At 46.0% G+C, this 105,841-nt stretch overlaps 2 protein-coding genes across 5 annotated transcripts; one reads left to right on the top strand and one right to left on the bottom strand.

Moving 5' to 3' along the window:
- Nucleotides 1-15,868: 15,868 nt before the first annotated feature.
- bahd1 (bromo adjacent homology domain containing 1) lies at nucleotides 15,869-62,134 on the top strand. Of its 4 annotated transcripts, none has more exons than XM_042337960.1 (7): nucleotides 15,869-15,984; nucleotides 42,843-44,575; nucleotides 48,366-48,757; nucleotides 53,168-53,327; nucleotides 59,314-59,393; nucleotides 60,024-60,115; nucleotides 60,482-62,134. In XM_042337960.1, the coding sequence occupies exons 2-7, from the start codon at nucleotides 42,856-42,858 to the stop codon at nucleotides 60,666-60,668; spliced, it is 2,631 nt and encodes an 876-aa protein (XP_042193894.1). In that variant the 5' UTR covers nucleotides 15,869-15,984; nucleotides 42,843-42,855; the 3' UTR covers nucleotides 60,669-62,134. The 4 variants fall into 4 exon arrangements, with proteins under 4 accessions (XP_042193894.1, XP_042193893.1, XP_007887735.2 ...); XM_042337959.1 differs by lacking the exon at nucleotides 15,869-15,984 and adding an exon at nucleotides 16,232-16,347; XM_007889544.2 differs by lacking the exon at nucleotides 15,869-15,984 and adding an exon at nucleotides 21,171-24,231.
- Nucleotides 62,135-85,755: 23,621 nt separating this feature from the next.
- Nucleotides 85,756-91,809, bottom strand: prlh2r (prolactin releasing hormone 2 receptor). The gene is made up of 4 exons (XM_042338131.1): nucleotides 90,855-91,809; nucleotides 87,390-87,453; nucleotides 86,940-87,206; nucleotides 85,756-85,831 (listed from the first exon to the last, which is right to left on the bottom strand). Exons 1-4 carry the CDS (start codon nucleotides 91,807-91,809, stop codon nucleotides 85,756-85,758), a joined length of 1,362 nt encoding a protein of 453 aa, XP_042194065.1.
- Between the last annotated feature and the right edge of the window lie 14,032 nt (nucleotides 91,810-105,841).

Raw genomic sequence — 105,841 nt, 5'->3', positions numbered from 1 at the left:
AAATCCTTTGAGAGGTTTCAAAGACGTCATAAGATGCTATATCAAATTGCAAGCATACAGACATACAGAGAATTATAGAAAGAGATGGAAAGTTAGAGAAAGAAACCCTGTGAGAGAAAGAAGGGGAAATAGCAGGAAATTGGGATTAGGACAAATAATTTTATTGGAAAGGTAAATACCAACACTAATGTAATGCGTCAAATAGCCTCCTATTGTGTTAGATATTTGCAGATCTGATCAAACCTTTGGAGACCTGTAGCGGATTCATTAAAGCATTCGCCTCGCAAACAAGAGGACCAGGATTTGATTCCCAGGCAGGGCAAAACCTTAGGCATCTTTTCTTACTCCACATGCTGCTGTTTTACCTAGCAGTAAATAGGAACCTGATTGTTAGTTGATTGGCAAATTGCTTTCCGGGGGTAATAATCCCTTCAAAATGAATAAACAAATAAATAAATAAATAAATAAAATATTAATAATAATTTGGTCACTCAATCTACAACTGTTTGTGGGAAACTACTGGGCACAATTGGTTGCCGTGTTCCCCCAGAAAAATATACAGTCAATTCACTTTACAGTATATCCTGTGAAGTACGTTCAAACGTCTCAATGACGTGACGATGTGCTGTAACAAATGCAAGGATTATTATAAACCTGGAAGAAATGATGGTTTTCTGCCCTCTAGTGATTTTGAGATGCAACTCTTTACCCTGGATCCCTAACAGTAAATACAATTAACATTCATGTCATTTTTCAGGTTGGGAGACTGTCTCAAATTGCTTCATATAGCTTCCTGCACCCCCGAGCTGGAAGAAGGAGCTGAAAAGGATGGGGGTGCACGCAGTCAAGGAGGTAAGTCCTAATACAGGTTTAAAAGTGGGGAAGGAGGTGTTAGATGTGTTCGCTGAGCGAAGGGAGCAGCCGGGAAATAGAAATGATTAAAAAATGAATCTCACCTACAAACAATAATAATCCTTGCATTTGATATAGCGCCTTATGTCATCAAGGCGTATCAAAATGCTTCACAGGATTTCACTGTGCACGCATGCACAGTCACTACACTTTACAGTAAATCCTGTGAAGATCAACAGCTTGATAAGGCTCTGTATCTAGTCCTTGCATTTGATAATAATAATAATCCTTGCATTTGATATAGCGCTTATCACATCTTCCAGACATCTCAAATCGCTTCACAGAATAGACTGCGAAGTGAATTGACTATATTTGTGGGCAAAACGCGGCAGCCAATTGCGCAGAGCAGCGTCCCACAAACAGTCGTGGATGGAAGTGACCAATTTTTTTTTTTTTTTTGAAGGATTATTATCAGGCTTTTGGAGTAAGGAAAATTCCCTAAGGTTTCTCCCTGCCGGGAATCGAACCCAGGTCTCTCGCTTGCGAGGCGAGTGCTCTAACCACTGAGCTACAGGACTCACTGATATATCGCCTTACCATGTCTTCCAGACATCTCAAAGAGCTTCACAGATTATACTGTAAAGTGAGTTGACTGTGTGTCTTGTGGATGTTTCGGACTATATCAAATGCAAGGATTATTATTATTATTATATCAAAAGCGAGGATGATTATTCTGAAGAGGCAAATCGGAGGAAAGATGATTTTAGAGAAAGGCTCCTGATCAGAGGAGTGATGAAGCATCAAGAAGTGAGTGAAACGGGAGATACATCCTAGGGGACTGGTGGATGACTAGACAGATTGTAGTTAGCGTTGTAACTGAGACAGTTTCTTTGTTATTAATTGTTCCCCTGCTCCAACTCTCCACCTGAACCTCTGGAGAATACTGGAAATCCTTAATTCAGCCTAAATTTTGAAACCGGTTCTTTAAAAGAATCGTGGAAATCCCCCTTCCAAATCCAGGCTGAATTTAAGGCTTTTACAAAAATTTTGCCCCATTTCATAAATCAAGACAATAATAATAATCTTGATAAGGTTCTATATCAGGAGCAAGAATAACAACAATAATCCTTGCATTTGACACAGCATTTATAACAAGGTGGTTCAAAGTGCTTTACAGGGTATTGCAGTCAAGTATAGTGACTATATTTGTTTCGCCCACAAAACACAAAATCAATTATTATAATAATAATAATACAAAATCAATTACAGTATAAACATGATGTCAAATGACTAACTTATCTGGTGGATCATTTATCGATCTTGAGAACAAAATTGTGAGAGGTTTAGACTTCAGAAGCTCTAATAGTCTAAATCCCGCACATCGTTATAAACCTAAATGTCTTTTATATTCAGCATTACTGGTACATTACTGGTTTCTCGTAGTGTGACTGTACATGGAGTCCTATAGCATATTGGTTAGAGCACTGGCCTCGCAGTGAGAAGACCCGGGTTCGATTCCAAGGCGGGGCAAAGCCTTAGGCAAATTTCCTTACTCCACACGCCTCTGCTTATCTTGCAGTAAGTAGGAACCCAGTTGTTAGTTGTTTCTCTTTCTCTTTGACCGTGCCTTCAGCTCCCCTCTTGACTCTCTTCCCCCTCCTCGCTCCCTCCCTTCCCTCCCCTCACCCTGACCATTTCCCCCCTCCTTGCTCCCTCCCTTCCCTCACCCTGACCATTTCCCCCCTGCTCGGGTCATGACCCAACTGTGCAGCGCCTTGGGACGTCCTCCTGACGTGAAAGGCGCTTTATAAATGGAATCTTGTTGTTGTTGTTGTTGTTGTTTGGCAGATCGCTTTTCCGGGGGTAATAATCCCTTCAAAAAATTGGCGGAAAAAAATTGGGTCAGTCAATCCATGACTGTTTGTGGGACATTGCTGCATGCAATTGGCTGCTGCGTTTCACCCACAAAATGCACAGTCAATCCACTTTACAATCCATTCTGTGAAGCACTTGGAGACGCCGCAACAATGTGATAAGGCGCTGTATCAAGTGAAAGGATTATTGTTATTACTGTTATTATTATCAGTGTTTATTCACAGGGTGAGGTTTTATCCATTGTGTGGCTCTACAGACTTCCTGGCTCTACAACAGGGCGAGTACTAAGCAGGAATGTGGTGACACCATTATACAGAAGCCCATGACGCTGAATGCGGAATGCCCCCGACTCTCCGGCTCTGATCTCAAACCCTGATCTCACCCCAGCATTAATGGATGATTTACAAGAGACAAATTCAATAAGTGACTTCCTTTTTTTTTGCCTGGATGGGAATTCACAACGCCTCTCTCCAGGGAGCTCATTTGCAACACTTCTTGTTGAGCGTGTAATTTAATCAGGAACAGGCCAGGTTCCTTCTCAGGGGCTCAAGGTTAACTCACGAGTGTCTGTGACAGTTTCGTTCAGCAGGCAAGGCGGTCGAAGGGTCTGGGGTGGGGTGGGGGGGGGGGGTGAGTGGTCAGAGCAGGGCGTTAGCTCAGCCACATTGACATCAGTGTCAGCCTGACTCAGTTGGTAGCACTCTCGCATCTGGGTCAGAAGGTTGCGGGTTCAAATCCAACATCAGCAACTTTGAGCTCACAGTCTCTAGGCTGATACACCAGGCGGTGCTGCTGATGTGCTGTATTGTCAGAGATGCTTTCCTTCGGATGAAATGGTGTGGATGTCTTGTAACTTAGCCATGACCGGCACTGCCTACCACCACCTCCGCAACATTGCCAGACTCTGGCCTGCTCCATGTCTCCTGCCCGACCCGCCCCTAACATCGGTGGTTGGGCTTTCAGCCTCTCTGCCCTCACTCTAGAACTCTATCCCACGGTCCCTTCGCGTCGCTTCCTCCCTTGCATCCTTCAAGGCCGGTCTCAAGACCCTTCTCTTTGATCGTGCGTTTGGTCTTCCTCTCACCTCTCTGCCTTCCCTCACCCCTACACCACCCCTCCCCCATACTCGGGCCCCGACATCTGACTGTTCAGAGCTTTGGGACACCCTCCCGACGTGAAAGGCGCTCTATAAATGTAATTTTGTTATTGTTGTTGTTGTTAGAGCTCTCGCCTCGCAAACGAGAGGACCGGGTTCGATTCCCGGGTGGGGTGAAACCTTAGGCAAGCTTCCTTACTCCACACACTTCTGTTCACCTAGCAGTAAAGTTGATCCCAGCTGTTAGTCGATTGGCGGATCGCTTTCCAGGGGTAATAATCCCTCAAAAAAAAATCTGGTCACTCAATCCACCACTTTTTTTGAGATACGGCTGTGCGCAATTGGCTGCCGTGTTTCACCCACACAATACAGTCTATCCACTGTTCAATATACTCTGTGAAGCTGCCCAGAAACTGAACTGAAACAGAAACTGCCCTGGTCAAGGTCACCAATGATATCCTGACCATCTGTGACCAGGGCTCCCTCTGCCTCCTCGTCCTCCTCGACCTATCGGCAGCATTCGATACGGTCGACCACGCTATCCTACTCCACCGCTTGTCCTCCCACCTCAACCTTCAAGGCACTGTCCTTGAGTGGTTTAGGTCGTACCTTTCACACCGTCTTCACTTTGTCTCTACAAATGGCTTCTCCTCCACCCCCCGCACTGTCTCATGTGGTGTCCCTCAGGGCTCTGTCCTCGGTCCCCTCCTCTTCACCCTCTATATGCTCCCCCTTGGTGACATCATCCGCAGACATGGAGTTAACTTCCACATGTATGCGGATGACACCCAACTCTACCTTTCCTCCTCTACCCTCAACTCCACGACCACCGATGTCCTGACAGCCTGCCTGTCCGACATCGAGTCTTGGACGAGAGACAACTTTCTTCAGCTCAACGTGCGAAAAACCGAGGCCCTCCTGATTGGCTCACGTCAGCGCCTCCGCACCTCAGGCGCCGACACCATCAGCATCCAAGGCTGCACTCTCCACCTCTCAAAGCCAGTCAGGAACCTCGGCGTTTTGTTCGACCCTGAGCTGTCCTTTCTCCCTCACATCCGCACCACAACTGGCACCGCCTTCCATCACCTCCGGAACATCGCCAGACTACGGCACTACCTCACCCCTCACGCGGCTGAAACCCTGGTTCACACCTTTGTCACCTCAAGGCTGGACTATGGGAACTCTCTCCTCGCCGGCCTTCCCGCCACCTCCCTCCACAAGCTGCAGGTCATTCAGAACTCTGCAGCTCGTGTACTGTCCCGCACCAGGCTTCGCGACCACATCACTCCCACCCTCGCTCGCCTCCACTGGCTCCCCATCCCCCAGAGGATCGAATTCAAGATCCTCATCCTCACCTACAAGGCCATTCACGGCCGTGCTCCCTCCTACCTCTCCGACCTACTATCCCCCTACCTACCTGCCCGTACCATCGGTGGTCGGACCTTCAGACTCTCAGCCCCCAGGCTCTGGAACTCCATCCCCCAGTGCCTTCGCCTTGCTTCCTCCCTCTCCTCCTTCAAGGCCGGTCTCAAAACCTTTCTCTTTGACCGAGCCTTCAGCTCCCCTCTCGACTCTCTTCCCCCTCCTCGCTCCCTCCCTTCCCTCCCCTCACCCTGACCATTTCCCCCCTCCTCGCTCCCTCCCTTCCCTCCCCTCACCCTGACCATTTCCCCCCTGCTCGGGTCATGACCCAACTGTGCAGCGCCTTGGGACGTCCTCCTGACGTGAAAGGCGCTTTATAAATGGAATCTTGTTGTTGTTGTTGAAGCTCTTCAAGTCTTCTCAACGCACTATATCAAATGCAAGTATTATTATTATAATGTTAAACTAAGTCCCGTTCAGGTGAAAATTAAAGATTCCAAAATAATAATAATAATAATCCTTGCATTTGAAAAGAGAAAAGAGAAGGGAGTTCTTCTCTCCTGGTGTCCTGCCCAACAAATCCTCGAAATAAAATTGCTCATACATTCCTGGCTGTTTGTAGGACATTGCTCTGCGCAAATTGGCTGCCACTTACACCCACAACTGAGGTCTCCGACCTGTCAATCGCTGCTAGGTAGCGCATTATCAAAAAGATAAGAGGAAAGAGCGATAGAACTGCATCGTTACTGAGTCAAATTGAAGCGCACAAAGTATTTCACACATCTCAAAATAAAAATATAAACATTAATCTTTAAACTGCGGTAAATATCGCTCCTTCCCCCGGTTTTTATTGAGCGTGCACAAGGCCCATCATAGGGACGATCGATTTGCTGAGGACCCCTGACCTCCAAATAGGTGGAGGTTGCGGCTGGGAGAGTAGCACAGCTGTCACTGCAGGGAGAGCGGAAGGCCAGCTCTTAACATGGCCAGTAAGCTGCTCGTAAAGTCAGCGTACCATCCTCTAACAGGAGACCAGCCGTGCAGCTGGTATCAGCACAGCAGTCAAAGAAATACAATACAAAATTTCATTTGTATAACGCCTTTCACGTCGGGAGGAGGTCCCAAAGCGCTGAAGTAAGTTAGAGGAGAAGGAGTAGAGCACGGTGCTCGTGGGCGACTTCGATCGCACAAAACGGTGCAGAGAAGCTGGAGAGTGGAAGCAATGGAGAATTAATGATTTGCTTTCCATACAAAAAAAATGTAACTGCTGCTTCATGCCAATTCGCCCTGGAAGCGTCACCATTGTCAGCATTCAGCAGTGGGGAGGTCTCATCACTATATATACACATCAACATCTGTCTGATGAACTGGCAGGTGAAGGGTCTCCATCAGCAGCAGCTCAGACGACCTTCTTCCCACACTGAGACACTATAATCTTTTGCCTATAAGTACGCAGCCGCCACTCTGCGTAGAAATACTAGATAAAAGTCCTTAAATAATAAGAGTCCTTGCATTCGATGCAGGACCTCATCAAGTGTGTCAGTGGTAGGGCTCTCGCCTCTGAGTCAGAAGGTTGTGGGTTCAAGCCCCACGTTGGGTCTTGGAATCGAATAGTCCAAGCTGACACTTCAATTCAGTGCTGGCACTATTCCAAAAGAAAAGGGGGTTTCTCTCTTCCGGTGTCCTGGTCAACAATCCCCCAAATAAAATTGGTCACTCATTCCATGGCTGTATGTGTGCAACTCGCTGTTGTGTTTCGCCCACAAAATGTACAGTCAATTTACTTCACAGTACATTCTGTGAAGCGCTTTGAGACGTCTCAACGATGTGATAAGGCGCCATATCAAACGCAAGGATTATTATTGTTATTATTAAGAAAATAATATATTTCTACCACACACAGCAAGCTCCCACAACAGTCATGGAGTGAATGACAATTAATCTGGATGATTGCTGGCCAGGACGTTGAGGGAACAGGACTTTGATTCGCGTTTGGAAATTCTCCAGCGAAACCCTTCTCATAAAGCAGCCTGTCTGGGCCATGGCTGGTGACTGCACTTTTTTTCTCGGCTCCTGACTAATCAGGGACATCACTGACTGCTCCTTGCCCGACGTGCTCACAATTAGAGAGAGTGACAATAGCACAGAGGGGGTGTGGGGAGAAACGAAGGGACAGGCTGCAGTGGCACTGTTCCAGCTTGTTCCAGTGGGGTTGGAGTCTGTTTGGGGGGACGTGTCTGATTGAAACACATTGGCCTCCTTCCAGCTGTTCATAGGCAACAAAGAGAGTCAATACCTGCAGAGTGGGCTCCGCTGGCTCCAGTCCAGCCCACTAACTGGAGAGGCTTCGTGGTGGGGGGGGGGTTGGTGGGAGACGGTGAGAATGGGACCTACAGAGAAGAAAAGGGCCTCACATTGACCTGCCGCTAGTCCCCAGGATGAAGGTGGTCTTTGCATATGAATAGCCAGGAGGAGCCTCAGTACAGAGGGAAATTTATGCCCACAAACACAACAGTGAATCCACTTTACTTTATTCTGTGAAGCGCTTTGAGACGACTCGATGACTTGATAAGGCGCTCTATCAAATGCAAGGATTATTACTGTTATTATTATTATTACTATTAACTCAGCATTCAGCAGCCCATATCTCCCCCCGCCAGCCCACCACACACACAGTAAACCTGATTCAAGTGAGTCAAAGGCTAAGTCTCTGTGAGTAGCTAATCTCTGTGACAAAGTGCCGCTGCCTGTTTTTAGTCTTCCTATTTCACCATGAATATCCTGTGCCTGTTGGCATTGTGACTCACTTTGTGTCCAACACATTTCTGTGCTTTGCCCCACAAGGTGGTGGGAGGATACCTTAACTGACTGTATTTTGTAGGCGGACGTGGCAAACACTTTACGCACCGTAATGACTAACAAACAGTCATGGAGTGATTGAACAATTTTATTTGGGGGATTGTTGGCCAGACACTGGGAGAAACTCCCTACTCAACAACAAGGTACCTTCATATAGCGCCTTTCATTTTACTACCCAGCAGTAAGTAGGCACCCGGCTGTTAGTCAATTGATGGATCGCTTTTCAGGGGTAATAATCCCTCAAAAAAACACCGCGGTCACTCAATTTTGGAAGGACCTCCCAAGATGCTGGAATCAAGAGGAGTGGAGGTTAGGGGATTGGGAGGGTAGGGGGTTGGGAGGGTAGAGGGTTGGAGGGTTGGGAGGGTAGGGAGTTGAAGGGTTAGGGGTTTGGGAGAGTAGGGGGTTGGAGGGTTAGAGGGTTGGGAGATTAGGGGGTTGGGAAGGTTGGGGGTTGAAGGGTTAGAGGGTTGGGAGATTAGGGGGTTGGGAAGGTTGGGGGTTGAAGGGTTAGGGAGTTGGGAGGGTAGGGGGTTGAAGGGTTAGGGTGTTGGGAGGGTAGGGGATTGAAGGGTTAGGAGTTTGGGAGGGTAGGGGGTTGGAGGGTTAGGGGATTGGGAGGGTAGGGTGTTGGGAGGGTAGGGGGTTGAAGGGTTAGGGGGTTGGGAGGGTGGCTAAAAGCACGATCAAAGAGGAAGGTCTTTTTGATTAGTGCAATGGGAGCATTAACATCCAGCTGAACATATAGATGGGACCTCAGTTTTACGTATCTCCTGAAGGACGACACCTCTGACAGTGCAGCGCTCCCCCAGCATTTTAGCTTTCAAACTGCCTGTTGCATATTCCCGTTGACCCTGGAGACAAACCTGTTGGGTAAAAGTAGGATCAGACACGAATTACATGGCAGATGAGTACAGTCTAATTCAAGTGCGTCGGAAGCCCACATTAAAGTGCAGTTCTCCTCAGCTCAGTAAGCGCCGCTCATTCACATGAACACGATGGAGAATACTCTCCCAATCATTGCCCTGAAGTGTAAATTCCAACTTTTTGAGATCAATGGGCCTCCCCGCCATTCACATCAACTCCAGTCTCCCCCACTTTCATTATGGAATCCTGTAGCATATTGGATAGAGCACTCACCTCGCAAGTGAGAGGACCAGGGCTTGATTCCCTCACAGGGCACATTTCTTTACTCCACGCGCCTTTGTTTATCCAGCAGTAAGTAGGCACCCGGCTGTTAGTCGATTGCTGGATCGCTTTCCTGGGGTAATAATCCCTCAGAAAAACACTGAGGTCACTCAATCCATGACTGCTTGTGGGACTATGCTATGCACAATTGGCTGCTGCATTTCTCCCACAAAACATAATCAATTCAGCTTTACACTATATTCTGTGACGCGCTTTCAGATGTCTGAACGACGTGATAAGGCATCGCTAACTTCGGGGCTGTTTTTGAGGACATTGGTATGTGCAAATTATTTGCTGAGTTCGCCTACAAATATCTAGTCACTGTACTTTACAGCAATTCCCTGTGAAGCGCTTTGAGACGTTTCAATGTTCTAAGCATGGACATCCATGGGTTATTATTACATTATTATTGTTATTATTTATTGTCCCGCTCCTTCCCCCACCCCCGCCTCCACACTCCCACACCCTGGTTTGCCGGTGCTCGGTTCTAGAACTCTCTCCCCCAAAAGTCTGTGGACGCTGGATCAATTGAGGTGGATAGATTTTTGTTAGGTAAGGATATCAAGGGATAATAAGCAAAGGCGGGTAAATGGAGTTGAGCTACAGATCAGCCATGATCTAATAGAATGGCGGAATGGGTTACAGGGCTGAATGGCCTCCTCTGGTTCCTATGTGCTGGAGACATGGGTCCACAAAAGTAACTCACTTTGAGACTTTGCTCTCTGAGAGATGGGGAAAGCCTCCTAACATGGAACTATTTCTGTTTTTCACTGAAAACAGGGGAGATAAAGGGAAATTACCAACCGAGTCCCTCAAACAATGAGCAGCGTGGAAACCTTGGTAAACAAACAGCGTGTTCAACTTGTGACAGCAGAACTGGAAGAAACAAAATAACTGAATTTCTGACTGGGGAAATAACCTTAAGAATCTCCCTGTGTACAGAGCAGTGGGTTAGATTCCCCGGAGAGGAGGGCTTTCCTTAAGCCTTTCTAAAGAAATCTGGTAAAAAGGGAATGAGATAAATATTTTAAAAAGAGAAATCTAACAACTTGCACTTACAACACTGTTCACAAATGAGAATGTCTCAAAGTGCTTACCATAATATTAGTTCTTGAATTTTACCACGGTGCCATCTTTCATATTCTTGCAACGTTATAAAGCCCTTCACAGGATTTACTGCAAAAGTTGTGGGGCATTACTGTGTGCAATTGTGCTGCCACATTTGCCTACAAAATACAGTTACTATTTCACAGTTACTTCTTCACAGATGTCCCAAGGTATTGTAAAACGCCTTGGGACGTCTTTCCTTTGTGAAAGGCACCATACAAATATACTTTGTTGTTTCTTAAGGAGTCAGTTGTGCACAGCAATGTCCCACAAACAGTCAAGAAGTGACTGACCAATTTTATTTGGGGAATTGTTGGCCAGGATACCGGAAGAGAGAAACACCCTTCTCTTTTGGAATAGTGATACGGGATCTTTAACGTACAAATTAACAGGCAGACGGGATGGTAACATCTCACAGGAAGAAAGCTTCTCCCGAAATGCAGCACTTCCCCAGTGCTCCACTGGGGCTTCGGCCAAGACAGTGAGGTCAAAGTCCTGACATGGGGCTGGAACCCACAATCTTCTGTCTCAGAGGTGAGAGCTCTAGCAACTGAGCCGGGCTGACACCTAGAGACAGTCTGAGCAGGATGGAAGTACATGGGAGGCGCAGTCAAAGAGGTAGGTTTTTAGATTGGTTATGAAAGGAGGGAGGGATCGAGGAAGCAGAGAGATCCAGAGAGCGGGGGCAAAGCAACTTGAAACTCATCCAAATACAGTTGAGGGTTTGAGGGGCCTTTGTAAAGGCAGGAGAATAGGACTAAATGGATAGCACACTCGGAGAGCGGGCACAGGCGCGATGGGCTGAATGACCTCCTCCTGATCCTAGGGATCTACTTGTTTAAGAAAGGAGGCTGTCTTGTAAACAGAAGGCCAGAGGGAACATGATTCACTGGCCTCTGGGACTATGAATGAGTCACATACAGAGCGTTCTGCATTCAAAGGCTGGAGTTTTGCTCAATGTCCTTTGGGGCTGAGGAGACATTTCACAGCTGGTCACCTTCATACATATTTACCTGGGTCTGTTTGCCTGGCTCAGGAGACTGAGGGGGTTCAGGGACAGTTCAATAATAATAATAATCCTTCCATTTGATGTAGCGTCTTATCACATCGTTGAGCAGTCTCAAAGCGCTTCACAGAATAATTGCGAAGTGGTTGACTGTGTATTTTGTGGGCAAAATGTGGCAGCCAGTTGCACAAAGCAGTATCCCACAAATAGTTGTGGATTGAGTGACCACATATTTTTTTGAAGGGAGTATTACCACTGGAAAGTGAACTGTCAATCAACTAACATCCAGGTTCCTACTTCTGCTTAGGTAAGCAGAGGCATGTGGAGTAAGGAAACTAGCCTAAGGTTTGGCCCCACCCCCGGGAATCGAACCCAAGTCCTCTCGCTTGCGAGGCGAGTGCTTTAAGCACTGCACTGCAGGAACCCTACACGTCAGAGGGGGAGAATAGGTTCCACGGACCGAATAAGGTTTTTCCCGTTCCTTTTTTTGTTATGGGATCGCTGTGACAATAACCTTTGTACTCCATAAAAGTCACCGCAGATTAAGTGGTGAGGGCTTGCTGGTGGCACCCAGCCCATTGCTAAATCAATCAGTGTTCAGCAGAGCTGGGAAGAGGTGTGCAATCTCGGGAGCAGAAGCCTTCATATCTCGGAGGAACAGAGAAGATTGAGTGGTGACTTGATAAGGGCTTTAAAATAATGACGTGTTTTGATAGAGTCAATAGTTTGAAATTATATCTCCTAGTCGGTGAGTCAGTATTTAGATAGTATCAATTTAAGAGTTGGTAAATGAGCAAATGGGGAGGTAGGAGAATTTTTTTTTACACAAACAACCACAGATATGGAATGTCCTTCTGGGATTGGTGTTTGAGGCAGAAACCATTTTAGCTTTCAAAAGGGAACTGGGTAAATACCTGAAAAAGAAAAAGAGGGGTCCAAGGCACGGGGGTAAACGGCAGGTAAAAGGGGCTAGACAACGTAGATCATGACAGGCTGTTTCAACTAGTCCAGGATAGTAAAACCAGAGGACTCGGCCTGCGATTGAAAGGGGGTAAATTCAGAACGATTCTACGCAAACACTATTTCAGTGAGCGAATAGTGAACCTGTGGAATAGGTTCCCTAGGTAGACGGTTGACGGAAGAAATAGTTATTCCTTCAAACACAGATTTGATAGTTTTCTTTTAGGAAATAACATTATGGGATATAGTACATAAGTAGTTTGGGACATATGTGCATGCGACCGAAGGAAAGGTGGAAGGTGAACTAAATGGCCCTTTTCTGTGCTGTATACTTCTATGGTTCTATGGAATTTAATACAATATATTGTAAATATATTACATAAATTATATTATTATATGTTGGATAAAGCAAACTGATCTGCACAGACCGGACACTCCTGGTTTCAATGTACAGTCAGTGCTCAGTTATATTCCTTACATTTAATATAGTGCATTATCACATCATTGAGCCGTCTCAAAGCATTTCACACGACTTAGTGTAAGGTCCAGTGACTGTGTATTTTGTAGGCGAATACATCTCCTGATTTGCGCACTGTGATGACTCAGAAACAGTGATGAAGTGAATGACCAATATTAATTGCGTGGGATGCATGGGACCTTTAACATCCACCTAATGTCAGCTAGAATAATTAAACGCTACAATTGTCAGCCTGGCTCAGTTGGCAGCATTCTTTCCCCTCGGTGAGAAGGTTGCAGGTTCAACCAAAGTCACGCCTGTTCAGTTAGGCGTTAAAGATCCCATGGCACTATTCGAAAAGAGAAGGGAATATTTCTCTCCTGATGTCCTGGCCAACAATTCCCCTAATAAAATAGGTCACTCACTTTGTGGCTGTGTGCAAAATGGCTGTCACGATCACCTACAAAAACACAGTTACTACGCTTGCCAGGGATTGATTATTAGAATTAGTTTGACTTGATATGATTCAAGCGTTCTGAGATGGTACCCTGCGTGGAGGGTGCTATACAAGTTCAAGTTGTTGTTGTTGTTCTATAACATGCAAGTTATTCCTTTCTTACAGTTAATCCTTGGCATCCCTGTGTTAGAGAGGCGTCAGAATCGAGCCAGCCCTCTATGGAGGTCTATTGTCCAGTTCATGAACCAGCTGGGTCCGTAGTACTCCAAGCACTGCTGATGACCGCACAGCCAGCCTGGCTCATCGGCAGGACTTGGAAGGGCAGATCAGTCACTGGGGGCTGGGACTCTTCCCTTCCCACTCAGTTCCCATTAACCCTGCAAGCCAAAGCCCGAACTGATGAGACAGTCTAAGCTGGAGAAGCAGAGGGAAAGCTTGCCAGACTGTGCTATCAATGTCGAGCTATGCGGTTTTAGCAAGAATCCCCAAGCCTTGGCTCTTAATAACTCGGGGCTAATATTTTCTGGAATTAGGCAAGCAGGATGCATCACTCAAGGAAATTTCCAGGTATTGGTGATTTACATGGAACTCTTAACTGGTTTGGATGGGTTTCTGCATGTATCAGCTTGATCAAAAATAATGAAGTGAGCATTTGCTGGAATGTGTGTAAAGTATCTTTGATTGCGTCTATGTTCACCTTCTCCCCCGCCCACCCCCTCCACCCCCACAAGCGGGGCATCCAACACCACCCAGGCGAAGCGCTCCAAAGAAGGGGGTTGGCGGAGGAAGGAAAGTGAATGTGGAGAGGCAGAGAAATTCCAGAGCAGAGAGAATGCCAGGCAGCTCACCAAGTGATAATAATAATAATAATCTTTGCATTTGATATAGCGCCTTATCATGTCTTTGAGACTTCTCAAAGCGCTTCACAGAATATACTGCAAAGTGAATTGACCATATATTTTGTGGACAACAATGCCCCGGATAAAATTTCTCATTCATTTCATAGCTGATCGTGCGGTGTTGCTATATGCAAACTGGTTGCCGTGTTCACCTACACAGTGATCACTTAATGTAAAGCACTTTTTACATTACTGGTTCTATAATAACTTGCACTTATATAGCACCCTTCAAGCTGGGTAGCATCTTGGAGTGCTTAATAGTGGTGGAGCCTGATGTGATATTGCACCTTATCATGTTGTCGAGACGTCTCAAAGTGCTTCACAGGATAATCTATAAAAGTGGTTTCGACTGTATATTTTGTGGGTGAAATACCGCAGCCAGTTTGCGCGCAAAAATGTCCCACAACATGGAGTGAGCGGCCAACTTTTTATTGAGAGAATTGTTGGCCAGGACACTGGGACAGAGAAACTCCTTTTTTCTTTCAAATAGCGCCATGGGATCTTAATGTCCACCTGAACAGGCAGACAGGACCTCGGTTTAATATCTCTTCCAAGGAATGGTACTTCCTACACATCAGCAGGTCCCGCGGCACTGCATTGGTGTGTCAGTGATTCCAAGTTCTGAAGTTGGGGCTTGAAAACACAACCTCCAGACTCAGAGACACCAGCCTGACACTCTTGTCGTCACGAGAAGATGCTTAAAGCCATTTAAACGATGAATTTCCCAGAACGACACAACACAATCATCACTATCATTATTATTATTATTATTATTCTGTTCACTGGGATGAACCAGCTATGACCAGGTTCGCTGACGAAGAAAGTTTGGAGAAACTGGGGCAGTTTTTGTCCCCCAGAAGAGAGAAGGAGAAGGTTGAGAGTAAACCTTGTGGAGGTTGCAACATCATGAGGGGAGTTGATAATCTAACCAGAGAGAAATGTTTCCCACCGCTCTGTGAGTCAGTAACCAGAGGGCACAGGTGGAAGGCGATTTGCTGACAAGAGCCAACGGAGAGGTCACGCACGGTGTTTCTCACGCTGAGGATGTCCAACTCTGAGCCGCGAGACATCCACCTGAACAGGCGAGACGGGGGCTCGGTTTAACGTCTCACCCGAAGGACAACACCCCCACCCCCCACCCCCCACCCCCAGCCCTGCATTGGAGGGTCAGCTTAAGAGGTTGGGTTCAGTCCCCATTGTGGTGGTGGTGGGGGGGGGGGGGGTTGAACCCACAAAAGTCTGACTGGGTGGGTGAGCGTCTGTGTGTGTGAGTGTGTGTGGGTGTGTGTTGGGGTGGGGGGGTCGGTGTGGAGAGGGGTTAGAGTGCTGCCAGCTGAGCACCCACCTGCTGGGGTGGGTGGGGGTGTGGGTGGGTGAGTGGGGGTAGCGTTTGTAGGCGTTAGAAAGCGGTGGGTGAGTCTGTGCCACTGGTTCGAGTCCGGATCTGAAGTCGGACAACTGGGGTGGAGTGGAGTGAGTGTGAGTGTGTGGGGGGAGGGAGGGAGGGAGTGGAGGGGGGGAGTGGGGGTGGAAGCGAACTGTATGACGGGCGGAACAGGTGGCGCTTTGCAATTGAGTGAGTGAGAGAGTGAGAGCAACAAAGTCAGAGGGGAAAATGCAACACTCTGCGCCCTGGGGCCGAGTCTGAAGGCAGAGAGGGGGTGACCCCCGACTTGCACGTTTGTAGCTCTCTGTCTCTCTCTCTCTCTCTCTGTGTTTAAACCTCTTTTTAAAAGATTTTTTTTAAAAAGAAGCCCCCAAAAAGGGGGTGAGACGGTGAGACTGTTGTGCAATCCAGGGACCATCTTGCAAACCCCCCACCCGATGACTTTGCAGAGCCCTGTTGTTGAGTAGCAGCCGGAGGAGGTATGGTGGTGATGGTGATGATGATGATGGTGGTGGTGGTGATGATGGTGATGGGAAAGGAGAGTGATGTGAGTGTGTGATTTGCAGTGTAAATGGGTTGTCACGTTCCCGGAAGCGGGACATTGCTGTATTGATATGTTTTCTCTCTCTCTCTCTCTCTCTCGATCAAATGCAAATAGGAGAGGAGGAGGAGGAGGAGGAGGGGGGAGGCAGATAGGAAGAGGAGGGGGGTGGGGGAAAGAGGGGGGAAAAAAAAGGGGGGGGGGATAGGGGGAAGAGAGGGGCACTTGGAAAATATTGGAGACATCGTGGAGGGTGAAATGACTTGCAAAAGCCATGAGACTCCCAGAACTTCTGCACAAGGTACAGTAGTTTACAGCACTTTCTAAAGAGCTGAGTGAGACAGACAGGGAGAGAGAGGGAGAGAGGGAGAGGGAGAGGCAGACAGAGAGAGGGAGAGGGAGAGAGGGAGAGGGAGAGGCAGACAGAGAGAGGGAGAGGCAGACAGAGAGAGGGAGAGGCAGACAGAGAGAGGGAGAGGCAGACATAGGGAGAGATAGACAGAGAGAGAGGGAGAGATAGACAGAGAGACAGACAGAGAGAGAGAGGGAGAGACAGACAGACAGAGAGAGGGAGAGACAGACAGAGAGAGGGAGAGACAGACAGACAGAGAGAGGGAGAGACAGACAGACAGAGAGAGGGAGAGAGACAGAGAGAGGGAGAGACAGACAGACAGAGAGAGAGAGACAGAGAGAGAGACAGACAGGGGGAGGGGGGAAGAAGAGAACCCCTCACTCTTTCTGACTCATTAAGATATATTTTGCACACACACACACACACACCATCCGAGCAGACAGACAGACAGACAGACAGACAGACAGGGAGGGAGGAAGGCCCGACTTCCACATCCAAACTCTTCCCATCTTCCATTCAGTTTCGAGAACAACAAATTCTTGACTTGTGTGAGAGTGAGTATGAGAGAGTGAGAGTGAGAGAGAGTGTGTGTGTGAGTGAGTTAGAGTGAGAATGTGAGTGAGAGTGAGTGAGTTTTTGCGCGAGATGCGAAAAGCTGATTGCGTTTGTGCAAATCCGACCTCTCCCCCCCCCCACTCTCCCCCCCCCACTCTCCCCCCCCCCACTCTCCCCCCCCACTCTCCCCCCCCCACTCTCCCCCCCCACTCTCCCCCCCCCCACTCTCCCCCCCCACTCTCTCCCCCCCCCACTCTCCCCCCCCCCACTCTCCCCCCCCCCCCACCTCCCCCCCCCCCACTCTCCCCCCCCACTCTCTCCCCCCCCACTCTCCCCCCCCCACTCTCCCCCCCCCCACTCTCCTCCCCCCCCCACTCTCTTCCCCCCCACTCTCTTCCCCCCCCACTCTCCTCCCCCCCCACTCTCTTCCCCCCCACTCTCTTCCCCCCCACTCTCTTCCCCCCCCACTCTCTCCCCCCCACTCTCCCCCCCCACTCTCTCCCCCCACTCTCTCTCCCCCCACCCCACTCTCTCCCCCCACTCTCTCCCCCCCCCCACTCTCCCCCCACCCCACTCTCCCCCCCCCCCCACTCTCCCCCCTCTCCCCCCCCCCACTCTCCCCCCCCCCCACTCTCCCCCCCCCCACTCTCCCCCCCCCCCACTCTCCCCCCCCCACTCTCTCCCCCCCCACTCTCTCCCCCCCCCACTCTCTCCCCCCCACTCTCCCCCCCCACTCTCTCCCCCCCCACTCTCTCCCCCTCACTCTCTCCCCCCCCACTCTCTCCCCGCTCACTCTCTCCCCCCCCACTCTCTCCCCCTCCCACTCTCTCCCCCCCCCACTCTCTCCCTCCCCCCACTCTCTCCCCCCCCACTCTCTTCCCCCCCCACTCTCTCTCCCCCCACTCTCTCCCCCCCACTCCTTCCTCTTCCTCGCCCCCACTCCCTCTCCCCCCCACTCTCTCCCCCCCCACTCTCTCCCCCCCCACTCTCTCTCCCCCACACTCTCTCCCTCCCCCACTCCTTCCTCTTCCTCCCTCCCCCCCCCCACTCTCTTCTATCTTTCTCTTGATCCATTTAAAAAAAACATAGATCGTTTCTTTTTTTTCCTCTCTTCTTTTTCCTCCCCCCCCTTCCCCCTCCCCCCCCCCCACACCCCCCTCCCTCCCCCCCCCCTCCCCCCCACACCCCCCTCCCCACGATACTACATGTCGATTTGATTTGACCTGATCCGATTATTATGATTCAGGTTAGTGGGGAGAGGAGGGGAAGAGGGGGGAGAGAGAGAGAGAGAGATGTGATGATAAACGTTGCGGGTTAAGATGTTGCGTGTCCTCTTCCCACGTTGGTCTCTCTCTCTCTCTCTCTCCCTTTTGCACGTTTTTCCACAGTTTTGCGTTGCAGGTTGCGTGTCAGTCAGGTGGTAAAAGTCGTGCGTGTGTGTGTGTGTGCGTTTTTTTTTCCTGGGGCATGTGTTGTTGTTGTTGTGCTTTTTTTTTTGCAAAAATTTCTCTCTTTCTCTCTCTCTCTCTCTGCGCGTTGCATTTTCGAGAGGTTTTCGTCGCACCTTTTATTTTTATTGCAGGTTGAATTTGATTATCGTACACAGGGAAAAAATTGGGTTCCTTTCCCTCCTTCTCCTCCTCCACCACCCCACTCCACCACCCTTTTTTTTTGCTGGGGGTAAATCCCCACGCTTTTGCATGTGTGTGTGTGTGTGTGGGGGGGGGGGTGTGTGGGGTGTTCTTCCTTCACACCTACTTTTTCCCCCATCCATCCATCCATCCAATCCATCCATCTTTCTATCCGTCCTCCAATCCAAATCTACCTCTCCATCCATCCACCCATCACACTCCCTCTCCTCCAATGCACAGCATTATCCGCCTCCCTCATTATTTATCCATTACCCCCCCCCACCCCCCCCCCCTCTCATGCAGCCCATATGGCAACCGTTACTTTTACTTTTGTTATGCAAATTAAAAAATTTTTTTTGTAAACGGTAATATCACCCACACCCACATTCTCACTTCCCTCCACCCCCTTCTCCCCCCCCTCCCTCCCTCCCTCCCTCTCTGTGTATGCATGCACGCATGCACGCGTGTTGTGTGTGCATGCATGTATGTGCGCACACACACACACACGCACACACACACGCGCGTACACACACACACACGCACCAAAAAAAAAAGAAGAAACATGGCGCCAGGCGAGCAGGAGCAACGCTGAAAAAAAAGAGAGAGAGAGAGGAAGAGAGAGAGGAACGGGGAAAAAAAAGTTGCAGGTTTCTGACTTGTTTGCAACCTCGGCGTTTTTTTTTTGCTGCCGCCGCCGCCGCCGCCGCCGCCGGGCGGGCGCGCGCCGCAGGTCAGTGTCACTGTCAGAGGCCGCCTGTCAATCAGCCGCCCCGGGGACCCTCCGGCCGCGCGGAGCCCGCGAGCTCCCCGAGCCCCCCCGAGCCCGAGCCCCCCCGAGCCCACCCGACCCCGAGCCCGAGCCCCCCGAGCTGCCCGAGCCCACCCGACCCCGAGCCCCCCCGAGCTCACCCGACCCCCCCGAGCCCACCCGACCCCCCCCGAGCCCCGAGCCCCCCCGACCCCACCCGACCCCCCGACCCCACCCGAGCCCCCCCGACCCCCCCGAGCCCACCCGACCCCCCCGAGCCCACCCGACCGCCCCCGAGCCCACCCGACCCCCCCCGAGCCCACCCGACCCCCCCCGAGCCCCCCCGAGGCCCGAGCCCACCCGACACCCGCAGTCCCGCATCAGTTTGCTTTTTCTTCCTTTTTTTTTCTTTTTTTTTTGCAAAACAACCTGCCTTTGCACCGGGGGCCGTTCGTGGGACGCGTTTAAGGGACCTTCTTGCATTGCAGCGAACCAGACCGGTGTTTTTTTTTTGGTGTATATTATATATATGTGTGTGTGTGTGTAGATATATATATATAGAGAGAGAGAGAGAGAGCGAGAGATAAACAGTGGGATGGAGGGCACGCGCTGCGCTGCGCTGCGGGTGATTGACGGGCCGCGAGCGGTGGCGGTTGGTGCCGGGCGGGCGGGCGGCCCCGTTCCTTCTCTTCACCCCCCGTCCCCCCTCTCCCCCCCTCCCCGGCCTCTCGACCCCGCTCCCTCACCCACCACGAGGGGGGTCACTCGGCCGGTCCGGTGCTGGGCGGCGGGGGTCCGGGGGTGGGGGGGTGGAAGTTGGCGATGGACCTTCCCGCATATCACACGGACTGCACGTCGCCCCCCGCCATGTTTGTGATGCTGCCTGGGAGCGGGGGGGGGGGGGGGGGGGGGATAGTGAGGGGGGAATGGGGGGAGAGGGGATAGTGAGGAGGGAATAGGGGGGAGAGGGGGATAGTGAGAGGGGGAGAGGGGGATAGTGAGGGCGGAATGGGGGGAGAGGGGGATAGTGAGGAGGGAATAGGGGGAGAGGGGGATAGTGAGGGGGGGAGAGGGGATAGTGAGGGAATAGGGGGGAGAGGGGGATAGTGAGGGAATAGGGGGAGAGAGTAATGGGTGAGGGGGGAATGGGGGGGAGAGGGGATAGTGAGGGGGGAGAGGGGGATAGTGAGGAGGGAATAGGGGGGAGAGGGGAATAGGGGGAGAGGGAGAGGGGAATAGTGAGGGAATAGTGGGAGAGAGTAATGGGAGAGGGGAATAGTGAGGAGGGAATAGGGGAGAGAGTAATGGGGGGAGAGGGGAATAGTGAGGAGGGAATAAGGGGGAGAGAGGGGAATAGTGAGGAGGGAATAAGGGGGAGAGAGGGGAATAGTGAGGAGGGAATAGGGGGGAGAGTAATGGAGGGAGAAGGGAATAGTGAGGAGGGAATAAGGGGGAGAGAGTAATGGGAGAGGAGAATAGTGAGGAGGGAATAAGGGGGAGAGGGGAATAATGAGGGAATAGGGGGGAGAGAGGGAGAGGGGAATAGTGAGGAGGGAATAAGGGAGAGTAATGGGGGAGAGGGGAATAGTGAGGGAATAAGGGAGAGAGAGTAATGGGGGGGAATAGTGAGGAGGGAATAAGGGGGAGAGAGTGAATGAGGTGGGGGGGAGAGAGTGAATGGGGGGGAGGAAGAGGGGAATAGTGAGGAGGGAACAAGGGGGAGAGAGAGCGAGAGGTAAATGAGGGAATGGGGGAACGAGGGGAGAGTCGGAGGCAAATGAGAGGATGTAGGGGGTGGGGGAATGGAGAGGAAGTGAGGGAGACTGAAGTTATTGAGGGGAGAGAGATGGACAGAGAAGAGAGGGTGAGAGCAACAGAGAGAGCAGAGGATGTGACCGTGTCCCAAGTATTGAGGAGAAAGGAATACGGGGATAGATTCAGCAAGAGAGGGAATGTGCTGAGGAGAGCAGAGGGAGAGAGAGAGACTGAAGTAGAGTTTGATGAAGATGTGATAAGGATACAGTTCCAGGAGAGAGAGCGAAGGATGGGAATATGTGCAACTGAAGATAAAGGGGGGGAGGGAGATAGGAGAAAATTAGGCAACAGGGAGAAGGATAAAGAAAAGAGGGATAGGACAAGAGAGGGTATGGAGATGGTAAGAGATAGAGAGAGGGTAAGGAATGGAGATGGTTTGAGAGGGGTGGCATGGAGACGAGTGGGAAGGAAGATTGGGAGATAAAGATTGAGCAAAAGGAGAGGTGGAAGGGGGGGAGTGTAATGCATGGAGACCAGAGAGGAACAAATAAGTACAGTACCTGCCAATGGATGCAGGTGGGAGGTGGTTGAGTGAGTCGTGGGTGAGATGGAAATATGAAAATAATGGGGTGAATAAGTGGGATAGATAGACACTTGGCAAGTGCACGTAAATTCTGAAAAATGTAAAGCAGTAAATTTTGGTAGTTAGAATGGTGAATAGAGTGGAGAGAACTTGATATGCAAAGGCTTAGTTCCCTAAGGAATCTTGTGCAAGTGTGGGTGTATATGGTTATGGGAAAAGGCGTGGAATTATAAGTCCTTGGTTCAGCTACGGATAAATTATTGTGTATAAGTTTTGGTACCCCATAATAGGAAGGATATAAAAGGTGTTTCTAGGGACAAGTGAGAGGAGGGGTGAGGGGAAACTTGAGAATTTAGGATTCTCTCCGCTCGGGCTGAGAAGGTTAAAGGTATAAGTAGGGGAGAGTAACTGAAAGGGAGGTAGGGCATCCGGTGTTAAGGGTGACTTGATGGAGGGAAATGAGAGGTGGATGGTGTCAGGGCATTCTGTGTAATTCAGGGAGAGAAATTGAGAGGGAGATGGGTGTAAGGACATCCTGTACAAACAGGAAAGAGTAAACTGAGAGGGAGACAAGATGTAGGGACGTGCAATGTAAGTAGCAGAGAGCAATTGAGAGGGAGATAGGTGCAGCAGCATCCTGTATAAGCAGGGGAAAGTATCTTAGAGGGAAAACAGTATAAGGGGATCCTATGTAAGGGAGAGAGTAATTCCGAGGTAGATGAGTGTAGCGGCATTGTATACAAGTAGGAAAGAAAACTGAAAGGTAGATAGATAAAAGCATCCTGTGTGAATTTAAACAGTAATTGAGAGGGAAACGAATGTACGGGCATCTTGTGAAGCAGGAAGGAGTAATTGAGAGGGAAATGGGTGTAAGCAGAAAAGAGTAACCGAGAGACAGGTGGTTGCAAGCGCATCTTGTGTAATTAGGGAGAGTGACTGAAAAGAAGTGTAGGGCATCTGGTGCAAGGAGGGGAGAATAACTGAGTGAGATGGTTATAGGGGCAGCCAGTCTGAATGAGTAACTGAGGGAGATGGGTTTACGGGCATCCTTTGTAAGGAGGGGGTATCCTGTGTAAGGCAGTAATGCAGAGGGAGATGGATTTAGGAGCTCTGTGTGTAAAGTAGAAAAGAGTAACTGAGTGGGAAGTCGATGAAGGGACATCCTATGTAGGGAAAACTAATAGAGAGAGAGAGATAGTGTAGGTGCATTGTGTGTTAGGAAAAAGTAACTGAGTGGGAGAAGTAACCGATAGGGGCATCCTCTGCAAGGAGCGGAGAGTAATTGAGAGGGAAATTGGTGGTGGAATTCTGTTCAATCAGAGTAACTCAGAGGGAGGGAGGTGAGTAGAAGGTCATCATGTGCAAGCAGGAAAGAGTGGAAGGTTGATGGGTGTAGGGGCATCCTGTGTAAACAGGTAAGAGTAACGGAGAGAAATGGGTGTAGGGAAATCCTGCGTAAATTGACAAGAGTAACTAAGAGTTACTCAGAGGTATTGGGCATCCTGTGTAAGCAGGAAAGGGTAATTGAGAGAGAATGGGTAGAGGATCATCCTGTGTAATCAAGAAAGAGTACCTGAGAGGGAGATGACTGTAGGGGCATCCTGTGTTAGTTGGGGAGAGTAACCGAGAGGGAGATGGGTGCATGGGCATCCACTGTAAGCCATGGAGATGAGTTAAGGAACTTCCTGTGTCAGGAGGGGAGATAAGTATAGGGGCATCCTGTGTAAGAAGTGAGAGTTACAGAGAGGGAGATAGGCGTAGCAGTGTCCTGCGTAAGCAGAAAGAATAAGCTAGAGGGAGATGGATGCAGGTAAATTATGTGAAAGCAGGAGAGAATAACAGAGAGAAATGGCAGTAGGGGAATCCTGTGTGAACAGGAAAGAGTAACAGAGAGGGAGAAGAATGTCGGGCATCCTGTTTAAGCAGGAATGATGACTGAAAGGCAGATGGTTGTTGGTGCGTCCTTTGTAAGAGTAACTGACAAGGAAATGGGTGTTGAGGCATTGTGTGTTAAGTGGGAGAATAACCGGAAGGGAGATGGGTGAAGGGGCATCTTGTGTAAAAGGAAAGAGTAAAAGGAGAAGAGTGTGAGGGGCATTCTGTATAAGCAGTGGAGAGTGACCGAGGGAAATGGCTGTAAGGGAATCTTGTGTGAACATGAAAGAGCAATAGAGAGGGAGATGGGTATAAGGGCATCCTGTTTAAAAAGGTAAAGTAATAGAGGGATATGGGGACATCCTGTAAGCAGAGAAGAAGATGGGTTAAGGGGCATGCTGTGTAAGCAGGAAAGATTAGCTGAGAGGGAGATGAGTGTAGGGGTGTGCTGAGGTAGCCGGGGAATGAAGACAGAAGAAATTGCTGGAAATATACTGTGTGTGAATCGGAGAGTAAGAAGAGTGGGAGAAAAAGGGAGATTTGGAAAAATAAGGGAAAGAAAATGAAGAGGGAGGAAAGCAAAGTAGAAGAGGAAAATTGTACCAGATTAGCGATTAGAGAACAAACAAAGTCTGGAGCAAAGAAAGAGAAGCAGGAGTTGTTTTGATGCCGGGAGCTGAGAAGAGGTGAGGGATGAGTCAGGAATGAGGGAATGAGTGGAATACAGAGTCTGTGAATAGCCAAGTGTGTGGACAAGTCAAAAGAAAGGATTGTAGCAAATCCTTGTGAGAGATGCACATATGTGGATGCTTATAGATATTCCAAGAGCTTATCATTGCTGTTTTGGAGACTATGTCTCGCAGGACAAAAACCTAGCCTTGGAGAGGAATACAATTGGAAATGGTTTGCAGGCTGAGGCAAGGTGTGTGTACGACAAACCTGGTTAAGAAGGTGAGTGAGCATGTATAGGAAACAGGCTTGCATCTCCTATTTGCATTTATATTGCAGGGTGTTGGAGAGCCTGCATTGTATAGATAGTGATGGCTATGTTGAAATCCCTCATTTTGTGGTTGCCCACCACATAGGATCACTTCTCTGGCTTCTAGCAGTACCCCTGTAGATAAATAATAATAAAATAATAATCCTTGCATTTGATATAGAGCTTTTCATGTCTTTTCACGTCTCAAAGCGCTTCACAGAATATACTGTAAAGTGAATTGACTGTATATTTGTGGGCAAAACACGGCAGCCAATTGTGCACAGTAGTGCCCCACAAACAGTTGTGGATTGAAGTGACCAGTTTCTTATTGTTCTTTTTTTTGAGGATTATTATCAGGCGTCTGCAGTAAGGAAACTTGCCCAGGGTTTTACCTTGCTGGGAATCAAACCCAGGTCTCTCGCTTGCGAGGCGAGTGCTCTAACCACTGAGCTACAGGACTCCACCTGAGCTGCAGGACTCCCAAGAGCTTATTATTGCTGTGTTGGAGGCTATATTTCGTGGGACAAAAGACTAGCCTTGGAGAAGAATACAGATCTCTGAATGATGCTTCAAACGATGACTAGTTTGATAGTTCAGTTATTTATGCTGATAAGTAACGCAGGCAGAACAGGAGAATTATAACTAGACAGAATAAAGGGGGAAGTTTCAAGCATTTTTTACATGCACAGAATTTCCAAAGATGTGGATTTCCCCACCACAAAAGACTTTTGGAAGTGAGTTCATCACCAAATTTAAAAAGGACTTGGATAAATACTCAACAACATTTTGTTCTACACTGTTTAAAAAAAACAGGATGTTGAAAAAGTTGTGAATTTAGGAAAAGTGAGGCACTTCCTGGTAGCAATCTTGGGTAAACATTTTATATGGGGGTGGAGCTGGGATGGACTCTGAACTGATGGAGCTCAAAGTCTAAGCTGACAAGCTAGTGCAGTACTGGGAGAGCATTGCATTGTTCTGCTTGTTTTTTTTCTGGTGGATGTTAATGGTCCCATGACACTATTCAAAAAAGTGAAAAGAGTTTCCCCAGTGTCCTGGTCAAGTCTTCCAGCCAAATTGGTCATGTGTGCAAAATGGCTGGTAGTGTTTGTTACAAACAACCAGTTGCTACTTGACAGCAGTTTCTTGTGAAGCACTTCAAGAGGTTTCATTGTGATAAGGTGATGTAGCAAATTAAAAATGGGGGCGAAGGAAGTGGGAAGACAGTGATTTTGTGAATTGAGTGTCCAGTAGGGAAGAAAGAGACATGTTGCAGTTTTAAGACCTTAGCACGGCTTGGCATTGAAAGACCAGAACTCTAGCAAACATTCAGATTGGATTAAGAATGGAGAAATGCTTTCTCCAGTGGTACCCACACGTCCTTGGATAGCTGGGATTTGCTGTGGTACCTCTCTGGCTGGGAATATCGTGGCCTGGGTTACCCCCGCAATCAGTAAAGTCTTAACATACTTGCTTTTCAGTCCCAATTCGGTCAGGGATTGGTATATGTTAGGTTTTGGGGCATGTTGTCTCTTTGTCTTTCTTGCTGTGTTTCTGGGAAGATGTAATCCCCCAAATCTGCCAAAGCATGCTGGTTATCCTCTTTACACGCATTCATAACATCTAGCCGTGACTATGCAAACTCCTTGCTTGTTCGGCCTCGCCAACTCCTCCCTCCATAGGCTCTAGATCATCCAGAACTCTGCAGCCCATGTCCTCTCCAGCACCAGACTCTATGACCCTATTACCCCCATCCTTGCCCGACTCCACTGGCTTCCCATCACACAGAGGATACAGTTCAAGATCCTGGTCCTCACCTTCAAAGCCTTCCATAGTCTTGCTCCCCCCTACCTCTGTCACCTCCTAAACCCCTACCATCCTGCCCACTCCCTCCACACAACGGGCTCCGGCCTGCTTCACATCCCCCCACCTCGCCTGCCCCACCATTGGCGGGCTGGCCTTCTACCACTCTGCCTCCACTCTCTGGAACTCCATCCCACAGTCCCTCTGCCTCACCTCCTCCCTCGCCTTCTTCAAAACCCATCTCAAAATCTCAAAACCTTCCACTTCAACCGTTCTTTTGATCACCCTGCTTCCTCCCGCCCTCCACACTCCCCAATCCATATCCCCAGTTCAGGTCCGAAACACTGACTGTCCAGCGCCTTGGGATATCCTCCCGACGTGAAAGGTGCTGTACAAATGTAATTTTGTTGTTGGTGGTGTTACACAGGGTGAATAGTGGGGAGGCTAAATTTTTAAAGGTAATAAGTTTGAGTAATCTACTGTTACCTGTTGACTGAAACACAAAGTCCACCTAACTGCAGGAGATGTCCTGAAAATGTCTATTTAAGCATTGTAATAATAGAGCAGCATTCTGAAAACTACTGCTTTCATAAAGATCATTCCCACTAAAATAGTGGCAGCCAGTTTTAAAGAGCTAATAATTCTAGGTGATTCTAGCTAATGATTCTGAATGTGAGCGATTAAAGATTAGTGGTGCTTAAGGTAAAATGTGAGGTAGGGGCTAATGGTGAGTAGTTTTGATTAGAGTTCTGAGTTGAGCAAAGGCTTGTCTGAGAGCAAAGGAGGACAGGTTAAATTACTTGTTCCTGTTCTGCCTACAACAGCTATTATTCGTGTTCGGTATTAAAACATTTGTTTCATTTTTTGTACCTGGTGATTAAAAAGTTCAGCCACATGATGTATGAACTAAATATTTATAGTTTTATAAGCAGTGAAATGTGTGATGAGGTTGCAATCAACAAGAACTCAAGCTTGCTGTAATGAAAGGAAATTCATGTCTGAAATCAGTTCCTAAAATGCAATCCTGTGGGTCTTTCTGTGCAGACATTCATGACGAGCTGGGAATGCCGTGCTTCTGGGTAAAACATACCGGGATGTATTGTGTAATACAGTGAGCTTCTCTGTATAATGTATAGATAAATATACTGTCATAGGGGTAAAATATTATCTAGACAATTTGGTTATTGTAAGATCTTCCTTGTAGAAATGACTCCTCTGAATGATGCATGTCCTCTGATATCATGGTAATGATTGCTATCTAACAGAGGAAATAAGAATGCTGTAGTAATAATAATCCTTGCATTTGATATAGTCACTAATGCAAAGCTGATTAAGAACCTAATGTTCCAGGTTTGCTCCCTAGTTTGTGCTCATTCATGGGGCAAGATTTGGGGGTTAAGGTTGGCCGCAGCTCCTCTGAGCTGAAGGTAAAATCTTTGTCAGTTTCCACTTTTGATTGTTATTCAGTGACCCCTGCTGGAAAGTGTGTAAGTTGTTTAGTTGAGGACAGGATCAGGCTTGTCTGTGATGTTGTTAATACTCTTGGTCTAAAGTCACATATGAAGAATAGCCACTTGGATGAGGTGCCAGAGAGAGGGAGGCATTGTGGAGCTACATCCCAGCATGAATCCATGTGTTTGAGAGGAGGAAAATGCTGATTGCACTGTGTGAAATGTAATTTCAAAGGCGGCGTGGGTGAAGTTTCCAGACAGTAGCTGTTGTTTGAAATGTGAGTTACAGAGGTAGGCAGAGGTTAGGCGCAGGTGATCTGTTTCAAACTGCCAGAATTGTTGATTTCTTTCAATGCATGTTTTTACATAAAAACACCTATGAGACGCCCTGCCAATCCAAATTATTTCAAAAACAAATTAGCAAGGAATGTCCTCAGGCCAGTGCTTAACAGTCCTCGTAATTAGCTTCACAGTACTTAATGGTGTTTCCCAGTGAATGAATTAGACTGCTCACAGGGGTGTTGTTGGGAAGGGGAGATCGATAAGATCTTAATTTAGGAAGATTTAACCAGATTAAATGCACCACTGTTTAGAAACGAGTTGGAAAGGAGAAAGGTTTATTGGACTAAAATCAGTTTTTGATCCTTTTTCCCTATATGCCTAATAAACCCTTCAACTTCAGATTCATTTAAGTGTCTCACTTAGCTGAAATGCATCCTCCTTTTCTCATAAGGAGAAAATAAACCTCTCACACAAGTTCAGTGTTTAAAGTAGATCTTTTAAGCCCCTGGGATTGTCACTGGAGCCATCTGCTTGATGGTGAAATATATCAGTGAATTTCTGAATATTTAACTTTTTTAATAATCCTATCTTCAGAGCATATCTAAATTATTATCTTTGCTAAAGGAATATATAATAAGCTCAGGCAGTTTATTTTTGCTTCCCTACCTCTGAGTGATGGAATATTTTTATCTTCCATCTTTGGGGGTGGGGGAGTGCACATTGAGCAGGATAAAGTGAAAGTATTGTCAGTCCGTTGTTGTTGAAACAGTGACATTTCCCTCGAAGTTGTGCTTTTGTTCACCTCCCAACCTCTCCAACCCACTTACTCCCCTCCACTACCCGCTGACTCTGGCCCCCCGCATGCCCTTTTTCTCTTCCCCTCCATCGACGGCTGTACTTTCAGCCGCTGCGCCTGAAACTATGGAACTCTCTCCATTAGTTAAAAGAATCCCTCCATATTGCCTCCTCCACCACCATCTTCAGATAAACCTGAAAACCTTCCTCTTTGACCATGCCTACAGTCATCTCCCCCAGCTAGTGGTCAAACTCCACCACTATTTCGAGCTTCAAGATGCTAGCGCGCGTGAAGGGCACTATATAAATGCAACTTGTTGTTTTGTTGGTTGTGTGATTGCTATGTCGCTGCACAAGTTCTAGCTTGGAGGTGGTATTATCACGCTTTGCTGAGATGTAGACTGTTATCGGCAGCATGTATTGCATAGGCTGAAACTTCCACTGATGGAAAGTAAACTGTGATTGTAGCAGATGGACTCTTGGTAAATAAAGAGCTACTGACAACCAAGGTACCGTCCTCTGCATCTTTTAAGATAACGCCCTCAAAAAGCATTAACTTGGTAACAAGAAATCAGGTGACACGTTTGTATGTAGAGTAATAGATGTGTGCAGTATAAATGGTTAAATGGATTCATGAGGCAGCTGGAAGTGTCTGGAAATTGAAGGCTTTGGTAATAACCATTAATTGGAGCTGGACTAATTAATTGGTCTTATTCTGCCTTATTATAATTTATCCAGCAATCTTCTGTTCAACTGCAAAAAAAGTGTGGTGGCATGTTGCTTTTGAGCACATCCTCTTGATCTAATCAGGGCTGACTCAAGCTTTCCTGCTATGAGAATTGTTGGTCCATCTAGTTCATCTGCCCTAATACATTCCCTGTAGGAGGTGTCCTGATCCTGTAAAATGGTTCCTTTGTGTTGTCGCTTGCAGCTCCAGGAGGTAAAGCGTGTGCTGTGTGTGCTGTTCAAATTTGATTCTCGGATGTGGGGATAACATTTTTGCAAGCAGGTGAGAGGAGCTGCTTTAGGAGTGGTTTTGTCTGGAGTTTCACTGTTATCGTGACACGGTAGAATTGAGAATGTAGAAAGCTGTGTGCAGTTACTGAGGGTGAGTTAGCTGCTGCTCTAAACCCCGATGCAGGTTTATATACCAGAGGAAACACTCATTAGGGTCCTTGAACTAATCTGTGTTGTCATGGTATATGCCCTTGATACAAGTGGAATGCCAGAGCATGGTTGAATGTGAAGGACCTTTGGTGGAAACAAATCAGAATGCAGCAGAAGGAATTTAATAGCGGGAAATAGCAATAAACCGGGGTCATTTCAGAAGTTCATTAAGAAATTCTCTTTGTTTGACTTTCCAATAACCTCTTCAACAGTTTTGTAAGTTAGTAACTGCATGGACAGAAGTGTGCAACTAGGAGTGTGACCACAATATGCTTACCTAATCAATTGATTTGAGTCTCTATTAAATGTCTGGCAAGTGTATTGGCTAACCATCACAGTAACTGAGCTCTCCAGCCCTAATGATCGTATGGTTTATGCTGCTGGAAGCGATGTGACATTGCTATTCAGCACAGGATTTATATTTCCTGTTCACAGTCTTGCTCAGCTGGCGCTGTGAGTTCTCCACAAAGCTACACTAACTTTTTTTTTTGGGGGGGGGGGATGTTTAAAGAGTCAGTTGTGCCCTTAACCTGCCCTTAAACTGGTCTTTAAAATTTCTTTGGACCACCAAAGAACTTTCTAAAAACACTTTTTGAGAGGAGGCCAAATTAATTTGCATTGTTGCATTTGTACTGCAGCAGTGCAAATGGGTGCTGCCAAAAACACCTCAAGATGGCCTTGATAGCTGATCTTGAGCTAAGTCGCTAGGGGATCTTGGGTCTCATATCAGATTTATGTTATCTTGTATCCATGTCAGTTTGGTGCAAAAAGCTCAGTTTAAATTGTTTGACTTTGCTCTTCCCTCTGTGTGCCCCCCCATTGTAAGCACCCTCATCAGCTTGTTTGCTGTTGCGACCAAACTGTCCCGCGCTCTCCTTGTTTGTGCTCCTGTTTCCTTCTCTTTCACCTTCCTGCTTACCTGTCTTGATCCCTCTTTGGATATGTTTGCATTAGCAGATCATTTTGTATTCAATGGCATTTTAGGAATAATTATAGGTTTAAATTGAGACCTGTCATTTTTATGTATATGTTTTTTTCCTTTGCCAGTTTTTTAACCATCTGAAGTGTTGACTCTTGTTAGGATAAGCTTTCTAATCAACTTTACTGCACCTCACATCAGTGGCCATTTTTAGTGTAAATTTAGACTGTGAGTATCAGGACTATGAGGAGGGTTAGGAGTATTGCATAGAATTTCCTTGACTATACACAATCATAACATGCTATTTACTACAAAACACCACTACTAAAACTATTAAATAGTAGTCTGTTAGTGTTTTTGTCCCAAGTGAGTTTTCACTCCTCCTAATCCCATCTCCCTATCCACCTCCCATTGCATTCTTATTCCTCTTGCCTCATGTTTGCTTCAAGTTTCTACTTAAATACATTGCTGCTTTCTGCTTCCATTCCCAGCTCACTCCAGTGAGCTCATCTCCTTATCCCTTAGTGGTCCTACCCCTACTTCAGCTATTCTTTTATTACTAATGTGTAAAGAATAGCTTATTATTACTTTTTATGTTTCTTGATATTTTCTCTTCATAATTTCTTTGATTCTAATTGTCTTTTAAACTCTTTCCTAAGCTTGCTTCATTTTTTGCTCCAAATGCCACTCCATGTGAAGGGAACTTTACAAATACAAACTTCAATATTTTCAAACACTGTATTTGGAGGCACTGTTCACAACCTCTCAACAGCCAGCGTTAATGTCCTGCCTTGTCTATGCATGGAGCACTTTGTAATACTTGTTCTGCGCTTAGTTTATTGTTCATCTTGTCCTTCTGATGAAATGTTAAACTGAACTTCCCATTTGTGCCTGTTAAAGATTCCATGGTACTATTTAAAAAGAGAAGGGAGTTTCTCCTATTGTCCTGGCTGATAACCCCCCAAATAAAATTGGTCACTCATTTCATGGATATTGTGGACATTGCTGTGCATAAATTGGCTGTTGTGTTCGCCCACAAAACTCAGAGTCACTACACTTTACAATAAATATAAATAATCCATGCATTTGATATTGTGCCTTAATTCGGAAGGATGTCTCAAAGTCACAGGATTTATTTGAAATGGAGTGACTGTATATTTGTAGGCAAACGCAACTGCACAGTTGTGCCCAGCAATGTCCTACAAACATCCATGAAACACATGTATGTGAAGCATTTTGGGATGTCCTCCTGACATGAAAGATGCTAAATCAAATGTAAGGAATATTACTATTAAGTTCTTGTTACTCTTTGTTTGCTTTTTATAATTTCCATAACTTCTTCCTTAGATTGAGGTTTATCCTCAACTCCGTATTCATCCATAACATCTTGTTATTAGGTGATTTTCCTTTATTTCTCAAAAGGGTATTTTCCTCTTGTATATTTTTTATTTTTGTGTTTAGGAACATTACTGTGTCTGAACATGTACACATGTACATTTTCTAGCAGGGCGGACTCAAAGCGAGCAGTTATCCTGCTGATGTTAAACCCCCTCCCCCCGACTTCTGCTCTGGCTAAGATTGGCTAAAACCCCATAGACCTGGATTGAACGTGGTCTGGTTTGCATAGCTGCTTTAAACAGCTTTTTTTCCCACTGTGCCATGGAAAAGGAAAGAGAGAGATTAAACTGGACAAGGAACAAGTTGTTTACTTGAAAACTGCCTCTATCTTTAAATCTTTGCAGAGCAGCACTGGATATCCCTAGCTATCCCTAGCTACATATTAATAATCTGTTTGTCCCCTCTGTCTGCCTGCCTGCCTATCTGTGTTGCGCGAGTTACCTCTTGATGGTTTGCACTTGGACAAAATGGACTTCTACCTCTCAACAAATCTGAAGAAATACGAACACTTTTCAGATTGGCTCAATGAGGACAGGAGTTTCTTGAAATAAGTATTAACTTTAGATACAGGCGTTGTTTAGGGAGGGATCCGAAAGAGTTCTGATACATGAGGAATTGGATTTCTGTGAGAGCCAGAGTTGCTGAAATGATATTTGGGATCTCAGACTCTAAGTGACGAGGCAAATCTGTACCAGTGTGGTAAACTGGCATTCTGTATCTTAATCAGGTGTAAATTTGCCCTGATTTTTCTGTGATGGGTAATTGCTTCTGCTGCCCAAGGCTTTAAGAAATTGAGTACATTGCTACTGTGGATACTGAGCTCATTATCCACATAGCTGCTATGACATGAAGGCAGGTCCTTTTTTTTCTTGCTGCTTTTTGTGCTTGCTGTGGGTCCGCAGTGTTGCCTTTGCAGTGAATGTAATGATGATGACTTCCTTGCCTTGGTAGATTTTTTTAAAAGGTGGTCTTTTACCCTGGATCAAATTTGAATAAACAGGTAATTTGAGTTTGAGGAGGTGTGGAGTAGATTGAGATTTTTCTGTAACATCTGCTGAATGAAGGTGGGTTTCCCTGAATAATGTGGCTGTAAAGAATTGGGCATCAAGTGGTTCTGAACTGCTGTTTTGGGAACCTGAAATGATAAGTGTACATTAATGTTTAGTGTCCAGACTAAATTGTCACAAATGTAAAATGTGTTTTGGTGGTGGGGGTGAGAGAAACGATAGATTCACAGTAATATTGCTTTGCAAGGCCATTCAATTCAGTTTAATAGGTTTTTGCACCAAGAATATTCCAGCTGGTTATTCAGTGGAATTGGTGCTAATGAGCCCAACTATTCCTATTCCCGGCTGGGGAAGGGTGTGAGGTTAAGCATTTTTGGTTCAAAATGCAGGGTGAGGATCAGCTCTGGAATCAAATACTGCTACTGTGAGAAGCAGCTGTTGACTAAGAACTAACCTAGAGGGAGCTGTAACCAGCTTAAACCAGGTGAAACAAGATACGAGGCTGAGAGTCTGCAAATTTCAGGAGCTTGTATCCTGTTTGTTTTCACTGTGAGTTTCTTTTTTTAAAACTTATTATTGTTGGCTATCTTTTTTTCCCTCAAATTGTATTCAGTTTTATAGAATTGTAGGTAAAGAGCAATGACTTACAATTTAGCTTGTACTACAAGAACTGTATGTCTAAATCTCTGTGTAATAAGCTTTTGATATAAGACTCGTTGCAAAATCTGTGTGGCTGTATTCTGCAAAATTTTGGTATGGTTCTGGAACGAGTCTGTGTTGTTGGTGGGGTCATCTTCGAACTCTTGCACAGCTTGGATCAAGCACCGCATTGATTTTAGCATTGAAGTAAGGCTTTTTTTAAATTGAGAAATCTAGGTAATGAGGCCTGTAATGCAGAATATGAAAGAGTAAGTAAGGTTTTTTGGTTGTTGAAACCCATCACAATGCTGAGGGACGTGGTGGATGAACAGGAACCCCTCCTTCCACTCATACCATACCAATGGCAATAATTGGAATGGACACCCCTCATATCTACTAGTTGATCACATCAAGTTCCACTCACGAGCAATACAGCCATAAATATTGGATATGATGGAGCACCCGCCATTATGTCATGCTCAGAAAGATTTAACAATAATCACGAATGGAAGAGAATTCCCTATTTTGTTTTTTCCTTGTGTTATCCGGTTTACCCTACCTGAGACAGAGGGAGCTACTTCCTCCTTTACCCACCTAGTTCGATAAAGGTGCCAAAAAAGCAAATGGAATCCTAGGTTTCATAAATGGGTATAGAATATAAAAACAGGTAATGCTAAACTTGTATAAATTGGTAGTTCGACCGAAGTTAACATATTGTGTCGAGTATTGTTCACTTCAGTTAAGACGATAGAGAGGGTGCAGAGGAGAATTACTTGGATGATATCGGGGATGAGTGATTTGGCCTATGAGCAGAGACTGGCGGAACTAGGACTTTTTCTGCTGGAACAAAGAAAGTCGAGGATGACCTGACGGAGGTTTAAAATTATTAGGGTTTTTGATCAAGTCAATAGAGAGAAATTATTTCCATTGGTTGCTGAGTGAGTGACTGGTCCATCAATTTAAGATTGCTAGCAAATGGGGGCAATTAGGAGATGTTTTTCACACACAGATATGGAATGCCTTGTTAGGAGAGGTGTTAGAGGCAGAATCCAAACAGGGCTTCCAAATAGCAACAACTTGCATTTATATAATGCCCTTCCCGTGGGGTAGCATCTCGGAGCTCAAAAACAATTGGATAAATATCCAAAAATGCAGAAACTAGGGATATTGCTGAAAGATCAGGTAAATAAGATTGTTCTTTAAAAAGATCCAGCACAGACACAATGGGCTGATGGCTTTCTTCTGTGCCATAAACTTCCATGGTTCTATGCCAGAGTTTGTATACAGTGTACGTGGACAGCAGGGCATGGAGGATTAGCAAATGTTTTTTTTCTGGTTGCATATAGAGACTGATTTAGTTGTGTAGTTTCGTTATGTGTTATGAGGTTACCTGGGCTGCACACAATGAGTGCTCGGCCTCTCTTCCAGAATACATTAAAACAGAGTATAGCTTTCATCACCTTCCCCCTTGACTATACCATTGCCCTCCTCGTCGGTCTCCCCAGCTCCACTATCCACAAACTCCCAACATATTCAGGACTCCGCCGCCCAGATACTCACCCACACTAAACTCTGTACCTCTCCCAGAACAATCCTTGCCAGGATCCGCTGGCTCCCAATCACAGAACAGGTTAACTTCAAGATCCTCATACTCATCTATAAATCCTTTCACACCCTGGTACCTCCCTACCACTCTGATCTGCTTACTCCTTCGCCACCCGGCGCCTTCGCTCGGCAGGCTCCAGCCTCCTGCTCCACCATTGACAACTGCTTTTAGTCATTATTCTCCGAATCTTTGGAACTCTCTCCCTCAAACCCTCCACCTTGCCCCCTCCTTCCCCTTTTTCAGAAAATGCCTGATTTTCAGAAAATTTTCACAAAAATTTTCAGAAAATTCCTCTTTGACCATGCTTACAGTCGTGGTCATTTCCCCCCCCCCATCTCCCAATTCGCATCAAGCTCTGCCTCTGTTAAGCACTCCAATATGCTACCCCAGGTGAAGAACAATGTATAAATGCAAGTTATTTTACTAAAGAAAAGTTTACAAAGTGATCTCTGGCGCCTTGCTGAGTGGAAATATTTATCTCTAAACATGGGAAATATGTTTTCCCAGTGAAAAGATGGGAAGAGATGTAGTTAACTTTTTCTGTTTAATCAAAGATAGCATATAACTTTGTGCTATCTTTGATTAAATGCTTCCATTACATCTAAAGCTACGGTTACCATTCAGTTTATTGAATTTTGACAGGTGGCTTGCTGAGCAGGAACAAAGTGAGAACGCAATCTTGTACAATTCACTGCACTGTTTTAGCTATGCCAACAAACCATTGACTTATTGTAACTTCAGGTTGAGTTCCTTTTTCATTTAGTATAGAACTCGCCTGGTGCAGACGGAGCAAATGAGATGTGCACACACTTGATAATTCCTAAAATGAAATCATTACTTAATAGTGAGATTTCCTCCAAAAAAAACCTTCCTTCAGACTTTTGACTCATGTGGCATTCCTCACAGCTCTGTCCTTGGCCCCCTCCTCTTCAGTGTCTATATGCTGCTTCTTGGTGACATCATCCTCAGACATGGGGTTAACTTCCACGTGTGCGGATGACGCCCAACTCTACCTCTCTGCATCCACCCTTGACTCAAGGATCACTGCTGTCCTGACAGAATATCTTTCAAACATCAAGTCCTGGATGAGAGCTAACTTTCTTCAGTTGAAAGTCAACAAGACCAAGGCCCCCCTGATTGGCTCCCCTCAGCGCCTCCACATCTCAGGCACTGAGAGCATCATCATTCATGGATACACTCTCCACCTTAGTAAGCCAGTCGAGAACCTTGGCCTCTTCTTTGATCCTCAGCTATCCTTTCTACCCCACATCCGTGCCATGACCCGCTCTGCCTTCTCCCACCTCTGCAACATTGCCCGGTTCCACCACTGTTTTACACCGAAGGTCGCTGAAACTCTCATACACACATTCATAACATTGACGCTTGACTATGCAAACTCCCTGCTTGTCGGCCTCCCCAACTCTCCCTCCATAGGCTGCAGATCATCCAAAACTCTGCAGCCCGTGTCCTCTCCCACACTAGGCTTCGTGACCCTATCACCCCCATCCTCGCCCAACTCCACTGGCTTCCCATCACACAGAGGATACAATTTAAGATCCTGGTCCTCAACTTCAAAGCCCTCCATGGCCTTGCTACCCCCTACCTCTGCGAACTCCTAACCCTCTACCATCCTGCCCACTCCCTCCGCTCAGCGGGCTCCAGCCTGCTTCATGTCCCCGCCTCGCCTGCCCCAGAAGGGCGGGCCTTCTGCCACTCTGCCCCACCTTCTAGAACTGCATCCCACAGTCCGTCCAACTTGCCCCCTCCCTTGCCTCCTTCAAGTCCCATCTTAAGACCCTCCTCTTCGACCGTGCTTTCGTCACCCTGCTTCCCTCCGTGCCCTCCACCTTTACCAATCCCGACCCCCAGCTCGGGTCCGAAACTCTGTCTGTCTAGCGCCTTGGGACGTCCTCCCGACATGAAAGGTGCTATACAAATGTAATTTTGTGGTTGCCATGAATGCTGGAGAGTCCACTGCAGTAAATTTTGCTCTAAATGTGATTTTCTTACACTTCTAAAATCATCTGGGACTCTTAGAAGGGCAATGGACTCTCTAGGAATCATGAGGCTTATGGAGGAAGAAGGAAGGGATATTTTTTAGGATGGAAGTTCCCTATTTCATTTTTGGAATTATCAATGTAATCAATAGAGAATATCTCTTAGACAGATACTGAGTGTTTGAAGAAGATGACTCATTAGCTAGGCTGGCTCACATTGGGAGAATCCCTTTAATACAATGACAAATTCCAGTTAGTTTATAGCATTCTGATTTATCTCGCAAATTAAGAGATGTAGGATTCCTGGAAAAGTGTTTCAAGCTGGCAGGGCAAGTTTCCTTATTCCACACATCTCAATTTACCTAGCAGTAAGTAGGAACCCAATTGTTAGTTGCTCGCTTTCCTGGGAATAATAATTTTTTAAATATTATAAATTATCAATCCATGACTGTTGTGGGACACTGCTGTGCACGATTGGCTGACGCATTTTGCCCACAAAATATACATTCAATTCACTTGACAGTATATTCTGTGAGGCGCTTTGAGACATCTTGAAGACGTGATAAGGCGCTAAATTAAATGCTAGTATTATATTATCTGAACAAGTGTTGGAGTGAGTTGGGCTGCAGGCTGGCGTCCTTTTGAGGGCTTCAGTTTATACTTGCAGATTACACTTGCAGCCACTCGATACCTGGAAGTGGATTGCAAACTGCTGCAGTTAGGTAGGAAAGTTTGGAGGACAGTTTCCTTACCCCAACAGTATTTTTGTTTGATTACATGAATTCTAGGTTGTGACCACAACAACAATTGCATTTATATAGTGCACTTCACACGGGTAGAGTCTCGGAGCACTTCGGATTAAAAGAGCTTCTCTCCACTAGGGTTGTTATGGAATGTTATGCTAGGAGTGGTGGTTAGAACAGCCTTTTGGGACATTTAAAAAAGAACTGGAGAATCAACCAGGAAGGTGTTAAGAAGGATAAGAGAGAAGTGGGTGAAGAGTAGGGAATCGGAATTAGGATGGTTGGCTTCTTGGAGGAGCAAATACTGACCCCAGACCTGGGTCATATGGCCCACTTTCTTATGGTTCTGTGGTATACAGAAACTTCAAAAGCCTCACCTTTGTGAAACCTCTTAATCAACAATACACAACTACTATTTAATATTTAAAGAGCTGCTCCGTTATGAGTAGTACTCAATGTTAAGTTCTGTATAGAACAATTGGAATCTGTTACAAGTGGGGGAGATAAAAGCAGTTTTAAAGTTTGGAATTAAAATTTCCCTCCAAAATATTTGCTGTATTTTATAAGTGCAGATTGGACTTATAGCTATTTCATAAGATTTGACCCATGCCCTAGCTGGACCTATCTGGTTGTTTGTATTTGCATCTGGTGGATGTGGGGTGAATATTTATTCACATTTCACTATTGCATTCTGCATTACAAATTATTAATAAATATCCTAAGTGGTGAGGAGGTGCTTGATCACCACTATTGCATTGTGTTGCCAGTTGAAGTGCACATTTCCTGTGCTGTAGACTGATAGCTTGTCCCGCTCTTACCCAGTAGGTAAGTATTGCGGTCATTCTGTGTCATCCTGGCTCAGCTGGAAGCACACTTGCCTTTGAGGCAGAAGGGTTGGGTTCTAGCCCCATATCAGGACTTGAACTCAACATATGATGACCCTCCAAAGCAATTTCTGATTTCTCAAAGCAAGTTGTCCGTCTCTCTGAAAATGTTGACCAAACAAAACCTAATTACTGTGAATGTTTAGCTGAAGGCAGTCTGTAATTCAGTGCATTTTGCAGTAAGATCACAGATAAATCGCTCAAGGCCCCTTGCAAATTAGTGTTTTTCTTGCTTGTGTTATGGAACTAGATTTTAAGATTGTTGTCCAGTGGAGAAGCTTGATGAGTTGGTTTCTGATCGCTGAAGCTTTGGAGGAGCAATGACATGGATCAGATTGTCTGGTTTTGAGCTGTGTGGTGTTGCTCAGTAGGGTGAGTATTACTTGTGGATCTGCCGTTTGTTCAGTAAACTATAGATTAGAGGTTATGTAACTGTATGGAGTTGTTATTTATTCAGTAGCGTAAGGGTTACAGGCTGTGTAACTGTTTGGAGCTGCTGTTTATTCAACAAGATAAGAATTACGTGCTATGCAGTTATACAGAGTCTGTTTAGCCAGCAGGTTATGACTATCCAGAGTTGCTGTTTATTCAGTGGAGTAAGGTGTCAGTCACTTTACGGATTAACATTGCTGGTTTTCTTTAAAATGTTGTATGTGAGCCAAATGGACTGAATGTGCGAAGTGTGTTGTAGCAGTGTCCGTTCAGATGTGAGCCTTTGATTTTAATCTAGGCCAGTTCAGCAGGACTTTGACTCCTCTCTGATGATGTCTAATGAGCCTGGACAATGTTAATCCAGCTTCCGGTTGCCCAAGGGGAGTGTTTTCCAAAATCCTATCCTAATTGACACTAATTTGGCCATTTTAAGGATTATGAACTATGGGGAGTGGAAGTTTCCCGCTGATGTTGTAGTACATCTACAGAGGAAGATTGTTGAGGTGATCCCTGAGCCTTTGATAGCCATTTTGAAGCCAAAACAAGACTTACCTGCAGTGTCCCGCAATACTTGTAAATAGAGTCTGTGTAACATGACTACGTTACTGATAATGAATGTTTTGTGTTCAGAGACTCCACCCTGTGTGAAGGGCGCTATATGAATGCAATTTGTTGCTGTTTGTTCTGAAACCTTTTGGTCTCAGAGGCTGGCTTGGGAAATCTCTGGGAAAGTACAAGGTGGGTTAGTTGTTCTAGTATCCTCTAAGTACATATTAGCATAAAACTTCCAGGCCCTGTTACACAACCTTATCAGCTGAGTGGAGAGTACATGTATTTTGATAACACTTTCAGTCTTGATATTCCCTCAGTAAAAATTTCAACTATTTTTATGAGTGTTTTAAACAGTTCAAACTGGATTGGTGCTCTCAAAATTCTCCGGCTCAGAGATCAGAAGTATGTTAGCAGTGATTGAGGTACAATGATCAGGGAGCTGCTTTGTATAATGAAGAATTTGCGTTAACCTGTAACTGAACATTCATTACCTTTCTTTCTTGTTGAGTGATAATTGACATTGGACAAGTTAATTTTCAATGGCCTACATCATCCTGATTTTGTAGCAGGGTGCAACTCTTGAGGATTATCAGATTGTAAAAGATTCACAGGAAAATGGGTTACTTGTCCCAAGTGAGTTGAATATTCACTTATGTGTGTTTTTGTGGTGGATGCTTTCAAAATAGTTCTTAAATGATGGTAAGTTCTAGAAAAGTCTCTTGTGGTTCATGGTTTTGATGTAGCTGGTGTACCTTGTGTTTTCCTCCCTGGCAGAATGTAATTGTTGCTGTACTATGGCAGAGAAGGGTGTACTATGTTGTCTAATTTTGGATCTGTGGGCTGGATAATTTCCAGTTATCACAGTTTCTCATTGCATCAGGAGACACTTGCAAGATATCCATTTGCATCCTGAAGGAGGCAATGTTTATAGTTTGTGTCGGCGTACAACAACAACAAAATGACATTTATAGAGCGCCTTTCATGTCGGGAGGACGTCCCAAAGTGCTGGACAGTCGGGGGTCGGGACCCGAGAATGGGGTAGGGGTGCGGTAGGTGGGTGAGGCAAGGCAGAGAGGTGAGGGCGACCAAAGACAAAATCGAAAAAAGGGCCTTGAGACCGGCCTTGAAGGAGGCAAAGGAGGAAATGAGGCGAAGGGATTGTGGGATGGAGTTCCAGAGTGCGGGGGCAGAGAGGCTGAAAGCCCGGCCACCGATGGTAGGGTAGGTCAGACTGGAGACATGGAGCAGACTGGTGCCTGCTGAATGGAGGGAGCGGGCAGGTTGGTAGGGAGTCAGCACTGTTGGCGCAGAACCTTTGCAGTCTCAGCTACATTTTTTAATCTCAAACCTATTTGCAGACCGAGTGTGTGTGTGGGTGTATAATTCACAGTTATTGGTTCCAAGGTTATCTACTTTTTTTTTAATCTGTTGTCATTTGTAAGCATTCTTCCTGGGTTTTAAGACAGTTATTTGAGGGACAGAGAGAAATATCACCCGCTTCACACTACCCTGACTCCGCACTGCATTTCACCAGGCCATGGAATACTGTTTTCTTTAGGGAGGGAGAAGGAAAGTTGGGAAGCTTCAAAACGTTTTGTGATCAAGTCAGAAGGTTCATCAGTGTTTAGTCCACTTTCACAAGCTCTGCCAGCCTACCTCATGCATCCAATCAACAGCAATGATCCTGCGTCTTCTGTCAGTTGTTACACACAGCTGAAGTAGACAAGGGTAGTTTTGGTTTTGATTTCCTTAGAACACTTTATCAGTATTCCAATTACGCTGGTGTGGGTGGACAATGTTTACTATCCTGGGAAATTGTGTGATGTGACATTCCGGTTACATAATTTTTCGGTGAAATTGTCCAGAGAAGCTGATGCTAAAGATTGCTTTTTTCCCCACAATTTGAATATGTTCTAGTTAGTGCCATTGATATGGGTGTGCACGGATGCGTGGGTGTAAGCGTGTGTGTTCACCTTTCAAATTGTGCGTACTGATGTGAGGTGTTGATCATCTCTAAAGCTGACTTCCTTTATAATGTATATACATAGTGGATCTTTTGCTTCTGATCACTGTCTAGTGACCTTGCTGGCGCATGCGTGCATTTGAATGGCAGGTGAGGACAGGATCAGGTTTGACTGTGATGCTTTCCATGGTTGAAAGGCCTGTTGGTGCTTACTATCAGGTTTGAGGGTTAAGAGCAGCAATTGCTAGAGATAGACTAATACCCAGCATGTTGGTGCATTCAGTTGAGGAAGATGAGGAATGAAAAATGTATTTTAGGCTACCATTTTCCTGTGTTCACATAGTTCTTGCCAAGTAGGTGAGTGAAAAGTGCCCCTTTTGAGCAAATAATAATCCTTGCATTCAATGTAGCACCGTCGTTAAGACTTCTCAAAGTGCTATACTGTAAATATTGTGTATTTACAAGGTGGTAAGTACCTGAGCATAGCCATGGAGGTTCTAGTTTTTTTTTAAATGTTTCATTCTGTGGACTCTTTCTACAGTGGCATATTGCAAATTGGGAGCTGTGTGTTTGAGGAAATGATGAGTCCAGTTTCTCTTATGTCAGAGCTTGTTCGGACTTGCTTACAACTGACTGAAATCTGTGAGACTTTGACTTAAAAACTTGTTTTTCCTTATTTTCAGGTGCCATTATGAAATGTCCTGTCTTTTGATGTCGTATAACATGAACTGCACTGACTGTAACGTGACCAGGTTGAGCAGCTCGGCCATGGGGAAGATGTTGGGACCCAGTGGGATTGGACCCAAAGATCGAATGGGGCAAATTGTATTGAGCCACACTGGGGTTGAAACCAACAAAGACTGCAAGTATAGCAAAGAGAGGACAGCTGATGGCAAGAGCAAAAAGGAATATTTTATTAGAAAGACATACCCATTGCGAAAACGTCTTCATACTCAGGAAAGTGACTTGTCCAGTCCAGTTACTAAAGAACTTGAAGGAGCATCTATCCGAGGTGTACCGGATGGGGCGAGCTCTATGCAGATAGTCGAGCAATGGGATTGTGTAAATAATAAAAGCCGACTTCGAGGGGAGACGCCAGAGGTGGAGAGGAACAAAGAGACTGGAAAGGAGAATGAGAAACTGCGTTCCACAAAATTGACAGTCTTGGATTTGTACAGTGGAGAGCCACGGCCACGAAGGCTGGCCAGTTTGAATGCAGAAGCAGTGAACAACCTGCTTCTGGAGCGGGAGGACTGTGCCCTGTCGAGCAGGCGTTGCCGCAGAGATCCCGGCAGAGTGGTGGCCAAATGCAGCTCGGAGCACACTCAGACTCGGGCCAAAGGCAGCACATGTTCCTCGGAGGTACATGTTGGGCTCCGGAAATCTACAGTCAAAGGAGGACTTCCTGCTAAAAGATGTACAAACCACTCTGAGAGCTCTTCAGAAGGAGATGTTTTTGTTGAGAGCTATCCTGCATTAGAGAGCAGATCTGCCCAGCTGCCGGTGAAAAAACGCATGGCTAGTCTGAACGCAGCTGCATTCTTGAAATTGACCCACACAAAGGATTATTCAACAAAACGACGTAGCCGGTCAGATAGCGATGGGAAACTGACCAAGGCATCAAACGGCGTGAGCCTTCACTGTGTGCACCCAGTGAGTAAACGTTGCACAAAAACAAAAAAGAGAGACCTAGGGAGAACAGCAACTGAACGTCACCAACGCAGGAGCTGCAGCACCTCTGAGGACAGCAAGGTCCCTGTGAGGAAAGGGGAACCTCTTGTCTTGGGGCAGAGTGCTGCTAGATTACCATCTAGAACAGACTCATCCTCCCCCTATACAGACAAGGCCGGTGGTTATCTCCATCGATTGTCAGTGATTATGGGAGGGCAAGCCACAGTTCAGCCTCCATATCAGACAACAAAGGAGACATCTCCTACACCAAGTGCAGAGTTTATGCAACAAATGACAACTCCATTTCCCCCTCACCCAACAATGACTGTCCTGGGTAATTTAGTGCCTGGTCTGGATCACTACCCGTTCTTGTCTCCTGAAATGTGCTTAACTTCTGCAGAAGATAATATCTACCGACACTATGATAAAAATGATTTGTCGCCAAATGGATGTAATCCTTCACAAAACTGTTGGGTATACCCGCCATCTTTTCCCTATTGTCCTCAGTTGAATGATGAAGGAAGCCTCCTTATCTCTCAGAGTGCTGTTCCCTCAGGTATCCCTTTCCCTCACGCTCCATGTGGAGACTCCCCATGTTATTTAGGAGACACGGCAACTGTGCAGTGCATGGGGATGCCAGGATACATGTGCAGAATGCTTAATCCGCCACTAAACAGGGATACTGCCTTAAGGACTTCACCCTCTGGAAGATCAAGCCGTCATCAAAAGATAGCGATCAAATCAGGTAAGGGAGCGATCCTTTTGTGGAGTCAGAAGAGTTTTTGCTTTGGTGATAGTTTTGTTGGATCGGAGTATGTCTGAGTGTCTTGCTGTGGCTGAGGGCACTTTTGGGTCAGATGAGTTCCAATGAAAGTGGTATAAATAATCTTAAAGGACCCAAGGGTAAAGTTTGATGATTGTTCCTTATGCAAGTATAGGGTAGGTATGTGTGTCCGAGCTGTAGGCAGGAAGTTGGTGGTAATGGTTTCATGCTGATCTGTGCTGCTCACCAGGGAGACTTGCATCTACCTAGTGAGGGCTCAGACCTGAATCTATCAGATAGCTTGGCTCATTGGTAACTTGAAGGGGCAGACTGATCACTGGGGGCAGGGAATTTTCCCACTCAGCTCCTGTTAATACTGCAAGCCAAAATCCAAATGGGTATGGCGGTCACACCTGGACAAGCATCAGAAAGCTTGCCAGACAGTGCTTTCAATAGCAAGCTCTGCATATTTAGCTGGTTAAACTTCTGCACCACCTAAGTGGAGACCCTGAGGTCAAATTGAATTCCCTGCACTCCATCAGAGCTTAACAAACTCAGCACAGTCCTGAGCAGTTGCTGGTTTACATGTCTTTGCACCACACCATATGGAACAAGCGCAACTTGATAAACTACCGAGTCATTCACAGAATGAACTGTTAACCCGAGTTCCTTTCTCCCTGTTCAAGTGAACTTTAAAGAGCCCATGGCACTGTTCTGGTGATTGGTCTAATATTCTTTCCTTATCAAAATTACCAAAAAAATTGCGTTAGTGAGATTTATTGATGCATGTTAGTTTCTGAATTTACCTCCATAAGTCAGTGTATTTCAAAATAGCTCATTGTGTTAATCGCTTTTAACATCATACAGCACTATATCAAATGGAAGTATTATTTAATTAATACTTTAAAGGTGGATATTGTGGAGTTAACTGTTGTAAAATATAGTCCCTGGGAGGAGAAGCAATGTTACTAGTTGTGGATTTACTGGGTGGAAATTGCACAGTAATTCTTGATGCATTGTCTGTGTATTGCTCTTGCCAATTAAATGTAGTTTGAGGAACTCTGCAGTGTACTTGTGTTCATGTGCAGCAGTATATGAGATCATCTTATGATAATAGCTGATTTTAGCCGGAGTAACCTCTTGCCAAGGACTGACCATTAAATACTGCAGTCTTAATAACTGACTTGAGGGAACTTGTGGTAAGAGTCTGATGATGGGGACAAAAGTGTAACCATTCAGAGATTAGGATTTCCACATTCATAACAACAAAATAATATACCAGGTCAAAAAAATCTGAGCAAACTTTGCTTGACATTTCTCATACCCATGGTGACTGAAGGCTAAGGCTTGCAGTATAGCATACCGCTGAGGTTGAAATGTTTGGGAGTGTGTCAGATAATACTGGATATCTGAAATGAGAACAATTATTGAGAATGTGCAGCTGGGAAATCAGCACCTGAAGAGAGTTAAAATTTGGGTGCCATCAGAACAAGAAGCCAGTGATGCCCAATTAATTTGCCTAATTTATCTTTCTCTTTCAACAGTAATTGTTCTGCTGCCAGTTTTTTTTTAACAGTGATTTGCTATCAGTGTTGAGAGAGGCACAATCTGTGAGTAGGCTCAGTGCTCATAATTGAGATCATTGAATACTTGGTATAAAGACCACCTGGGGAAAATATTTACCGTAGCCACTAGGATTGCTCCAACACCAATTCTTGGGGAAAAGACTCTAGATGAAATGTAACAATATCAAAGGAAAATCAAATCAAGGGTATTCTTTCCTTGCATATGTTCCCATTTACAAAAAAGTGAAAGAGGTTTTGGGAAGTTGTTGGAATAGGGTGCTTTTTGGATGAGGCCTTGCAGTTGTCGGACTGTCGTACCTGGTCGATCTAGCTTGAGTTAGATTGTGGGTTCAAACCCAGGTTATGACTTTGCATTCATATTGTCTGGGTTGATATGAGTGCAATGTCGGAGGTGATGTTTTTTGGCTGAAACGTTAAACTGAGGTCCAGAGCGCAATTGGCTGCAGTGTTTCGCCCACGAAGTACATTTTGCAATATATTCTGTATAGCCAAATATAATAGAAATTATTAATTAATTATTGGAAATGAATGAAAGGATAATGAAACTACCAAAGGGCAGTGGAAATCTAGAATTCTCTCCCCCAAAAGGCTATGAATGCTGGATCCATTCAAATTTTCAAGACTGAGGTGGATAGATATTTGTTAGGTAAAGGTTCAAGGGATTCGGGGTATCTGAAGTTGAGGGACAGATCAGCCATGAACTGTAGAATGGTGAACCAGGCTCGAGGGGTTGAAAGGCTTACTCCTGTTCCTATATTCCTATATATAATCATTTTGCAATGTTTCAACAGCAACAATAAAAAATTACGTTTGTATAGCACCTTTCACGTCGGGAGGATGTCTCAAGGTGCTGGACAGTCAGGATTTGGATCCGAGTAGGAGGTTGGGATCAGGGAAGGGTGGCCGAATACAAGGTGGAAGAGGAGGTTCTTGAGACGTGCTTTGAAGGAACAAGACAAAAGGACTGTGGGATGGAGTTTCAAAGAATAGGGGCAAACAAGCTGAAGGCCTGACCGCCGATGGTGGTGCAGGCTGGGCTTAGGACGTGGAACAGGCCGGAGCCTGCTGAGGGGTGGGAGTGGACAGGTTGATATGGGGTTAGCAGGTCACAGAGTTAGGAAGGAGCAAGGCTGTGGAAGGCCTTGAAGGCGAGGACGAGGATTTTCAACTCTTATCTTCCGGGGATGGGGAGCCAATGGAGCCAGGAGAGGGTGGGACGATAGGGTTACGGAGCCTGGTGCGGGAGAGGATACGAGCTGCAGAGTTCAGGATGATCTGCTGCTTGTGGGTGGGGGGGAAGAGTTGGTAAGGCCGACCAGCAGAGTTGACGTAGTATAGCGCCTTATCAACGATGTAAAATCAAATGCAAGGATTATTATATTTTTTAGCAATCTCATGCTGAGACACCATATGTCTCAGGTTGATACAGGAAATGTAATAGCTGGCATTTGGGAGTAAAATCGCCAAAGGTACTTTGTGAAGAAAGTGTAGAGGGAGTTTTATCTTGCTTTTAACTTGATACTATATCTTAACTGTATGCAATTGAGACGTGTGGAGGGATCTGTATCTGACCTATACTATACCTGATCTGCGAGGGCTGGATAGGACAGTATATTGGGAGTGCTTCATACAGTATTAACGCTGGTATTTCAACAACAACTTGCAGTTATATAGCGCCCTTCATGCGGGATATCATCCTGGAGCGCTTTACAGTGGTGGAGTCTCACGCCGAGCCGGAGGAGTGGGAGTTGACAGTAAGCACGATCAAAAAAGGATTTAGGTGGGATTTGAAGGTGGAGAGGGAGGGGGCAAGGCGGAGGGATGGAGAGAGAGAGAGTTCCAGAGTTTCGGGGAGTAGTGAAGGCACAGCTACCAATGGTGGAGAGGAGGAGTGACAAACAGGGGCCAGAGCTAATTTAAATTAAATTGTTGAGAACTCAATTTAACAAAACACTTTAAGAGAATGTTGATGTTTTCAGTCATCTTTCCCCTCCCCACCCACTTTGGCTCCTACCCCCCGCTCAGGTGCCCAGGCAGTACTGTTGAGTTCTATGGGATATTCTCCTTACATGAAAGGCACTATATAAATTTCTATTGTAATAGATGAGGTGTCAGGGGGTCAACCTGTTTATTATAGATCAAGTAAACGTGGCTTGTGGTTCTTAACCTCTTCTTTTTCTTTCTAGACCGGTATAAGTCCTTGGAGCCACTCAATGTAACTATCCCAGTTGCAGGTCACCCAGTCTCCCCAGCGAATCCACTCTCAGGTTGCCCAGTTCCTACAGCACCTCCTACTGCAGAACCAGTTCCTTACCTGCAAGGTCCTGGCTCGGACCCTCCAGCAACTTCACAGCCCCACATGTTGTCCATGCTGAAGCTTGCCAGGGAGTGTCCACAGCGTTCCAAACCTCCCAGCGGTTCCAAATCCAACCTCCGCAACTCAACCTGTGCACATACTCAGCGGAGCAAATCGGCCACTGAGCACTCTGAGAGAAAACATCAGAGAATTAGCAGGAGAAGAGCCACCAATGGCTGGCGTCCAGTGGGAGAACCCTATGAGAAACCTGTCTACGTCGTGGTAAGTAGATTGTGACCAGGGTTTTTCAGGGGGTATAATCCAGCCATTGGAAATTCTGTATGAAAGGGGGCAGCCTTGTACCTATTCAGAAATTATGTATATTCATCATCACTAATGATCAGTTGCAGTGTTTTATTTTTCTCCCCTCATTTTACAAAAAATTTGGATATGATTCCATAGGTAACTACCCGCTAGTACCTCTGGAAACATCTGTGAACCCAGACATTGAGCATCTAACTGGCTGTTCAAACACTGGGATCATCACAGCCAAGCCTAACCTTGTTCATCTGAGGCTCACATGTGTCACTTTCATCTGATTTCTGGATAGCAGGAATTTGTTGCTTGTTCACATTTCTCTTTAATGCTTCACTTTTCCCAACTCTTTCCCAGTGTGCTGATGTTAATTGTCACGATCTGGTTGCTTTAACTTCAACTGAGATGAGCTAACCTCAGCACAAAACCTGGGCCCCAAGTTAAGCTACACACAAGAGGAAAGTCCAAGGTTTGATCTCTGGTATGTGCTGTCAGATGCAAAGAGCACAACAATTGGTATCCAGTCATACTTGTGAAAAGTGTAAATGGCTGGCTCGGTGTGTGGCTCAGCTGTGATCCCCCAAATAGCCTGCCAGAAATTGGATGAAGATGACTAGTTGTGGGAGGTAGTACCAGAGGGTCGTTGGCAGCAAAGGAGCCATTAACTGGTGCGAGATATTTGTCTTCAGAAGCCTGGATAAGGGGACAAAATTTAGGAAAGGAAACTTGCTTTGTTTAATGAGATCTGCTTCAGCATTTGTGGCACAAAGCCCACTCCTACAAAATAATAATGATAATAATCCTTGCATTTGATATAGCGCCTTATCACGTCTTCGAGGCGTCTCAAAGCACTTCACGGTATATATTGTAAAGCGGTTTGACTGTATTTTGTGGGCTAAACACTGCAGCCAATTGCGCATAGCAGTGTCCCACAAACAGTCATGGATATAGAGTGACCAAATTATATTTTTAAGGGATTATTACCACTGGAAAAGTGATCGGCCAATCGTCTAACAACCGGGTTCCTGATTACTACTAGGTAAACAGAGACGTTTGGTGTAAGGAAACTTGCCTAATGTTTTGCCCTGCCTCGGAATCGAACCCATGCCCTCTCGCTTGTGAGGCGAGAGCTCGGAACTCTAAGCTACAGGACTCCACAAAAATCCTGACTTTTTATCAAACCTTCTGGTGGACTGAGATGTGATATCCATATCCAGTGTGTGTTATCAGCTGAGGCTGGACTTGCAACATTAATGCCTTCTAAGCAGTTTTAATTCTGTGCAAAACCATTGTTTTGTGGCTAACCATGCAGTGCAACTAACTAACGGTTTGTGGCCCGCTTGCTCCTTACCCAATCTATCTGCTTGCAGCCTGACCACATGAAGAGATGCACGTCGATACAAAGTGCACTGAAAGGAATATACACAGACTGAAAATCTTTGCAATTTAAAAAAAATAATTTTAAGGATTGGTGTCAGGCAGCTGTCATGTGTGTAATTCAATTCGCCGGAGTATAGTTTACTCATGTTTTTCATGTTCTCCAATCGGTTTGGAAAGTGAACAAATTGTGTGTTTAATTCCACCCTTAATCTCTATTAAATGACAGTTCAGTACAGGAATGTGAAATGACAGACTACCCAATGAAAGGCACACACAGGACCTACTGGGAGGTCTAGCTGGTTTGGTTAACATTTCAGTTTCAATAAACCACCTGCACCTTCAAGGAATCGATGCTCGAAAATGCAGTATAAATCAGTGTTTGTGTGCATAGATTCTTTCTATAATCACGTCCCAACATCGTATCAGGGGGTGGTTTAAGAATCAAATTTATTTTCCCCGGTTCACGATTTGCCACAGGAACCATCAAGTTCAGGACAAAGTGGATGTAAGGTAATATATTAAACCGATGATCACTCAGGATAGGGATAATACCGAAAATAACTTCTATTTCTGTAAATAATAGATTCAACAAAACATATTGCCTCTAAATTTGAATTCTCCTTATCTATTTAGTATAGCACCAAATGATAATTTAACAAAATCTACAATTCATTGCTGATTATTCCATTGATGCTTTTGGTTGAAAGGTAACCCAAATTAAATCTCTAGCTCTTTGTAATTATAAATTGAAATGTTAATACTAAATGGTATTACATGGTTTATTACCTGAAAGAGTTTCATTCTGGAGCTTGCATTTTTTGTAATTCTAATTCTACTGCTGCCTCTGCAGGCACTATGTTTAGGCTACAATCATATCAAGAAAATTTGCTGATTAATTCTGTACCCAGAATACGAGTACCCACTGGTTCTTTTCAAAATGGGCATTTGTGATATTAGTTAAGTGTTTCTAACTAGACAAATGTGGGGGAATTCACTATTCATAGCCTCCGCCTACAAATTCCTCACTTCAGCATTCTTGGCAATCCTGAACAATGAGGTCCTTTTTGCCTCTAGCTTTCCGAGAATCATTGCAACATCTGATGACGCAGCAGAACACCAGAATGTACAAATATTAGAGGAAGCACAGATTCATGCACTTTAGTTTTACTTTGACGTGAATGAATCGCCCTCTGATGGTTGAGTGGGTAAATGCAGTGTATTGTGGTATTCACAAGTAATTATTGTCAAGTGTAGTGACTATTTTTATTGATCATTGTGGCAATTATTTATATCATGGTGGTTTATTTAAAGAGTCATTGCCCAGAAGACGTGAAGAAATCCCCTTCTCTATTCAATTGTGTTATGAAATCTCTTTCATTTACCTGAACAGGCATTCTGTTTGAACTTTAACCAGCATGAGTGCCCTTTATGATTAAGAGAAAAGGAGGAAAGAGCTGGGACAAAAAAATTGCTACTGATATTATGTTTTTCCAAATTATTGGTTAAGGTGCAACAATGGTGTACTACGTTTAGTTTTGGGCACTTCATTTTAGGGTGGATGTTAAGACCTTGAAGTGGATGCAGAGGAGGTTTATGCGAATACCAGTTGATCGGTTAGTTATGTAGAGAGATTGGAGAATTGGGGCTGTTTTTATTGAAGAAGTAGATGGGGATGTGGAAGTTGGAGGCTTGAAGGGGAATAAAGCAGGGCATGGGATTGAAAGTACAGAGAGACAGTGCAAACTCAATGGCCTCCTCTACTGTAAATTTCTATGATTCTGTATTTTGGCAGTATTTTGTAATAAAGCTTCTGGCAGCATTGTATAATTATAGCTGAGTCCTCCATCTGCAACTAAGTTTTTCACTATATGTTTAACTCTAATCCATTTGGATGAATTGGTAAATGAATGTAAGCTAGGGAAAGGATCTATTTTCAAAGTCCTTTTCTGGCTGTTGAATCTAAATTGGTGCCAATTGGGTTTTCCTGTTTCTCTGAAAGTAGTAGCCTCTTAATCCTGCTTTAGAACAGCAAACTAATCCTTCGTACACCCTCCTGTGAAACTCAACTGTATTGTTTGGCAGTTTTGGTCTTGTCATGCGAGTTTCTCACTCTTCTGTCTGCGCAGTTTCAGGTACATCTAGCTTTCATTTGTGCAGTTTTATTAGACTATAGTATATATCCACTGTAAACTGTTGGGGAATGATATTGTAACTAATATTGTGGTTCAGATGTGCTTTTACGCTATTATGGATATCGTCAGAATCCTTTCTTCAAGAAATGAACATTTTGTGTGATTTTCACTTCACAGTAAACTTTGAATAATGAAACCTAATATCTGTTTTAAATGTGACAATGCCTTTATTTTAGTGAGATTGCAAAGTACGGTTGTTGAATGTTCATCCTATGTCATTTTAAATGTCACTAGGTCATCCTATGTAATCCTATTTCAGTAATCTGGTCACCTCACTAAGTAGGTTACTTTTGTCCAGTCACTTGAGTGACTGGATTAGTGAGGTTCTACTGTATTGCATTTCGGCTTCTATTTCTCTGAACAAACTACAACATGAAATTGGTTTAAAAATATTGATTGTGGAAGTAGAAGATATCACATTAACAAGCCTGAAGATTTGATATTGGAAAATCCCTTCTCTTTTGCTCTGCCCACCTATCAACACTTATGCACTTGTGGAATAGAAATCTTCCAAAGGAGAACTGCAAGTTAGGGCAAGAAAGAAAATTTGTAAGTGGAGATGGGCCTGAGAGATTGCACTGCACAGTAAAATTGATTTTGAGTTTCTGGGACCATGGAAGTGCATTAATTTTATTAAATGCCAAATTGATTATGTGGCTCCACAATCATAATTTGATTCAAACCTGAGTATTGAAGTGAGTTTAACTGTTACGAAAAGGCTTTCTTCCTCCATTGATATTTATATAATGATATTGTAACGGTACTAAGAGTTGATCTAAATTTCTCAAATATTTTGCCTCTGTAGGGTGAAGTGGAGCTTGTGATTCGGAAGTGCTACCCGGCTGTGGCAAGGGATGGAGAAGTGATCAAGGTTCGGGACACGGTGTTACTGAAATCAGGGCCCAGAAAGAAATCCATTCCTTATGTTGCCAAGATTTCTGCACTTTGGGAGGACCCAACAACAGGTAGGGTACCGTTCAGAACAAAGCCGACTACTCAAATAGTGCAGCATGAAATTTGATAATGGTGGGACAGAATCTCTCAACTGCAGTGGTTGGAGAGTTACGGAAGCCCTGTGAAATATCACCATGTGTGTCAGCCTGACTCAGTTGAGCAGCACTTTCGCCTCTGAGTCAGAGGCGGTGGCTTCAAGTCACGTTAGGACTTTAAACTTGTATAGTCTAGGCTGACACTCAAGTGCGAGCGGATGGGTGTTGCATTGTTGGAGGTGCTGTGTTTTGGATGAGATTTTAAACCGAGGTTCCCTCTGCATGTTCAAGTGGATATTATGATCAAAGAGATTTTCTCCCGGTCTGCTGACGACAAACAATGTACCAAATAAAATTGGTCATTCACTTCATGACTGTTTGCTTGATACTGTTTTGGACAAATTAGCTGCCACGTTCAGCTACATAATTTAACATTAGTGTATCCTGTAAAGTACTTTCCTGACTGAAAGTTGCTGTACCAAATCTAAGGATTATTATTATGATAGAGAATACTTTGTGATGGAGTACCACGAAGAGGAGACACTTCCCCCACTGTGATTGTGTCCAGTTTAAAGTATTCTAAGTTCAGGTAACAAATCCAGTCAGTAAGTTCAGCGTTCAGAACTCTTCAGCCATAGCAGAATTGACTTCTTGTGCCGAGCTCCAACAATCATTTTGGGTGGCCTTGTTCTGGGTGACTTCTCCTGGAGCTCTATGTGAACAATTTGACTGGTTTCTAAAAGCTCCTGTAGCTAAGGCGTTAGTCATAAATATTTCATGCCCCCAGCACTGGTGATGGTTTTAAGTGGTACTGTCTGCTGTTCAATTGGTAACGATTAAGCACTCATTATGATGGTTTACATAAATCACTTGGGCTTCTGTCAAGCGCTTAGGAAACTGCCGGGCCTAGACATGTAGTGTTCTAGATTCTTGCAATGATTTTATGTACTGTGGAATGCTTGGAGCTTACTTACTGAACCCACAGTGACTGTGATAACATCTATTTAATGATGGATCTGTAGGTTTGTCCAGTATAAAATGTAAAACTACAACCAATAATTATCTCAGTGCAGGGCAAGGCAGTGGTTCAGATGATGTAATACACTGAGAAAAGCTCAAGTTGGGAGTATTTACCTTCTGAGCCTTCACATTAATTACAGGTAAGTATAGCAGTTCATAGGATGTCTCAGTGAAGAGGTCCTGTTTTGCCAATCTTTGTTTCAGTGACTGAAAGCTCGGGGAGCAAAATTGAGCCATAACAATTGGATCTCAGTGATCCTCAGCTGAAAGGGAAATATTAACCAGGGTTCCTGCTGTTCTTTTGATCAGTCAAGTGTTATGACGCAGGCAGAAACCTATCAGTATGCTCAACGATATCCAAACCATACTTGGAGTTCCACATGTGTATTCTGCCTACACATGAAGATTTCGATGCTTGCCACTCTCTCCCAGGAGGACACATCCTGCTTACCTAATTCCAGAAAGTTTTAAGCACAGGTTGATAAAACCCAAGGCCGGGGTTCCCAGTCTGTGCATTGTAAAGCTAGAGTTTAACCAGCTAAAACCACATAGCTTGCCATTGAGAGCACAGCCTGGCAGGCTTCCCACTGATTCTCCTGCTAGGACACCATACCCGTGAGGGCTTTCTGTTATTGATCTTTATCCAGTGAGTCCTGATGAAAGTGTGCTTGAGTGAATATTGGGTATCGGATCATGTTTGGCTTTGGTCCCCCGACCACCCCACTTGCTCACCTTCACCACAAGCCCAACCAAACCTCGGACTCAGAATCAGCATTGTAGCCAAGCCTAAATGTCTCCTGCACACGCTTCTAGCAGACCTGGAGACTGACTTTTTCTTATACTCTGCAGAAATGCTGAAGCCACATGTGTATGTTGTCCTACCTAAGAATGCCACACAGAGCAGGCACTGAACCTTACTGGTCACAGCGATGCAGCACTGGAAAGCTAGTACTGAGTTGTAGGGGCACAGTAAAACTTTGCTTTTATTTCTTTGTTTACTAAAAATATGTTTTTAATTTAGTTTTGCCTTTTTCCTTTTTTGTTTCTTTGTGATTGTCAGCATTTTATAAACAGTCTGGCTCCCTGTTAACACACTCTTGTCATAACAATATACTGTTTCTGACTGATTGCTTTAAATTATAAATAAGCTGCTGGAAGCCTTTGTGGAGCCAGCGTAAGCCCTCGAGAGTAAGCAGGTGATTACTGCACATTAGCACCCAGGTACATGCATTAGACATGAAGGCACTAATTACTCTGCTCAGAACACGCTGCTCTGAGCATCAGGAGTAATGTGTGCCTTTCATGACGCACAGGAAATAAAGCTACATTAAAGACTTCAGCGTCGTTTGGCCCTGTTGGTAGCACTCTCACCTCTGGGTCAGAAGATTTCAAGCCCAAGTACCACACCAAGACTTCAGCTCTTAATCACGGCTGTCACTTGAGTAAAGTACTCAGAGAATATTTTTGTTGGAGGAGCTGTCTTTGAAATGAGACATTAAAATCAACTTGTACCACCAGTCCATTCTGGTGGTACAAGTTGATTTTGAACATGGACTTTATATAACAAAAGATGTCTCCCAGCATCCTGGCCAGTTGTCTTTCTCCCCCAAAAATTGGCCATTCATTTAGTGCTATTTTTTAGATGTTAATGGCTTAGATTAGCTGTTGTGTTTATCTGCATATACTTCAAAACTCCCATTTAGGCATTTGAGCGCTCTGATATGCTAGCCTATGTGAAGGGTGCTATATAAATGCAAGTTGTTGTTTAGTGTGTTAAGGTGTTTTCTCAAATGTAACTGTTGTTAGATTGGTTTGGATTGAAATGCTACCCTTGGTGCTGCAGGGTGTGGAGCAGGAATACTGACTAACCTGGTCACAGTGTGTCCCTGAGAATTATCAATTGAATCTTGGAAAATTGAGAGAAAATTGTTGAACTTAGATTTCATTAAGGGAAGAGGTTGCGGATTGGTAATGCTGTTTATTGTATCATATTCTGAGGTTACACCAAAACTTGTGATCAGTTTATGCTCCCTTTGAGAGCCCAGTAAAAAATGTTTCTCATATCCTTAGCGTTTATTTATTCTCGGTGTGAGCGCTTACCTCCCAGTTTTCAAAGGTATCAACCAGAGAACAGGCTTCACAGGTACTGGTTGCCCTCCAGTGTCACAATTGAATTGATATTCTAAATTTCTAAGTCTTAGACCACAAATGCTTCTCAACAGGCTCCACTGGCCATCTTCAGGTCACGCCTGAAGATCTTCCCCTTCAACCGCACCCACAGTCACTTACCGCCTCTCCCCGTCTCCGCCACTTTTGAGCGCTCTGGGACTGTCAAAGTTGGGTATGGCTGTGGTTCGTTTTTTGAATACAGGAATTGTTTGCCTGTTTGCAATCCATCAGATCCTCACCAGTGGTGATAGACTTCTTCAAAATAACAGCGTTCTTCACAAATCTGCTTTGACTTTTTTAAATACTTTAAAGATATAGGTGATGTGTTGTCCAGATAGATTGCTGATTTTGAACAACTTTTCCCTATCTAGAAACTGTCTTGTGAATAAAAAAAATTCTGATGATTGGTACAGTACAGCATATAGAACATACCAATCATCAGAATTTTTTTGGTACAGTATTGTATTGTTTTGGGCTTAAACTATGTTAACTCTTTGTGGGTGAATTTGCAAGCAAGGTGAACTCCCTTCATGCAGCTTTTAACCCTCATTGATTATGCCCTGAGATTTGATAGTCCTTGTGGCCGATTAAATAATCCAGCTGACTAGAATTTTTTTCAGGATGCATTTGATCCTTGCATGAATACAGTTGTATTACTGGAAGTATGTAAGAATGTATGGAACCCATTGCTCTGCATTCCAGAGTTGCTGGATGATGTGGTTACTTTGGCTGTCTAAGATGGATGTTTTTCTAGCATAAAGTGGCAGCATTATTAGACCTACAGTGCTGACCTATATCCTCTGTTAGTTTCCTGCTGGTATTGCTTTATTTCCCCTTTATTATAATGCAGGAGTTGGGATCCACAAAATTCTAATCAACATTAAAAAAGGAGCGATCACTACTTCTGCATTCACTGCACATGCACACAGACAAAATGACAGCCACTGGCGCATTAAGGGTATAGATTGCCGCCTATGTCATTCTGTGCATGAACAGCGTGGAGGAATCGACAGTGGCAACGTGATAACTTGAGGTCGGTCATGGCCCCATCATTACTCAGCTTCACGGCTCCCCATCCCCCAGCAGATCGAATTCAAGATTCTCAGCCTCACTCTCAAATGTCTTCATGTCTCTTCATCCTTCTGTAACTCTGCTGCCCTGACCCTTTTGACCCTTTTCTCCTTTCAGCTTAGTAATCCCATGCACAATTTATTTTCCTCTTTCTCTGTCCCTATTACCACCACCACCACAATAGACAGACATTGAGCCATTCTGCTTCTACACTCTGGAAAGTCATCTTGGAGTCCTCTCCACATCGCCCCTCTTCCCGCCTTCAAAACATGTCTTGAGATCTATTTCTTTGACTGCCCTTTCTACCACTTTCATCCTCATTTACTTCTCAGCCTTCACTGTGCACTTTGTAGCCTTTGCTCATTTAGTTTAGCCTTGGGAGCACAGTTACATCATGTTCTGCTGTCAGTCTCTTATTGCAGTGCAGCATTCACCTTGTAGCTGTATGAACCAACTATCTGCACAGTCACTGTAGGGTTTAAGCTATTCGGCTGTGCTGTCGGATTTGTTGTCTCTGCTTTTGCTCTGATTAACCCTCCTCCTGCTCCATGCAGTTAATGGATTAAGAATAGGATCATCTTTTTCCCTGGGTTTATCCTTCAATACAGGCCATGCAGCTTGATCAGAATAAGTCATTAGTGATTAGCAGCTGTATTGCTGAATTCATTAGAAATACAAATTTCAGCACAGTCTGAAGCCATATGGTCCGTCGTGCCTTTGTTGTGCTCATTCCCATATTGGATCTATCTGTTCTAATCCTATATTTCTATGATGCTCATTTCCCTTATTTCTTTACATCTTCATTCTTCAAGGGATTATCTAGTTTGCTGTTAAGTGACTCAATTGGCTGCTTGAGCAGCAACTTGTGGTAACTGTTCCACATCCAAACAACCCTTTGTGTAAAAGAACATTTTAAAACTCATTTATGCTTCTTGAGTTTCTTGCCCCATGTTACCAATTGACTAACCAGTCATAATAATCTTACACTAATTTATGCTTGCAATTACTTTCATAATTTTGATCACTTTTGTGAGCCTCTTAGCCTTTTCTGCTCCAGTGAATAGAGCTCCAGTTTAAGCTTTTTGTCAACGTAACTGTTCTCATCAAAGTGAATCAGCATTGCACTCTCCATGGTTCTGATTTCTATAGTATAATGAAATGCCCAAATCTCCAGCTGCAGCCTAAGCAATGTCCTGTGCAGATTTAACATCAACATCCTTGTTCTTGAATTCATTGACCCTGTATTTACAGTATATTCTGTGAAGCACTTTGGGGGAGCGTTTTTACTTGGCGGTTACACTGTATATGCTTCAATAGTTTCAATAGTTGAGGAAGGCGATTTTAGATTTGTGGAATCCTGTAGCTCAGTGGTTAGAGCACTCGCCTCGCAAGCGAGAGACCTGGGTTCAATTCCCGGCAGGGCGAAACCTTCGGCAAGTTTCCTTACTCCACATGCCTGATAATAATCCCTCCAGAAAAAAAACAAAAAAAATGGTCATTTCAATCCACGACTGTTTGTGGGACACTGCTGTGCTCAATTGGTTGCCGCATTTCTCCCATGAATATCACTTTACAGTATATTCTGTGAAGCGCTTTGAGACGTCTAGAAGACATGAAAAGCGCTATATCAAATGCAAGGATTATTATTATTATTGTACATGAATGCAAGCTCGCATAAAATGTTTGTTTTTTCTTCCTCCAGGGGAGCTTACAATGAGCCTTTACTGGTACTATAGGCCTGAACACATCCAGGGAGGCAGAAATCCCAGTCTTCACTGTGAGGTTAGCATCTAACAACATTTCCTATATAATTCCAAAATTCATTTCACCTCCTCCTATTCTCTTACCCCCTCACCCCATTGCCTTTCATTCTTGCCCTACGTCCATTCATTCTCCCCACCTCGCCCCTGTCCATTCTCTCCGCCTCGCCCCTTTACATCTGCGCCCCTCACCCCTTTCCTCCCTGCTACCACTGTTTGCTTTTCAATTTTCTCTGTGATGGGGAGTCTGGCATTGCCTCTCCAGGTAGTGAGAAAATGAGACAAGTGGAAACGAATGACCTGGATTATTTAAATTTTACAATTTCTCTAAATAAATGTGCCTTTGGCGCAGCATAAAATTTGGCGAATGGAAGTTCTTAACTGTTGTATTGTACAGCTTTGGAGGTTCTTTTCATCCTGAGCTGTCTGTGTGAAGGTTGTTTCAGACATTAGCGGATGGTTGGTTATGTATCTTTAATATCATAGTGATGTGCTCTGGGACGCTACCCTGCATGAGGGGTGCTATATAAATGCAAGTTTTGTTATGTAGTTCTGGATTTTACCACCAAGGGGCAAAGTTTTTGCTGCATGTTTCTCTTCTTCCCCCCTCCCCATTAAACATATGCTCATTGCAGTTTCTGTCCTCCCGCAGAATGAAATCTTTGCTTCACGGCATCAAGATGAGAACAGCGTGGCTTGCATTGAGGAGAAGTGCTATGTCCTGACCTTCTCAGAGTACTGCAGGTACATAAACTTCTTGTTGGTGGGGCAAAGGGACTGTGAACAGACGCATGGAGTTGGATACAAACTACTTCTGTCTTATTTGTAAATTAATTAATCACATGCTTTAACTGTAGCTTCTGCTCTCCAGACACTTGTGGATCAAAGTTCAGAAAAAAGGCTGTTGAGCAAAATTTCCAGTGTTTTACTTCTCCCTCTATCAAATCAGTCCAGTATATCTGCTCTTTCCAAATACCCCTTAATGTACTTAACACTGTTATTATACCTCCATACCATTCACTCTCATCTGCTCCAGGTCCAATTTAGCCAGCCTATCTTCATGTGTATATTGCCTGATTCCAGTTCTCTTTTTCCTCACTCCCCCTATAGATTTTGTGCCTTGATTAAACGGCGAGAGGAAGGTACATCAGATCACAGGTTGATCGTGCCAACCTCTGAAGCCTACTCTACTCCTTCTCACCGTAAGGTGCCAGAAAACACCGACCCAGATCTTGTCTTCATCTGCAGACATGTCTATGACTTCCGGTATGGCCGGATTCTCAAAAACCCGCAATAGCTACCGCACTTCCCGGATCAGAGGACTCTGGCTTCGAGAGAAACAAATGCATTTACAAATGGAACTGCTCAATTTGACTGGGAGGTATATTCCACACACGCTTCCTGATCAACCGACCGCAGACTTACTTTTGCCTTATGTACATAGATTAGAGGAATTTTAGACTGTACCTAAATCATGCCGACTGGATACCAAAGGATAGTGACTGATTCTGAAAACTGGGCTCCTAGGAAGCAGCGCTGGTTTTTTGCACTAACCAATTTGAAGCGTATCACCACACGAGTCACTTTCTCATCCGCCATTCTTCATCACCACTAACTCCCAGCCCAATCTCGCCCCAGCCAAGCCATCGCAAATCCCTTTTAGAAATTTTAAAAGTTTAAAAAAATTTTTTTTTTTTAAAAATGTGCACTTATTCCTAATAGATTTATCTCTTGAATGAACTTTGACCCAATTTCCATGTTGGCAGATGTTGAAGGCCGACACTTAAATGTTTACGTCTGAATTGGGATAACATTCCAAATTCTCTCCTTTTTTTGAAAGAATTAATTACTTGTTGGAATTCAAATTTCAAAAAAAATTTATTGAGTTATGCGGGAAAAAAAATTAATATATGATTTAAGTTTGATAGCTATGTTGAAGAGCTTGTTTTTTTAAAATGTTCATTTCCTGATGGTGTCCTTTTTGTTTTCACTTGAAAAGTTTCATGTTCCAAGTGTTAGGCCAAGAGGCCAGTTAGAATTAAAGTTGTTTCTCGGGTAAAAAGCTTGTTTTTGCCGCTGTTCTTAAATAGGCAAAGATAAAGTGTCCATCTCTTGTTACAAGTACATCCATCTTCACACCCCTGTTCTTTTCCAAACCCTGATATCACCACCACTGTTGACTTCCAGTTCAGTCCTAACACTACTGTTTTTTTAAAAAAAGATTTATTGATGAAAGGGGAACTCAACATGCAAAGCCCTGAAAATCCAGCACAAGCTCGTTACATCTGCTTCTCTCTGAGTGATAAGAATGTGTTGTATTACAAGAGAATATGTTGATGGGAGTGGTGAACACATAATGGGGCTTAGTTTTACATTGGTGGGGAAGCTGCTCCTTCGAATGGTTTAGACACAGGGTGATCCAACTAACGGCCCACATTTCACCCGCCCATCCGTCCCTCCATAACCTGTAGATGTTATGCTATGTTTCTGGAAGAGAAACACCCAAATATTGCTTATGGGGCCCACGGATGTTTCTTGATTAGGGCATCTGGCCCCAAGCAGCCAAAAGGTTGTTTCACCCTGGTTTAGAGAATGGAAAGGAGCTTGTGCTGGGTGTATTTCACCCATCAGAATAGCAATTAGACATAAATACATTTATGGAACGAAGTTCAGCTTGTTACACAAGGATATCAATCTTTGCTGACAACTTGATGGTGGTACAGGATATTCAGGATGTTGTAAGAAGCCATATTATTCATTAGCGAGAGAGAGAAGCAAGTTCTCATTTACTAAACGTTTTAAAAACATTTCTCCTGTACCTTGCTCACTTATTGATCCTTCAGTCAGCTTGGGTGTGGGGAACACATGAATTACTATTTGTGCTTTTGTATCACCACTACCAGAGGGTACTGTACTGGACACTATCCAGGCACAAAACTAACAATTAGCTAAGGCCATTTTTTATAGCAACCCACCTCCTGGTGAATCATCGGGGCCACGTGTTCCATTGCAAAACCATAACCATCACCAAATGGTCAGACTGGTTTACTGCCTTCTTCCACCTCCACCACATTGCCCGCCTCCAACCAAATGCAACCGAAACCCTCGTGCTTGCGTTTGTCACCTCCCTCTTGGATTACTCCCAATGCACTCTTCGCCGGTCACCCCAGCTCCACCATTCACAAGATCCAGCTCATTCAAAACACTGCCGCCCGCATACTGATCCGGCCAAACTCCACCAAATTCCGTACCCACATCTCACCTGTTCTGGCACCACTGGCTCCCCATCAACGAACAGATTAACTTCAAGATCCTCAAACTCGTGTTCAAATCCCTTCACTCTCTGGCACCTCTTCGCTACCCAATCCACCACCTGGTGCCTCCGCTTGATTGGCACCGGCCTCCTGCTTGTCTCGCACACCCTCTGCCCCACCATCGGATGTCGTGCTTTCAGCCACTACGCCCCAAACTCTGGAACACACTCCCTCAATCCCTCTGCCTTGCCCCGTCCTCTCTTTCAAGTCTCGCCTGAAAACTTTCCTCTTTGACCCTGCTTATGGCCACCTCCCCTCAGCTTGGAGTCAGGCTCTGCCACTGTTAAGCTCTCTGAGACACTACCCTGCATGGAGAGTGCTATGTAAGTGCAAGTTGTGATTGGAGAAGCTCTTACTTTGATTGCTCTTACTTTGCTCAGTTGAGTCCCCATGATCATAAATGACATGCAGTGCATGTTTCAACCTAATGGAACTGAGCCTAAAGCACTGGGCACAAAGTATATTTCAGGCAGTACTTCCTTAAAACTGCAGGAAGTGTGAGGCTTGAGAAATTTGCCCTTTAACACATCAGAGTCAAGACACAAACAGGTGGTTTTGTTTCTCTACTGAGCTGCTCAGGTCAAGGGCAACTCCAGTTTGTGACGAGCAGATTAATGGAGAAGTTTGACACTAAGATTGGGTTTTAAAAGCCTGCAAAATACAGCAACAAATTAAATTTGTATAGCGCCTATCATGTCAGGAGGACATCCCAAGGTTCTGGACAGTCAAGGATTTGGACCCAAGCAGGGGTTTGGGATCAGGAGGGGGTGGAGGATAGAGGTAGGAGGGTGGCCAAAGGCTTGGTCGAAGAGGAGGATCTTAAGACGTGCCTTGAAGGAGGTTATTTCCTTTTTCCTTGTACCTTACAGGTTTCATCAATGGGAATCTGCCGTTCTCAAATACACCACAATTTTGTGGCTCGAAATGTAATTCAACTTATCTTAATATATTATTAAGACACAGGTTCCCTCCACTACAGCACTTGGGAACACTGTTCTGGAGAGTATTTTGGTTTCTAGTTCCCATTAAGAGTTTCTTGAACGTGTTCTTTAAGGAACCAAACTAGATATCACAGCATTTTAGGATTCAATTTATCTTTACCCTATAGAATGCTTCTAATAAAATCTCCCCTCACCTTTCTCCTGAGTGTGAACGTAAATGCACACCATTTTCAAACTAACTTATTTTGTGGGTGTGTTTGCGAAGGGACATAGAAGGGTTCAGGAACTATTGCCCACTTCAATAAAGACTGTTTTAAAAATCGGCTATTCATAAAAAATGTAAAATTCTGCCAATGACTGAAACTACACTGTTCAAGTGACACAATGAGTATGAAGCCACTGGTGTCAAAGGCGAGAGAAAAACGTATGGATCATGTTGCCTCCTGGAACAGAAGCTTGCCCTCCCATTTGGCTGGTTGGTTCAGTTTTTTTTAATATGGATCAATATTGTTGGTGAGAAATGTTTAATACGCACCTTTCCATCTAATTGAGAAATTGCTAATGTTGCAGCATTTTATCGCTTGGAAAGCACATCACACCAGTTAAATTTAGTGGCTTGAAATATGATAGCTGATCTGCACCTGCAAATGTTCCACAAATGGTGATGACCAGTTTGTTTAGGCAAGGTTGGATGAGGGAGTTCAGCGGGAGAAAGTTGGGCTGTTGAGCTTTTTAAATAAAAGAAGAAAGCAAACTGCCCAAGTGCCTCTTTGCTACCTGTTGACACTTTAGTCCCTATTGGGGTGGGTGTGTGGACCTTTGGTGAGGACACCATTGCGATGCTTCTGATGGTGTTATGTACTCACTACACTCGCACATGAAGAGTGGCCACTTGGATGAATTGCCAGAGAGCTGCCAACATTTGTGAGTGTAACCCAGCATGAATCTGTCCGCTCTGGGGAAAGATGGGGATCAATTTTTTATAGAATATATTGCTCAGACACTGGGTTACAAAACACTAACCTGCATTCTGTTAAAACAGTGTCCTGTAAACCATACATAATTGCTTACATTTCCCAAGAGATCTGTTCAGTTTCAACTCACAGGCTCTGCTGGGGCTACCACTCACTGAACCTGTGTGCTATTGGTATTTTGTATGCTGCAGACATCCCCGATTACAGACTCAAATCTGTTCACTGTGCTTCCACACTGTCTAAGCAGACTTGCTAGTTGGCACAGAAGCTGAACCATCTGACCCTCCTTAAGTTACGTTCGAGGAGGCAAATTCCATTTCGTCTTGAGAGGAAAGAGTGTAAAAAGTCGATGAAGGAAATTGCAAAAATGGAGGCAGTTGGGTGACTTGAGAGCTGGTCATTGACTGGTTGTGTTTTAGACATTGCTGCCTACCAGTAGGTTTGTTTTCTGGGAGGCAGGTAAAGTTCTTTATGCGTGGCCAAAGATTGGTGCACAAGAACGAGGGAAAGGCACGACTCCAATTATGCATAAAGCCTTAATGATCTGTTCTGCAAACGTATGATACAGTGGTGCGGATCGCCTGTCAATGCATTGTGGCAGGTCTTGTGACAAGAGTGAGACTGGGACTCTTCCTCCTCAAAACAGGTTTGATGAAAGAGATTCAGAAGAAATTAGTTTACCCAAGATCTGGAATACTCTGTGGGTGCCACGTGTTAGTTAGCCGAGGCACAATCTGTATCGAGATGTTTTCAAGATGGAACTGGATTGATATCAAAACGGGAGTCATTTGCTGAAGTATGGATAAAAGGACAGATAAGTGGGTTGGAATGGTTTGCTCCTTAAAAGAGCTAGTGCAGACAAGATGGGCCAAATGGCATGTGCGATAAATGTCCTGATTCTCAATAGTTTTATGAGCAAGCAATTCAGGAATGGTTTGAGAGCCAGCGTGAAGGCATCCTTTGGTTTCCTCCTCTCTCCCCCCCACCCACCCTGCCCCGCACTGTTTACGTAAAAAAAAGTTATGGATTCATATCAGCTGTATGAACTGCAAATGAGACGTAGCAGTTTTATTTTGTTCTGTCTTAAGCTCCGAGCTTGAAGTTGTCTGAACACTGCTGTTTGCTTGGTGTGTTCGTGTGTCTGGCATGTGAACCGTTTAGCACATGTGTAGTTTGTGTGTGGCCGGGAAGCTGTAGCTGGGTGATTTATTGCAGTCGTTGCACTTTTCTTGAAGCTTTGTTGTTGGCTGAACGTCCAGCCTCCCTGTGAGCCATATTTCTTAAGAATTTTATGAAGCTGTGGAGTTTCTATATTTTTTAAAGAAAAAGGAGGATCTTTCCCCAGACGTATCCATGGTGAAAGCTTTAAAGTTTGCTGGTGCATTTTGTGGCTAGTCTCTCAATGTCTACCATAGCCCTGATGAAGTTATGTGGATCCCAGCATCTTACTGCCTCACTCTGTGGCTCTTCTGTTACCTAATGGTGTGTGTTTCCATGTCTCTGAATAAAGACAGATGGGATTTTAGCTAATATACACATGCAAGTCAGTACAGATTGAACTGCGGGCATCGCAATGTAGTGACACCCCTTATCTGGCGTTTCTGTTGGATTCTAATCAGTGGCACAGGATCTTTGTGGATTCACTGAAAGAAATGGACAAAGTTCATTTAACTTTAGGGTGACCACTTTTAACGTTGATATGAGCCCATATGTGTTCTTTAACTAACATGAGGAATCTCTAATGATTCCTCCCTCTCCCTAGCCCATAATTGTTCTCGTTAAATAAAACAAAATGCTCTTGACAATGTACTTGATGTCCAAACAAACTATCCCTTTGATAGAATATTCCCATTAAATATAAGTTTGCTATGCATAGATTACAGTTGTATCTGGGGGCTGGGGGGAGAACGTCTGTGTTGAAGGAAATGCACATTGATGGGTGGGTGGGGGGGTGGATACTGATTGAAAATTAAACGTCTCTGCAAACTTAGAACTGGTTTTATAGAAGCAAATTAGCTACAATTACCTGTTTTATCATTTCAACTTCATCTTCATTCTCAAAGGCTGAAATCTGTCCAAATTTGGAGCGAGCTGTCTACAATCAAAAGCAGACACCAAAACAGAATTACAGTGTGTTCGTGTTTCTCCTCTGTCTGTCTGTCTGTCTGTCTGTCTGTCTCTCTCCCTGCTTCTGTGTTATGCTGTGCGGACGTGAATTATTCAGATTCTCAATGAATTTTTAATCAGGAATGGAAGCCTCAGAACTTAAGTCGTGTTCATGTGTCTGGACTTGGCCGAAGATTGTTGTGTGGGATTCATGGATGTGTGGCATCGTAACTGCCAACATGGTCTGCAATCCTCTCGCATGCACAATGTTCAAGTACAATGTGTTTCTGAGTGAAGTGCTCACCGGATAGTTGTACGTTGCAGAAAGCGACCGAACACAGCAACTGAATCTTGAACCCTGTTCTCTATGTTGTGTGCTGCACATCTTTATATCTCAAATAGATATACATTTCTATTGATGACTTATTTGGAAACTGTCTCCCAAAGTATCTGAAAGTTTTGCTTAGCAATTAAATGTTTATATATATTTTGTTACAACATCTTTACGTTGCCTGTTCTTGACTCACTATATATGTGATTTACTGGTAACTGGTCCTTCGGATGATCCGAGATCCTGTCTGCCTTTTCAGATGGACTTTAAGGATCTTGTGGCACTATTCGAAAAGAGAAGAGAGGGTCTCCCGGTGTCCTGGCCAACAACCCCAGATAAAATTGGCAATTCATTTCATGACTGCTGAATATTGCTTTGTGCAAATTGGCTGCCACTTGACTGGTTTGAGTATCTCAGTGGCATGGGGCTATATCAAATACAAAGATTGTTTTATGTAAGTGATAGATAGCACTCAGTGATGTGAGGTGGTAAATAATGGAGAGATTCACTGCACTGTGAGATATTAGGCTGTTAAGTGATAGAAGAGTGAAGGACACTTGCCATAGAAGACTGACCTCCACAATAGATGTTATTTTTTTAGTTGTATTTAGCACTGTGAAGCGCTTTGAGACGTCCTCCCAACGCGCAAAGCGTTATATAAATATAAATTGTATTTCTCCTCGTCAGCATCAGCCAGTGTTGTGTTCTGATAAGTGTTAAGGGTTGAATAATGTGACATTTTATTTTAATTTTGCCCTGGTGTCTGTGGTGGTTAAGAGCTCTGGGGATGTAACCACTTCCTATTGTCTCATTCAAACATAAAGGGCTTCCTCTTGTGGATTAACTATATTTTGCTAGTGAATGGCTGTGTATCCAGTGACCTGTCATACCAATCGAATCAACAAGCCTAGGGGTGAATAGCCTTGACTTGCCTCATCTCCTCCCACTCATTACGAATCAAACTATGGGATAAACTACTATGAATCCATAAAGGTATTCGTCCAAAAATTCCCTCTTCTCTATAATTCAACCTCCTTTCTGTAACATTCTCTTCCCCCGCAACACCCTCACATCCAGTAGCACAAAAATCACTCTGTCCCATTAAATATTTGTTAATCTGAGCTTCTTCCTACATCCTTCAATGTTATTTAAAATTTGATTTTAAATCTTAAGAGCTTTTCGAGCGTTAAATTAACAGCGAGCAGCCAACATGGAGGCGGCTGATCTGATGTGGAATTGAGACCAGTCGAATAATGGAATTGTAATATAATTGTATTGCACGGTAGTGGGGAGTACAAGACTCAAATTAATGCATTAATTGGAAGTAGAACCAGATCCTGAAACAGTTCAATAAAAAAAAGTTACCGAGTACAGCACCAAGATCTGCTGCTTAGGACATTAGGAGTTTGCACTGTCTCGAGTGTGCAAGGAACTTGTATACAGTTTGAATTAGAAATGAGAGAAAAGCTGTTTTAACACGAGAGTGCAACGGTTGAACGCTGGCTTCTCTTTGAAGAAATCCCACTACGTGTAGAGCAATTACATTCACATTGGCTCTGCAGTGCGCTCACACAGAAAAATCCAATTTCACGAACCTACTCTCAGTGGGCTTCTTGCTATCTTACACTATAGTAATTTAAACCTCCAGGGACTAACTAAGGGGCAGAGGTAAGTAGTCTGTAGCATGAGCCCTTCAGTGGTCTCCAATATACACTCTCGCTGTGTCACTGTAACTGAAGTTTTCACTGTTGTAAGCGGTGTCGAGAATGGAATCTAGTGCTCCTGGTAACCACAGACAGTCGCACAGGAGTCATGAACACTAGCTCAGAAGATTGAAGGTGACCAGATGGATATGAAAGCGAGGGTGGCGAATACATCGACCTCCTGCCAGCGACACAGACTGTTACATTTTAGGAGAAGGCTGGATTCTTTTTTGTGTAATGAGCAGTTGGCAGTGAGGCAGAGCGACTGCATTGTTCATGAGTTTAGGATCAGCCAGATGAACAGCAAAAGGTCGCTCGGATTCCTGTGGCCTGTATAACTGGGCGCAGAAAACTGCAGACCCACAAAAGAGTTCTGGCTCTTGAAAGTCTGCATGGACCTGTTCAAAATGCGAATTCTTCTCTGAATTGGTAAGAAACATTTAGGGGACCTTCACGTAATGCCTTGGGCAGTCGCAACAATCTGCACTGTGTGTCTGACCGTGACATTTTTAATAAATAATAATGCTTGCATTTGCAATAGCGCCTTTCAACAACAACAACTTGGATTTATATAGCGCCCTCCACGCCGGACGGCGTCTCAGCAGCTGGCTGTCTCGAAGTGCTCCACAGTATGGTTGTAGTGACTATTTTGTAGGCTGCACATTTTTCAGTGCCTTTGGGACGTCCTACCGACGTGAAAGGCACTGTACAAATGTAATGTTGTTGCCTGCCATTTCTTTCATAATAGCCGTGTGTTTGTGTACTTACTGTACAAATCAAATGCAAGGATTATTATTACTGTGAATCTCCATTTCCTCATACAAGCGAGAGAATCCAATAGATTCTCTCACGTCTAAATGTGCTTCACACCGCTTACTGTCAAATGTAGTTTTGTAGACAAATGTGTCGGCCAATTTGCACACAGCAATGTCCAACCAACAGCTATGGAGTGAGTGACCAATTTTATTTGGGGAATTGTTCATCAGGACAGTGGGAGAGAGAAACTCCCATCTCTTTTCGAGTAATGTAATGGAAACTTTAACGTTCGCCTGAATGGACAAACTGGATCTCGGTTTAACGTCTCACCTGAAGAATGGCATCTCCAACAAATGCAGCATTGCCCCCACAACAGTGCAATGCTCGCAAAAACGTTATCGGAGTGTCTGTCCTGAGCGCTACCAACCGATCCAGGATGATGCTTTATATTTTATAACTGAAGTGAACCTTTGCTTGTGAAGATTTCGTTCTACTTTCTGGGAAAGTAACAGTATCCCACATCAGACCTTCTAGGCTAACACNTTTTTTTGGTCAGCCGGGTGTCTGACACATGCAGAAACCCATCAGGGTGTTTAAGAGTATCCAATCCGAACTGAGATGTCCAATCATCCCACCTACACACGGAAATCCCAGAGGTAGATTGTTGGAATGGAATGATAGGTAGTGTATCTGATATAATAATAATAATAATCCTTGCATTTGATATAGCGCTTTTCACGTCGGGAGGACGTCCCAAAGCGCTTCACAGAACACACTGTAAAGTGAATTGACTGTATATTTGTGAGCGAACGCGGCAGCCAATTGCGCACAGCAATGTCCCACAAACAGTCGTAGATTGAAAATGACCAATTTATTATTGTTTTGGTTTTTTGGAGGGATTATTATTAGGCTCTGTGTGGAGTAAGGAAACTTGCCCAAGGTTTCGCCTTGACCTGCCGGGAATTGAACTCGGGTCTCTCGCTTGCAAAGCGAGTGCTCTAACCACTGAGCTACAAGGACTCCACCTGTATAAGTACAAAGCTACATCAGAGGGAGGGTTTCTAACACATTTGAATCTGCAGCCAGGTTCTGCAGGAGGAGTGGACCGCTGGAGAGAAGAGCCTCCCGTGTGATGCATTGTCACTTTTGGAACAGCAGGTAGCACAGCCTGTGAACAGCAAAGGTTATTTTGTTTTTGGTAAGCCTGGTGTTTGACACATGCGGAAACCCATCATCGTGCTTAAGAGTGTCCAGACTAAACTGAGAATTCCATGCATCCCACCTACACATGGAAATTCCACACAGGTATTATTGCAATGGAATGAATGCGCACTCTCTCCCTGGAAGGAGGCAAGGGAAAGGGAGCAAGGTGAAGGGACCGTGTGGAATGGAAGTTTTCTTTTAAGAAGACTTAAAGTTTCAGTTTGTATAGAAGTTTTAGACCTTGGTGGAAAACTGTCAACCAATTTTAAGACAGTTATCAGATGACCCAAAGGCTCGGGTTGAAAAGAAAGGAAAAAAAAATAAAAAAGTAAGAATTTGTCCACTAGAGGACTCTCGACTCAAACGAGTGCACACTTGGGTCGCTGGATGAAGCAGCCCCCATATCTACAGTGGGGGCAGCAGAGGGCTCAGCTCTGCAGGTCAGCAACGTGGAAGGACTAAACTATGAGGCACTTCCACTTCACTATCCAAAGAGCCACAATTGCAGTTACCAATAACAACAATTTGCATTTAGATAGCGCCCTCCACTGAGAGCAAGTGTCTCGCAGCACCTTAATAAACGATGGCTGGATAGGGAGAGAGAGAGAGCTATGCCTCTTTGTCTCTTTCTCCCGCCTCCCCCCCCCCCCCGTCAATGTTTTTCTTCCAACTTTCTTGCTTTCCTGACGGTATCGGATAGCTCATCACACCATCGAGCTATCTGTCATCTGGGCGGTGTCTTGGCCTGGTGGGGGGGGGAAGAAAAACTTCCTGGTATCTGTGATGAAATTGCCTTTTGTAACTGGAAACCGAGGTCCTCTTGTTCTACTGTCTCGGTCCATCCACAGTAAAGTATCCCATCACTCTCTGTACTTAATCCAAATGGTTATGGGTTCAAGCCCATTCGGGGGTTCGGTACCCTGCTAGGGAATGCTGAATCCATCCTTTGATGGTGCCATCCTTTGGATGGAAGTCCTGTCTGACAGTCAGGTGGATGTTAAAGATCACTTGGCATTATTCAAAAAGAATTATCTCCCAGAGTTTGTGAATATTGCTGCACACAATTGGCTGCCACGTTCGCTTCCAAAATACACAGCTGGTACACTTTACAGCATAGCCCGTAAAGTGCTGTGAGATTTCTTCCCGCTGTGAAAGGTGCCCCATGAAATGAATTCCCACAGCACTATTTCAAAAAGAGAAGCGAGTTTCTCCCTTCAATCACCATATAAATTGATCATTTACTTCATGGCTGTTTTGGGACATTACTGTGCACAAAATGACTGCTGTATTTGCCTACAAATAGTTCATACACTTCATTACTGTAAAGCGCTTCGAGATGTTTTATCACTATTGATGTAACATCAAATGCAAGGAATCATTATCATAAAAACAACTCTGCATAATTCCTGGCTTGTGCTCTTCCGGCTTTGGTTGCTCAGGCTTTCAGATCCATTGAGCGATGGAGAGTTAGAATAACGTTATACTGTAATTGAATTGAAATATTTAAGAGGGAGGGAGGTCAATATTTGGTAGCCGGGGGTATGGAAAGATGACGAAAGCCCAGGGAATAGGATTGTGTTGAAGATCAGCCACGATCTAATAATAGTGGGGCAGGTTCCACAGACTGAACGGTCTCCATTTCCCTCTCTTATGCTGTGATTACCTGACTTGTGCTCAGCTGTTCTCAGTGAAACAGAGCCTGAGGCACACACAGGTGGCAGCCAGTGTAAATCAGTATGTTAGTCATTTCGTTCGGTACTTGGTGACTCGGAAGGTTCAGGGCAGTTGATCACTGAAGCAGCAGTTCCTGTTTATTACCCAGCACCAGACACAGTCGCAGGTTTTGTTTATTCCCTGAATTCTTAGCCTGCACCTTTGACTCTGGGCATATGATGAATGGTTGGGAAACTTGGCCTCTTGTTTGGGAACAGAAGATGAAGAATAGGCTTTCATTCTGCAGTTGAGTTGCAGTGAAGCAAGTTGTCTTTTGCCATGACTTGCAGGAAAGTTTGATCAAGGTTATTTTTATCTTCAGGTTAGAACGACCCTGCTTTTATATTGGCCTTTCATGTAAATGAATGTCTCGGGGAGACCAAATGGTGTAGTGGATAGAACTGTAACTTATGGGCCATACACTCGCTGGTTTGAATTCTGGTTGAGTTTGCTAGTTGGAGTGGGGAGGTTGATTGACCCCAGAATTCTGAGGGGTGGGGGGGTGCTAAAGCAGTTAGGCGTCCTGTTCCTGGTTCGTCCCTTGTAGTGTGTGTGTGTGCGTGCGTTACAGGCAGGTGAGGAAAGGTTAGGCTCTGTCTGAGTGATCTGCCTACACTCTGACAAGGCTCACATACGAACAATGGTCACTCGAGCTGGGTGCCAGAACGCAACTAGCGCCTGTGGAACCTCACCCCACAAGAGGATAGCAGATCGCAGAGAGGCTGTGCCAGTGGGTGAAATTTTATGAAAGATAAGTGCGAAATCTAAATATAATAAAGTCTCCAAACATTGACAAATGAAGCAGCTACAGCCAGCAGGAAATTGAAAGTTTTAAAGATGATAACAAAGGCATTGTTTGGGACGTCCTTCCGACGTGAAAAGCGCTATATCAAATGCAAGGATTATTATTATTATTATTATTATTATTGGCAAAGAGATACGCTTAGTGTACGAGGCTTTGACAGGGTAGAGAGAGTGAGACTAAGTGAGTTAGGAATCGTTCTAGATGATGATATAGAACCACAAAACAAATTACACTTGTATAGAGCCTTTCACTTCGGGAGGACATCCCAAGGCGCTGGACAGTCAGGGAATTGGACCTGAGCAGGGGAATGAGGTCAGGAGGGGTGGAGGGTAGCGAGGGTAGGGGTAGAGGGTGGGCAAAGGCAGGGTCGAAGAGGATGGTCTTGAGAACGTGTCTTGAAGGAGGAAAGTGAGCAAAGCGAAGGGACTGTGGGATGGAGGTTTTCTTTAAGAAGACTTAAATGTCTAGTTTGCATGGAAGATTTAGACCTTGGTGGACCTTGGCGGAAAATTGTTAACTGATTTAAGACCATTACCAGGACCAGAGATGCCTATTTATGGGGGCTGAAGTTTGAATTGACATGGCTCCAAAGTCCTCCTTTATGTAACAAATTTGCCTTTTCAGGGAGAATAGACAAGAAGCCCAGACTCAGCACCACAACATACTGTGTAGATTAATATAATTGAGAGAAAACAGGCACTCCCAGTGGTAATATCCCACTATGAACCACACCGTGAAACAACAATGAATCTGGAGGATTATTGATAGGATACCAGGCAGGATCTCCCTTCTCTTTTTCCAATATTGTTGTGGGATCTTTAACATCCACGTGAAGACAGGACCTCAATTTAACGTCTCTTCCAAAGGACAATACCTCCGATGATACAGTGCTACCTCCCTCCCACTCCCCAGACTGCACAGTAAGCAATGATTCCTTCAACCAGTTCAACAGTTACTGCAGCGCAAGTTCTATGGGATTTAATGGGGTTGTTCATCAATATGAGAAGTTCTTTTGTTCCAAACGTTAATGAGTCCATGCTAGGGGAGACCTTGGGTGGTCTGTGGAGGGAATGGATTGAGTGGCCTTTTAACACTCTTCAGTTGGCTCTCGTTACACTCTATCTAACTCATCCTTTCCCAAGTGCTCAAGACAAAGGAACCCTTCACCTTCCTCAGTCTCCCTTTCCTCTTCAGGCCTTTAAAACCCACCCAGCCTGGCATCATCCACATTGTTTTGTCTACTCTTCTAAACTTTGCTTGTGTCCTCTGTGCTACCATCAGTGGCCACTCCTTTAGTTTCTGTACACCTAACTTCTGAATTTTCTCCTTGTAGCTCTGTCTCATACCCTCTCTTTCCATTGCATTTGTCTCAAAACCCACCTCTTTGAACTCGCCTATGTCCCTCAATCCCACTCCCCCCCTCCCCCACCACCTGGCCTCCAATCTTGTCTTTGTAAAGTCACCCTACATGAAGAGGAACACGGGTGAAACTTGGAAAGGAGATTTGAGTTGTTGTGTGCCTGGCTCTGATCACGTCTCACTCTGTCTTTACTGGCAGCACCGCTGTGTAAAGCAGTTATGAACGGGGAACAGACCAGAAGAATTGGATTAGTAAAATAGATCTCGAGCTTGGGAGATGCCTCATTGTTTTTATGCTTGTAATCATTAGGTTATCTGAGCCTGTGAGGGTCATTGCTGTCCTCCAGGTGACACGGCTGTTAGTGGTCTGAATCTCCACAGTGCAGACAGGGGCCGGCCAGATCTAATGTAATCTAACTGCTGCTTTCAGCACTGATGCAAAGGGAGAGTGCTTTATTGTGAGTGTAAAGTGCTCGCCTGACACACGCACACGCCCTCACAGATATGTTCACACCACTCGCCCCCGCCCCTACACACACACACACACACAAAGATGCACATTCTCACTCCTCACACATACACATGAGCATACACATCCCTACCAAACATATGCATAACAATCCTTGCATTTGATACACATGCACAATTCCCTACACACAGGCCCTCACACATTGTACACATCTCCACCTCCCCTACACACTCTCACTCATCCACAGAGAAACACAAACATACACACCCCAACCACTCACATACATGCTGCTGAGTCTCGCATACAAAGAATGTCCCTCAGTGAGACCTTTGTCTGGCAATAGAGCCACATCTGGGTGGGAAGGGAAGGGTACTGGGATAAAGATCTTGGGGGAGTTCAGGCTGTCACTTCATCTTGTAACAAAGACCATCGCTAGCAACAACATGTGGTCATGACTGAATTCATCTTAACCACAGAGCAATTGAGAGCCTCTAGCCATTTTATTCAGCGGCCAGTCAGAAGCTTTGCTTTCTAATCAGCTGCATCATTTGACGCTATATTGAATAGCTGTCCGAGGTAATGGGTGTTTTAGCTAAGTATGATGTCTGAGCGGCAGGAATCCATCTTTCTAAAGCAATTGTGAGGTATGTAATTGGGCTCCACAGAGCCCAGGCCTGATTAGTCATTGGGAGGTGGACTACACCATTAGAGTCAATCATTTTTGGTAGCTTACCTTAGAGAGCCTAAAAGCAACGTTTAACTAAAGTCATATCTGCAAAGTCCTTCTCTGGAATCGATTCCTGTGCAGACTTGTCCTGGGGCTGACTCTAAGTGTTGTTTGCCTATTACAGGAGCTGATCATCTCCTCCTCCAGCATATGACAATGGCAGAGCAGTGCGGGAGCCTTAATAATAATAATCCTTGCATTTCATGTAGCACCTCATATCCTTGAGATGTCTCAAAGCGCCTCACAGAATATTTTGTAAAGTGGCCTGTCTTATGGGCGAAACACGGCAGTCAATTGGTCACAGCTTTGCCACACAAACGCTCAAGAATTGAGTGACCAAATTATTGTTATTTATTCATTTACTTTTGGGGAGGGATTATTACCTCTGGCAATCAACTAACAACTAGATTCCTACTTATTTCTGGGGTAAACAATGGCGTGTGGGGTAAGGGGATCCAGCAGACTGCAAATGTGTGATCCTTTGAGGTGTTAACAGGCAGATCGGGCAGGTGTTTGTGACCAGTCATTAAGTGGGTTATGTCTGTTGATGTGTTGATTTGTGACCTGTTGGTTAGTTGGACAACAAATTACTTTGTATAGGGACTTCACAACAGGAGGATGTCCCAAGGCGTTGGAGAGTGTTCGGGTGCAATGCACAGGAAACGCTATTGCTCTGACGATTGGTCACTATTGATCCCTCACATTTTCACAGTAAAACTGGACTGTGATTTTCACTTCATTTATATTGATCGAAACAAACATCTGAGAAGCAGAAGTCCCAGAATTGCCCAACTCATTCACAACTGCATTGCTGGAGGGGACGTTCTTCAAAGATAACATTAACCTGAGGTTTGCAGCTGTTCAGGCAGACGTTTAAAGATATTGTCATCACAAAAAGTAACAATTCAAAACATATCTGCTTTTAGACCTCTTTTATTTAACATCTTTATAAATGATCTGGAGTTAGGAGTCACAAGGACAGTGGCTAAATTTGCAGATGACACAAAGCTAATGAAGGTGGTAGAATGCAAAGATGAGCAGGACAGGTGAACACACTTGGGAATTGGGCAGATCCATGGCAGATGAAATTCAATGTAGAGAAACACAACGTGCTTCACATGGGAAAAAAAAGTCAGGAAGGGACCATTACTTAAATAGAAAGAAAATAATCTATTCAGAAAATGAAAAGGACCTGGTGAGCCTGATTGACAATAAATTGAAGCTTTCGCAATAGTGCTCGTTGCAGTCAGTAAGGCAAACCAGATGTTGGGTTGTATTAAAAGGGCAATACTGAACCGAAATAGTGGGGTAATCCTGCCACTTTATAAATCACTGGTGGGAACGCACTTGGAATACTGTGTACATTTCTGGTCACTGCAATATAAAAAGGATATTGCAGCGATTGAGAGAATACAGAGGAGGGCAACCAAAATGATTGAGGGGATGGAGGGACTGGACTATGAGGAGTGATTTTGAAACCGGACATGTTCACACTGGAGAAGAGAAGGTTGAGGGACGATATGTTTATGGTCTTTAAGATTCTGAAGGGACTACATAATGTAGACATGATAAGCGGTGTTACCTTGTACTGATTAGTAGAACCAGAGGATACGGCCTGCGATTGAAGTGGGGGTAAATTCAGAACAAATCTGCGGAAAGACTACTTCAGTGAGCGAGCAGTCATGGAACAGGCTTCCTAGGGAGACGGTGGAAGCAGAAAGTCTCGATTCTTTCAAGAACAAATTGGACAAGATTTCTGTTGGGAAATAGTATCTCGGTATACAGTATATAGTTTAGGACACATCATATCAAGCGACAGCCAGAATGGTGGAAAGCGAACTAGATGGTCTTCTTTCGCCTAGCAAATTATTATGTTCTTAAAAGAGAAGGCAGTTTGTGCCAGTGTCCTGGCCAACAAATCCCCAGGTTAAGAAAAATCGATCATTCACTTCACGACTGGTTGCGTGACATTGCGAAGTGCAAATTAACTGCTGCGTTGACTCACAAAGGATACAGTGAACAACAATGGTTGTCTTAGAACGAGACAGATGCATCGTTCGAGGAGTGAGGTCTGGAGTACCTGCATAATTCATTGAATAATTCAGTTGTGATTGAAAATGTTCACAATTAAAATAAATGTGTACAAACAGGTAGTTTATTTTAAACCAAACAATGTTGGAATATTCAGTGAGAAGCAAGATCCCCGGTGCCTTTCACTCTGTTTCTCTCCCTCTCCAGAGAGAAGTGGCACAAAAAAAAACTCTGTTCTCAAGATGTGCGGAGGCTGCTTCCCTTAGTCTGATCATAGCCGTTTGCATCTGGTTGACTGATTTCCTGTTGGTTGATGTATTGTATGTAATAAACTTTGCCATTCAGAAAACGCAGATACTGACTATGCTTTGCAGTATATCCTGTGAAGCACTTTGACACGTCCTCCTGATGTAAACGACACTGCACCAAATGCGAAAATTATTATTATTGTGATATGACACTTTAATGCAGTGCTGGAAGTAAGGGAACTCGCCTAAGGTTTTGCCACACCCGGAAATCGAACCTGGGTCCTCTCGCTTGTGAGGCAAATACCAATACCAGATCCCACACTGAACCAGGGACAGGAAAAGCTCTGCACTCTGTGCTCAGATCACACACTGAAACACAGCCATGGAGGGAGGTTGCAAATCCCATGGATTTTGCCAGGGACCGACCACAATCACCTTCTCACAAATCGATGGTCAAGCCCTCGGCCAATAAAAAAAAACCTTTGCAAATGTTTCACCGATTACAAGAAAAGGCAAAGTGATCTGTGTTAACAGCCAGATCAATACCATCAATAGGTAGTTATGGGAAATTATCATCTGAAAGAGTCTTTGGAAGATCAATATCCAGGAACAGCTGCTGGAGTGTGGCTTGTGTTCTCTCTCTCTTCAAATCAACAAGCAGCTTATTGCCTTATAAGCTAGAAAGCTTTGTATCATAAAAATATTTGCCCTTGACATACCGCCTTTCATAACAGCTACACGAGTCACACTGCTTTCACAGGATATTCAGTACTGTAAAGTTTAGTGATTGCAGTTTGTGGATGAAACACTGCAGCCAATTGTGCACAGCAATGTCCCAAAACAGCCATGGCGCGAGTGACCAACTTTATTTGGGGGATTGTTGGCCAGGACACTGGGAGAGAGAGAAACTCCCTTCTCTTTTCCAATAGTGCCGTGGGATCTTTAACATCCACCTGAATAGGCAGATGGTGATGGGGTGGGGGGGGGAGGGGGAGGTGGGAGCTGAAGACAGGGAAACGGTGAGCGGAGGAGGGGAGGCAGACCGGCCCTCGGATGATCCAAAAGATATTGTGGAACCATGCCTTGGAGGTGACTGTGTCAATCACACACTGTGGTTAACTGCTCCTGACAGCTAGAGAGAGATCACTGACTTGGCAGCTCCACATGACAGGAGATGAAATAGCATCCAGAGGCTGATATTTACACAGATACTTAATTCTGTCACAAATGACTGACTTGTGCTTCCTCCCTAACAATTAATGGCTCTGAGGCACTCAGTGAGAAAACGTGTAATTCTCAGTTGTTGTTCGTCACCAAAGACCAATTCACATCCCTCGGCTCCGGTGTCACGACTGGAGCTTGCGTGTCTGTGCCTGGCTCCCTATCACTTCTCTGCGTTTGCAAATGAACTGATGAATTATATTCCTTGTCGGTCGGTATAGAAGATAACATATTCCGTGACTCAGTCCCCTCACTTCACCACACACACACCCACACACAATGACTGTGATATATAGGTTCCCTAGTGTATCAATTAGCGGGCTTGCTGCGCACGCGAGAGGACCCGAATTTGATTCACGGGTAGGGCGAAACCTTTGGCGAGTTTCCTTACTCCGCATGCCTCCGTTTACCCAGCAGCAAGTAAAGAACCTGGTGGTTAGTCAATTGGCAGATTGCTTTCTGGGGATAATAATGCCTCAAAAAAATATTTAATCGATCAATGAATTTACGACTGTGTGTCTCGCCCATAAAATTCACAGTCAACACACTTTCCAATATATTCTGTGAATCGCTTTGAGAGTCTCAACGACGTGCTATATCAAATGCAAAGATTATTATTATTAGAATCTTTAGGAGGAGTTCATATTTCGGACAGTAATGTTTGCTTTGCTAAATGCCAAGTGTGTTGTTGAGCAGTTCTGCGTGTCTGCGTTAGAGAGGTCTACATCTTGTGGGCGAGGGGGACAGAGCAGTAACTATTGTTGACTTGCCCTCGCTGCTGTGAAAGCTGAGCAGTGGGCAGGTATTTCCATTGGTGAGTCAGTCAGTGGCTATTGATTCCACGTTAATGTGATTGGAGTCACTGCTTGTGATGGATGACCCGCCCATCATTTAAAGGTTACCATCATTATCATTAGTACTGACTACAGCTCACCTGGTCCTGATCAAATGGGGAGATCCTTCACCAGCTCCTCTGTGTGTGTGTGTCCGCGTGTCTTCAATCAGGAAATATATCATCATTATCAAAACCCTATCTCTGACCTTTTGACTCTGTCTGACTTTTTCTCATTCACTCCTTGTCTCCAACTTTCTCCCAATTGTTCTTTCTCTCTTGACTATTTCCCTTCTCGCTCTTTCTCACTCTCCCTCACTTTCTCCCTTGCTCTCTCCCATTGCTCTCTCTAACTTTCTCTGATCACTTTTACATTGTCGCTCACACCCACAGGACGGACTGACCTATAATTGAAGCCCTTGAGTTTGAAGTCACAGTCTAATCTGACACTCCAGTGCAGCAGTGAGATGGGGGAGTACTGCAATGTCAAAGGTGCTATCCTTTGAATGTTAAACTGATGTCCTGTCTGCCTGTCAAGTGGATGTTAGGGAGAAGGGAATTTCCAACAATTCCCCAAATAAAATTGGTCACCCATTCCGTGGCTGTTTGTGGGACACTGCAGTGTGCAACATGGCTGCTGAGTTCGCCTTAAATACGCTTTATAAGCTTTGAGATATCTTCAACGACAACAACTTGCATTTATACTGCACCCTTCATACAGGGCAGTGTCTAGGAACGCTTAACGGTGGCGGAGTCTGACACCAGACTGGGGGGAGGTGACCGTATGCACTGTATGAAGAGGAAGGTCTTCAGTCGTGAACCTGAAGAGGAGGCAAAGCGGAGGGATCGAGGGAGGAGTTCCAGAGTCTGGGGGCATTGTGGCTGAGAGTATGGCCGCCAATGGTGCATGATGATGCCAATGTGACAGGTGCTGTATCAAATCCGAGGGTAGAAGGGCAAGCGCTACCCGGCGTGAGTAAATTGCAAATTGTTGTTGTTGATTATGACACCCTGAGAGCGTGGCCACTAAAGGGAGCTATTGATGGAGGTGGAGATGAGGGTGTTGTGGGGGAATTATCCTGGACCCTGCAGCTCATGGAGGTTGGTCCTGGGCTCAGTGACTGGAGATCAAGTCAGCTCGGAGGATTGAACACACAGGTTGACTGGTGGCCATCAGCTTATGCGGTACAGTGACTATGTACTGTGTGACCTATTTTTTAGGTCGGCCGGGTGTCTGATACACATTGGAAACCCATCACTGTGCTTAAGAGTCTCCAAACCAAACTGAGAATTCCATGCATCCCATCTCCACATGGAAATCCCAGAGATAGATTGTTGGACTGGAATGTGCTCTCTCTCCCTGGAGGGACCCATCCTGCTCACCTAATTCCGGAAAGTATTAGGCGCAGGTTGGCAAGAGCCAAGGCTCGGGGACTCCAGAGTGTGTGTTGGGGGGTAACCGCTGGAGACTAACCTTCTAAAACAGCATAACTTGCCATTGATAGCACTCTCTGGCAAACCTTCCCGCTGCTTGTCCAGCTAGGAACCACCCTACCCGTTTTGGGCTTTGGCTTGCAGGGTTAACAGGTTAAAGTGGTTGTTGATTGCGTGGTGCGAAAAGTTGCTGGGAGCTGTCGAGGGACTCAGTTGTCCTGATGGTCTGCGGAGTAATGTAAAATCTTTTACCGATAATGGCTTTGAAGAATTGTATAGGTATCACTGGCGTCCAATAGCTGTTCTCTCTCAGCCATTGCTTCATCTTAATTGCACCTGAACGCTGATCAAAGGGTGATTGCAGCTGTGAGATTCGGCAAATCGGATGATTCATATCTGCAACCTTTCTGCTCTTTATTCCTGTTGTGCTAGTAACAGTGTGTTCCAATCTGCCTGGCCTCCTTATAAATATTCAGATTCCAGTTCCTCACAATGTGAATCTCGCACAAAGCTTTCTTCTCAGTCTCTCTCTCTCCTCACTCTCTCTCTCTCTCTCCTCTTCAATCGCTGGTTTACAATGCCAGGAATAATCATCAAAAAACTGGTGTATTGCTCCCAAATCTTAATCTCTCTCTCTCACACACACATCCCCCACCCCCCACCCCCCCCACACACACACACTTCTCGTTGTCAGCCTTGATCCTTCGCTCATGCTCTTGAGTCTGAGCTCAGTCTAAGATGACACTCCAATGCAGAGCTGGGAGCGTTGCTGCGTTGCTGGAGAGTTGCCGCCTTTCGGATGAGTCGTTAAACCGAGGTCCCGTCTGCCTGTTCAGGTGGACGTTTAAGATCCCAATGGCGCTATTCGAAAAGAGAAGGGTGTTTCCCCCAATGTTCCTGGCCAACAATCCCCCCAAAGATAAATCGGTCACTTACTGCGTGGCTGGTTGTGGCACAAACTGGCTGCTAAGTTCATCTGCTAAAACACACAGTAACAATTTTTACAGTGAATTGCTTTCATCCTGACATGAAAGATGTTATATCAAATGTAAAGCTTATCATTATTAATAATACCGAAGTGGTGACTGTTGGCCTGGTGGTATAATAGGTTCTGGGTTGTCAGGGGAGTGAAAGGTATGTTTATCTTGCGCAGATGTGTTTCAGAGTCTGACATTACTTGTTTGAAATTATTCTTTGCCATATCTTTTGTGCGTCCGTCGCTGAGTAAATAGACAATCAAAAGGTTCCTGTATAACAAAGCTGGCGTGTATGGTCAAACCTGGAGCTGTTGTTTGCCTTAACCAGCCAAAAACAAACACAATTTACACTCACGCCCTCCGTCTCGTCTCCTTCCTTTCCCGTCTTCAGACAGCTTCCTCTCCACGGCTCGGTGTTCAGCTCCGCCACTGATAAGCGCTCTGAGATGCTAACCCAGCCTTATCACATCGGAGGGACAGCTCAAAGCGCTTCACAGGATTTATTTGAAATGAAATGACTGCGTATTTGTAGGCAAACATGGCAGCAATGTCGCACAAACAGCCATGAAACGAGTGACCGATTTTATTTGTGGAATTGTTGGCCAGAACACCTGAAGAGAGAAACTCCCTTCTCTTTTCAAATAATAATAATAATAATAATAATCCTTGCAATTGATTTAAAGCCTTATCACGTCTTCAAGACATCTCAAAGCGCTTCGCAGAATGTACTGTGAAGTGAATTGTCTGCATTATTGTGGGCGAAACAGTCATGGATTGAGCGACCGATTTTTTTTAAAAAAAAGGAATTATAACCCCTGGGAAAGTGATCCGCCAATCGACTAACAACCTCCTACTTATTGCTAATACGCCTCAAAGACTAGTTTGCAAATGAATAGTTTTTGTTCTTCGCCAGGCGAGCAGCACAGAGCGGGGCTGTGAGTGTGTACAGTACTGATTGCTCTCTGTCGGGTTAATAAAGGTATCAGCATCTTAATGAAGGTCAGCAACTGGCTATTCATTTAAAGGAGTCCGTGTGTCCGGATCGATACGCAGACCTTTCAAACCACCCTCTCCTGTGTGTCTGGGGAGGTGAAGGTGCTGTGAGAGTGCGGCTGGGCCATGTCATAACAATAATCCGTAAACTTAATACAGTGCCTCCCTCTCACATCCAGAGGACGTCTCAAAGCGCTTTTCAGGATTTTTCTGCAAAGTGCAGTGACTTGTGTGTGTTTTATAGTTAAACGCGGCAGCCAATTTGCCCACAGCAATGTCCCACAAACAGCCGTGGAGTGAGTGACCAATTTTATTTGGGGGAATTGTTGCCCAGGACACAGGGAGAGAGAAAACTCCCTTCTCTTTTGAAATAGTGCCGTGGGATCTTTAACATCCACTTGTACAGGCAGATGGGGCCTCAATTTAACATCTAATCTGAAGGTCAGTACTTCTGACAATGCAGCTGACCCATAACAGTGTGAGTGTTAGAGACATTAGTATTGGTATTAATATCAGTGTTAATATTGATCTCTTCAACGTGAAAAGCGTTATACCAGTGTAATTTGTCGTTGTTGTTAATATTACAAACACACTCACACTTACAAACACACGATCACTGCAATTTCAGGTAAATCCTGTGACACGCTCTTGAGATTGTCTCAACAAAAGGCGTTGGATCAAATGTAAAGAGTATCATTGTTAACAAGGATCGGGGTGAAGGGCAGGGCTTTGGGATTAGAAAACCTAATAAACAGTGGAACAAGCTGCAGGGTCTGAATGGCCTGCTGATTTGCTCAGTCTCTGATCGATCACATGCCTCGTTCGTTGCAATTTCGTCTGGTAAAGGTCAGTTCAAATGAAATTCTTTGCTTGCGGCGACACCGACACACGCGAGTGAGCAAAGTGAGAGCAGCCGAGCCTAGCGGGTCTACACGGACCCCACGGTGCTGTCCACAAAGAGAAGGGCTCTCTCTCCCGGTGTCCCGGCCAACAGCCCCCCACATACAATTGGTCACTTTACTTCTTATAATAATAATAATAAATAATAATAATTCTTGCATTTGATGTAGCGCCTTATCAGGTCAGAAGGACATCTCCAAGCACTTCACAGGATTTACTGTACTGTAAAGTGGAGTGACTGCCTATTTTGTGGGCGAAAGCAGCAGCACAATTGAGTACAGCAGTGTCCTACAAACAGCCGTGAAGTGAGTGACCAATTTTATTTGGGGAATTTGTTGGCCAGGATACCAGGAGAGAGAGAAACTCCCTTCTCTTTTCGAACAGTGCCATGGGATCTGCCTACAAAATACAGTCACTACACTCTAAAGTACGTCCTGTGTGGCATTCTGAGACTTCCTCTGGACATGAAAGGCCCAGGAGCAAATGCAGCGATTATTATTGTTATTACACCGATCGCTGGGGTACGGTCAGTGTATCGCGGGGCCTACTTGCTCCCGTCTGTGGTGATTTCCCTGATTTGCTTTGACAGCAGCCGGTGTCTTGTGTGGTGGTGACTGAAAGGTGACACTGGGCAGGACACATCCCTCGTTCCCTCACGCCCTATCTGCCTGTTGCTCCCCCATCCCTCCCCACCCCGCTCATTGCCCTGCCCCCTCCTGTCTGCTCGCCCTCCATCTCCACTCCGCTCTCACATTCCATCGCTCTCTCTACTCGCGGAAGCCTTTGATTTTCACCTGAGCTTTGATTTCCAACTGAGAGAGATTCCCACTCGGACAAAAGTGCTGCAAATTAGAACCACGGCTCCGCTGGCGGTTGCCTCGCAACAGCTGAATGCTTTTGCCTTCGGGATGAATGGTTCAATTAACCTGAAGGCTCCCGGCCTGTCGGTCTCGCTCCCTCATCGCTGAACCATAGTTTTGTTTAGTCAATGAGCCGGTCGGGACCAACAGGAAGTCAGATTAGATCCCAAACTCACAGCGAACAGCGGGACAAAGTGTGATCGCAGCTCGCGCAGGAGACACGTTGACAAGACGCTCACACACCAGACTGGGCCAGTGAGTTTGGTCACTCACTCAATCTACGGCTGTTTTGTGGGACGCTGCTGTGTTCCTCCCACAAAACACACAGTCAATTCATTTCACAGTACGTTCCGTGGAGCGCTTTGAGGCGTCTCAATGCCGCGATGAGGAGCTATTATCAAAGGCAAGGATTATTATCACTATATTCTAATACTATGATAGTAATACGGTGTGTGCGCGGGTGGGGGAGGGCTGGCTCTGTTCACATTTAGGAAATGTTGACGATCTCCGCAGACCACTCGTTGAATGATTTAAATTGATAGAGTTGGACGCGTGCCTTCTTCCTAAAACCGCATATTAAACCTGCCTGTTGACGGAGGTTCATGTATGTGATAGCGAAAACTAATCCATCATTAAACAGGCACTGAAATATTTGCGTTCCCCCCCCCTCCCCTCCCCCCCCCCCACGCCGTGCTGGGCAGTATTCAGTGTGGTGTACTGAGAGTCACACTGACAGACTCGGCACGGGGGGGGAGAGAAGGAGAGACCAGCGCAGTGCCCGGGTGGGAGGCGGGTGGGAGGCGCTGTATTGTCAGAGGTGCCATCCTTCCGATGAGACGTTAAACCCTGTGTGATGGGCGCTATATAAATGCAAGTTGTTGTTGTTGTTGTAAACCGTGTCCCTGTTCAGGTGGACGTTAAAGATCCTGTTGCACTGTTCATAAAGAGGAAGTGGGTTTCTCTCGCCCGGCCGGTGTCCTGGCCAGGAATCCCCCACATACAATTGGTCGCTCACTCCGTGACTGTTTGTGGGACGTTGCTGCGCGCGGACTGGCTGCCCGCCGCGTTGGCCTACGAATATACAGCCGCTACACCTTACAGCGTATCCTCTGAGGCGCTTTGGGGCGTTTAGGCGACATGATAAGGCGCCCTATCACATGTGAGGATTATTGTTGTTTGCAGCTGCTTTGCGTTGGCATCTCTCGGTCCACCTTGTGGGCCCTCCAGAAGGTTCCGTCCGAGACGTCTCCTCGCGAGAGTGCCTGGCCCCGGCTTGCCCCTCCGAGAGTTGTGGGGGAGAGATTTTCAGAGCGTAGGCTCGGCTCCCCCAGTGCGGAGTGTGTTTATGCCGGCGCACAACTCTCTCTCTCTCTGGAGTGAGTGACGTGGGCAGCGGGCCAGCTATCTGCAAACAAACAAAAAAAAAACCCTGCGTGCTCCTGGCCCATGTCAGGGCGGTTTGTCTTTCCAGGCTGACGTCCGTCACTCGCTCTCCCCGGCACCACGTCTCCCCCCCCCCCCCCCACATTCCACAAGGTGTTTCCACGGAGATGGTGGTGGTTCAAGCGTGAGATGCCGGGATCAGGACGTGACAAACTTAAATTGCGAGCCAGTGCGCACAGCCACGCCCAGACCACCTCACACACTGCCTGTCTTCGCTCGCTCGCTCGCCTGGCCCAATGCTCGCCGCCGAGTCGCAAAGTGGCGGGTTTCAGCCCCCCCGCCCCCCGCGCGTCGGAGACCTTCGCGCACGTGTCGTCTCTGGGCTGACGCTCCAGTGAGGTGTGCTGGGAGAGCGGGGCAGCGGTACACCCTCTCACCTCTGCGACGGACGGTTGTGGGTTTCGGGTCTGGCGTCGCGACTTGGAATCATGTAGTCTAAGCTGACGCTCTGGTGCATCGACGGGGCCGTGTGCCCCGTTATCGGAGATGACCACCCTACGGATGAGACTTCAAACCGAGGCCCCCGTCTGCCTGTTCAGGCGGACGTCAAAGGTCCCAGGGCGCTATTCGAAAAGAGCAAGGAGTTTCTCTCTCTCTCGGTGTCCTGGCCGACAATCTCACCCCCCCACCCCCAGTTAAAATTGGTCACTCGCTCCGTGGCTGTTTGTGAGACGTTGCCGTGTTGCGTGACAGGTCTGACATTTGATCGCAAAAGACTTTCTCCTGAAATAATAGGAAGCAATTTTGCAAAACTTTGAGGATCTCCTATGACTTGACGGACGGCCTGCGATGGCGTAAAATCAATTTTTTCGGTTATGTCAAGGACGCCCGCAGTGCAACAAAGACTGTGAACTTTGCGCTAATCAGACTGCAGACATTTGAATATCGTAATAAGCCGTGACAAACAAATTCGGAAAGGGTATATTGATGCCGGCGGGAAATTACACAGGGACACTCAGGAGAAAGCCAACAAAAGGTCCTTGCTGGAGGACATATACAGCAGCGTTGTGTACGGATTCGCCCCTTCCCCTCACTTCAGGCCGAATGTCACCAACCGAGATTTACTGAGATGATACCAAGGACGAGATGTCTGCCTGGGGCTCAGTCACGTGGTAACACTCTCGCCTCGAGTCAGAACTTTGAACAGCCCTCGGGGTGGGGTGGGGGGTGTTGCACTGTCGGAGGTGCCGGCCTTCTGATGAGACGTTAACCCGAGGTCCCGCCTGCCTGTTCGGGTGGACATTAAAGATCCCTTGACACGCTATTCAAAGAGCGGAGGGAGTTGCTCTCTCCCCGGTTCCTGGTCAAGAATCCCCTGACGTGGTTGACCGGAAACAAGTGCTTTATAAAAAAAGTGCCATTTCTGTCCTTCTCCCAACAAAGTGAACACAAGTCAAAGGTGAAGTGAGACTTTATTATACAGCCCACACAGTCTAACCGGTTTCCCCCCATCGGGCTCTGAGGTCTCATACGGATTCAAAGTACAACAGTGTTAACATGACAACAACCAACGACAAGCTACAGCAAATGGTCTCTTAATAAACAGGAAAGCAGCAGATTGAGACAGGAGCAACTGTCTATAGCCAGGAGCTCGAGACTTTATACACCTTCCTCCCCCCCTACAAAATACACAGTCACTTCACTTTACAGTAAAACCCCATGAAGCACTTTGAGACATTTAGATGTGATAAGGCGCTATTATCACAAATGCAAGGAAAATGATTATTATTATTATTAATAATAATAATAAGAGATGTCTTTCAAAGAGCGGGCACAGGCATGACGGGCTGAATGGCCTCCATCTGCACTGTTAAGATTCTATGATTCTGTGCAATTGTGAAGGATGCAATTCTCTATCGGGACAATGTTTTGAGTCTAACACCAGACGTATGCGCAGCAGAACTAAGCAGATGCCTCTGACCAGGTGAGAGAGAAAGCTTAGAGACCAGGAGCTCGCTGGTTCGGATTGCCATCCATCCTGCATTTCTGGTCTCAGCAGGGTTGCCCGGGGAGGTTACAATTTCTTCAGCCTTCCCAGGGTCAGAGAGGATCAAAGCAAGCCCAGGAGGAGAGGAAGAGAGAGAGAGAGAGAGAGACCAGGAACAGAGAGAGCGAGAGAGAGAGAAAGAGAGAGAGAGGCCAGACCGGAAGCAATGAGAGAGAGAGAGAGGCCAGATGGGGAAGCCACACACCCGCTCGGTCACTCCCGATCCATCTCCCGTAGCATAGTGGTTAGCGCGCTCGCAATCGAGAGGACACAGGTTCAATTCCAGGGTGGGGCGAAACTTTAGGCAAGTTTCCTTACTCCACATGCCTCTGTTTAGCGAGCAGTAAGTAAGAATCCTGTTGTTAGTTGATTGGCGGATCGCTTTCTGGGGGTAATAACCCCTCCAAAAAAAGAAATGTGGTCACTCAATCCACAACTAGTTGTGGGACACTGCTGTGCGCAAATGGATCATGCATTTTGGCCACAAAATACATGGTCAATTCACTTAACAGGATATTCTGTGAAGTGATTTGAGACGTCTCAACGACGTGATAAGCTGTTGTATAGGTACCGGGATTATTATTATTTATCTTGTCTCACTCCCTATCCATCCCATCTCACCACAGGGATCCAGTGTCGGACATTCTGTCGTGCGAGAATGTATCACGGCTCCACTCAGTGCCTGTGAGGACACCGTTCGTTTTACTCCTGATGTCCCGTTGATGAAGGTGAGATACGCTTTGCACTTTAAGAATTCTTTTAACGAGAGCAGCCTCTCAAGACAGGCTCGTGAGGGGTCGGTCCCTCTGAGCTCTTCAGCTGCACGGTGCTTATGGCAAAGCGGACAGCATTAAGTCTTACTGCTGTCAGCCTGGCTTGGCTGCCAGCGAACTCGCCTCGGTATCAGAAGGTCGTGGGTTCCATCCTCATGTCAAGGACTTAAAACTCATAACAGTTTAAGGCAAGTGGGTTCAACCTTTTGGCTGTGGAGAGCTGGATGCCAGATTTCAGAGACGTCCGTGGGCTGCACAAGCAATATGTTATCCTGGTTGACCAGTCCCATTGCTATATGTTATCCTGGTTGACCAGTCCCATTGCTATATGTTATCCTGGTTGACCAGTCCCATTGCTATATGTTATCCTGGTTGACCAGTCCCATTGCTATATGTTATCCTGGTTGACCAGTCCCATTGCTATATGTTATCTTGGTTGACCAGTCCCATTGCTACATGTTATCCTGGTTGACCTGTCCCATTGCCGGACAGAACCACCTCCTTAGGGGCTTCGTGTATTTGCTCGTCAGACAGTGAAGTTAGAACTGGTTCAATCAACTCCTGGGCCGGATGTGGCCCATTGGGCCACGAGTTGACCTTCCTGGTAAGGTAACACTCTAGTGCGGTGTTGGGGAGGGGGTTGTGCATCGGTTTGAGACACTTTAAGGGGCTATACCAAATGCAAGTTGTTTTAAAAAATATTTAACAAGAAAGGGTCTCCGTATCAAGCAAACGTGAGGTGGGTGATGAGCAGCAGAGAATCAGTCGTACGGGCAGAGCCACACTTTGTTCTGCGTTTTTTGTTCTATTTCTCCCACATCGAAACCGGGCTCAGTACGTAGCAGTACTCTCGCCTCTGAATCAGCAGGTTGTGGCTTCCGTTCCCACGTCAAGGACTTGGAACTCACATAGCCTAAGACAAGGGTGGCCAACATCCAACTCAGTCATCTCATTCCCATTGGCGGGGCACATCAGAAACAGTCACTACATCTCAAAGTGACTCCCTGTGGGAGTGAGGACCACACCTACATTTGTTTCTATTCCTCGCGCAGCGAAAGACCCCCAGAAGAGGGGCTAGATCCAACTCATCCACCTCATTCCCTTTGGTGGGGGGTGTTGTTTTGAAGAGTCACTGCACCTCAAAGTGACTCCTTGTGTGGGGGTGGTGACGCCTTGGGTGGGGAGCGGGGGTGGGTGGGGCGGGGATGCGTGTTGGGGCGGTGCTTTAATCGGTTGTCTCTCCCGCGGGCTGGCTAGGCAGCTTCATCTCCAGCCGGCCCAGCTTGTGCGTCAGGACCATGGGGGAGTTGAGGTGGAGTCGGGAGGTGCGGCTGGAGGTGGTGCTGTTGGCCTGGTTCTTGCCGAGCTGTAGGAGATCTCCCAGCCGGAGCCGCAGCTTGTGGTGCAGCGAGGCGTAGATAAAGGGGTTGTAACAGGCGGAGCTCATGGCCACCAGGTGGCAGCAGATCTGGATGACGTTCGTGTACCTCTTGCCCATGATGGTGAAGTCCAGGTCGATGTCCCTGATCAGATTGACGGTCTGGAGGGGCATCCAGCAGAGGGCAAAGGCCAGGATGGAGATGGTTAGCCTGCGGAAAGTCTTCCTCTTCCTGCTGCTCCACCTCTCCTGCCCGCACACGGCAGCCCCCGGCACTCTCCTCTTCCTCAGGTGGCGGCCGATGGCGCAGTAGGAGATGGAGACGGTGCAGAGCGGCAGCATGTAGAACAACAGCAACACGGAGCAGGAGTAGAGCAGACGCAGCCTCTCCAGATCGTTCCAGAACTCCTCGCACACGATCATATCGTGGCCCGTCCGGTTGAGGTCCAGGTAGCGTGTGTGCAGCGAGGCGGGGGCCGAGATGGCGAGGGACAGCAGCCAGATCAGGACCACCACGTAGGCACAGGAGCGCGGCCGGATACGGCGATGGACGGGGTAAATCACCACCACGTACCGGTCCACGGCGATGGCGGTTAGCGACAGCACCGACACGAAGACGCTGGCCGCCTGCATGAGGGTCACAAAGTGGCACATGAAGACCCCAAAGAGCCAGCCGCGGCGCTCGAAGGCGTAGGAGACGGTGAGCGGCACGCACAGCAGACACATGACCAGGTCGGAGGCGGCCAGGTTGCCGATCAGGAAGTTGGTGGTGTTGTGCAGCTTCTTGGTGGTGGAGATGAGGAGCACCAGCAGGGAGTTGCCCACACAGGCCACTACCACCAGCACCGCATACAGCAGGAGGAACAGCGGCTTGAGCCTGTTCAACAGCTCCAGCCCGACGAAGGAGGGCCCCAAGCTCCCGCCGTCGCCAGCCACTGTCACGTTCACACCCGCCTCCATGTCTGTCCCCGGCTCAGGACATCCCGTCTGCTCCTGGACACAGAAGGGGAAACCAGATACAAATAATAATAATAATAATATTAATCCCTGCATTTGTTATCAGGTCACTGAGACGTCTCAAACCGCTTCACAGAATACACTGTAAAGTGTAGTGACAAACAGTCCTGGATTGCGTGACCAATTTTTTTTTTATTTGGAGGGGTTATTACCCCTGGAAAGAGATCCATCCATCGCATGACAACTGGGTTGCTGCTTACTGCCAGGTACACAGAGGCGTGTGGAGTAAGGAAACTCGTCTAAGGTTTCGCCCCGCCCGGGAATCGAACCCGGGTCCTCTCGCTTGCAAGGCCAGCGCGCTAACCACTACCCTACGGAGCTCTATAGCTCCCTGTAGTGGGGGCGCTTCGGAGGGATTTATACACGGAGAGAGGCCGAGGGAGCAGCTGTGTGTAAGATTGGGGCAGGTTTCCCGGTGCGGAGGCGAATATCCCGGGTGTTAGACTGACTTTGACCCGGGTCCTGGGACACCCTCCAATTTGAGTCCCGTAAGAGCACCACCTGCTGGCTCCCCCAGTTACTGCACCCTGTCCAGCGCCCCCTCAGAGGCTGTCGTGCTTCCCGGTGTGATCGGAGGAACGATAGCGTCACTCTCTATCTGGCTGCTTGTCATGCACTTTGGCTGAGACGGGGCCGGTAGGCGATGCTGTCTTTTAGGAGAAACCGCGGGTAGCGCTCTCACCTCTGAGTCAGAAGGTCGTGGGTTCAAAGCCCACATTGGGACTTGGAATGACATAGTCTAAGCTGACACTCCAATGCAGTGCTGGGGGGGGGTGTCGTCCTTTGGATGAGACTTTATACCTGAGGTCCCACCTGTCTGGTCAGGTGGATGTTAAAGATCCCACGGCACTATTTAAAAAGAGAAGGCAGTTTCTCTCTCCCGGTCTCCTGGCCAACAATCCCCTAAATAAAATTGGTCACTCGCTCCATGGCTGTCTGTGGGACACTGCTGTGAGCAAATTAACTGCCCCATTTGCCCACAAAATACACAGTCACAGTTATGTACATTTTGAGATGTCTCAATGACATGATAAGGATGATTATTATTAAACTTTGGAACACTCTACCTCAATCTCTCTGCCTTAACCCCCCCCACCCTTTCCCCTCTTTCAAGTGCCGCCTGAAAACTTTCCTCTTCGACCGTGTATACGGCCAACTCCCCCCTGGCTCGGAGTCAGGCTCTGCCACTGCGAAGCGCTCTGGGACCCTTCCCTGTGTGGAGGGCGCTATATAAGGGCAAGTTGTTGTTGTTATCGGCAGACTCGGAGTTAGAGCTGAGCAGATGTAAGCAGGAAGTGTCGTGCTGGCAAGCTGCGTGCTTACCATTATAGCTGTCATGACAGCTGTTTGGACTCCAGTTTCTCTAAGCCTTGGCTCTCACCAACCTGCACCTAATACTCTGTGGCATTGGGTAAGCAGGTGCGTCCCCCTAGGGTGAGAATGCGTTATCCGTACCAGACGCAGAGACATTTCCATGCGGGTAATATTCCCTCCGCCTCGGCCCCCCCCCACCTTAATATTAATAATAACCTTGCCTCCTTCCTCTTTGATAGGCGTGATAGGCGCTATATCAAATGCAAGGATTATTATTATTATTGTTGATTTCAACCCTCAGCTCAGAAGCAAGTCTTTAACTGTGCCTTGGGACGTCCTCCTGCCGTGAAAGACGCCATAGAAATGTAATTTGTTGTTGTTGTTGTTTGGTGTGGAGCTCCAGGTGTAAGTATTGCAATGAGTCTCTTGTTCGTGATAGGATATACTGTAGTAGTGACTTGTGGGCGAAACGCAACAGCTAGTTTGCGCGCAGGAATGTCCCATGAGGCGCTCTACCAAATGCTTACACCACAGGCTGACCAAACATAAAAGTTAGCGTAATACACAGAGTAGAAGCACGTACCTGCTTGAGGTGAGCACTGGACGTTCTGGCCTCGTTTTGAGGGGAGCGCGGTGAGTGAGTGACCTGCCAGTCGCAGCGTAGCTCGGATCAGTCTGTCGCGCTGTAGCTTTGAAGCTCTCCCGGACCCTACCCCGCGTGCAGGGCAAGTTGTCGTCGTAGCTCTGATCAGTCACAGTGTAATTCCCAGTCTCAGTCACTGTGTTGCTGTGCTCGGAGTCTTGGCTCGCTCTGAGCCAAGGGGGAGTGGCAGCTCAGTCACATCATTGAGACAAATGGAGCAGTGACGGGCTCGGTGAACGAGGCTGCCTGGGATTGTGGAGCTGGACTGTGGATCAGGACTGAGTGTGGGGCTGCTCTGCTGATCTCCAAGCGAAGCTGGAGAGTGTTCAGTGTAAAATTATGGAGCTGGATTCCCTCTGCGATAGGTTAGAGAGCCGGACGGGGGCTCAGCGCTGCATCAACAACAGCTTGCATTTACACAGCGCTCCTCGTACGAGGTTCGTGTCTCCGAGCGCTCGACAGTGGAGGAGCCTGACGCCGTGCTGGGGAGAGCTGACCGTTAGGCTCGCCCGAAGGAGAAGGTCTCTAGGCATGACCTGAAGATGTGGAGGGAGGGAGAGGGCAAGGCAGAGGGGTAGACGGAGAGTGTTCCAGAGTTTTGGGGGCATAGTGGCTGAAAGAATGGCCACCAATGGTGGAACGAAGGCCACGAGGGACAAGCAAGAGGCCAGAGCCAGCTGAGCAGAGGCGGCGGGTAGTGGATTGGGAAGTAAGCAGGTCAGAAAGGTAGGGAGGTGCCCGGGCATTAACGGATTTGAAGACGAGTGTGAGGATCCTGAAGTCGATTTGTTTTGTGGGGCTCAGAGCTCCATCGTGGGCCTCAGAGCTGCATTGTGGGGCCTCAGAGCTCCATCGTGGGGCACGGAGCTCCATCGTGGGTCACAGAGCTCCATTGTGGGGCTCAGAGCTCCATCGTGGGCCTCAGAGATGAACTGTGGGCCTCAGAGCAGCACCATGGGGCTCAGAGCTCCATCATGGGGCTTAGAGCAGCACCGTGGAGCTCAGAGCTCCATCATGGGACCCAGAGCAGCACCGTGGGGCTCCATATGTTTGACTGTTAAGCGTCCTGTGTTTTGGCGGCACAGAATTGGATTGAATTGCTCACTCCACACTGACTCGCTCAGTATTCAGGGTGTGAGCTGTGGTCTCAGCGCCATCTCCTGGTTTACTGGTGAAAGCATCAACAGAGTTTGTCCGTTCAACAAATTCGATCGCCAAAGGGCTTTGAAACGATGCTCACATTTGCTATCGCACCTTTTCACGTCGTCGAGACATCTCGAAGAGTTTCACGCGATTTACTGTAAAGACTGGATTTCGTCCACAAAATATACAGTCACTTCACTTTACCATATATTCTGTGAAGAGCGTTGAGATGTCTCGAAGACGTGATAAGGAGCTATCGAGCTGCTTCCCCAAAATACTCCCACCGCTGTCCTCTACTCTCCATTACTCCAGCTGGGTCTTCCTCTCCCACCGCCCGTGTATAAAGGGAAGCGATTAGCAAAAGTAAATGTGGGTCCCTTACAGGCAGAGACAGGAGAAATTATAATGGGGTATAAAGAAATGGCAGTCACTAAACAAATATTTTGAGTCTGTCTTAACGTTAGAAGATACTAAAAACTTACCAAAAATAGTGGAGAACCAAGAAACTAATGGTAGTGAAGAACTTAATATCAGTAAAGTAATAGTACTAGATAAATTGATGCGACTAAAAACTGACCAATCCTCTGGACCTGATGGCCTGCATCCTAGGGTTTTAAAAGAGGTGGCGGCAGAGATAGTGGATGCATTATTTTTGATCTTCCAGAATTCACTGGATTCTGGAATGGTTCCCATTGATTAGAAGATTGCAAGTGTAACGCTGCTATTTAAGAAGGGTGGGAGAGAAAAAATGGGGAACTATGGTCCAATTAGCCTGACATCGGTGGTAGGGAAAATTCTACAGTCTATAATTAGACTTATAATGACTCTGAGCAGAGTCAACACGCTTTTATGAAAGGGAAATCGGGTTTAACAAATCTTTTTTTTTGAAGATGCAACTAGCAGGATAGGTAGGGGGGAACCAGTGGATATAGTGTACTTGGATTTTCAGAAGGTATTTGACAAGGTGCCACATTAACGCTTGTTACATAAGATTAGGGCTCATGGAGTTAAGCGTAATATATTAGCATGGATCGAAGACTGGTTAACAGGCAGAAAAGGGAGAGTAGGGATAAACGGGTCCTTCTCAGATTGACAGGTTATGACTAGTGGAGTGTCACAAGGATCAGTGTTTGGGCCTCAACTGTTTACAATCTACATCAATGACTTAGATGAAGAAATAGAGCTTAATGTATCTAAATTTGAGTATGATACGAAGCTAGGTGGGAAAGTAAGCTGTGAGGATGATACAAGAAGCATGCAAACAACAACAACAAGATTACATTTGTATAGCGCCTTTCACGTCGGGGGGATGTCCCAAGGTGCTGGATAGTGTACAGCATTTCAGCATTTCAGTGTATAGCAAAGGGTTATAGACAGGTTAAGTGAGTGGGCAAGAAGGTGGCAGATGGAGTATAAGTGGGAAAGTGGAAGTTATTCACCTAGATAGAAAAATTAGAAAAGCAGATTATTTTCTTGAGGGGGAGAGACTAGATAGTGTTAATATTCAGAGGGATTTAGGTGTCCTTGTACACCAATCACAGAAAGTTAGTATGCAGGTACAGCAAGCAATTAGGAAGGCTAATAACGTGTTAGCGTTTATTGCAAAGGGGTTAGAGTACAAGAGTAGGGAAGTCTTGCTACAATTGTATATGGCCTTGGTGAGACCCCACCTAGAATATTGTGTGCAGTTTGGGTCTCCTTATCTAAGAAAGGATATACTCGCCTTAGGTTCACTAGTTTGGTTCCTGGGATGAGGGGATTGACCTTCGAGGAGAGGTTGAGTAGACTAGGCCTATATTCTCTAGAATATAGAAGAATTAGAGGTGATCTTATAGAAACCTATAAGATTCTTAAGGATCTTGACAGGGTAGATAGTGTGAGATTGTTTCCCCTGGTTGGAGAATCTAAAAGTAGGGGTTATTAGTCTCAGGATTAAAGGTCAGCCCTTTAAAACTGAGTTGAGAAAACATTTCTTCACTCGGGGGATAGTGAACTTATGGAATTCTCTACCCAGAAGGCTGTGGATGCTCAGTCATTGAACATATGCAAGACTGAGATCGATAGATTTTTAAAAACTAAAGGGATTAAAGGGATATGGGGATAGGGGGGGGAAATGGAATTAGGTTAGAAGATCAGCCATGATCTTATTAAATGGCGGGGCAGGCTCGAGGGGCCGAATGGCCTACTCCTGCTCCTATTTCTTATGTTCTTATGTACTCTCGATTCCCTTGCTCCCCTCACTTCCTGAACTATCTCTTACTCACAAAAGTCACCATGATACACTAGCCACCTCCGTTCCCTTAAAGCACAGGTTCATGCTGCTGAAAGCACCTGGCTTAAATCAAACTTAATGGTCCATCGGCAGATCTGGCTGCACCTTATCAAATCTTACCACTCTGCCCTTGCCTCCACTCAATTGTCATTCTACTCCAAGACAATCTTGGATGCCAAGGACAACCTCTTCTCCATCACCAACCGGCTCCTCCGCCCACCCTCTCACGCCTCGCCCATCCTCACCTCCAATGCGAGGCGATGTTGGACTACCTCAAATCCAAACTTGAGTGGATTCACTCAGCTGCCTCTGCTGTTTCATCTACTCCCCCCTCCCCATCTCCTCCTCTCCTCCTGACCCCTACCCATCCCTCCCTTCACATCTTCGAACCTGTCTCAATAACCTGTCTCAATAACATCAATAACCTCTCCCTGTCCACTGGTACTGTTCCCACCCCTTTAAAAATGGCTGTCATCGCTCCTATCCTTAAAAATCCCTCCCTGGACCCATTCCTGCTCTCAAACTATTGCCCATCTCCAAGCTCCCTTTCCTATCCGAGGTCCTGGAATGAGTTGTTACTTCCCAGCTTCACTCCTTTCTTCCCACCACTCCCTTCATGAACTCCTCCTATCGGGTTTCCATGCTGCCCACAGCCCAGAAACAGCTTTGGTCAAAGTGACAGTGACATTCTGTCCATCTGTAACCAGGGCTAGCTCTGCCTCCACATCCTCCTTGACCTCTCTGCTGCCTTCGACACCGTTGACCACTCTATCCTCATCCACCACCTCTCCTCCCACCTCAACCTTCATGGGTCTGTCCTTGAATGGTTCAGATTTTACCTCTCACACCGCCTCCACTTCATCTCCACAAACGGCTTCTCCTCTAGCCCCCGCAATGTCTCGTGCAGCATTTCTCAGATCTCTGTCCTTGATCCCCTCCCCTTCAATATCTATATGCTCCATTTTGGCGACATCATCCGCAGACATGGGGTCAACTTCCACATGTATGCGGATGACATCCAACTCTACCTCTCTGCCTCCACCCCCTTGACTTCAGCACCACTACTATCCTGACAGAATGTCTGTCGGACATCAAGTCCTGAATGAGAGCTAACTTTCTTCAGTTGAACGTCATCAACCTGATTGGCTTTTGTCAGCGCCTCCGCATCTCAGTCTCTGACAGCATCATCCATGGATGCACACTCCACCTTACTAACCCAGTCTGGAACCTTGGCATCTTGTTTGACCCTCAACTATCCTTTCTTAACCAAATCCATGCCATGACCCACTCTGCCTTCCCCCACCTCTGCAACATCGCCTGACTCCGACACTGTCTCACACTGCAGGCCGCTGAAACCCTCATACGCGCATTCATAACATCGAGGCTTGACTATACAAACTCCTTGCTTGTCGGTCTCCCCAACTCCTCCCGTCATAAGCTGCAGATTATCCAGAACTCTGCAGCCTGTGTCGTCTCCTGCACCAGGCTTTGTGATCCTATCACTCCCATCCTCGCCCGACTCCACTGGCTTCCCATCACACAGAGGATACAGTTCAAGATCCTGGTCCTCACCTTCAAAGCTCTCCATGGCCTTGCTCCCCTCTACCTCTGCAAACTCCTAACCCTCTACCATCCTGGCCACTCCCTCCGCTCAGCGAGCTCTGGCCTGCTTCACGTCCCCTGCTTCGCCCGCCCACCATTATTAATAAATTATTATTGTAGGTGAACACGGCAGCCAATTTGTGATTGGCAGCCAGATATCTGCCACCTCAGGTAATGATTCACCCACAAAATACAGTCACTCCACTGTACAGTATATTCTGTCATGCGCTTTGAGACATCTCAACGATTTGATAAGGTGACATATCAAATGCAAGGATTATTATTTTTATTATATATAACCAAACTGCTGAGATGACCACATGTGTATGTGGAAGCCTGAGCCATGTCTCTTTCGCTTGGAGAGTTTAGGCACAGGTGGGCAAGAGCAAGGGCTTGCAGACCAAGCTTAAACTGGAATTTAACCAGCTACATGCATATGGTTTACTGCTTCAAACGCTGGCAAGCTTCCAGTTAGCAAGGACCCTACCCATTAGGAAGTTGGCTGACAGTATTAACAGGTGTTTAGCTTGACCTTTTCAGTCTTGTAAAGATATGACTCAAAGCTACAGAATCTGCAGGAGTTTAAATGGAATTGAAAACTAAGCTCAGAACAATACTTTTTGATACAGGGTTAAGGGTGACAAATGGCAATTTCAGCACAGTCACCAGGAAGTATTTCTTTACCTGGAGGGTAATTAATGCATTTTGCCCACGAAATGTACAGTCAATTCATTCTACAGTACATTCTATGTAGCGCTTTGAGATGTCTCAAAGATGTGATAAGGCGCTGTATCAAATGCAAGGATTATTATTATACTATTATAATTAACAATTGGAACAGTTTACCTGGAAGGGTAATTGAGGACAGAATGCTGGATTAATTTAAACCCCAGCTTGGTGCTGTAATGTGAGGACAGTAGGGTGGGAAGCAGATCAAATGGGCCAAAGGACATTCTTTATCCAAACCTCTCTGGTAATCTCTTGTGAACAGTGGAGTGACTGCAGACCTACTTGTTTCAGGTATTGGCTGCTGATACAGAGGATCAAACTGATTCCGATCTTCCATTGGCAGATGTGTCACCTCGGAGCCAACTCAGTCCCTGAGAGTCTCTGCTTACCTCCTTCCAAAGAAAGAGATCAAGGACTGAAAGCCTAGGCTCCTCTGTGGTGAGACGGAGATAGTGAGAATTTGGAGGGCGTTCGCCGAAAAGTCTTTCAGAAAATCCATCAACAATAACCCTTCAATACCATGAGCAATGGAGCAGTAACCAGCTGTGGATCAATAACTTCAGCTGTGGATCAATAACAGGCAGTGGGTCACTAAAGTCGTCAGTGGGTCCACTTAGGATGTTAATGGTTTTGAACAGGAAAGAGAATCTTTGCAGCAGTGAAGGAGTTTTGACCTAGGAAACTGCTGGAGGAGGTGGGGAGATGATTGCCTGAGGATGGTTTGAATAAAGAGCAACGTGAAAGATGTGTCACCAGGAAGTGAGAGAACTCACAAACGGCTTGTATAGCAAAGCCGTTAGCATTCAAGCCTATTTCACAACCGTGACCTTGTCAACAAGATGGCAATGGAATCCAGGAGCATTTATAACCAGTCTCTTCATGTGCCTCTTCTGTGTCTAGATCTGCCCAGCGATGGGCTGTTGTCAGAGCTGTTCAGTCTTGTTTCTTTCTGCTGTCCAGTGAGAGGAAATAATTTTTTTTAAATAATATTAATATAATAATAATCCTTGCATTGAATATAGTGCCTTTTCACGTCGTTGACACCTCAAAATCCTTCAAAGAATATACTGTAGAGTGAATTGACTGTATATTTTGTGGGCGAAATGCGGCAGCCAATTGCGCAGAGCAGTGTCCCGCAAACAGTCGTGACTGTGAATCTGATCATCTGGGGTGGAAAGATGACCGAAAGCACAGTCAAAGAGATTGATCTAAATTACTTAATTAATTAATAGAATTCCCGGTTGTTAGTCGATTGGCGGATCGCTTTCCTGGGGTAACCCCCCCTTTATTTGGGGGATTTGTTGGCCAGTTCACCGGGAGAAACTTCCTCCTCTTTTCGAATAGTGCCTTAGGTTCTTTAACATCCATCTAACCAGGCAGATGGGATAATAATAATCCTTGCATTTGATATAGTGTATTATCACGTCTTCGAGACGTCTCAAAGCTCTTCACAGAATACACTGTAAAGTGAATTGACCGTATATTTTGTGGGGATCTCACTTTGTCTCATCTGAAGGACAGTACCTATAACAATGCAACACACTCCCAGCACTGCATTGGAGTGACAGCTTAGACTATGCGATTCCAAGTCCCCATGTGGGGTTTGAACCCACAACCTTCTGACTCAGAGGAGAGAGTGCTACCATTGTGACAGGCTGACACCCGAGCTACTGCCTTCAGCCTGACTCATTTGGTAGCACTTCGCCTCCGAGTCAGCAGATTGTAGTTTCAAGCAGCACATTGGGACTTTGAACTCACATCATGAAAGGTAACATTAGCCTACATTGTTAACAATGCGCTGTATAGTGGGAGGTGTCGTCCTTCGGATGAGACATTAAACTGAGGCACTGTCTGCCTGTTCAGGTGGTCGTTGTAGATCCCATGAAACTATTCAAAAAAAAGAAGTTTTCCAGATGTCCTGGCCATCAATCCCCCAAATAAAATTGGTTTCTTCACTTCATGGCTGTTTTGGGATATTGCTGTGTGAAAAATTGACTACCATGTTCACCTACAAATATTACAGTCACTACAGTAAATCCTGTGAAGTGCTTTGAGACGTCCTCCCAACATGAAAAGACGTTGTACTGTATATAAGGATTATTTATTAATGTGCTAACAAGCCCCAGAGTGTTTGGAACAAAGAATCTGGGACTTCCACATCCAGACCTGTTCTAATAATCTTGCATTTGATAATAATCGTTGCATTTTGATATAGCGCTTTTCACGTCGGGAGGACGTCCCAAAGCGCTTCACAGCTTCAAAGTGAATTGACTGTACATTTGTGGGTGAATGCGGCAGCCAATTGCGCACAGCAATGTCCCACAAACAGTCATATGGATTGAATTTTTTTTTGAAGTGATTATTATTACACAGCACCTTATCATGCCGTTCATAAACTGTCATTAGGAGGAGATTTTAAACTGAGGTCCTGTCTACCAACTGCTGTGGATGTTAAAGATCCTAAGAGACTGTATGAAAAGAGAAGGAAGTCTTTCAACAACAAATTGTATTCATTTAGGCCCCTTCATGATCTTCACTCTTGTCTTCAAATCCCTCCACTCCTCTGCACCCCCCTACGTCTCTGACCTCCTCTCTCCTCACAACAGTGCCTGTTGCCTTCGTTCCACCGGGTCTGGCCTCCTCCTTGTCCCCCGAATCCTCCGCTCCACCATCAGCACCATGCCTTCAGCCATTATGCCCCGAGGCTCTGGAACTCCCTTCCTCACTCCCTCCACCTCTCTTCCTATTTTCAGGTCTCGGCTGAAGACCTTTCTTTTCGACCGCTCCTTTGGTACCTTCCTCCCCCTCCTCCTGGCTTGGCTTCGGGATCCAATACTGTGAAGCGCTCTGAGACACCATCCGGTATGGAGGGCGTTATATAAATCCAAGTTGTGCCAGACAGTGCCAGACACTTAGCAGGCAAAGAGGAGGCATGGTCAAAGAGGCAGAGTATTTTGAAGATAGATAGGGAGGGGGCAAAGTGGAGGGGTTGAGGGACGGAGTTCCAGAGGGTAGGGCCATTGTAGTTGAAGAAAATGGGATATGTGAAGCAAGCCAGTGTTAGCTGAGCTCAGGGTGTGAAACAAAGAGCGAGGCTGGAGAACACACGTAGGAATAATAATAATAATAACCCTTGCATTTGATATAGCGCCTTATCACAACTTCGAAACGTCTCAAAGCGCTTCACAGAATATAATGTAAAGTGAATTGACTATTTTGTGGGTGACACTTGGCAGCCAATTGTGCACAGCAGTGTCCCACAAATAGTCTTGGATTGAGTGATAACATTATTAGATTTTTTTTAGGGGATTATTACCCATGGAAAAGCGATCTACCAATTGCCTAACAACCGGATTCCTACTTGCTGCGAGGTAAACAGGGGTGTGTGAAGTAAGGAAACTTGCCCAACGTTTCGCCTTGCTGAGAATTGAACCCAGGTCCTCTCGCTTGTGAGGCGAATGTTCTAACCACTAAGCTACAGGACTCTGCAGGAAGGTGCGAGGGCTTTGAGGGTGAGGATCTTGAAATCAATCCACCTGGAGCCTGGCAAGGACTGAGTTGATGGCATATGCAGTTTTGTTTGCCTACAAACACAATCACTGCTCTTTACAGTAAAATCCTTTGAAGCTTGTTGACATTTTGATGACATAAGATGCAATATCATATACAAGGTTTACTATTCTATTATATCCACAAGTTGCTAAATAATAATCCTTGCATTTGTTATAGTGTTTCATCCTGTCATTGAGATAGCTCAAAGCGCTTCACAAGATATACTGTAAAGTGGATTGACTTTGGGTGAAACATGGTAGCCAGTTGCACACAGCACACAAACAGACATGGAATGAATGAACCACTTTATTTGGGGGATTGTTGGCCAGGACACCAGGACAGAGAAACTACCTTTTCTTTTCAAATAGCGCCATGGGATCTTTAACATCCACTTGAACAGGCAGATAGGACCTCGGTTTAACTTCTCATCCAAAGGACAGATTGCTCTTCATTTCTTGGCTTTCTTTCACAGACCTGACTGGGAGCTGGACTTAGAATTGTTGGGGAGAGGTAAGGGGAAATCTGACGAAAAGGGTGGTCAAGAATAGGTCTTAAAGCAAACTTTAAAGGGAGGGAGGAGGCAAGATACAGTGATCTGAGATAATGTTCCAAAAATTGGGCGGAGAATGGCTGAAAGTGCACACACCAATGGGAGAGTGAGGGAGACTGGATGGGGAATAAGGGGGTGCGAGGGAGAGGGGGTGTGAGAGTGAGGGGGAAATGAGGGCGTGCGAGAGTGAGGGGAATGAAGCGGTGCGAGAGTGGGGGGAAATGAGGGGGTGCAAGAATGGGGGAGAATGAGGGGTGCGAATGTGGGGGGGAATGAGGGGTGTGAGAGTGAATAGATACTGGATAGGGAATGAGTGGGTGCGAGAGTGGGGGGTAGGTAAGAGTGAGGGAGAATGACAGGGTGTGAGAGTGAGAGAATGAGGGTGTGCGAGAGTGGTGGGGAGCGGGAGGGCGACTGGGCGTGTGTGAGAGTAAGGAAGACTGGATGGGGAATGAGGGGTGTGAGAATGGGGGAGAATGAGGGGGTGTAAGTGGGGGGGAATGAGGGGTGTGAGAGTGAATGGATACTGGATAGGGAATGAGTGGGTGCGAGAGTGGGGGGGAATGAAAGGGGGCGAGAGTGGGGGAGAATGACAGGGTGTGAGAATGAGAGAATGAGGGTGTGCAAGAGTTGGGGGTGGGCGATTGGGGATGTGTCAGAGTGAGGAAGACTGGAATGGAAATGAGGGAGTGTGAGAATGGAGGAGAATGAAGGGGTGTGAGATTGGGGGAGAATGAAGGGATTTGAGAGTGAGGGAGAATGAGAGGGTGTGAGAGGAGGAATGAGGTGTGAGAGTGGGAGAACATGAGAGCGTGTGAGAGTGAAGGGGAATGAGGGGGTGTGAGAGTGGGGGAGAATGAGGGGGTGTGAGAGTGAGGGGTGTGAGATTGGGTTGGGGTGGGTATAAGAGTGAGGGGTGTGAGATTGGGTTGTGATGGTGTGAGTGGGGAAGAATGAGGGCGGTGGGGGAGAATGAGAGTGGGGGAGAATGAGAGGGTATGAGAGTGGGGGAGAATGAGAGGGTGTGAGAGTGAGGGAGAATGAGAGGGTGTGAGAGTGAGGGAGAATGAGAGGGTGTGACAGTTAGGGGGGTGAGATTGGGTTGTGAGGGGGTGTGAGAGTGAGGGGTTTGAGAGTGAGCGGTGTGAGAGTGAGGAGGGTGTGAGAGTGAGGAGGGTGTGAGATTGGGTTGGGAGAGGGTGAGAGTGAGGGGAATGAGAGGGTGTGAGAGTGGGTCAGTGGGGGAGCGAGGCTGTGTGCAGGATCCGAAACCCTGATTGTCCAGAGCCTTGGGACGTCCTCCCAAAGTGAAAGGCACTGTGCAAATGTAAATTTTTTGTTGTTGTGTGAGTAAGGGTATGAGGGGAGGAGTGAGGGTGTGAGGGGGGATAGTGAAGGTCTGAAGGGGGGAGTGAGGGTGTGAAGGGGCGAGTGATGGTGTGAGTGAGGTTGTGAGGGGAGGAGTGAGGGGGGGGGAGTGAGGGGGGGAGTAATGGTGTGAAGGGGGGAGTGAGGGTGTGAAGGGGGTAGTGAGGGTGTGAAGGAGGGAGTGAGGGTGTGAGGGGGGAGTGAGGGGGGGAGTAATGGTGTGAAGGGGGGAGTGAGGGTGTGAGGGGAGGAGTGAGGGTGTGAAGGGGGAGTGAGGGTTTGAGGGGGAGAGTGAGGTTGTGAGGGGAGGAGTGAGGGTGTGGGGGGGGGGTGAGGGTATGAGAGGAGTGAGGGTGTGAGGGGGAGAGTGAGGGTGTGAGGGGGGGAGTGAGAGTGTGAAGGGGGAGTGAGGGTTGAGAGGAGTGAGGGTGTGAGGGGAGAGTGAGGGTGTGAGGGATGGGAGTGAGGGGGGGAGTGAGGTGTGAGGGGGCGGGAGTGAGGGTGTGTAGGGGGGAGTGAGGTGTGAGGGATGGGAGTGAGGGGGGGTGAGAGGTGTGAGGGGGGGGAGTAAGGGTGTGAAGGGGGAGTGAGGGGTGAGGGGGGGAGTGAGGGTGCGAGGGGAGGGGGAGGAGTGTGTGCGGGGGAGTGAGGGTGTGTGTGTGGGGAGGGGGAGGAGTGAGGGTGTGTGAGAGTGACTGGGGGTGGGGTGGGGGGGAGGTGAGCCACTTCCCGCCTCTTCTCTGGTTACATTCCCTCCCCCACGAGCTGCCGCCGCAGCCCCGTGAGCATGCGCACATGGCGC

Source organism: Callorhinchus milii, unplaced genomic scaffold (assembly GCF_018977255.1).
Source record: "Callorhinchus milii isolate IMCB2004 unplaced genomic scaffold, IMCB_Cmil_1.0 Scaffold9, whole genome shotgun sequence".
NCBI lineage: Eukaryota > Metazoa > Chordata > Chondrichthyes > Chimaeriformes > Callorhinchidae > Callorhinchus > Callorhinchus milii.
This window is presented reverse-complemented; position numbering and strand designations above follow the sequence as displayed.

Coding starts and splice junctions, on each gene's coding strand:
- bahd1 (XM_007889544.2), top strand. CDS start 24,212: ATGCCGGGAGCTGAGAAGAG. Junction 24,232..42,842: donor ATGCCGGGAGCTGAGAAGAG/GTGAGGGATGAG, acceptor CCTTATTTTCAG/GTGCCATTATGAAATGTCCT. Junction 53,328..59,313: donor TTGGGAGGACCCAACAACAG/GTAGGGTACCGT, acceptor TTCTTCCTCCAG/GGGAGCTTACAATGAGCCTT.
- prlh2r (XM_042338131.1), bottom strand. CDS start 91,809: ATGGAGGCGGGTGTGAACGTGACAGTGGCTGGCGACGGCGGGAGCTTG. Junction 87,454..90,854: donor CCACAAGCTGCGGCTCCGGC/TGGGAGATCTCC, acceptor AGTTTTGCAAAA/TTGCTTCCTATTATTTCAGG. Junction 87,207..87,389: donor CAGACCTGTCACGCAACACG/GCAACGTCTCAC, acceptor TCTCATCCGTAG/GGTGGTCATCTCCGATAACG.